The sequence below is a fragment of the Populus alba genome, chromosome 10, assembly GCF_005239225.2.
Source record: "Populus alba chromosome 10, ASM523922v2, whole genome shotgun sequence".
Taxonomy (NCBI): domain Eukaryota; kingdom Viridiplantae; phylum Streptophyta; class Magnoliopsida; order Malpighiales; family Salicaceae; genus Populus; species Populus alba.
In genome coordinates this window covers 10,213,785-10,343,063 of record NC_133293.1, presented here as the reverse complement: position 1 = coordinate 10,343,063, position 129,279 = coordinate 10,213,785, and the positions used below count along the sequence as shown (strand labels likewise).

The 129,279-nt window shown below is 33.7% G+C and overlaps 11 protein-coding genes across 24 annotated transcripts; 5 read left to right on the top strand and 6 right to left on the bottom strand.

Annotated features, from left to right (window-relative positions):
* Positions 1-4,316: 4,316 nt before the first annotated feature.
* LOC118061575 (tubulin-folding cofactor E) lies at positions 4,317-11,810 on the top strand. Of its 2 annotated transcripts, none has more exons than XM_035075056.2 (16): positions 4,317-4,790; positions 5,125-5,295; positions 5,572-5,618; positions 6,797-6,943; positions 7,027-7,101; positions 7,773-7,882; positions 7,991-8,133; positions 8,219-8,280; positions 9,470-9,577; positions 9,666-9,700; positions 9,873-9,935; positions 10,084-10,175; positions 10,261-10,337; positions 10,419-10,496; positions 11,175-11,338; positions 11,503-11,810. In XM_035075056.2, exons 1-15 carry the CDS (start codon positions 4,484-4,486, stop codon positions 11,271-11,273), a joined length of 1,614 nt encoding a protein of 537 aa, XP_034930947.1. In that variant the 5' UTR covers positions 4,317-4,483; the 3' UTR covers positions 11,274-11,338; positions 11,503-11,810. The 2 variants fall into 2 exon arrangements, with proteins under 2 accessions (XP_034930947.1, XP_034930946.1); XM_035075055.2 differs by having other exon boundaries at positions 11,488-11,810.
* A 1,689-nt stretch (positions 11,811-13,499) lies between these two features.
* On the bottom strand, positions 13,500-20,627 carry LOC118061576 (uncharacterized). Of its 4 annotated transcripts, none has more exons than XM_035075063.2 (8): positions 20,166-20,588; positions 19,454-19,827; positions 18,618-18,803; positions 18,429-18,533; positions 18,280-18,351; positions 18,079-18,195; positions 14,224-15,479; positions 13,500-13,813 (listed from the first exon to the last, which is right to left on the bottom strand). In XM_035075063.2, exons 1-7 carry the CDS (start codon positions 20,383-20,385, stop codon positions 14,226-14,228), a joined length of 2,328 nt encoding a protein of 775 aa, XP_034930954.1. In that variant the 5' UTR covers positions 20,386-20,588; the 3' UTR covers positions 13,500-13,813; positions 14,224-14,225. The 4 variants fall into 4 exon arrangements, with proteins under 4 accessions (XP_034930954.1, XP_034930956.1, XP_034930955.1 ...); XM_035075065.2 differs by lacking the exon at positions 13,500-13,813 and adding an exon at positions 13,999-14,027; XM_035075064.2 differs by lacking the exon at positions 13,500-13,813 and having other exon boundaries at positions 14,005-15,479; positions 20,166-20,418; positions 20,496-20,627.
* A 2,896-nt stretch (positions 20,628-23,523) lies between these two features.
* LOC118061577 (phospholipase SGR2) lies at positions 23,524-37,910 on the top strand. 4 transcript variants are annotated; one of them, XM_035075070.2, is made up of 22 exons: positions 23,524-23,886; positions 23,967-24,168; positions 24,614-24,714; positions 25,111-25,305; positions 26,576-26,731; positions 27,141-27,212; positions 27,322-27,474; positions 28,301-28,351; positions 28,792-28,962; positions 30,031-30,180; positions 32,234-32,299; positions 32,394-32,930; positions 33,014-33,077; positions 33,165-33,286; positions 33,516-33,588; positions 33,710-33,812; positions 34,172-34,265; positions 34,371-34,433; positions 35,193-35,241; positions 35,444-35,535; positions 36,659-36,705; positions 37,208-37,910. In XM_035075070.2, the coding sequence occupies exons 2-22, from the start codon at positions 23,967-23,969 to the stop codon at positions 37,449-37,451; spliced, it is 2,805 nt and encodes a 934-aa protein (XP_034930961.1). In that variant the 5' UTR covers positions 23,524-23,886; the 3' UTR covers positions 37,452-37,910. The 4 variants fall into 4 exon arrangements, with proteins under 4 accessions (XP_034930961.1, XP_034930960.1, XP_034930958.1 ...); XM_035075069.2 differs by having other exon boundaries at positions 35,441-35,535; XM_035075067.2 differs by having other exon boundaries at positions 23,525-23,886; positions 35,438-35,535.
* A 5,358-nt stretch (positions 37,911-43,268) lies between these two features.
* On the bottom strand, positions 43,269-57,463 carry LOC118061579 (uncharacterized). 3 transcript variants are annotated; one of them, XR_012170924.1, is made up of 8 exons: positions 56,664-57,463; positions 48,869-48,921; positions 48,400-48,492; positions 48,089-48,312; positions 47,069-47,135; positions 44,679-44,789; positions 44,391-44,462; positions 43,269-43,633 (listed from the first exon to the last, which is right to left on the bottom strand). XR_012170924.1 is itself a non-coding variant. In XM_035075072.2 (7 exons), the coding sequence occupies exons 1-7, from the start codon at positions 57,082-57,084 to the stop codon at positions 43,610-43,612; spliced, it is 993 nt and encodes a 330-aa protein (XP_034930963.1). In that variant the 5' UTR covers positions 57,085-57,463; the 3' UTR covers positions 43,269-43,609. The 3 variants fall into 3 exon arrangements, 1 of the variants encoding a protein (XP_034930963.1); XM_035075072.2 differs by lacking the exon at positions 44,391-44,462; XR_012170925.1 differs by lacking the exons at positions 43,269-43,633; positions 44,391-44,462 and adding an exon at positions 45,899-46,098.
* A 133-nt stretch (positions 57,464-57,596) lies between these two features.
* Positions 57,597-60,295, bottom strand: LOC118061580 (uncharacterized). Its single transcript, XM_035075075.2, has 4 exons — positions 60,135-60,295; positions 59,977-60,030; positions 59,838-59,889; positions 57,597-58,026 (listed from the first exon to the last, which is right to left on the bottom strand). The coding sequence occupies exons 1-4, from the start codon at positions 60,278-60,280 to the stop codon at positions 57,808-57,810; spliced, it is 471 nt and encodes a 156-aa protein (XP_034930966.1). The 5' UTR covers positions 60,281-60,295; the 3' UTR covers positions 57,597-57,807.
* Positions 60,296-61,591: 1,296 nt separating this feature from the next.
* LOC118061581 (bifunctional aspartokinase/homoserine dehydrogenase 2, chloroplastic) lies at positions 61,592-71,206 on the bottom strand. Of its 4 annotated transcripts, none has more exons than XR_012170984.1 (19): positions 70,884-71,200; positions 70,695-70,762; positions 70,226-70,600; positions 69,902-69,990; positions 69,500-69,803; positions 69,268-69,320; positions 68,975-69,183; positions 68,801-68,888; positions 68,611-68,724; positions 67,979-68,077; positions 67,657-67,851; positions 66,567-66,649; positions 64,841-65,066; positions 64,315-64,460; positions 63,989-64,124; positions 63,521-63,604; positions 63,310-63,402; positions 62,264-62,582; positions 61,592-61,941 (listed from the first exon to the last, which is right to left on the bottom strand). XR_012170984.1 is itself a non-coding variant. In XM_035075076.2 (18 exons), the coding sequence occupies exons 1-18, from the start codon at positions 71,024-71,026 to the stop codon at positions 62,337-62,339; spliced, it is 2,751 nt and encodes a 916-aa protein (XP_034930967.1). In that variant the 5' UTR covers positions 71,027-71,200; the 3' UTR covers positions 62,035-62,336. The 4 variants fall into 4 exon arrangements, 1 of the variants encoding a protein (XP_034930967.1); XR_012170983.1 differs by lacking the exon at positions 61,592-61,941 and adding an exon at positions 62,035-62,149; XM_035075076.2 differs by lacking the exon at positions 61,592-61,941 and having other exon boundaries at positions 62,035-62,582.
* A 5,925-nt stretch (positions 71,207-77,131) lies between these two features.
* On the top strand, positions 77,132-80,430 carry LOC118061582 (probable protein phosphatase 2C 74). The gene is made up of 5 exons (XM_035075077.2): positions 77,132-78,127; positions 78,423-78,599; positions 79,504-79,674; positions 79,794-79,973; positions 80,116-80,430. Exons 1-5 carry the CDS (start codon positions 77,417-77,419, stop codon positions 80,269-80,271), a joined length of 1,395 nt encoding a protein of 464 aa, XP_034930968.1. The 5' UTR covers positions 77,132-77,416; the 3' UTR covers positions 80,272-80,430.
* Positions 80,431-93,660: 13,230 nt separating this feature from the next.
* Positions 93,661-95,740, bottom strand: LOC140956023 (uncharacterized). Its single transcript, XM_073411913.1, has 4 exons — positions 95,502-95,740; positions 94,868-95,432; positions 94,064-94,708; positions 93,661-93,957 (listed from the first exon to the last, which is right to left on the bottom strand). Exons 1-4 carry the CDS (start codon positions 95,738-95,740, stop codon positions 93,661-93,663), a joined length of 1,746 nt encoding a protein of 581 aa, XP_073268014.1.
* Positions 95,741-99,213: 3,473 nt separating this feature from the next.
* Positions 99,214-107,931, top strand: LOC118061583 (histidine--tRNA ligase, cytoplasmic). The gene is made up of 7 exons (XM_035075078.2): positions 99,214-100,710; positions 101,405-101,584; positions 102,287-102,544; positions 103,458-103,592; positions 104,106-104,387; positions 106,053-106,193; positions 107,274-107,931. Exons 1-7 carry the CDS (start codon positions 99,355-99,357, stop codon positions 107,577-107,579), a joined length of 2,658 nt encoding a protein of 885 aa, XP_034930969.1. The 5' UTR covers positions 99,214-99,354; the 3' UTR covers positions 107,580-107,931.
* Positions 107,932-115,511: 7,580 nt separating this feature from the next.
* LOC118061584 (uncharacterized) lies at positions 115,512-119,057 on the top strand. The gene is made up of 2 exons (XM_035075079.2): positions 115,512-116,676; positions 118,709-119,057. Exons 1-2 carry the CDS (start codon positions 115,759-115,761, stop codon positions 118,838-118,840), a joined length of 1,050 nt encoding a protein of 349 aa, XP_034930970.1. The 5' UTR covers positions 115,512-115,758; the 3' UTR covers positions 118,841-119,057.
* A 151-nt stretch (positions 119,058-119,208) lies between these two features.
* LOC118061585 (cytochrome P450 CYP749A22) lies at positions 119,209-122,671 on the bottom strand. 2 transcript variants are annotated; one of them, XM_035075080.2, is made up of 4 exons: positions 122,491-122,671; positions 120,822-120,880; positions 120,270-120,648; positions 119,209-120,166 (listed from the first exon to the last, which is right to left on the bottom strand). In XM_035075080.2, exons 3-4 carry the CDS (start codon positions 120,573-120,575, stop codon positions 119,738-119,740), a joined length of 735 nt encoding a protein of 244 aa, XP_034930971.1. In that variant the 5' UTR covers positions 120,576-120,648; positions 120,822-120,880; positions 122,491-122,671; the 3' UTR covers positions 119,209-119,737. The 2 variants fall into 2 exon arrangements, with proteins under 2 accessions (XP_034930971.1, XP_073268069.1); XM_073411968.1 differs by having other exon boundaries at positions 120,270-120,880.
* Positions 122,672-129,279: the final 6,608 nt, after the last annotated feature.

The window sequence follows — 129,279 nt, the reverse complement described above, 5'->3', positions numbered from 1 at the left end:
ACTAAGTCAATCCCTTAAAGAGTTATTGGCTATTACCCCAAGAAATCTCATACCAATCTCTTGAAGATTATATGGTTATTGCTCTAAGAAAACCAAGTCAATCAATTGGAGAGTTGATGAGAAGCCTTTAAACTTCAATTGAAGAAATTCTTCTAAGAAATCTAGATTGGCTCTAAAGCCTTGTTCATTCTCTTATAAGGTATATTGAACTACCCTGTAGTTTGGACACTCAATCTCATCTAGGACATAACCTCAATTTCATAAGTGAGGATAAATAGAGTTTCACCAATAAATGTCTTCTAAGTTGTTTTGTAAACCCACAAGATTTTATTTAGCAATTTTGCCTATTTGACTTAGCTTCTTTTTTTCTTTTTTTTTTCTTGAGTCTATTAAGCAAAACTTTGCTAGTCAATTTAACTTGACCATTGGTTTGAAGATGTTACACTAAAGAGAGCCTATAATCAATGCAAAGCCTTTAACAATGTTATCTCATCTTATGGTTGTTAATATGTATTATATTATCAATTATCAATACTTTGGGAAGCATAAATTGGCAAATGATATTTTTTCATAAGAATAAGATTACTTTATTTTTTGGAATCTTTGTTAAAGCTCCTACTTCTACCTATTTTGTGAAATAAACATCAACTATTAGGATAAATTGTCTTTTGTTTGTAGCCTTTGGGAACAGACCTAGGATAACTACCCTACATTAATCAAAAGGTCATGACAAGGCTATAATGATCATTTTTACATGAGGCTAACTAGAGACTAAGGTAAATCTCAAAGATTTTTGTTTGAGGGTAGCCTCATAATAAGTAGGTAATGCTAAATAGGGGTTCTTCAATTGTTCTTCATATTGATGGGAGCAACCACAAGCTTTTCACCCACACTTGATTTTTTCAAAATTTCAACCTAGACATCCACTTATAGGTTTATAGGATTGAAACTTGCTAATCTAGATAGGGGATATACTCGGCAGCTATCTTTCCTTGAAATACGAGTAATTGAAATGCTCTTGCCTCCAACTTGCTTGGAGAAATAAGGTTGAACCTTTTGAAGATATAGTTGTATGGTTGGTTATTCGGCCTTATATATTTCTTGGTATTGACTGACCACCAACTAGGAGTTACTATAGACTTGAAGAGGGTATGCACTTAAAGCTTCTGCAATGAGATGTAATTCATGATTGGGAACTCAAAATGAACCATGTATTCAAATTCTTTTTCTTCAGGACTTATAAGTATTATCCCAACTCCACTTCTAGTTCCTAAGTGGGGATTGTTGGGGAGTGTTTTGTTAAAGCTTCTGGTTTAACGGGGAAAGTAATTATTACAAGTGAAGACTCAGAAGCATTTATTGGCTCTTCAAATGAGCAATCATTAATGAAATTTGGATTTCTTCAAAAACCTTTTTACAATCTAGAGTCCACTCAAAGTTGGAAATGTTCCTTAATGTCTTGAAGAATGGTAGAGTATGCTTCCTTGAGCGAGATATGAATTGATTGAGGGTGGTCAATCTCCTTATAAGCCTCCGAACTTTTCCTCCTTTAATGGTAAATACACATATGGAAGGATTAAGTTTCATCGAATGATGGCTAAACATAGATAAGACCTTTTTTAGGTCCAAGATATGTTGCTCAAAGGTCATGGTTTCCACCAAAATGTCATCAACATATCCTTCTATAATCTTTCTAATTTTTTTCTTGAATACTTTATTTATCATCCGCTGGTAAGTGACCAATGTATTATTAAGTCCATAAAGCATAACTGTATAACAAAATATTCTTTATTTAGCTATGAAAGTTATTTTTTCTCATCATCTAGGTGCATAAGGATTTTGTGATAACTAGAATTGAAATCCATGAAGTTTAGGTACTCAAAACCTACAGCGGAGTCAACTAATTAGTCAATCTTAAAAAGAATATAGCTATATTACTTGACCATCACCATATTTTCTAGTCAAACATGGTATATCACTTTCCTAATAAAGAATGATAGCTACAGTTTTGCAAGGGTTATATAAAAAATATGTGCAATTTAAGAGGAAAAAAAAGGGGGGGAAAAGGTTAAGATGGTGACCAGGGTTTTTTTTTTTGATGGAAGAGTTGTAATATTGAATATAAGAGCTCTTTAGTCATTAATTGAAATATAATGAAAATCTTGTAAATAATTTAACCATTTGTTTTTGCGCATCAGACAAGGACGTAGCCAAGACATTAGGTTGGGGGGATTAGAAAAAAAACAATTAAGAGGAAGAAGTTAAGATTTACTAATTTTAGGGATAAAATTTATAATTATTCAGGGAAAAGGCAGGGAAAAACCATTTTAGCCATCCTCTGCTTCTGCTCCTAGCATTAGAGCAAGGATGTAAAGTGTTATGAACTTATAAAGTTTAGGATGTAAAATGTAATTTTTGAAACAATAAATGCAAAGTAAAAAAATGACCTAACTATAGGATGATCAAGGTAATTTCCCCTTAATTTTAATATAGTAGTGAGATTTATTAAAAAAGAATAATACCTCTAGCATATTATTCACGTTACCCTCTTTTAAAAGTATTTTATGTTCATAATTTTTAAAATTAGTAATTAGTTTTTAATGCAAAAATGTTTAAATTCTTATTTCTAGTCCTTTTATTATAAGAAAATCTAAAAGGCATGGAAAAATACTATTTATCATGTCATTGTTCACTCTCTCACATTTCATTATGGACTTCCATAATAATTTTTTTCCATTTTGGTCATTAGATTTTTTTTCTCCATTAATTGTATCCTTTTATGGCCAAATTAGAAGTTGATTTGTTTCTATCTTGTTAAGCAAGGGAAAAAATAAAAATTAAAAGATAGGGGATGAATATAAAAAAACACGGAGGAACTATATAGTCATTTCAAAATTGTCTAAAATAGTTGATTATGGTCCTATTAGTTTTCAACATACCAATTTTACATCCCTTTAATATATTTTTTTTTAAATTTTAGTTTTAGTCCAAAACTTTATCTCTTATTTTTTAGTCTTAGTTTGAGATGGGAGAGAAAACGTCATTGAATTATGGTGTTAGAGAAATAAAACGATGGTTGACAACGATCCTGACCACTAAAATAATCAATTTTGGTGTTTATGAGTTTCATTAAAGTGTACTTTCACCTGAATTATGGTGTTAGAGAAATAAAATGATGGTTGACAACGATCTTAACCACTAAAATAATCAATTTTGGTGTTTATGAGTTCCATTAAAGTGTACTTTCACCTTCAACTTGCTTGAAAAATAGATATGATAACAAGAAGCTTTTGGGTTTCATATTATTCTTTGTTTTTTGACCATTTTCGGATTGTTTGAAAGCATAAATAAGTTTATCTAGATCTTTATGATGTTTTGAGGTTAAAACAAATGTTAAAATAGATTGTTTTGGGTGAATCACCCTTAACGACCAGGAATTATTAAAACCTGGTTAAAGTAGGTGATCTGTTACCTACTATTTTTTTTCTTTCTAAATCAAGCCTCATTAAAAAATGAATTTTTTTAGCAATCTTGTTCCTAGGCTGCTTGTGTCCGTGCATTGGGGCCTTTTTTAAGGTATAAGCACACTAGGCCAACTACGCTCGTGTTTCTAAGTCTTTTCCCCTTTTTTTTTTTATCTTTTTTTCATTGTTTGTATGTTTTTCAATTAGATGGATCTTTCTTGCTATTTTTTTTTTATCTTTAAATATGTTATTGATTTTTAATTAGATAAAATAATTTGTCATCATATTCGTAGCTTTATCACAAACTCAAACAAATGCTCTGGTTTGTTCTCGAGATCAAGAATGTTTATTTTTGTTATTTTATAATTAAAAATAAATAAATTTAATTGAGTTTATGATTTAAATTATGGATTTAGTTGATTAATTTTGACTTGATAAAAATTAAATTTTAAAATTTATTTTAATTGCATGTATATTTTTATTTATTTAATTAAATATATACATTGATTTTTTAATTTATAAATTATGATTGTTTATATAAAAAAAGTTGGAAAAAAGCTAGAAAAAGCATAAAAAAAATATATAAAAACTATATTCTTGGCTTTTATACTATATATATTTTTTAATTAATATAGATATTCGGACTACTTTATGTGTATTACGACTAATTTCATGAATTCTAAAATTAACAACCATTCAAGTTTTTAATGATCTTAAAAAACCTCAAATTTATAATTATTAAAAATAAATTTAAAATCTAATTAATTAAACTATCTAAATAATTATGGTTTTAATTGAGCATATATATATATATATATATGTATTTTTTTTTTTTTATCATTTTCACAATAACAGCCACTCAAGTTTCAGTCCTTTCGTTTTCTGAAAAATAGAAAACGAAGACAATAAAAGAGCTGGCAAAGGTAGCAAATGACTCCTTAATAAGCTCGCTGCAATATTAGATGCTGCCGTGCGAACTGCGAGGCAAACAGTAGTCAGTCACTCACACCGAAAGAATAATGCAAAGCTCCTCTGATTCGAGCACCTTCAAACTTGACCAGCGAGTCCATTCAACCAATGATCCACGCCGAATCGGTACCGTCAAGTACATAGGACCCGTGGAAGGCCATCCTGGCACATGGGTCGGTGTCGATTGGGACAATGGAGAAGCCAAACACGACGGGTCATTGAATGGAGTCCGTTACTTCGAAGCAAGGTCTCAACTTTCTGGATCATTCGTTCGGGCCCAGAATTTGACTTCGGGCATTTCGTTTATAGAAGCTCTCTATATCAGATACAGGGACCAACCAACTCAAGAAGATGAGGGTATGCCTGCTTCTTCTTGGGTTTTTCTTTATGTAATTATCACTTTTAGTTTCGCTTTAAGTTTTGGGTATTGTAGTATTGCTTAGCTAAGAATGAGAACGGGTAATGAAGTTTGAATTCTTTTCACTTACAAGAAGAGGGTATGTGTTCTTTTTATGTAATATCCCAGTTTTGTCTCGTTTTCAGTTTTGAAAGTTGTCGTTTTGCTTGACAAATAATGTCAATGGAATCTAAAGTTTGAATCTTTTTGTACTTGGATAAAGAGGGTAAGTCTTTTGTGTGTTTGATAAAGAAAAGAATGCTAATGGATACTAAAGTTTGGATTTGTGTGCAGATGAAATGTATGTGCTTTCAGCTAGTAACAAAAGGGTATCTGTACAACTTGTTGGTAAAGAGAAGATTCAAGATAAACTAAGTAGATTAGAAGAATTGACGGGTGCTTCCCTTTTTTATTTGGGTGTTAGCAATCCGGGATCCCCTAATGAAATCAGAAATATAGTGCCAAGTAAGTTGGTTTCTCAGATTCCCAGTTACTGCCTTTATGATTTTTTATTTATCCATTACTAGCTTAGGTGCCATTGTTTAGTGAATGCTAAAAGTCATGGCCTCATCCAAGTCCAGAGAGCAACCACTTTATGTAAAAATGTTGAATGTAAGAACTGCTTTCAAATTCCCAATGCATCATATTTGGGTGGGGTTGTCAATTCATAATTCATTGGAATGATTAATAATGCAATTGTTTATGTTACATCTTATGCTTTTTTTAATGGTTCTCTTCCAGATCTAAAGGAACTGGACTTGACTGGAAATTTACTTTCAGAATGGAAGGTATGTTTTGCATCCTATCTGATGCTACTTTCTTTTTCTACAGGAGATTTTAAATCCAGAAACTTGCATTTCCTGTACCGCTTCCTGCTTTTTGAATTTTAGATTGTGCAAATCCAATTTGCTGCTAGTGTCTTTTGAGCTAGTTATAGATTGTGCTAATAAGTAATTTTAGATGCCATCTGTACATGCGTAATACTTTGGTTTCTATCAAAGAGTGCTTGTTCAGGTCACAATTATTGATTAAAAAAATAGAATTAAAATCATCTTATTATCAGACATATTTTCTCACATGACAGTATATTTGCTCGTAACTGAATATCCTCACTTCTGTGATATCTATTAGTTGTTTCTTTTAAGGTTAAGATATTAATTTTATTCTCTGAATTGCTAAGGTTCTTTGAGTTTGCATGTAGTATGCTATATAGTGTAATGTATTCTGCTACGCATTGCAAACAATCAGAAACTAAAAATCAATAATGATAAACCATTTCTACTGTATTTTTTAATTTAATAAGTTGAAGGAAGGTCGTTAAACACTTTGGAAGCAAAAACCAAGCAACTAAGGAGAAAGGAAATTACAGTGGACAAGAGAACATAATCATACAAAATGAAATGGAAACTGGAAACAAAACAACTGAAACTGTAAACAGGAAGCAAAACAAGCCACTACCAAACTAGCGGACCACATTAAGATACTATACTCAGAGACAAAACTAAGCAAACTAAGGGGATAAACCTGCAGAAGAGTGGAGAGACAGCTTTGCAAAGCAGGAGAGAAAAGGCAACAAAAGGAAGAACAACACTTTTGACTTCAAGGGTGCTACAATAACACCTCAAGGATGGGGGAAGACTGGAAGAGAAACCATTTCTACTGTATGTGATGGAAAAATAAACCATTTGAAGAACTTGACTCTTCATTATTGAGTCTTTAATAGCTAAATGTTCCACTACATTTGGAAGTGCTCTAAAACATAATTCTTTTATTATATTGAATTAGCATGAAAATTTCATTTCTGAATTGAATGATGATTTTGATTTATATTTTTTCCAACTCTAAGATTGACCTAGTGTTAGGAATTTCTATGTGTTTGCTGGATCCTTTTTATGCATGACTGTTCAATAATTGTGAAGTTGTTTGCTGAATAACCATCATCTCTTGTTTGGATTAATCCTTGCAGGATGTTGGCATCATATGTGAACAATTACCTTCTCTTGCAGCACTCAATTTGTCTAACAACTCAATGTCCCATGAGATTGTCGGTCTACCACTACTAAAAAGCATCCACATTTTAGTTTTAAACAATACTGGCATAAATTGGACACAGGTGAATCAGTTTTTTGTTCAATTTTTTCCTGATATATGAATTTAAGAAAAACTCTCAAGCTAAGTGTAATTTTGTTGTTGCAGATTGAAGTGCTTAAAGATTTATTGCCAGTAATTGAGGAGCTACATCTGATGGGAAATGGCATAAATGCAATAAAGGTAGTATTTGTTGAATATCCTACTTTGTTTGTTAAGCGGATGGATAATATGTTTCAACTTTGGGTTTGTTGAATATCCTACTTTGTTTCTTAAGTGGATGGATAATATGTTTCAACTTTGGGTTCATATAAGACTGCTATTTTATTAACCAATATAAGAATTCAATCAAGCTTGTCTTTGACAGGAGTTTGCTCACTCATACTCTACCTTTTAATTTGTCTGATCATCCATGTTCAGAAACTGCCCCTATTAATTCCCATTAGAATGAAATAAGGACATAATTCATACATGCAATGATAAGCTGACCAATCAAGCCCAAAAACTTCCTGAAGGAAATCCTACAAGTCCCACCCCATATCACTATCGGTCACTCCCACCAAGTCCGGATTTCTACCGCTGTTCTCAGATGTAGAATCCTGTTAGCCTCATTCTCTGTTGCTAGAGTGAAGAAAAAGAGAGCAGCAATCCTTGGAGAGACTTAACATGGTATCCCTCTAATTCTTCATACTAATGACTAAAAGTTACATCTGGAGATTGTTTAGATTAGCAGCTTAACAAGACTTGCATATACCTTCAAAATTATAACAAGCTGTGAAGCTCTTTTATACACTAGAAACCTCTAATCATTGATTTTGCAACATCATGTTTATATTTGATTTTCCATTTTCTAGACAGCATCTTCATCCATTGTTCATGGATTTGATTCTTTGCGGCTACTGAATTTGGAAGAGAATTGTATAGCTGAATGGAATGAAATTGTAAAGCTTTCTCAATTAAGAAGGTGAGAAAGGTTATGTCAGTCCATCTGCAATTTTAGCATATGTTTTTCAATTTGGGCTTGCCAAAGCACTTGATTATGGTCTCAAGTTACAACATGGTTTATGTGCAGCTTGGAGGAACTTCATTTAAACAAGAACAATTTGAACCGTATCTTTTATCCTGATCATGATACAATAGACAAATTGGTTGGTGGTGATGAATCTCATGATCAAAGCTGTATACCTTTTCAAAATTTACGATGCCTTCTTCTGGGTAATTAGTTAAAACTTTTTGATGCCATGATGCTTCCTTCATCTACTGTGCAAAAGTTTCTGATCTTACTCATTTTTTGCTTCAGGAGGTAACAACATAGATGATCTGGCTTCTGTGGATTCATTGAACTCATTTCCTAAATTGATTGTAAGACTATGATGCGAATCTTTATTATTTTCTGTATACCAGATTAGGAAGCATGTAACATAGTACTGTTATTGATGAGCTACATGTGTATTGGTAATGTCCCTGTAGAGTTGGAGTGTAGGAACATGAAACCTAGTTCAACAAAAAAGTAGGTTCCAAAAAAGTACCCATCCCTATTTCATATAAATGTCTTAAACTTGAAGGCAATGTTAAACATCCACGGAGGCACACTTTTATCTCCTACAGTTTGATGATATTATCTTATTTGGGTAAGCGATGAGCTTTACAGCGCAGAACTTTAGTCCAACAATGCTAATTCATAGAATACTTTGCAAGATTTTATTTAGTTCTGAATGATGTGAATCTTTTTTATCTGCTCTATATCAGATTAGGAAGCATATAACACCGTACTGCTATGTTTTATGAATTCAGTCTAGTAGCTCCTAAAACAGATGATTCATAGAAATATCACTTGTTATTCTGGCTACTTTCTGCATGCTCGAAGGATTTGATAATTTGTAGCTCTTTGCTAACATGTTTTAGCACTATAAGTAGCGGTGCAACTGAAATTCATCCTTCCCTTCTTTCTTTAGTTCTTGCCTTAAATACCAGCCTTCATATAAGGATGAAGCTAGATAGATATAAGGTGCTTTTCCTTCAACCAAGCCCATTTGATATGTTTTCTTTTGGTCTATGCATTGTTATGATTTTTCCAAGTTGTGGAGAAAATTTTGGAAATTCTCCCTCCCTTCTATCCATTTTTGGTTTGGCAAAGTGGATAGTTCTATCTGAGAGAACAAGTTGAAAGAATGCGGGACCAATGTATAGGCGAGCATGTTTCTCCCTCCTCCTCATATTTCCTGGTCGTGCCCTTTTTTTCCACTCCCAACTTGCAATTACTTCTTGATTAACCAAAATGATGATGATGATTTCATTTTTCTGTTTTTGTTTTTTTTAAAAAAAAAAAAACTACTGGTGCTTTCTACTCTTGGCTTTTTAAAAGCAAAGGGCAGTTTCTTCTTGTGATGGCTTTTCCTTCGCAAAGTTGGCATGAACTTTTTCAGGAATGGAAAAATGGGTAACATAGAAAAAGTACATTCCAAAATATGATTGTTAATTTTAAGACTGGTCCTCTGTATTCTATGTTGATAATTAGCCTTTGCTCTCATATGTCTTGCTTATGTTATAGGACATCAGGCTTTCTGAAAACCCAATTGCTGATCCTGGAAGATGTGGCATCCCAAGATTTTTTTTGGTTGCACGATTAGCAAAAGTAGAAATCTTGAATGGAAGTGAGGTAAACTCCAGAGTACTGTGTAACCATTTTTATTTTCTTGGTGAGGTTGTTGTGGGTCTGACATAGTATCGTCCACCATGCCTCTCAGGTAAGCACTCGTGAAAGGAAGGAGTCTGAGATCCGGTATATTCTCCCATGCACCAATGTGTTATTTTCCTTTAATAAGAATTGTGTGGTGCTTTTACATAGCAAATTGTCTTACCATTCTGGCTTTTTCTTGCATGTTGATGATTTCAATTCTTAGTTTTTCATCTTTTACTAAGGTTTTCTTATTTGTTCTGAATATTTATTGCAGATATGTCCGCTTAGTTATGTCAAAGTTGCATGGAAATCCGGATGAAATCAAACAGCATCCCAGGTAGTCCTAGTTCTGTAAGCTTGTGTCCAAATAGATGTTGTCAGTTCATCTAAAATTAAGCTGCCACTCCACATCTCAAGGGACATGATGGTTATTAGTTCAGTGACACCTTACTTCCTGCTGATAATGAGCCTCAACTTGATTATAGGTTTGTTGAGCTGAAGAATTTTCATGGCATTGAAGATGAAAGGTCATCGGTTGGAACAACAGGCCCTCAGAAGATGGCTTCTGGACTCCTGTGTATGTATCCTTAAGTTTTCTCATCCAATAGTTTTATGGAATGCACTGATTGTATACATGTTTAAATAATATAATAAAAGTGCAGCTGTCACCCTTAAATCCGTGGCTCCATCTATTGGCGAGAAACCTCCACTAACAAAGAAACTCCCAGCTGCAACTACGGTGATGTTCTCATCCTGTTATATAAAGTAGCGTGTTTGAGTAGATATTGTAAGACTAATTGAAGTATGTAAATCATTTTAGATTGGGAAGCTAAAGATTCTTTGTGAAACATTTTTCAAGCTTGGGTCTATTAGGCCAAAATTGTTTCTTCAAGAAGAGGTTTGTCTCTCCACTCCTTGTTCTTGATCACATTCTCTGTTCATGATGATAAATACCCTTGGTATATTGGTCATTGAGTAGAGTAGCTTAGATTCTCATTGTATTTGGTCATTCTTTATCTCAAGTTCTCAACCTTTAAGAGGCTTATAGATTGTATTTTTCAAACTTACCCTGTTTCCATATTTCTTCTAGAGAAGATTGACAAGGATTTATTGCATTTGTAAAGAAGAAAGATGCACCTTTTGTGTGAGCTTCTTTCCTTTTCCTTGGGTTGCATTCCCTTTGTCCCTTTAAACATTTTTCTTATCAGGGAAAAAAAGAAGAAAAGGAACCCAGAGGGAAAGGAGAACATAGAAAATCTGCTTTTGCTCGGTTACTTGTTACTTTTTGCCCCCCTCCATATTTTTTAGATACCATGCCTTCAAATTTTGAGGGAGGAAGGAAGCCAATTATTCTCTTTCTAAAAAGCTGTAATCAGAAAATTGAAGTGGGAACATAATGTCTCAAACAATGTCTTGAGTCTAGACCCTATTTTCAGTTTGGAGAACCAATGGAAATGTATTTTTCAAAAAAGTGAAGGCAATAAATATTCTTCTTTGTAGTTCTTTTTTTTCTTTGAACTTTCCACTAGCATTGAGAAACAAAAACGTCAAGTACTAATTGACTAAAAAAAAGCAGGGTTCCCCTCTGCCGATATTGCTTGATGATGAGATGGCAACTTTGATGGATGTTGGAATTGGCAACGAATCAACTGTTCTTGTGGACGAAGAGAGTTAGTACAATTTGAAAAGGAGTTCATAACAGTCTACTGGTTTAATGTTTCGAAGGTCAAGGTATACAAGGTACTACTAAACGTTGTTCTACAAAATGCTTCAATTTTGCTTAGTCTTCTGATCCTGACCTGCTATACATGTATTGGTTTTTGCCTACAGAAGTTTCTTTTGTTTCTTGCTTTTGATTATGCACTTTACAATTGAATTTTCCCGCGCAGGTATTTTCACTTCAGATCTGCTGGGATTGTTTGTATTGAGACCTCAAGAAAGCTGCAAAGCTTGACTTCACACATTGTTCAAATTTCCTTAGCTGAAAAACCAATGATGGAGACGGCTAGGGGTACTTGGGCCGTCTTAGGTGGTGAATTCTTTGCTCTGTCATCACCTGTGAAGGTAGGCTTGAGAACGAACCCTGTAAAACGTTGTGTTGTATTTCTTCTCATAATGTTCTCATTTCTTCTATTTGCACAATTTTGAGAATGTGTTTGAATCTATTTTCCCAGACTAGCAATGATCATTTCTGCTCTTAGAATGTTCGAAAGTCTGGTCATAGCAAAACACAAAATAAGCCAAGTGAAGATTAAGAAAGATTAGATTGGTGGGATTGGCAGGACTACGAAAGAAATCTATCATGCATGATAGATAGAGTACTTGAACTAAAAGAATAAGAAATAAATATAAATTAGTACCTGAAACTAATTTAACTAATCCTTATATTACAAAAATAATAGTAAAAAAAATAAAATATCCGTTCACCAATCAATCAATCGCCAACGATATACATGTCAATATAGCAATTTTTTTCCATGTTTTTTCTCTTTCAAATTTCTCATTTTATCCTCTTAATGTGCTTACTATTTTTATTACTAAGAAGTTATAAACGAATGTAAAGACATTTAGATCATATTATCTTTTTTTCCCTTTTACAAACTCTTTTATTCCTTTCATTGATGTTCTATAGTCTAATTAGATTTAAAATTATGGTAAAAATGCAAAATTAAAAGTAGACGAAAATGTAAAAACAAAAGGAATTATTACTTTCACATTAGCATTTTGGTCAATAAGTTTTTTATTTTTTTTTTAGTGTGAGTTTGAGTAAGAGAGAGGAGAGAAATTTGCTTGGAAACATTGAAGAGAAAGAGTAATCGGTATAGCTACTTTTTTTATAATAAAACTCATTCTTAGTATCAAAAGGTTTCTTTTGACGAGAAGAATTTGATGATTTTGAGTTTTGTCAATAAACATGTCTTACAAAGGAGATTGGTTTTGTTTAATTTTTTTATTTGTATTTTTTAGATGATATTTGAGTATTTCGGGGTTGTTAGGTAGTTTAGGGTAGCTTGTTTGATGTTTTTGAGTAAGAATTAATTAAAAGATGAATTTTCAATCCTAAGAACCCATCATTATGGTGTTCGAAGGCAGCAGAAGATGTGTGTTGCAACTACAAGAACAAATAATTAAACAAAAACTAGACTTATCTCAGGGCTGTATCTCAGGATTTATAAATGGTCCAAGCATGATTGGGCTCCTTGGGAATTGTGAGCTTTAGGATTTTTTTTATTTTGGGACAAGATCTTTCTTTAATTTTGTGTTTTTATTTATTTTATTTTATTTTATTTTTTATATTTGGTTGATTTTTAATTAATATTGATGATTTATTCTTTATAGAATTAGTGTGATCTTCTATATAAAATGTCACAATTTTTAGTTAGTGCTCAATTATTTTGTTTTTTAATTTTATTCCTCATTGGGTTTTAGTAAAATTTTATTTTTTTTTTTAATTTTTTCTTTAATATTTAGTTGATTTTGATCGGTTTTCATATTTTTTTTTATTTTTTTATAAGGTTATTGTGGTCTCAAATAAATATTGTAACATTTGATTGATGTCTAATTTTACAAACATTTTTTTTTAATTATATAATTAAGTAAAAGATAATTTAAAAAAAAATATTAAATTTGGTAAGTTTTATTATTTAAGTCACAGATTTAATGAATTAAATTATGAAGGCTATTTCAATTCAATATATTAATGTCTCAATATTTTTATAGAAAAAGTATCTTTTAAAAAAATATATACCATTTTTTTACTAATTTGTTTTTTTATCCAATAAATTTACTAAGTCATGCCAAGTAACTCCCATGCAAACTTATATAAAAAGTTTTTATATTTGACATGCTAGATAGATTCGTATTTAATGATAATATCAAAACCTCTTGTTTAATAATAATATCATAAAAAAATATTGGCATGACAAGACATGCAATAACTAGTTTTTATTACTAGAAGTAAGTTATAAACGGATTTGACGACAATTAGATCTCGAGAAAAAACACAACGAGAAGCTAATATTGGACAAAAATTGAAATAAAATATTAGCTAAAACTCTCGACTAGAGGCTCGGTATGGGAGCTATGTGAACCATACATAGAGGCTTGTCATGCAATCTGTAATTCTTACGTGTTTATTCAGGAAATGCATCCTCCCATCTCTTCGAAACGCAGAAAAGAAACCGAACCATCCTGCCTTGAACACCCAGTCAGAACCTGCAGGTACAAGAGAGCTTATGAACATTCACTTCCTGCCCCCAAAATGAGGAATTTCTGCACATTGCTAACATATATTTAAAGCTTCTTTGTTGATTAGTTCTCCTAGCAGCAGCAATGTCTCCCGCTGTGCTAATGATTGGTTTCAAAACGCATGCGTTTTTGAAACAAGGGGAAGAGCACCAAACAGGTAACCAAGAAATTTGAACTTGAGCTGCATTAAATAGTAGCATCATCTTGTTACAAACTAAGATGAGCGGAGGCTTAGAAGTTCATTCTAATATTAGAAACAGAAATTGACCTAAATGTCCAAAAGCTAAATCTAAAGGACAATCTAGAACATTAATCGCAAATGCCCAAGCACATGTCACCAACGCAAATCCACCTACAAGGAAGCTACAAAATATCACCTTCAGCGTGGCGCAGCATACATCTGGGTTGAGTCATATTGAGGATAACCAGGCTGTGGAGACACAGTTTTCCCGTAACCAACTGGAGCAGTTGCCGGAGCAGCTCCATAACCAGCAGATTGTGGGACTGACTGATCATAGCTTGGTTGAGTTGGTGTTGGTTGAGCATAACCCTGCTGGCTGGCTGGTGCACCATATGCAGGGGCACTACCGTAAGCAGGATCTTGAGACCCTTGATAGCCATAACCTGCATTGTTTGCAGCTTGCTGCTCAGAATAACCTTGTTGTGCAGATGGATATGACCCATAGCCCCCAGCAGGACCTTGCGCATAGCCAGCTGCTGCTTGTCCACCAGGCTGTCCAGATGTAGGAACAGGCTGGCCACCTTGCTGAGGATAGCCTGGGCCAGATGCAGTTTGTGCCTGATTATACCCATCGGAACCTGATCCAGACCCATAAGCAGGATAGGGTTGCTGCATGGGCCCACTCGATGCATATGGATACTGCTGTTGCAGTGGTGGTGGTGCATTTGGACCATACGGTTGACTTGATTGCATAGGACCTTGATAAGACATATCTCCTGGTTGACCAGGCCTAGGAGGACCATATGACTGGGTAGGTGGTCCCTGTGATGGCATTCCAAATGATGGCTGCTTGCCATATTGCTGCTGTGCACCATAGCCTGGTTGGTTGCCAGCCTGCGAATAAGCTGGCTGTGAACTTCCATACCCATAAGGATACTTCGGTTCATCATATCCATGCCCGTAGCTTTGGTGAGAAGGGGCTGCCTGGGAATAGGGAGCTTGGTGCCCATAATCTGGACCATGGGACTGTCCATAGCTGTAATTTACCTGGGATGGAGGTCCACCCATAACAGGGGCAGGGGAATGACGAGAAGCAGGCCCAGGAATGGGAGTAGGCATTGGGCCAGAAACTGGATGATCAGATACATGACCTCCTTGACTATAGTAATCATAGCCGCTGGTGTGTGTGTGAGGGCCCTGCACATTAGCAGGTCTTTGCTCCCAACCAGAACTGTAGTTACTTCTTGGGGCCATATGTTGAGGATAATCACCATAAGCTGGAGGATACTGCGAACCTTGGGATGGATATGGACCTCGATGCTGATAATCATATGGCATTTTCTGGTTTGAATGAGGACCACGAGGACCCCAGTGAGCTGGGCCTGTGGGTCCACGGGGTCGATAGGACTGCTGCTGGTTAAAGCTGCTAGAGAGAGTTGATGGCCTCACAGTCTATCAAAGCAAATGACAAATAAGAAATTAGTGAACAGAACCAACTTCAATTACACGAGAAAAAGACTACAGAGAAGGCTTTTGAGTCTTTACGGAGAAAACCACATCAACTTTTGAAACAAAACACCACAAAGACAAAGTCACAATCCATGGGAATATTAAAAGGCATGCAAGTTTGACAGAATAAAAAATAAATTACATAAAATATAAGGGAATTAAAAATAAACACAGGGAGAATCATGCTTCAATTCCTTTTTTTCTTGAAGTCAATTCAATTCAAATTGAATAACCTAGTACCTAGTAACCTAAACAAAACAAAGCATCATCATAAAAAGGAAACATGGTAATATAGATGTGAACAAGTGCACAGAACATGCTGAATTTATAGAATCCAAGGGTCATTGAGCGAATGAAGTCCAAGCTGGAGAAGAAGGCCCAATGAGAACCATGACGCATTATACAATGTCACATGTACCAATTTCGTGCGAGTTTCTGAATATGTATGGGTGCAAGCATATTCCAATTAACATTTCTTTTCTACCACTAAAGGAGATTGCTATCTAACAAAACAAATAAAAGAAATTTTTTAATAGATAAACTGAGCAGTCAATGGACCACCTCCTTCCATGCATTGCAGCTTCTTACATTCCCTTGAATTAAATCATTTCAGATACCCTTTTACCACAGATTGACATGAATTCCAGACATATTATATGATTAAATGAGAATTTATATATTCAAATATATTCTATTGAAGAAAAGACTAAGAATGACAAAATGGCATGGTTTGTTTGGAAGTTACTGTGGATAGAGATTTAGATGCTAGTAGTGCACAGTTGAAAATGAAAATGAAACCCACGACTTGCAAAAACAAAATCCGATTACAAAATGAGAAGCTTGTGTAGTCAGCAAAACTGGTGCAAAAATTGCATGGTTAAGATGACATTGTATCAAGTTCTATTCTACACGCTCATGATGATCAAGACATGCACTCAGACATCATATAAACTAGGAATAACAATTCAATGTATATTATCAGAACACATGCAGATCCTAAAATCCTAGAGATACCACTAAACGATCAAATCATGTGAGGTAATATCAGTAGATTAGATTGTTGAAAATACAAGTCATATTCCCAGTGATCTTTACTAGCTGAAAATGCTTTTGTAGCCACTCCAATGCAGCTTATGGAAAATCATAGAACATATAAAATATTCCTCAAATGTTTCAGCACAGAAGCAGATGTGGATTGATAAGTGTCGTTGCAATAAAAACTTCACATACAAGGACATCACTGGGCATTATACTTTCTTCCAACATGTGTCTCATGCATAGAACATGGGGTACTGATGTGTGGTAAGGTTATGTAATTATTATTGTGTAACTTCGAAATCTCAAAGCAATCTTACCAACCATTACCATCCTGCAATTGCGAAATTTAATGCCTGATATCTCTCTTCAGTGGATGACAGTGAATAGTGGCTGTCTATTGCTACACCAAAAAAGCAATGCTGACCCCATGGGAAAGGCAAAAGCCAAATCTGCATTTTAAAGTCAACCAGTTCGAAATCGGCACCTTGAACACAAATAAATCATGGCAACCGATATCTTGGATGTAATATACATCTTCCTAAGAGCATTCAAGTGACCTTGGAATAGATCATTCATCAAATACCACAAACTCTATTCTGTTATGTAATTAAAGCTCTAGTTCTCATAGAAAACTATAGAACAGTTCTTCTTGACATGGATGAATAGTGACTCGAACATACAAACAAAAGAAATCATGACTGCAATTGCATCTGGCTTTGGAAAAGAAAAACATACAATCCTCAGCTCCAATAATTTAGTACAAACTAATTCATGCATAATCGAAAAAAAGATGAACTTGAATCAGCCCAGAACTCAATTTCCTAAACAAACGCTGCATAAACATCTCCCTATATAAAGGAACAGTCTGGTATAAAATTTATATTCTATAAATTTTTCTTCATGGACAGGATGTTGTCAAATGATTATTCTTGACTACAATGTCTTCCATATATTCGCAAGGGCAACAAATCTAGGTAGACATTGAACCTTCAAATAACAAATCAGGGACTAGGCAGCCCAGGTACAGTAAAATAATCCACACAAACAAAGTAACTTTTAATACATCAAATTGGCAAGTTACTAAGAGAGAAAGCATATTAGGCAATTATACAGCAACAGATCAGAGTGCAAACATTTAGACCCATTGTTGACACAGTGCGTACACGGAATATTTCAAGATAGAACAAATCCTAAATTAGTATTAGGTTATACTACTGAAATGGATTCACAAAATCAGCTCATGAGATCCCAGCCATGAATTGATGCCTCAAGGAACCAAGGAAAGCAGTATTTGGTGCATGCAATGATACAGATCCGAAGTTCAACCATCAAAATGGTTCCGATACAAAATTAGATGTAGGCCAATCAAATGCTCTTAATTTAATGGAATCAACACAACAATTCAGAAAAAGATGCCAACATAACAGTCCTCTTGAAGCAACCAAAATTAAAGAGAACTTGCAGCATATTCTACATAGGAGAAAAAGGTAATGTGAAAACAAACCTGATTCATGACATCCATTATCATTTCTCTGGCCATCTCAACTTGCCTCTTATCTCCAGTTACACGTACTGTTCTTTCTTTAGATCCATCCCCTTCTGGAAGGTGTTGAGGTATCAACTGAGGAAAACAAGGTTGTAAGGACCAGTCATATTGATATTTTATGGGGATGATGTAAAGGTCAAGGCCAGTAATATCAACTACCTGAATGCGAGCCCCAGATTTGGCTTGAAGACCTTTGATGGTTTCCCCACCCCGTCCTATAATTAGACCAACCTGGAAACAAGCTTACATTAGCATAGTTCAAAAACACAGCTAACAAGATATGCATCCAACAAAAATCATAAACTAACCTTCTCATTGGGAACTGGAATCTCCAGCTGATCTCCCACTCCAGCAGTTTGAGCACTACTAGCAAGGCCCATAGCTACAAGAGATGGGGAACCCCCAGCATCAGCCTGCAACATGATATCCAAAGTAAGAGAATAAAAAAACAGCATGTAATCGTTGAAAACAATGCCAAGTTAAGTCAATTTCAGTACCTCTGCAATGACTGCATTGATGAGCTTCTCAGCATTTCTTATACTGCTTAAAGTCCCTATTAACTCCACTGGCCTTGTTGTGGATTGTGGATTAGCTTCAGAATCCCTTGTGATTTGAATTTTTGCTCCAGAATTATACTGCAGGTAACGTATAGTATCTCCACCCTTACCAATTAGAACCCCAACCTGCCCCAGCATTTACATGCGTATCTTAAACCTTTGTTTCAGAATAATCTTTGAGAAAGAACTCAACAATATATAAAGGGAAACAAAAACAAAGCAACTGTATCACCTACATATCACGCTCATAAACTGTTTAATAAAATGGGACAGTATCATATCCAATTGCCCCAACTTAAGCAGCATGAACAAATGATGTGCTAGAATTATCATACCACTCTCTTAAGTTAGAGATAGCGCTAATGAGCAATTAAACTATGCCCAAACCCACTCATTTATGAAGGTTTACTATATGCAAACCTAAATAAGCCTGATGCTTATTCTGTTAATGGTGGAATTTTGTTGGATTTCATGTGATACGTTGAAGTTTGGCCACTCTGGGTGACTTTATGGTTTTACCAATGAATCACCATGCTATTTTATCACAATTTATTGTAGCAGAAATAACTTTTTTGCACTTTCTACATTGGTCCTTCCCTACCTTCTCCAGATAGGTCAACATCTCCTGTTCTTTAGAAACCATGACTGCATTATCATAAATAAATAAAAATTCATTCCATTCACTCACATATCATTACCAATTCCCCAGCATTTTACCTGAACAAGCTTGACCAGATATCATTACACATTTACAAGAAAAGGCATGGTTAGCACACCTTGTCATTCGGAACCTCCATTTTGCGCGATGTTGTTTGATCCTCAGATAGATGTTCCTCAGCATCCTCTAAAGATGGTTTCTCAGCATCCTCTAAAGATGGTTTCTCAGCATCCTCTAAAGATTGCTTCTCAGCATCCTCTAAAGACGGTTTCTCAGCATCCTCATCCTTGGAACCATCAACAGTAGCTTGGTCAGTATTATCAGTCTCCGGATTAACTGCATTTGTTTCTTCTTTATCAGTTGTTTCCAGTACCTCCTCAGATGGAGGCTCAACATTATCATCCTTCTCTTGCTCATTCTCAACACTCTGCTCTTCAATTTCTTCCCTTGCACGTTCATCTGACTTGTCTCCTTTGAAACCATTTTCGCTGGCTATTACCAATAAAAACAAACCTATTAGAACCCACCCCCACTCTTTTTTTATAGCATTTTCAACAAAATAAAAAAAATCAAGATTTAAACAAAACCCATTATTGATAAGAAAAAAAATCGCACCAAAAAAAATTACATTTTTTTTCTTGATAGAATATTTCTTTTTCTTAAGAAATTACTTTATTGACACACAAAAAAAAAAAAACAAGAATAATACAATTCATTTCCAAATAAAATCATAAAAATAAAATAAATAAGAAATGACTGAATAATTTCGAAGAATAAATGCATATTCATAAACAGAAAAACCGAACCCTAAAAACAAAAACTTCAATTACCTAACCCATCGGTTTTGCTTTCATCAATCCTTATCCGTTTAGTCTCAGGCGAACCACCATCCTCCATGTCATCAGCTTTCTCAGTCACTTCGGGCTCCTGTTCGTCGACCGGACTTGGCTCAGCTTGTTCAAGAACTTCCGGCTCTAAATCTCCCAGCTTTCTCTTGTGATCCGACGCCACTGGAATCACAGCAGGTGCCACAACCTCCTCCGCCGTCATTACTTCAGTAGGTTGCAAGAAGATTTGAAACAACTGTCGGTAAGAATTAAGATCAGAAAATGAAGCTTTGAAGAAAAAAGAACTAACTAGATCAGAGAAGTTAGTGGTACAATAATCAGAGTGATTGGATATGGTCACTGTTTACGGGATAGAGTGTGGTGAGGTTGCGCGTAGAGGATAGCTATCATGAAGAGTGAAGAGAGGGTTTAAGCCTAAAGGCTTTTTATATAAAAAGAGAGTGGTGGATAGGTAAATATTTGCATTGGTTTTCAAGGGTTTCGATGTTTATGGGCTCATGTTTTTGCATTGGGTCTTGGGCTTCTTCTTTTTAAGTTGTATTAGTAGTTTTTAAAATGTATTTTAATTAAAAATATATTAAAATAATTTTTTTTATTTTTACATAATCGCATCAATATTATTAAAAAGTATTTCAAAAAATATAAAACATCAATTTGATTTTTATTCAAGTAATAAAACAATTTAAAAAAGAATTAAAAAACAAAATACACACAATATCAAATATAAACAAATTAGAAAAGGTTATACTTTGTCCAAATTTGTGTGAGGAATTAATTTTATTTATTTATTTATTTATTGTTGAATGTATTGTTTGAGTTGAAGTTATAGTTTTGAAACCCAGTCTGACGTGACAAATTGAGTTGGAACCCGGTCAATTCAAGACTGGAACCAAGTCGGGTTGAAGAAAAATAAAATAAAAAAAACCGATGTGACTCAGCAAGATTCGATCAAAAATCCAATTGTAACCCGTTAACTTTTGTGTTTTTTTTCTTAAAATAAATTCGTTTTGATTTTTTTAAACAAAAATTAACTCAAACGATTCAGTAACCCGATTAAAATTCAAAACTTAGATCTTAAATCAAGTTGGTTATCAAACCAAATCTAAAAACTATGTTTGAAATATTAGGTTCTAAAGTTTAGTATTGACTTTTAAACTAAAACGAAGGATTGTGATGTTATTTAATTAAAAAGAGATTTTCATGTAAATTAATATGGATTTCGTACCGAGACTTGTTAATAAAATTTCTTTTAATCTCTCTAATTAATTGTAGTTGAAGTTGAAATTAAATATGATAAGAATTATTATATATATATATATATATATATATATATATATATATATATATATAAAGTAGATACAACATATGTACTCCATCCTTTTCTTCCTTTATTGTTTTTTTTTTTTTTAACAGATCCATTTTTTAGATGATAATTTGGTTGCGGTTTTTTTATTGGGTTTTGTGGTTAATTAATGAAGAATAGATTGTGATTATGAAAAGAAAAAAAAAGTGTTTAATTAAAATATTAATTTAAAATTAAAATTTTTTTTTTTTTTTAAAACTCAAGTTATTTTTTTTTTCTCTCATTTTTTCCCCTTTCTTTCACTGGTGTTGTCATTTATGTTGACGTTTCTTCTTTTCTTCTTTTGTTTTTCATTCAACAATCCCTAATATAATATTGTTTTTACTAAATTTGATATTTTTCTTGTGTTTATCTAGTATTTGTTTTAGATTAAGACTTGATCTTATTTTATTTTATTTTTTGTTTTTCTCTCGTGTCTGCTTGCATGTATATAAGTCTTTGTACTTCTAGAAGTTTTTATATAGATTGCTAATATTTCTATTTTCATATCATTTAGCCAAAAAATACATACCAAGTGGAAGATAAGGTCATCAAAATCAATATGTAAACGGGTAAATCCATAAGGATTGCAAAATAAATGGTATGTTAAAGAAGTAAATTGAATATTTACAATATGATGGTGAAAATAGATTATGGTAATTTGAAATAAAATGCTTGTGGCTTAAGCTAAAAATAAAACTATGAAAAATAATAAAAAATTAAAAAAATATAGAAATGCGAATAAAAACCTAAACAAAAGTAATATTCTAAAAAATAAATATTGTGGGATAAAATCTAATGAATCTCAATACTACCTGGGTTAAATCTAGTATAAATAGGTGTTGAAATTTGAAAAATATTATCCAAAAAATATAAAAGGTACAGAAGTATTGATTCAGTGGGAATTAAACAAATTATTGGTTATATATATATATATGGCTGACCATTTGGGGAAGAAAAAGAAAAAAAAAACTTGTGAGGGAAAAAAAAAGAAAAAAAGAAACCTTACGAGATTATGTCAGTTTTTACATCATCTCTAAAAAAAACTATATTTTAGGATTGATTAAGTGAGATTACAAAAGAAAAAGTAAGGTTTTAAAGAGAGAATGTGAGGAAGCTAAAGAAAATAATAATTATTATAATTTTTAATTTTGCCTTTCAAATCAAATCTATTTTTTTTATAGTAATGATACTTTTAAAAAAAATTAATAATAATAAGCTTGGAAAACTAGTCTCATCTTTTTATACAAAAGACTATATGTAACAAAAAAATAAAATACATAAGGAGACCTAAACAAAAAGCATGAAAGAAAACCAATAAAAAATATAAATGAACTATCCATATCTTTTTATCCAAAAAAATAACATGGAGGTAAGACAATATTACCAAACTTAAGAACAACAATAGTAGCTTAAAATAAAATGATATAATATAGATTATAATTTTTTATTGATATTATTGTGACTCAATTATTGCAATATATAGTGGATTGTCTCTGCCTGCACAATAATATAATAAAAGTTTTAATTTTCTTTTTAGTAAACCTTTTTTGGAAGCATTATCCTTTAGCTTAATTCAATAACTATTAAAATCCATTTGCAATTTCCTTTTCAAAAAAAAAAATGATACTAAATGATATAAACTTTCATAGTTTCTAATAAATATTTTCATTTTAATGATACTAAAACATGTGCAACATCATTTTAAAAACATGGATCATTATAGTTTAAAATTAAAATTCAAAAAGTGTAATTTGCATTGTTTTTGTCACTTGAAAAATTATGATGCTATTTAGAAATACATTATAAATCATGTTTTAAAAAAAATAATTTTTTTTATATATTTTGAATTATTTTAATGAATTAATTTTAAAAATAATTTTTAAAAAATAAAAAAATATTTTAACATAAAAATTATTTTTAAAAACAATCACCATCATTATTCCAAATAGAGTAAGCAGTATACGGGGTATAAATATTGATTGAGGAAAAGAAAAAATAAGAGGAAACTGGAAGGTAAAACGGCACGCAACCGCCATTTCCTTTGAGTCCAGGTTGTTCGTCTTACCTGCCATTCAAGACCAAGCTACCATTCTGCTTCTTCTTCTTCTTCTCCTTCCTCTTCAGGATTTTCCACTCTGCACCATTCTGCTTCTCAGTTCTTACATGCAATACATTTTCCACTTCCTCTAAACATTTGAACCATTTCTTTTTCTGTCAATATTTTATCATATTCCTTGATGGGTATTTGTTAAAATACCCATTTGCATTCATATTTTTTTTTCTTTTTGGTAAATATCATCTTTCACCATTTTGAAGAAAAACCATTTGGTTATTTTCCCAAAGAATTGCAATAGTGAGGTGAAGTTTGATCCTTTTGTGTGAATTTTTTGTGGGTTTCTTTTATTGAAGAGTGCCCGTTTTGATAATTTGGTGTTTAGATGGCGGATTCCAAGGCAAACCCGGCGATTTCAGAGCAAGTACTGCCTGATTTGCTAAAGAATACGCCTTCGAATATTGCAAGATTGGAGGATGTGATTGAGCATTGTAAAGCTCGTCAAAAGTATCTTGCTCAGACTGGAAGTCCATCTGATGGTGGTGATGTTAGGTGGTATTTCTGTAAGGTGCCTTTGGTAGAGAATGGTTAGCTTTTTTTCTCTCTCTCTCCTTTTTTTAGTCAGTTTATTCATATCTTGTTGTTTGCTAGTGCTTTCTTTGTTTAAAATAATTAATTTGCTTTACCAGGTTTATGATAACATGAGAAAAGGGTAATGACTTCTAGAGTTGAAATTTTCCATTTTCAGAGTATTTAACTTCTATGAATTTACTTGTATGTAGGGGGAAAAACAAGAAGAACTTGGGAACTTAGTTGTGATTATTTTTTGCTTCATTTTGTTTTACAATTTTTTTTTTTTGCTTTGCTTGGTTCTGAAATGGTTTTTTGGCTTAAACACATGGAATTGGGTGCTTGGCTTAATGTTTTATCATTCATATTAGTTTGTGCTAATCCATGAAGAGAAAGAACTAACTTGCTAAATTATGAAGGGAAAGAAAAAAAAAACTCATTGTTTTTTTGGTGTTTCTGCAGAGTTAGCTGCCTCAGTCCCACGCACTGAGATTGTGGGAAAGAGCGACTATTTTCGTTTTGGTATGAGGGATTCTCTTGCAATAGAGGCATCTTTCTTGCAGGTTATTTTAAAGACTTGTTTTGTTTGTTGTTCAACCACCCCCATTTTATGTGTATCTTCTTCTTATTCGAAAAATTTTTCTTGAATGCAAAATGAGCGTCTATCCACTCATCTATGATGTTGTGTATATTCAGTTCAAAAGTTAAAATGTTATATTGACGTTCATTGGCATAGTTCCAGTAGGTTTTATTTTGGATATTATGTGTACAAAGCTATGAAACCTGATTGTTTACCGCAGAGATTAGAGAGTGACTTGGAAAGGCCTTATGGAGAAACTAGACATATCTTCACTTTGACATATGTCAATCCTTTGGCCCTGGAATCAACCCTAGAACTTAAAAAAAAATTCAATCATTTTTACCATTTCTTTTTCCAATTTGGATTTCATGATTCACAGAGAGAAGAAGAATTGCTCTCTAGTTGGTGGAAAGAGTATGCAGAATGTAGTGAAGGCCCAAATGGCTGGCCTACTACTAGTAAGAAGATTGATAACCAAGAAAATGCTGATTCTCCAGAGGGTGGACGAGCAGCTCAACTGCATGAAGTGGAAGAGGAGAGAGTTGGCGTGCCTGTAAAGGGAGGACTCTATGAGGTATGTAAGGCGCTTCGTTTTCATGGAAGTTTTAACTATGAAATTTCCAACCTTATTTTGAACATCTCTGTGGCTCCGTCTGTTTTTCTGTCTTCTACATCTTAATCATTTATTTTAAAAAAGGAGATCATATTGGAATTTCTTCCCAGATCTGTTTGGAAAAGAGCATCAATAATTGACAGGAAAATTTTAGCAAACATGTTGCCTTCAAGGTGGATAAGGAAGGACTTCGATTACAGAGCTGCCTGTTCATCTCTCCCCATTTGGTTATGGTAGCATATACATGGGCACAACTGTAAAGAGTTATATGTTTATGATAGGTGATGATATGCTCTGGACTCCAATTTAAATTCAGGGCTTTACAGGATCAGGCATTTGATTTTGTAGATAATGCTCCTATCTTCATGGTGCTTGGTTTGGACGGGTTAATGATAGGTTCTGTTGTAGGCTGATTGGAAACAAGTGTACAGAATAATTATGCCAACTACCCCAGTAAGAATGAGTTCCCATGCCAGAGGTTGTGAAAGTTCAGGAGTTCAAATTAAGTTTGTTTCTTTCAAGTGGATGATGGAGCTTTCTCATAGTTACTGAAATATTGATATGACAGTGAAGAGGATGAAGTTTATATCAAATGATGTTTCATGTTGTAAAGGCCATGAAATCTGTGGACCACCTTCTTTTACATGATTCTATTGCTGCTGAGTTATGATGCCTGATTTTGTCTTCCTTTGTGCACTAGGGATAGCCAGAGGTAGTTGAGTTGATGAGTTGGTAATATTAATGATAGAGGTTAACATGTTTTCTTGGAGAATGGTCTGATCTTGTTTGATTGGAGCTTGTGGGATAGGAGAAACGGTCAGGTGCTTGAGGGAGTGGAGCAATCTACTGATAGATGAAGTTTGATCATAGAGAAAAATATCCTTTGGCATTATGGGTGGTTATTTGGATTTTAAGCTGTTGCTGTGTGCCACCCGACACTGTTTGCATCATGTCTTGTATTTTTTTTTTACGTGTTGTCACATGGATTTGCTTGCATTTTAAAATTTTACATTTACTGCTACATTGATTTATGTGTAAGAACTAATGGTGTAAAAGGAATCCAGTTCCAGTCAATCCATCTTTGCTGAGACTTGTGCTGTTAACATGCATCTGAGTATGTATGAATGATTTTCTGTTGCACTTTTTTCTTGCGCTTGGTATGATATTCAACAATTTTTGGAGATTTTTTCCTGTTAACATTTTCCAAAACTGGCCTGATGTCAACATGCAGGTAGATCTGGTGAAGAGACATTGTTTTCCTATTTACTGGAATGGAGAAAATCGGCGTGTTTTGAGAGGTCATTGGTTTGCTCGTAAAGGAGGCTTGGGTTGGCTCCCTCTTCGAGAGGACGTAGCTGAGCAGTTAGAGATTGCATACCAGAGCCAGGTTTGCTTTCTTACTAACATCTACTCCTTCAATCCATGCTGTTTTGTTTGGCAGTTGTGGTTGCTTTTTAAATAACTTTTCATGCCAAAATGCATGCCAATGATTTTTTTTATTTTTTAAAAATTATTTTTGACATCAGCACATCAAAATGATTTGAAAACATTAAAAACATATTAATTTGAAGTTAATAAAAAAATAAAAAATTTTCAAACTTTTTTAAAAGCGCTTTTGAAACGCAGAAACAAATATATGAGGTTTGCATGAGTTTGAAAAGTGCATCAGTTAAAATCATAGTGGAGTAGCATTATTTTCTTTTAAAATGTATAGTTTAGGCGTCCGGTCTTCTTGCATTTTTCTTCTGTTTCTATGATGAAGTTCTTTCTTTCTTCAACTTTGGATTTGTCTTTAGGTTTGGCATCGAAGGACCTTTCAACCATCTGGCCTTTTTGCAGCTCGTGTTGATCTGCAAGGCTCTACCCCTGTATGTATATACCATTTTATGAGAAAGGGAGATTTCATTTTTTTTTTGGGTTCTTATTATCCAGTGAAGTATATGGTGCACGTCAATATATGATTGAATGTGAATATAGGGACTTCATGCACTTTTTACCGGAGAAGACAATACCTGGGAGGCTTGGCTCAACATTGATGCTTCTGGCTTTTCTAGTATCATTACCTTAAGTTGGAATGGAATCAAGTTAAGGCGTGGCTACTCTGCATCTCTCTCAGAAAAACCAACCCAGGTTTATTTCTTACTTTGCCCTGATGCTAGTTTATATGTTACTGTATGTATCTGCTGTCTGTGTATGCCGTCAATGTCAGGTAAGAGGTGGTCTTCCTAGATGACCTTTGTAACTTTTGCAGGATTGCATCTTTGGCTAAGTCAACCTTCAGGTTGATGTTTAACCATGCACATCATGTTTACCATATTCTAAAACCATCATGGTTTTGCAGTTAACGCTGAAAACAACATTTCTTAGTTGCTTAAGGTTCCTGCTTGGATATGGTGGAAGCTGATCCTCATGCTCTCTCCCCTCCTGTGTGTGAAGGGGAGAGTTGATATTGTATCTTCTGGTTATTGGGCCACTATTAATTAATTAATTTGATTGATGCTAATTAAAGCATACATGTCAGAATCAACTCACCAAAACCTATGGATTGTCTGTTTGGTATTTGATTCATCTTATTGTTTCTGAAACAGTTCCTGAAAATTGTGGGAAAAAAATTCTGAAAAATTTAGAAACAGGAAGGAGCCTGCACTATTCATTTCAACTGTTGAACCAACCTTTTGTGATAACCAGCAATGACCACAATTTCCACCTAACCACCAATGACACTGCTGCCATTACTTGCAGCCATCATTGATTACCTTCAATAGCTCACATTCATTATTCTTGTGCTTCTTGTCTTATAAACTTGGCTACTGACCCAGCTTACTTTACTATGACATGATGCTTGATATATTAATAATTTATAATTGATAAGATAAATGCACTGAAATTTCTTATGGCTGATGGAAGTTAAAAATAAATTGTCACTTCCATTAACAGCCATTTTCTTTTACTTTAGGATGAACTACGACAAAAGAAGGAGGAGGAAATGGATGATTACTGTTCGCAGGTATGCACTATTTTGTTCTGCATGTGTATTGGACCATTTAATCTATATATCAAAAAAATGTGATGACATGATCTTTTCTTTGTAGATCTCAATTTCTCTCTTTATGTGCTTTTCAATTTTGCATGTTAATCTACAAATTAAAAACATTAGGATTAGGAGAATGGCTACAAATGGCTTGTTCCCAGTCCCTTTTTTTAGTTATATATTTGCTGTTTTATGTTAACATGAAAATAAAAATGTGGTGGCAAAATGCTTGTAGACATACCTAGTTAAGTATGCATCTTGTTCAGATTTTCCCTCTCTTTTCATAATTTGCTATAAAATAATTACTGCTTGTAATGTTGGAGCCTGAGTTTGTTACCTTTTTGTATATCTTTCCGCAATAAGTTTTGATAACTTTGTTAATAGCATAGGGTTTTAATCTTGTATTCTTGGTTTAGGTTCCTGTTCAGCATGTGGTTTTTATGGTTCACGGTATTGGCCAAAGGTTGGAGAAGTCTAATTTGGTTGATGATGTTAGCAGTTTCCGCCATATCACTACGAGTCTCTCTGAACAACATCTTACTTCATACCAACGAGGTGTTCAACGAGTTCTTTTTATCCCATGCCAGGTAAATTAAATACCACTGCCATTGCAAATTCAGTCTGTCTGAGAAGGTCCTAACTTTGGGACATCACTTATATTTTTGTGTTTGTTGATCTCAAGAATTGTTTTCAAGGAGACATCTATTAATATGCTTACATCCAAGTTAATTATGGACAATTTCCAAAAACATTACTCCCCAAGAACTTTAATTTGTGATGTTCAAACAGTTGGCATTCTCCATGCATAAAAGATCTTTCTGACAATCTCTTATATCTTGCACCACTTTTCAAAGTGGACAACTAAAATGACCTGCTCAAAAAAGAAAAATTAAATTGTCCTTCTGGGATGACATACTTTTGTGTTGAGCCCTTGATGTTCAAACAGTTGGCATTCTCTGTGCATAAAAAGATCTTTCTGGCAATCTCTTATATCCTCCACTACTTTTCAAATCAGACAACTAAAATGACCTGCTCAAAGAAGAAAAATTAAATTGTCCTTCTGGGATGACATACTTTTGTGTTGAGCCCTTGATTAATTGTTTATCTATTTGTATTGGTTGACTCCCTTGGGAGCTTGTAATGAATGGAGACTCCTGCCTCATTTTGTTTGCTTAATAAATTCATCAATTTTTTATGTGATTTTGAGGAGCATAAGCTCTATTGATTTAATATGAATTGACAGATGATGGGCAAGGATGTCTGTAAAGGTATTTTTAACATCCCCCTCTCCTTGAAGAAAATAAAGTGAATATGATGATTGCATTGGAACATTTTTATTGCATTACTTTAGTTGCATGGTCTGCACTCAAACTATATGGAAAAAGAAAGGGAGAGAGAGAGGAAGCAATAAAAATAATATTGCAGCTTACTTTATGGATTTGTAGTGTTTATGGTTTTATGGATGGATGTTGCAGCTTACTTTCTGTACAAATAATATGCTGTAATTCCAGATTTACCAAGTTATGTTAGAAGTGGACATTTATGTTATGGACAATCTGTTTTAACATTAGAATCTTTGCAAACTTCTTTACTGCTTCTGATTGCATGTCTTCGTGTTTGCTTCTCATATTTCACCCTCCTCTTTTCTTTCGCAGTGGAGAAAGGGTTTGAAGCTGAGTGGTGAAGCTGCAGTTGAAAAGATTACTTTAGATGGTGTACGTGGTTTGCGTGTTATGCTGAGTGCAACAGTTCATGATGTATTGTATTACATGAGCCCCATCTATCGTCAAGACATTATCAATGCGGTACTGCATACTTGATCCTTCTATTATATTTTCTTCCTTTTAATTATTAATTATCCTGCAAACAAGGCTCATTTAAAGAATCATCCTTGGATTCTGTCATGAGCTGGAGATTCCATCTTTACATATATCTACTGGAATGGATATTCAAAATGTATCAATTACTTTTCCAAACTGGAAGTTTTCTCCTTCCAACCAAAAAAATAAGAGGTAGAAAATAAAAAAAGGAATTAGTGAAAACAAACAAAAGCACCTCATATTGACACAACTTTTTCTGGATTGCTAGTAAAATAATTTTATGCATGGGATGAGTGGATACTTATGGGAAAGAGCTACCTTAAGAGAACCCTGACTTAACCATGTACTTCAAAAGCTTTTTCATCTGTCATGGGTCTCTAATGCTATGATCTCAATTTTCATGGTCTTGGACTTGCAACAGAAGTTCAAATTTAACAATTTGGTAAATTGATTTTTTTCCCTGAAACAAAAGAAGTCTCAACATTTTCAAGGCGACCGTGAGAAATGCTAGTTTACATTATCTTGCATTATCTAGTCTATATTAAGTTGGAAGAACTAAGTTATCTTTCCATTCAAGGATAGGCATTATCTAGTCTATATTAAGTTGGAAGAACTAAGTTATCTCTCCATTCAAGGATAGAATAATTCAGGCATAAAATTACACATTATGAACAATCATCCTAAATAGTTGATTTCCAAATTAGAACTATGGGTAACTAAATAATTATGATATAGTCATTTTTTCTTGTATGCTAGCGGTTCTACACAAGGAAACATGAGGTATACTTTTCTAATAAAATATATGAAAAAAAAAGGAGTGGAGGGAATAAGTTAGGAGAATAAAAATTTTGGAGGAGAAATGGTGTGTGCTGTGAGGCTCATAATCAAGAATTCCTGACAATTAACGAGTAGGAAACTGGTATCAAAATCAGATACGGTGGGGTATGCATACTTGGTAGATTAATAAAGTGAAACAAGTTTGCTTTTAGGCCTATAGTCTTTGTATTCAGACTTGAGTTGGAAGCTGTCATGGAGACAAGGTTGAGGAAGTGGTAGTAGTTAGAGCTGATGGTATTCCTTTTCTTCTGATAGTAAAAGAAAGCTTTCCTATCTCTTTGCATATCCGCTGAAGAGACACCTTTATAGATGCCTACGGCAAAACAACGTACATTTACAATTTTTATCCCATATAAAAAGGAAATGAAGTTGCTCATCTTGAATAATTCTTCACACCAGATGCACTAAATAATAGGAACTGCTACACGCTGGCACCACACACCACCTACATAGTTACCAAAACCCACAAACTTTATTGGAGGAAATCTTCCAAGTTTTTTGTTTGGTGGCATTGTGACAGAATTAATGGAATGTGTGTGTTATGGTGTCTGCAGTATTGGCAGGACATGGAAGTGACAGATTTTACTTGTGTGCTTATTGCAAGAGTATAGAACATGTAACTTCTAGTAATGCCACCTGTTGAATCCAAAAGTTGCCATTTTACTAAGTCTTCAAAAAGTGAAATGGAACGGTTAATGAGTTGGTGTGAGCTCGTGTATTAACCTGTTGTACCTCTAAATTAGTACCGGAGAAGAGGGAGGGTAGTGAGAGCATGAGTTGAAGTTAGAATGTTTGGATAGGTGATTTCCCATGATTCATAAGATAATTTCCTAACAGAGAAGCATGGCGAATAGAAGAAAATGGAAACACAGGATAAATTTATAAAGTTTTGCAGCTACCCTAAATATTGTTTGTGGATATGTTAAGCCATGTCATAGCTTGTGAGCAGTAGATAGTCTTGATACCTCATTGATTGTAGCACCACTTCATGATAATAGCTCAAGTTCTTTCAGCAAGTGTATGTTGTGTAATGTTGTTTTATATTCCTTGTTGTATTTTTTTCTTTTCATCTATTCAACCAATTTGTTTGCAAAAAATTATAATTTTATTTGATGGGGACTAAAGTTGAAAGTTTAAAGCAATTCAGTTTCCCTTGCAAACATTTTTGGAGTTCAAGCTGATCAGTATCACTTTGCTTCAGGTATCAAACCAATTAAACCGCTTGTATTTGAAGTTTCTTAAGAGGAATCCTGGTTATGATGGAAAGGTATAAGCTCATTGTGCAATTGTTCCGTTTCTTCATCAAACTATACTGTTGATTTCTACTGAACAGTCTCAGCATTATGTGAAAATTCATCAAGGTTTCAATATATGGTCATTCATTGGGAAGTGTCCTCTCATACGACATCCTCTGCCATCAAGAGAATCTGACTTCTCCATTCCCAATGGATTGGATGTATAAAGAATACTCTAGGAGTGAAGAATCTTCCCTTGATACAAAGCGTGGCACGTCAACCAACCTGGAGGACAACATCTCCAATGTATTCAAAGAAGCCAAGAAAATAGTGGATCCTGTTGAGGAAAAAATGATGAGTGCACGATCAACTTTAGTACATGAGAATGGACTTTCTGATGATTTTTCCACAATCTTGAGTCCCATTGCATCAGAGTTGGTTGGAGCTGCATCAGATTCAAATTTTAAGCAAATACGTGGAAAAGAAAATCCCCATGAATTTGTTTGTGACTCCAGTGATGTGCTTTCTCAGGAAAGAGATCATTTATGTGAAGCTAAAGATATGAAGTTAGATGACCCAATGAGTGGTGTGGAGAACAGGGCAGTGGAAGGCAGTGAAAATGCCGGCAACAAGGAAAAAGAAATTAATATGCTCATGAAAGAGGTCTGCATTTTAGGTTATTTATATTCTTTAGAATTTATTCAGATTGGTTTTCAATATGTGACTCTTTATGTTCTCAATTGCAGATTGATTCCTTAAAAGCTAAAATAGCAGAGTTGGAATTCAAGTGTGGTGGTGGAGATGCAAGTGGTGGGTTGCATCAGATCACATAATTTACTTGCATATTAGGTGAAAGAACTCATGTTTTGGTATCTCTGGGTTTTATGTGTGAAACAGAAAATGGAAAGGCAACTGAAAGCATGACAAAGCAACCCATATCCAAGAAATTGGCAGTTGGACTAGATGAAGCACCAAAGAGTTATACCCCTTATATCAAGTATACAAAACTCGAATTCAAGGTACATAAGTTCTTGTTCCTTTAATTTGTAATTTTCTTCTATCTTTATGTTGTGGTGGTATGCTAGCATTCACCAACTCTGTGTGCGATTGAATTTCAAATTAAGACTGCAGAAGGGAGAGGAAACTTTTTTGAAACTTTATTCATTACGAAGTTCACATTGTAGCTGAGACTACACAAAGTATCTGATAGATCTTGCCATTAATTTTATTTGAATGCTTATATATCAGGTTGACACATTCTATGCTGTTGGATCACCTCTTGGAGTCTTTCTTTCTCTTCATAATGTTCGGATTGGACTTGGTAATACTTGAAATGGCATGTCTCTTTTGAACATTTCCTTTGAATTTTCTTTTAATACTTGAAACAGCATGTCTCATTTTCAAAATCTAGTTTTAATAGTTGCTTTTCATCAATATTCCAGGGAAAGGGAAAGAATATTGGGCAGAGGAAAATATAAGTGAAGAAATGCCAGCATGTCGTCAAATGCTCAACATTTTTCACCCATTTGATCCTGTAGCATATAGGTTTGCCACTGCTGATCAATTTTCATGTGTTAAAACATTTATAATTTGCTTTTGCGCGTGTGAATAGTGGTCATCTTATTGCCATGAAAAAGATGGAGAATGGTCTTGGGATGAACTTTTGATCTGTTTATATTTCTTCCAAACTGGGAGAAGCGTCAAACACCCCTCCCTCTGCTGTTCACTTATCACTCACAAAATCCAACTTCCCTGTGTGCTACATTTCCTATACCTTTTTGTGTGTTTGAGCCTGGTCTCATACTCCTCTTTTTTTTTTCCCCTGTTTGTTTTCCTATTTAGTCGTGGTGGTGTTTCCTTAATTTGGTACAATTTATAACGGCTATTTCAATATTTTTATACAGAATAGAACCTCTTGTCTGTAAAGAATTTATCAGCAAGCGCCCAGTTATTATTCCTTACCACAAAGGTGGAAGAAGGTTGCACATTGGGTTTCAGGTGAGGCTCTTCAAGAAAAATAGATTGCGCATATAAGGGACTTCCACCATCCTAGGTTTTTATCTCCCTATATTCTTCCTGATTTGTTCACGCTCTGTTATGCAGGAGTTCACTGAAGATTTGGCTGCTCGTTCTCAAGCAATAATAAATCATCTAAACGTTGTGAAGGTAATAAGCTCCATAAGATTTCCCAAGGTTATTCTTTCTTTTGTTTGCATGAAGTAAGCTAATCTATGTGCGAAGAGGTACATGCTTCTTTCAATAATGTTATTTACTTAAGTGGGAAAAAAGGTTAAAGATGGATTGTTAAATGCTAGCTGGCGTTGAGTATTCTTAAATCTGCAAATCTCTTGGTTTGCAAGTCTTCTCTTAACCTTTGAATCTGTGTATTCTAAATTTCCCACTCTAAACTTCACCCTGAGGTTAAATATCCCATATTGAAGGAGTTTTGATTTAGAAGAGGTAAGATGGAAGGTATAAATATCCTGAACTGATTTATTTTGAGCCTTCCCAGGCACTCCTTCTCTCCCAAGGCCTTGCAGTGAACCTACTACATGCCCTTTGGTGATATGTTAAAATGTTAGGGTCTACTGACACAACAAGACCTACACAAGTGACAGCACTCATGCATCAGAACAGATGTGCACATCTATACTTAGAGGGAAGATTAGGGGATGCATAAATAGACATGTGCATGCTCAATATTTAGCTAGCTATTCAGGACTACTTGAGAATTGAATTGGTTCTTTATCTGTTAATCCATGTTGGAATCACTGTTCAGCTTGGGTTTGTGCTGGCTGAGTTGGTCCATGTTTTACAAGAAACATAGTTACCAATGCCTTAAATATACACGCTTCACGCCTGGTTTCTCTTCATGTTAGAGGAAATTTTATAGGCATTGTACTAAAAGTTTTGGTATTTAAACAGGTCAAGGTGCTTACAGTTTGCCAATCAAAAATTGCCAATAGCGAAGAAGGTAGAGAAATTTTCTTGTTTTCATTGTGTTGCTTTTCATTCAGTTTCCTAATACCATTGGCTTCCATTCTCCTCCCCACACCAGCAACCCCCCCCCCCCCAAAGAAAAAGAAACGATCTCCTTTCCTCCTATAAAAACTATTTATAATCTCATCGACATTTTTTTTATCATTAATCTTTTGTTTTTTGTGTTTAAGAAGCAGAAAATGTCAATGAAAAAGAAGAGAGGACATATGGCTCAATAATGATGGAGAGGTTAACTGGAAGTGAAGGAAGAATAGACCACATGCTTCAAGTGCGTAGCAGTATATTTTCATGGCTTTGCTTTGTTTAAAGCTGTACTATTATTTCACTCTGTTGAAATTTCTTAGCGGTTAGGGGAGATTTCTTTGACACAACTTTATAGTGCAGTTGGCACATGTGAGTGCATGCATGTGGATGCACTTGAGTATGTGGGTCAGCATCATTAATGCAGATGCTTTCTGAAAAATACAGGGACACAATTTTTTCTGCTTTTACTACTCTCTGATGAATAAAAAGAAAACGGAACAAAATTCTGCATGGGAATGTGGTTATCTACTTTTAACATCCACCGGTGTATAGATTCCCTTAATATTCACCATTTGGCTTCCAGTTTTGCATAAATGTTTATTTCATTGGCATTGGTGAGAGCCTAGGTGTTTTTTTTTTTTTCTGTTAATTTTCTATATCAATTACATTTGTTTGTTATTCTGAAATTCATCAATATAATAGGTCTAGAAATGCTATCTTTTTAGCTTTTTTTAACAACAAAATTATTTGCATCTCATTCTGACATTTGCCAATATGATAGGTTCAGAGAAGCATTCACTACTGTCTATTTGCTGTCGTGATAACTTGACTATTTTTTATACTACAGATGGAATCTGCATAGCTTCATCCCCAGATAATCTGAATTACTAAAAGCAATATTAATGATGTTTGCATTTTGGGAGGGATTTAATGTTTTTGTTTATGGTTCTGCGCATCTTTCATACCACCACTAATATGATTTGGTAGAACTGCTGTATTGCATTGGTAGTAGTAATAGAATGTGAGGTGGTGTCATCTTGGCACTTCAACAATGGAAATTGATCTTGGGCAGCTCCTTTCCAGATCATATACGTAATTCCATGGATGCCTAGGGATCTGGGGAACTAGGTTTGTGCTTGTGTCAGTTTGTGGCATGGCCAGTTCAGAAATTGTGATGAAACAGATGCCCAAAAATTTTGCCGTTACCTGGTAATTTTTTTGGGGTAGGGATACAATTTAATCCAAACAAAGAAAAGTTATGTCCTGGTTGCTTTACTTTGTACAAGATTTTTAGTTTTCCTATATATCATAATTGTCATCTGATATCTGATTCCACTCCCTAACGTGTGTTTGTGTTAACCATGCAGGATAAAACATTTGAACATCCATATCTGCAAGCCATTGGAGCACACACGTAAGTTCTTTGAACTTTGAGATCAAGAAATTTATTAAATCAAGATTTGGGATCCCTTTGGTTTTCATGTAGTGGAGTATGACAAATTTTCTTACAAAATTGGTCACGCTTGTTGAACTTAATGGGGATATATTTGAATATTAAGCCTTTGTTAGAAGCTTAGGACTGTTTAACTGGTTATGTTCACAAGAAGACCCTGAGTTATTAATTAAAATGTGTAACATGCTGTGCATGTATCATTGAAATGTGTTGCAGCCATATCCCCGTCGAGAATATAATGCCTTTGGATGGGATGCATTACTTGCATGTAGGTTGTTTTATCTCTCCAAGGAGGTTTCTTGAAGGAAGTTGCATGGCTTTTGCTTGCAGTTCCCGTGTCAATTCGTGTCTCTCTTTTTCTTCTTCTTTTTTTATAGTTTGTTAGTACTGCTAGTCTGCTCTCCATTTTGTTCCTGGAAAAAAATGCAAGTGCTTTTTTTAATTGATGAATCATGATGAACAGGAACTATTGGAGGGATCATGACACAGCTCTCTTCATTTTAAAACACTTGTATAGGGAGATACCTGAAGAACCCAAGTTACCTGCAGAATCTAGTGGAGGCACCTCAAAAGATGAGATTGGTTCCACAGGATGGTATGATCAAAGTGAAACTAATGAGGAACTCCCTTTGACATTCTCTGACAGAATGATGGCTAAAAACTTCTCAAAGAAAGCCAATAAATATATGAAAAGCCCCAAGTGCTGACTGAAGTTCTTGCTGTATGCCAGATTTAGATGCAGCTGCAGCTGCATTTAACAGGGCTTGGCCTTATTGTTTATCTTAAATGCAGCTAAATGCTTCATCAGACTGGGGGCGGGTCACCAATTCTAGTGCAGCCTCAAAGATTTTAGAACGAAGTTGATATGGAATTTGAGGGGGTTGCATGTAGATGTTAGTTATAGGGTAGTTACTCGACCATAGTTTCACACAGCAGATTGTCTTGTTTTATGTTCTGTGAATAAAAAGAAACGCAGGCCTATGAAAATGTAGGTTGCAAAAACTGTAAAAATGTACAGTACGAATGCCGGAACTACAACTCTGTACCACTGGTTGTAACCACTGTAACATGTTTATACGAACTAGAACTCTGTACCACTGGTTATAACCACTGTAACATGTTTATACGAATGGAAGGTTCACTGTCAACTTTCTTACTGACAGAAAGAGTAGTGTCAATCAAGGCGTCGTTGTATCATATCAGGGTTCGTTTTATATCATGTGCATGCTTTCTGTCTGCTTACCTCAAAAGGTAATTTCAAATTTCTGGTATAACAATTCCTGTGTGGGTTTTGAATACTTGTATCAATTTTAGTCTCATCAAGGTAAACACTATCCTGGCTACATTTGCAGCCTAGCTTCACCTTCTGGTGCAAAATCATGGAGCAATGGAAGAGATTTTTGGATGCCAGAACTGAATTTTGAGGGTAAGGTTTATTTCTGCACAAGGAACGGTAGAAATTCCTTCGGATGGTTAATTTTACTGGCAACTAGAGCATTCTTGCTGGAGGATTAATTGAAGGACTGGACCTTGAAAGACTAGATCAATAGTACTATAATTGCAGGTGTCCATCTTCTTCTATACGTCAAGAAAGTTAATGAGTCCACTCAGTAAAATTCAGTCCTTGATCAATTGTTCTGATTTATAAGTCCATTACTGATTGTTGAAACATTACTTTTCTAAGTTCCTACGAACCCCTCTAGTACTCTGCCAGCCAAACACTAGAGACATTGGACAACCAAAATTAACCAGAAAACTAATCAAGTGCTAAACCATAACATAAAATTTTCTACTGTTTGTCTTCAAGGGCCTTGACTAATCTGTAGATATTTGATGAAGTAAAGAATATTAACATAGCGTGACTAGAATCTTAAATCCTCCAAAAGATTGGCAAAAAAACAATAAAAAAGAAGTACAAAAGGCTGTTACATCTGCATGAAACTGAATACTACTCATGCCTCTTGGTTTAAATCTGCTCATCTAACTAGAGTTTCTGCAGAAAGGTTCTTTTGTTTTACATTTAAAAGAAGTTTTTTTGATATTTTTCAAGAAATGGGATCTCTATGCTGCTTGGACTAGCCGAGTCAGGTCGTTTCTGCAGAAAAAGAAAAACAGAGTAAACACACAGGAAAACAGTTGCCCTTGATTCTTTGGACCTATTAGCTTGCAAGTTTTAGAAGTTCTTATTTAACATTCAATTCAAATCAAAGGAAAGGAAAGGAAAGGAAAGGAGGCGTGTTCTTTGACAAATGACTTCTGTATTTCTTACTTCCTTTGTCCAGGGAATGTCCAGCCAAAGACATTTTTGTGTGGTTTAAAACTGTGAGAACAAAAGACTAGCTACCAAATATCTGGGTGAATATAACTAACATTCTACTGTCTATTTTCTAACGAATTCCTATTCCGAATTGAGTGTATAAAAGAGACCAAAAGAGGAGAAACTATGGCCACACTTCCAGTAGATTACACTGTAAGCAAAATAATGCCCCTCCTTGAGAATGAAGTTTCCTTGTTACGAGGAATTTGGTACGCGCTTCACGAAATCAAGCAAGAATTGGCGAACATGAAATCTTTTATAGTCAATGCTGATAATAAAAGGGTGGGATGAAAAGTGAGAAAACTTGGGTAGAAAATGTGAGTGACATATCCTATAATGCGGAAGACATCTTTGATGATGGGGTCAGTTACTTGAAATATAATTAAAAAAAAAAAAACACACCATTTTGGAAACCGAGCTATCATCCTCTCTTTTCTCTCTTATCCTCTTGGTAAGCTCAATCGAGCTCCACGAAGCTCAATTAGGTCAAGATCCAATAAAGCTTGAGTTCCTGTTTAATTAAAGCTTAAGCTCCGGTTTAATTGAGTTATTTTTATCTTATTTCAATTTAATATTCGTAGTATTTTTTATCTATATTTCTTTAAATATTTTTTTAGATATTTTTTAAATTATTTTCTAAGGTGTGCATTTTCAGGTTTTGAGAGAGAAAATAACAATTCATCTAAACAATATTACATTACACAGAAAACACACTTAACAAGACAGAGAAGACATAATTTCTCTACACATAAAAAAACACTATTTTTATCTTCTTGAATTTTTATTTATTTATCACTTGAGAAAAAACTTAAATACTAACTTAAGTATTGGAGTATCCTTTGTTCCATGAGAGACTTGTTTTATATGTACAACTTAGACCTAAAACTCATTAGCCAAGGAAAATAAGTATTTTTCTGTAAAGTTTTTTCATGACTTCATTAGTAACGTCATCTATAAAGACTTGAATAAAAAGCTTGTTCATTTTCTTTTAATTTCTAAAAAAGCTTTTTTTTATAGATGATGAGACTCCAATAAATGAGAGATTGACTAATTTCTTTACCACAATGACTTCATCTCTCCTAATTATCCAACAACTCTCCTAAAAATATAAGTACTCAACAACGATGTTCTAGCATATAAGAACAATTTCACTCTTTTCAATACAACCAATAACAAAATCAACCTATAATGTTCGGTGTATAAAGACAACTTCTATTTCAAGAAGATATACAAAACATGTCAGGTAGGCACCATATACCAACTCTCCGAATGAGCTAACAGTCTATAGCATATCCAAGTTATAAACATGACTATCCTCGTCAATCTTTTTCTAAGTCTCAGTCTTCTTATTCTCATGCTCTCCATCACAAAAAAACTAAGGCATGATGTGCATAAGATAACCAACCTCAACTCTTGCACGTCATTCCCACTAAGTGAAAGAGTCCATTTTGTTATAGAGTAGTGCTATATACTCATCTCATCAAGGAATGTGACGCTATTAAAGCTAATTTAGACAACTAAGATGGCCTTACAGATCCTGGGAAATATGTACAAAATATTAGAAGCATCGTAGAGTTGGTGAAAACAAAGAGTGGTGCCATATGTAAGATTTCCCCTACAACTTTTCACAGATCTATTAGGTTTGGTATCATAACCTTAAACATGGCTTCATCTTATGTTTTCATAATCTTTTCATGAAACTCATTTCTCATTTCAGTACCAAAATTTCTACAAATAAAAGCACCATAAAGCTTTTTCATGTACACAACTAAATGATGAAAGCACGAGGGCATATCTCTAGAGATTTAACAAGGAAATGCTAAGCATGACAAATCTGCTTGAACCCATCGCAACTGAAGCCCTAATCAATGAAGTGTACAACTATTCCTTATGAGAAAGGTTATACACACTCCCTGACAAAAGTCTTCTTAGTGTCAAATACATGATGAAAAATTACATCAGGAGAGAGAAACTAGTATGACCAGACAAGATACCATTAACCTCCAATAAGAGCATCCAAAAAAAAGCATCAAGCACAACCATGATCGTCTGATATTCTTTGAGCTCATGACCATATCTCTCACAGAGATATATGTTGATGTTTTGGCTGCCATAAAAAGAAAAGATTTCCTGCAATACCCATTTACAATTAAAAATAGTTCAAACACAAGTAATACTAACAAGTTCAATAACTTTCACCATAATCATGGGCATGACACAAAAAAGTCACATACACTCTTATAAGATATAGAAATATTGATCTCCAAAAGGTACCTTAAAAAATTTATAAAATAGAAAATACAATGAGCAACCATGAGACAATCCACGTGATATACTACCTCAAATAAAATAATTCTCAAAAACTATATTTTCATCATCTTTTGAATTACATGTATAAAAATAGTTCATCTTCACGTCTCTAAACATAAAAGGTCTCTATGAAATCTCCATTGAAAAGTCTTTATTATGTTATTAGGTCTTCACAACCACTTGTCTCTAGGTCCTCAATATCACTTATCTCCATGTTCTAGTGACCACTGTCTCAAGTCCCTATAATCACTGTATCCAGATCTCTATGATCAACTTTCTTCAAGTTTGTGCAACTATCATCTTTAAAAAGATCATAGGTTTTTCTACACAATACATTGATAAAAATCTCTAATGAATTAAAAAAAAAGGCCAAATATTCAAAGACAAGCACATACAGGTAATATTTTTATGCAAACATACATTGAAAGTGTTTTCTTCCCCTCTATAACTTATTAAAGTCTTTCTAACATGTATGTTTACAAGCTTTTAGAGCAGGTAAATTATACAATAAAAAAAATAGTTATTGAAGCTTGGTTGGGCCAGGCACAACCAATATACTCCTCTCTCTCTCTTTCTCTCTCTCTCTCTTCCTTTGGCTAGACTTAGCTAAGTTCAATGAAGCTTGGTTAGGCCGAGCCCACCCAAGCTCAAGCTCCAATTTAACCAAGCTATTTTTGGCTCATCTTGCTTTACTATTCATGAATAGTAATATGCATAATAATATTCATGAATTATTTTTCACTTGTGTTCTCCATATATTTTTTTTAGATATTTTTTAAGTTATATATTCTTAGATTTTGAGATAGAAAAAAAAATGATATTCATTTGAACAACATTACACTACTCTTAACACTTTTTCATTACACTGAGAATATACTTAAAGAGACAAAAAACACATATTTTTTCTCTACACATGAAAAACATCATTTTTATCTTCTTGGATTTCTACCTACTTATCACTTGAGAAAAATCTTAAATACTAACTTAAGTATTGAAGTGTCCTTTGTTTCACAAAAAAACTTGTTTTACAAGTACAACTTAGATCCATAACTCATCAGTTAGGAAAAATCAATATTTTTACGTGAAGTTTTTCGACGAATTCATTAGTTATCTTTTTATTGGCGTTGCTAAATTTAGAGGTTGAAGCATTTAAAGTGATGGGTATATTATAATATTTGATGCTATATTTGACAATCTTGTTATATTCAAGGGATGACTATATTGTATTATCTTCTTTTTTTCTTTTTCTTTTTTTATAAGAAGACACATGCTTATTTTCATCAATTTTTATTTATTTATTTGAGATGATAAGCTATTTCTAAATATCCTGTTAGTGTAATAAAATTGTTATTCAATAATACTTCACCATTCCACAATCATTGGGAAATCAATTGTATGCATCCAAAGATAGCAAAGCAGTTGGCATACACATCTGCAATCTTTTTTTAAAATACCTTTAATTTATTAAATGACAAAATTACCTCACTTTAATCAATAACAACGAAAAAACTAATAGAATAATAACAAAAATAACCTTAGATCCAATGCATAAAAAAATAAAACTCTAAAGGCAATGATGTATTTTTACTATGTAATAAAAAGAAACAAGACTATAACGTCCATATTTGGCTGTCAATGTATTTTTGTATAAGAGCAAACAAGTTATTTTACCGTCCATCTTACAATTAAAAACACAAATCTACTTCAATAGCATCCACCAATGCATTACTCTTAAGACATTTATTTTATTTTACTCTAAAATTTAAAAAGAAAATATCCATTCTGCCATCAATCAACTTAAAAATGCCGAAAGGATAACTTACCCTCAACTATTAGCTTTAACTTTTTTTTAAGAGTAAAATGGTAAATTCAGTATTCTCGTTCATAATAAAATATGTCTAGAGAAATAGTAATATATTTTTTTTAATTATGATAATAATTCTCACGAAAGGGAGACCTCTTTTTTGGTACAATCACAAATATCATGGAGGAAGGTTTGAGTCTAGGTGGAAAAGAAAAATGAATCCGTCCACAAGAATTTTGAAGCGATGAAAAAAAAAAAAAAAAACTTATCTACATAACAAATAACCTTAATGGACAAAAAACTGTCCAATTTCATTAGCTTGGCTTAGATTATGTACTTGGATTAACAAGATGGTGATGCACCAATCATCTTGCAGTTTCAATTACAGTGTTACACCGCTGGCAAGGGCTTTTCTACTCCATGTGTTCTACTTTCTACTCAATATCCTTTACAGCATCCTGCATCATAAACAGAGTAGGAAATCAAACACAAGTAAGAGACACACATGGTAACCAAATACAGTATGCATGAAAAGAATGGAAAAGAAAAAACCAATTTAACGAAACTCCAAGAAATTGAACTAATAACTCATTAAGATTTTATGCCCTAGGACTTTTGGAATATTACATAGATCCAAGTATCACACCATGGAGGAACTGAGCAGCATTTTTTTGCAGTGAATGATTCATCAAACATGTTATGCAACCAGCAACAGAATGCAATGGAGAAGAAGAGACAGTTAGTGAGTGGACTGGATGGCAATTTTTTGATTCAGTTATGCAATCCATTCAAACCTGAATTGCAGCAAGAATTTATCCCAGTTGACCTGCTAGTCGATACCATATATTATTTGTATGGATATAGGTTATTGTAATTTGTCATGATTTCATTAATCGATTCTTACATTTGAACTTCAAGTTCTGCAACATGTTCTTTTGCCCTTATCATTCATAACTGGTGTGTAATCTACTTTAAAGAGATTTTAGATGTAGAATTATTGATTTATTATTGCAATTGTCACTTGCACTTCATATACATTTTATTGCTATTACACCTCCATTTGTTTTTTTTTTTTTTTTTTCATTATAATAATTACGTTTCGCTAAGCAGGATTAAGTTTGGTGGCATGAGTTTCAAAAATCTTGAGAAAATATTGAACCAATCTGGCTTCAGAATGGGTTTTCTCTACTCAAAATCATGCAAGGAATGCATTACCCCTGATTCAACCACCATCGAATGTGTGGCCCATATGAGTGCACACAGCCAATTGTTTGTTGGATCCACTCACTGCATGAGTTCCATGCTATATACCACTGTTCAGTCAATTAATCATTTGATATGGACCATCAGCCCAGCATCAAGGCAAATGTATTTGGTAAGCTAGATTTAACTTGCCACCAGAATACACAATGCCACTACATTCTTTACCATTACCTCTACTAATAAAGAATAGCTTAAGAGTAGAAATATATTTCATCAAAGTTCTAATTAATGATATCTTACCTTAGCCAGCCGCGTTACATAAGTTGCAGCAATAGCTGTGACCAATAATCCCAGTCCGAGGGTCCAAAGCCCACCGTTACCTTCCCTTAATCTGAGCTCAGATTCCTCTTGCTGAAACATTACACAGATAGCATTTAGAAATAAAGCCAGAGAAAGAAGAGTGGGGGTTGTTTACAGGGAAGCTGACTATATGTACTCTTGAGCCAAAGCTGGCGACCAGAACTGGAAATTTTTCACCATATTTAAGGTGGAATTGAATTTAAGCATTAGAGTGACTGATTACCACACTTCTTTCCAGCTAGGACCATAATAATGTCTTAAGCCATCATTACCAATTAAACAAGCTGTACCTTGTCTCGGCATAGATATTGTATATACAGATTATTATATATGAGCAAACGCAGTTAGCATCTGACAGGAATTTATTCCTTACTTCCTCACCTATGACTTCCATCAGCAGTAGAGGCTGAATTGCATCCAATTAGAAGATGCAAATCAGGTCTTTTTGGAACTCATATGGATGTATCTGTTATTGTTATTGTATCATTGTAGTAATCCTAGTAAAGAGAAGACTGCTCTTGGAACTAAATGGCTAATTTTGTGCTTAGAGACTCTTAGTTTCTTGATCAGCAAAAATAATGGCTTATCAAAACTCTCTCGTCATCATGTCTCCTCATTTCTAGTTGAGACTTGAGACTTCAGTCTCTCATTCCTTACCAGTTCTCTAGTTGATCATGTTCTCCTCAGTTCTTGTAGCCTGTTCCCATTAGGCCTTAGGGGGCAAGAAGGCTCCTACCAGTTGTGTCATTCTTCATTTCTCAGATAATTAACCTTGTTTCTTGCAAATGACCAAGTATCATAAATCTCTACAGAAATATGGATACACTACATGGAACTACAAATGCTTTGAAAAATGTGCCAACTACCTAACATACAATATTTAACAATCAAACTTCATCAGCATACTAATATAATAAATTACAGGCAACTCATTAGCATACCAATACGAGTTCTAAAGTCTACAAATTTAAACCACCATTCTCTAGCACCACAAAAAAGTTTGCGTATGACAAGTCCTACTTTTTGATGATAAGGAACCTTGATGAAATAAAAATAAGCTTCCAACTTTGCCAACCACTTAATAATTTTTTTCTTCGAAAATCTCTCATCATAGAATGGAATCTCATCAAATTAAGGAATAGATTTGGGGTTTAGCTTGCCTCGAGGTAAGTCTCCAAGCAAGTTCCTCCTTTTCACGATCCTTGTTTGTGTTACCTGTTAGCCGAGCTAGATTTGTAATGATATGCTCCAAACGATCTAGTTTCTGCTCTTGAGCTCACACAACGCCTCAAAGGGCCTCCACTCTTGCATTGTGGAGTGGGTTGCTACCGTCTTCGTCCATCAAAGAGGCCAACTTACTCTAATACCAATTGACATGGCGTATAGCATGGTTAAAGCTATGATTCTCAAGCTCTAAAGTTAAAGATCTAAGTTGTAGAGAAATTTAGAGAAAACTCTTTAGTGTTTTATTCAAAGTATGAATAATAATGTTCTCCTCAAAATAAAATAGACAGCCCTATTTATATTAGTCTTAAAATCCTTTATGAGAAAAGGGTTTTTAATTAAAACTAAATTTTTTTATAGGAAATGATTCATAATTAAAACTCACCTAATGAATAGAATTCATCTAGCATTAGGATTTATAAATAGTAAAGCACTAACTAACTTAAAGTCCTAATCTAAATAGAAAAAAATCCAAATTCAAGGAATATAAAGACAATCTCGCAAAATAATTTCAAGCCTTATTTGAATGCCTTCTTGATTTTTCATCACATGGAATTTTGACTCAAAAGGAAACAGGTCCTTTAGAATCTTCCATTACAATTTTAGCTTGATCCAACAGTCGGATTAAAAGTTATCTTGAACTTTTATTAAACTCCTCAAAACCTAAAAATTTTAACCATTAATGAAATAATGCAATAAACATTATTATGCCAAGAATATAAAAGAAATTTCCCCCTTGTGGATTTTGTGTTGTTGGATTTGGGTTAGCTAATTTAGAGAGACGAGCTTGTCTTGGTCAAGATTACAGGACCTAAAAGATGCTCAGAACATATGATTTCTCCATCCTTATGCCAATGCCATTGTACCAGAGCATTCAGTTGTTAATGCTATGGTCAGTGGCAGCCATCGCTGCTAAGAGCACATGCTCATTTTCTCTATGGTAAAACCATAAGATAATCATTAGCCTATACCAGTTATAACTTTTTATTTACACTTTCAGTGGCAGAAAATAAGTATCAATTTGAAAGACAAAAACTAAAGCTCAGAAATGTTGCCCAACTATGTATAGAATTCACTGTATAGCCAAGAAGTACGAAGAAACTCACAATGATTGCACGGCCAAATGCACCAGCACTCACATAAGCCCATGTTCCTGGAAGCATCCCCAACCAACTGCATGGCAATTGAATCTCAATTAGAAAGTGTTGACACAATCACATTAATATTAAGCAGCTAAGTTTGTCAGCACATTTATTTCATCTAATGTACATCTTACACTTACTCTTCCAATATAATATCAGTGTAGAGCAAAAGGACAGTGCTTTTCACATCTAAAACTCTTGTTTGAATCTCTCATGTGTTTTTGTTTTACAACTTGGTATCAAAGCACAAAACCCTAATTAATCAAAATCCTTAAAAAAAAATTCACAACCCTAGCAATCATGGTGATGATGTTGAAGATTACTAGTACATTGTAGGATACATTCTAGCAAAGTTTTTCCCATTATTACATGTGTTTTTATGAATGTTATAAGACACAGCAGAGCCAAGAATAAGTTTCAAAACTTTCTCGCAAAAATAAATAATCTTTGAAATTTGAAGCAAAATAAATATGTCAGTTAGTCATCACATTTACATAATAGCCTCCAAGAAAAATTCAGACACCTTCGCAATTTTGTTGAAGATAACTACAACTTCAAAAATATTGTTATTCTATTAGATGTTTCAATTGGAAAAAAATAAAATAAAATACTACATGACCATAAACCTTGAATTCTATATCAGCAAAAAATGCATGCTTTGTCAATAAGAATACTGTTCAAAACTGGAATCAAGCTACTATCAGGGCAAAGAAGAACAACCCAGACATAGCATGATGCCATTCCAGCCTTCCTAGTACTACTCAATAGAAAACACAATGAGACCACCACAAATTTTAAGCAAAACACATGGACCATGGAGGGGTCACTGTTCATTTTAAAAGAAAGAAGGTAACAAAATACAAAGAAATGGCAATCAACCTTCAGGCTAGTTGAAACAATTAAATGGCCACCAGATAACAACTCTCATAATGCAGAAAATCAACTTTAAAAGCAAGTATTCTAGAAGATGGACAACATGCAAACCTTCCCAAGACATAGGGGATGAACTTAACAGATGTCAATCCATACAAATAATTCCCGAGAGAAAATGGAAGCAAAGGACTCAAACGTAGAAGGGTGACAACTTTGAAGCCATTTTCCCCGATTGCTTTGTCAATTGCAAGAAATTTTTTATTTCCTTCAACCAGTTTAAGAATGCGCTCTCGAGCAAAATATCTAGCTATCAGAAATGCAATGCTTGCAGCAGCCTGAAAACATAAGAGATTATCAGCTATAGCTTTCAGACACAAGGTCATTTTTACTCATAAATTTGTAATAAAAACAAGCAGGCTTACCGTTCCACTTATAGAGACTATAATGGTGCCAATAAGAGAGCCAAAAAGAAGACCTGCTGACATGGTTAATGGAATCGCTGGAATTGCAAGGATCTAGCAGAGGATGGTACTTCATATCAGTTTCAGTAAATAATAACTATTATTGATCTATTATTGGACAGAACAATCATGAGGATGTAGGATTCAGAAAACACAGACCCATAAAATGAATATTATCATGTGCTCACAAAGATATATATTGCTACTTCTATCTTCTTCTTTTTTCATTAATACATGTGGGTGTGTGCACACTTGAACAATTATTCAGTTATAATCCCACCATAGCAGACTTTTCCTTAATAGAAGGACCAAAGAAACGAGATCTCTTTCACATGCCATGAGAAAAGGCTTCTGTATAAATCTTTGAAGTAAAATATATTAAAGACAAGACATTTAGTACTATGGTCAAGGAAGAGGATAGAATGCATACTTCCAATCCTGCATAAACCGCTACAAATAAAGCATATCCAGCTGGTCCATAACCTGTCCACAAAAGAACCGAATGAGACTCCAAAGAGTGCATTAATTAAAATATATATTACCAAAAGCCTGCATTCTTTATCTCTCTTAAAATATAAACAGCAAGAGGCTGGCAGAACTACACCCTTTCATTTGGATTAGAGCGGAAACTACTCAAAGCAAAGGTCATGTGAGCAAATATCTAAAAAACATCTCTATTTTGCAAGTTTTTCCCACATGAGCACAATAGCAAAAAAAACATTTCCCAAACTAGCATTGGGAAAATATTTCCTAATCTAGCATAGCCTTTTGCATGTACTACATGTGTGACCTATTGATATGCGCATGTAGTACATGCACTACCTATGTACACATATTTAATACATGGGTGACAAAAAAAAATTAAACATAGTCCTCAAAAAGACATTTGTCTAATTTTGGAAGCACACTATCCCTTCTCCCCACCATTTTTGGGTCCCATTTCAAAAGCCATCTTTTGTACCAAGTCATCATTTAATTTAAGTTACTCATCCAAGGTTACCCACCACACGCCTTACATGGCATTAATGTTGGAAATGTTTAATGATTGAAGAGTTTGTTTTCCTTAGGTTGGAAAACACGACAAGAGGGGTATGAATTGTTAGCATTGTCAATATATTCTCTTTTATTTCATCTCTTTAATAGCTGTCAGTCTTTCCTTTATAGCTGTCAGTATATTCTATTTCTTTCATAGCTGTCACTATATTCTTCTTTCTTTGTTTAATTTCTGTTATAGCTGTATATCCCTTGATTCTCTCTAAAGTTCTCAATTATTGTCTAGGCCTAGTATTAAAGGATATGATTATGTTTTCCTAGAATTAAGGGATTTGATACTTCTTGATGTATATATATATTGTAACTCTCTTAGTGAATGAAAAGAAAACATTTCCAGAATTTCTCTTGTATTATCTTGTCATGGTATCAGAGCTATACCTTTGAATTTGTATCCCAAAATCAGGTTCTTTCTTGTTGTTTTCGATTTCTGGATTATTCTGGATCAGTCCTAGATACAGAGGACTCTTGGTTTCTTGGTTCTTTTGGTTTGGTTCTTGGTTGTCAGCTGAGGTCTGTATTCTCCTGGTTCTGTGATTTTTTTTGTGTGTGTCACTACAAAGATGTCAAACAATTCTGATCTATTTGGTGTCCGATTTACTGGGAAGAATTATTCAGCTTGGGAATTTCAGTTTCAAGTCTTTGTCACAGGAAAAGAATTGTGGGGTCATGTGGATGGGAGTGATCCAGCCCCTACTGATGCTAAAGAACTGTCTTTATGGAAGGTCAAGGACGCTCGGGTAATGTCCTGGATACTAGGGTCAGTTGACCCCCTCATTATTCTGAATCTGAGGCCATACAAAACAGCAAGAACCATGTGGGAATATCTGAAAAAGGTTTACTATCAAGATAACAATGCTAGACGTTTTCAATTAGAACACGACATCTCTAATTATTCTCAAAGCAATCTTTCTATTTAGGAGTATTATTCTGGTTTTCAGAATCTATGGGCAGAATATACTGATATCATTTATGCCCAGATTCCAGTAGAATCCCTCTCGGTTATTCAGCAGGTGCATGAGCAAAGCAAGCGTGATCAATTTCTCATGAAATTGAGATCTGAATTTGAGATTACTCGCTCAAATTTGATGAGCCAAGCTCCCTTGCCTTCCTTGGATGTTTGTTTTGGGGAATTACTGCGGGAAGAACAGCGAATCCTTACACAAAGTACTCTAAAGCAGGACAACCCAGCTGCAGTTGCCTTTGCTGCCCAAGGAAGAGGTAGAGGCCGGAATATGGGCAATGTTCAGTGTTATAGTTGCAAGGAATATGGCCACATAGCTAACAATTGTAGAAAGAAGTTCTGCAATTATTGCAAACAGCAAGGGCACATTATCAAGGAGTGTCCCACTCGTCCTCAAAACCGGAAAATACAAGCCTTTCCAGCGGTGGTATCTGAAAACTCATCTGTGACAGTCGCTACCAGTTCTCTTACTCCAGAAATGGTGCAGCAAATGATCATTACAGCCCTCTCGGCCCTAGGGCTACAAGGTAATACTTCCAATTCACAACTTTGGCTTGCTGATTCCGCTGCTTCAAATCATATGACCAACTCATCAAATATGCTTAAGAATGTGCGAGAGTATCATGGTTCATCACAAATTCAGGTTGCTAATGGTGGTCATATACCTATCACTAAAATTGGAGATATTGATCCCACCTTCACGAATATTTTTGTATCACCAGAACTGTCTACTAGCCTTATTTCAATTGGTCAACTGGTGGATGATAACTGTGATGTGCATTTTTCTCGTAATGGTTGTCTTGTGCAGGATCAGGTGTCGGGGAAAGTAATCGCGAAGGGGCCTAAAGTTGGACGCTTATTTCCGCTGAATTTTTCCATTCCTAGTTGTCTTTCTTTTGCATGCTTGAATGTTCTCAATAAAAGTGAAGTCTGGCATAAACGTTTAGGTCATCCAAATTCTGTTGTTTTATCGCGATTGTTGAATTCTGGTTTGTTGGGAAATCAAGATAAATTTTCTTCTCTCGATGCTTTGATTGATTGTTCAACATGTAAGTTAGGTAAGAGTAAAACTCTTCCTTTTCCTTCTCATGGTAGTCGTGCCACAAAATGTTTTGATATTATTCATAGTGATGTTTGGGGACCTTCACCGATACTTTCTCATGCTCATTTCAAGTACTTTGTAACTTTTATTGATGATTATAGTAGGTTTACTTGGGTATACTTCCTACGTTCCAAATCTGAGGTTCTTTCCGTCTTTAAGACATTTCTTGCCTATGTTGAAACCCAATTTTCTACTGGTATTAAGGTATTAAGATCTGATTCGGGTGGGGAATATATGTCACGTGACTTTCATGATTTGTTACTACAAAAGGGCATTATTTCACATCGTTCTTGTCCATATACACCTCAACAAAATGGGGTTGCTGAGCGTAAGAATCAACATTTGTTGGATGTCACTAGAACCTTATTGCTTGACTCGTCTGTTCCCTCTAAATTCTGGGTTGAAGCATTCTCTACTGCTGTTTATTTAATCAACCGTTTGCCCTCCCAGGTGTTAAAATTCGACTCCCCTTATTATCGTCTATATCATGAGGCTCCTAGCTACTCTGATTTGCATACTTTTGGTTGTGTCTGTTTTGTTCATTTGCCTTCTAATGAACGCCACAAACTTTTTGCTCAGTCTGCTAAATGTGCTTTTCTAGGTTATAGTATTTCTCACAAGGGTTTTGTTTGTTATGATCTAAGTTGTAGCAAATTTCGTGTCTCTCGCAATGTGATCTTCTTTGAAAATCAATATTTTTTTCCTACTGCTGCTCCTACTACATCTTCATTGCATGATCCTATTCTTCCTCATTTTGAGGATGTGTCGTCATTTGAGCGGTTTAAACCTGGAATTGTGTATGAAAGACGGCGCCCAATTTTGGCTCTTCCGGAGACTAACCCACCATCTGATCCTGCTACTGAGACTGCTTCGGTACCTTCCCCTCTGCAGCCTGCACTTCGTCGTTCTCCGAGGGTTTCTTATCCTCCTGATAGGTTTGGTTTCTCTGCTACTCTATCCAATATTATTGTTCCATCATGTTACTCACAGGCTGTCCAGCATGAGTGTTGGCAAACCGCCATGCAGGAAGAACTTTGTGCGCTTCAGGATAATCATACATGGGATCTTGTTTCATGTCCTCTATCCGTTAAACCCATTGGGTGTAAATGGGTATATTCCATAAAACTTCGCTCTGATGGCACTCTAGACCGCTATAAAGCTCGGTTGGTTGCTCTGGGGAATCGACAAGAATATGGGGTGGATTATGAAGAGACTTTTGCCCCTGTAGCCAAAATGACTACTGTGTGCACTATTATTGCCATTGCTGCTTCACAGGGTTGGCCACTTCATCAAATGGATGTCAAAAATGCGTTTCTTCATGGTGATCTCAAAGAGGATATTTATATGGCACCTCCACCGGGTTTGGTTTCATCTTCTAAATCGGTTGTTTGTAAATTGAAGCGGTCCTTGTATGGTTTGAAACAAGCTCCCCGGGCATGGTTTGACAAGTTTCGCACTACCTTGCTTCGCTTCTCTTTTGTGCAAAGCAAATATGATTCTTCATTATTTCTTTGCACAACATCTACTGGATATGTTTTTCTACTTGTTTATGTCGATGACATTGTCATTACAGGCACTGATTCGACATTGATTAGCAGACTTCAGCAACACCTTCGGGATTCCTTTCATATGACGGACCTTGGTTCTCTCACTTACTTCTTGGGTTTGGAGGTTCATTCTTCCTCTTCTGGTATTTATGTGCACCAACAGAAATACACTCATGATTTGATTGCTTTGGCCGGTCTTCAAGCTTCTTCTCCCGTAGATACTCCTTTAGAGGTGAATGTTAAGTTTCAAAGTGATGTTGGGGATCTTCTTCCTAATCCATCTTTGTATCGACAACTTGTTGGCAGCTTGAATTATCTTACTATTACTCGACCTGATATCTCCTTTGTTGTTCAGCAAGTCAGTCAATTTCTACAATCTCCTCGTCATCTACACTTAGCAGCAGTCCGTCACATCATTCGATATCTACTTGGTTCTTCTAACCGTGGTCTATTCTACCCAGCTGGATCTCCTCTTAGTCTTGTTGCATACAGCGATGCAGATTGGGCTGGTTGTCCTGATACCAGACGCTCTGTTACAGGTTGGTGTATGTTTCTTGGTGATTCCTTGATTTCTTGGAAAAGTAAGAAACAAGTTCGAGTCTCCAAATCCTCGACCGAATCTGAATATTGCGCCATGTCCGCTGCCTGCTCAGAGATTGTTTGGCTTCGTGGCCTGCTTGCCGAGATGGGATTTCCGCAGACTACTCCTACTCTCCTCCATGCAGACAACACGAGTGCTATTCAGATTGCTACGAATCCTGTCTTCCATGAGCGCACCAAACATATTGAAGTGGATTGTCACTCTATCTGCGAAGCCGTCGATGCTCATGTTATTTCTCTTCCACATATCTCCACTGATCTCCAGATTGCTGACGTGTTCACCAAATCCATGACTCGACCACGACATCAGTTTTTGGTTGGCAAATTGATGCTTAGTAATCCTCCAGCATCAATTTGAGGGGGGATGTTAGCATTGTCAATATATTCTCTTTTATTTCATCTCTTTAATAGCTGTCAGTCTTTCCTTTATAGCTGTCAGTATATTCTATTTCTTTCATAGCTGTCACTATATTCTTCTTTCTTTGTTTAATTTCTGTTATAGCTGTATATCCCTTGATTCTCTCTAAAGTTCTCAATTATTGTCTAGGCCTAGTATTAAAGGATATGATTATGTTTTCCTAGAATTAAGGGATTTGATACTTCTTGATGTATATATATATTGTAACTCTCTTAGTGAATGAAAAGAAAACATTTCCAGAATTTCTCTTGTATTATCTTGTCATGAATGTCATTCCATTGAAAGATTTGACACTAGATAAGCAAAAAGTTGTGACTCTTGATGTGCTAAAAAATATGGATCCAAATGATGTTCAAAATGAGAAACCTTGTGGACAGATTGTTGTCGAAGTGGTATACAAACCTTTTTAGGATGACAAGATAGAAAAATATATAGATGATCCAAACCTTTTTGATAACATTAAATATTTCCACTATCAATGGCATGTGAGGCGAGTAGCGGGTTTCTTGGATGAGTAGCTTAACCTCAACCGAGGCATTGGCCATTAAAATGATAACTTGGTATAAAAGGTGGCTTTTGAAATGGGAATTTGCTGGTCATGCATATATGACATGCCATGGAGAAAGGAAAACATGCTTACAAAATTAGACAACTCACAGCCTATTTGAGGCCTACGTTTAATTTTTGTTGGTCGCATATGTACTACATGCGCATCTGCATGGGTGCGCATGTAGTACATGCACGTATCAATAGGCCATGCATGTAATACATCGGCGACTGCCCTGGCTATGCTAGATTGAGAAATATTTTCTCACTGGGGCTAGTTTGGGAAATATTTTTTGCTACTGTGATGATGTGGGAATAAACTCTCTATTTTGCTCCATCCAAATACTCTGCATTAAATACAGTGGCATGGTTTTCCATGAGAGACTTCACTTTCCTAGAAAGAATGAACCCGAGATTACATCAAGTTTGTGGATTTAACTCCAACCTTAGCATCCCAATTGATTTACTCTAACCTCACAAGCTTCAAATCACCTCAAGCCAAATAAAACATGGTTCTGAAGTAACCATACTAGCCATTTCCCTACCAATATGACTTTGCTAGCCACCAATTTACCAAGGTCTGGCCCCTTTGTCTTAAGCTTACAATAAGTTTCTCAATTCACCACATAACCCACTCTTATATTCCATTTTGGACGTTAGAAATCCCCCAACCCTCTCAGATCTATGGTAATTTGTCAATCTAGGATTGTGTTTTTTTCTTTTTCCTAGTGGCTTTGGTTGCAAATTTTGGCAGTCAAGGTGTGGCTATTCATGTTCAAGAAAAAAAGCATCTTAACATTCAAAAACGAATTTTTTTTTTTTAGGACCCGAGGCGGTGAAAGTAAATTCATGCTCCTCTCTTGAACATCACTTGCAAAAGCTCCTGTAGTAGACCTATAAGATCATCCTTAATAATATCCTGTTTTCTGATGACGCCAAGAAAGGCTAAGTAATCCTTTGCCATTTTCGAACCAGCCAAAAGGAGAGCATGAGTTAATAGTCTCCACCATGGAGCACTTTAACCCAGTGTTTTTTTAACTCTAAGAAAGAAGAGAAACAAACAAAAACAAATATCAGCTCAAAAGGGCTTCAAATCACATTCAATTCAGCTAAATGTTTTAGGAAGTCCTTGGTGAGCTACAGCTTGAAGATGCCAAACACCAACCTTATCCTGGAACAGTTCTCTAGAATTCTGCTCCCTTCAAACACACTAGACAATTTCAAAGTCATTTTTCATTTGAAGACTTCTAAATAATTTCTCATTCGAAGTCTCTTTTCACTCGTTTCAATTGATGATTTAAAATCTCTTTTTTTTCTTAACACGGGTATGGCAAACTTTTGACATTCTAAACCATCAAGCCTCTTTACACAGTTAGCTTCTTCATAAATTTAAAGCCTCCATAATCCTCTTGTCACATACTCTTAAGCAACTTTACTGTAAAAGATATTTACAAAAAAAAAAAACACTCTTGACAGCTGGAGGTTTATCAAAAGACATTTTGAACATCAAACCAAAGGTGTTTAACTAAAACTACAAGCTCAAACAAATTCACAGCTCGGAAGAAGTTAGTTCCATGCAAAGATAATAACTTGAAACTGAAAAACACCACTGTAAACTTCAACGCAGAAACTGTTGATCCACATGCCTGAAATTGAATTCTAAGAAATAAAAAGGAAATTCCCATCCACGCAAAACTCTCAGCAATCCCAACTCGTAACTCTAATTTAAAGCTACTATAACACACCTTCACCGAGCTTTCAAAAATCACTCAACATTATGGCAATAGCTTTGTAGCTGAAACTCATTGCAATTGCAAACAATTCATCGAGAATCCAAAAAATTCCTGGTTGAAGAAACCAGCTTTCCCCTAAAATTTCAAATGGGTCATTGAGTTATTAAAAATGACACCTAAATATACAGAATTTCTATCACTAGTTAACAAAATTCAAAGGCAACTAAGTGAAACTAAGAACCCAAATTCACAAAAGAGAAATTACCTTCAATGAACCCAGAAAACTGGTTCAAGAAAGCATTGATCTGGTCCTTGTAGATATACCCAACAGCACCAAACCCACCAACAACACCAACCAACAAGACTCCGGCCAAAAGAGTACCTTTAAATGCAGTGTCTCCTTCCAACCCCTCTTCAGCTTCACTACCATCTCCTTTAACCTTATCATCACCATCATCACCTTTTGTGTTCAAGAACCACCTTACACTTTGTGGGGCATTGGTCTTTCTAAGTGTCTGCTGTTGTTTCTTTTTTTGTTTTAAGGAAGAACAAGGAGTTAAGAAATGAAATCTCTTGTTGGTTCTAAGGCTGTAGTGAAACAGAGAGCGAAATGGAGAAGAGTTGAAATTTGAAGCGAGACATGGCGGTAATGGTGCTAGTGGCCTTGAGTTGAGGAGGGTGCGCATTTTAAGCAGGGGGTGTGGTGTAGGATAATATAAGACAATGGTTCTTGTTTAGGCAGTGGAGAGCTGGCCATGTAAAGTGATTTGTTTTTTGTGGCCTTGGTTGCAAATTTTGGCGGTCAGGGTGTGGCTATTGGGTTAGATAAGATTTTTGCCGCCTTTTGATTCATAGGTGTTCTGTGCTCGTGGCATTCTATTGTGCCACGTTTTCTATAATTTCCAATTCAATGGGCAGTTATTTTTCTTTTATTTATGAAAAGAATAAATAATTTTTAATGTAGAAATAAATAGTGATGCCACGTCTTGTTATAAAAATTATATAAAAAAACTTATGTTGTTTATGATCTTACTTCAGATAGCTCTCGGATAAAATATGATCATACCCATTCGACTCTATAAGAACAGAAAACTCTTCATATATGCTTGCTATATAGACGATTACAATTGTCATCTCTATTTTAGAATTATTAGGGCGATAACATGCAATTATATCTTACTAAAAGATCTCGGTCAACTATAATAAAGATCGTCAATAAGAAATCAGCTAATGTGAATGTTTCTAAACATATGATTTCACAATACACAACAAATGACTGATGAACAAATAAGAGCAGCAATAAATGTTTACACTGCTAATGTGAATGTTTCTAAGCACAAGGTTTCATGAATAGGTCTGAAGCAATACGGAAGAGTAAACAAGAAAACATGGGGAGAAATTTACACACTTCAATCGATCTGAGATTTTTTATTTTCAAATAGCAGACGTGGAGGGGAAGTGGGGGCTTGTAATGAATGTTCTTCGAGAGCAAAACGATTGTATTCTGTTTTTTTTATGGAAGACTTGAATTTGTTTAGCTGATTGCTGAGACTGGTCTGCAGTGCTTGAGGGGAGAGAAGATCTGGACTGTCAAAAACTTTAACAGCAAAGTTTGCTGCATGGTCAACCTGTTAGAAAGTAGAAACAAGAAACGAGTAATAAGTGGAGACAAGTTACAATGGTTTAGTTACTTGATAGCACCAATGAAGGGAAGAAAAAAAAAACCTTCAACATATGGCAACAATGGACATAATTCATCAGGGATAAGTTAAAAATAAAGTTATCAAAAGATCAATTAGAGGTGTGAGACAAAATGAAGACTAGGCACCCATGCAGTCATATGGTAGCCAAAAAGGAGACGGAAGTCCTTTAGCTGTGTACAGGAAATATACCCACTAGTAAGCTCAGGTCTTCTCTAGGAATGTAATCCATGGGAACTTCAGATAAAGCATGTCAATGCATTATGATCAGAAAACATCTCTCAACTTTAGTTTCATGTTCTTTTGCACAGCAAAGTAACTGGAACGAGCAAAGGGCACAATTTGCACTACATGATAGAAGTGGTAAAATCCAGAGGAAGCAACAGTGTTCCACTCACTAATTTGGCAATTAGCAAACTAAATAATTGTTTATCTAGTGAAGGAAGCATGATTAGCACTAACAAGACAGCTTACGTTAAGCCCTAACCAGTAATCACCAGGAAAATCTTTTTTGCTCCACTGTTATAACCTGAAGCTGACGAGGGAGGAAATGAGAAAGGGAGCATGATTATAAGATATATAGTTTTGCATACCCTTGCTCTTTTTTAATCTCCAATTATGCCTGAGCTCTGGCCTATACCATAAGGCTGGAGTTCATTTCTTTCACAATCCTAGGCTAGAAACACCTTTTTTAAAAAAACAATTTGCTCTATTACTCTTTTAAATTTAATGAAAAATTCAGAAGGTATCCTTGACTTTTTAACATAGCAAATAAATTGAAATGGTGAGAATTTTTTTTTAAAGACATGTGAGAGACATTTTTCCGAAAGAGACATGTAAAATGTCATCCCTTTGTGTTGCAGCTATCCTTGATTTCCCATTTTCGCTAGTTTTGAAGCAAATATACTAAGGGAAGGTGAACATCTGCCCTCAAGTATTTCAGGCCAGAATAGTGGGGCATCTTACTTGAGCTTTTTTTCTACTATTGTGCAAATTCACTCAGAATCAAGCAGCAAAGATTGGTGCCAATTTCTGTTGGTGCAACAACCAAACACCTTATGTGACATTATGTCGACTAGATTTTGCTTTCATCAAAAAATTTAATCTCTAAAAACATCCTTAAAGAAGTTCATTAAACTTAAGAGTACCCAAGCTTGTATTACAACACTTATCAACCCGAAAGAAAAATATCTTACTCTGTAATTAGTTAAAATTTGCAATATGTTTTCCCACAACTATTTACAGGCATAATCCAATCACCAAAATTATAAGCCAACCAATAGAAAACTCCAAATAATGTATGAACAGTCAATAAATTGAAAAGGATTAAACAAAGAATGAAAAGGAATTTAAATACTCAAAAGATAAATAGAATTAATCACATAGAAACAAACTACAAATGCAAAAGGATGATTAAAAAGAATAATTCAATGAAGTAAGATTAGCAGAAAGAAAAAGCTAACATGCAGACTGTGAAGCTGTACAAAATGATTTACATTATAAAAATTAAACATACATGTAATCCCATCAATGGAAAACAGCCCATAATTTGTCGGTAGTCAGAGAGAAACAAACTAAAAAAAATCTCAACCCATCCATAATTCAGATACATAAATTCGAAATTCAAAAAGGAGAAGTAAATAAGCATAAACAAAAATAATAATAAAAAAATGACAAATTCAAAGGAGGATTAAAAAGAAGGAATGAACACAAGGGAAAAGAAAGGAAATTAACTATACCGACTGTGATGCTGTCTTCAAGAAAGCTTTAGCTAGAGGCAATATGCAAAACCTGTTTTTATAGATGAATTCAAATAAAAAGAATTACAAAAAAATAACAAAAGCCCATGAGAAGTACAGGTAGTAGGAGTGTACTTACATTCCTCTGCCTCCGGATAAAGCTTCCTCTGATGGGTCTTTCCATTCATCGAATCTGCCACAGCACACAGCAGAATTCAGTCACAATTATCCTTTATTGTTTTGAATATTTACTCCACACGTATTTACAGAGAAAGAGAGAGAGAGGGAGGGAGTTACACCCAACCGTAACGGCGATCAAATAAGAGGCGATGTGAATGTCGTTTTGGCAAAGTAGCAATGGGGATTTTGTTGCTTGCTGACTCCATCTCCTCCCCCTCTCTCTCTAGAGCATGGAGGAATGTATGGCTGCCATATTTATCCATGGCAAAAGATTGGCAAAGATCGAAGTTTTGTGATCAAGGCTTTTAACCCAAAAGATCATGTAGCTGGGCTTTTCCATTGTCTATAGAAAAATTGTTCAATCTTTAAACTCAAATTAGCCCAACCTGGGTTTTTTTTTTTTACATTTTCCTTTTTCTTCAACATATAAATAAATAAATTGATACAATTTTTGTGTGGTCATATTCAATCAATTTTTTTCTATTTTACCTGTTTAAAATTCAATTACAAAAATATGGGTTGGATGTCTTGAAGATATGTGAAGTATTCACTATTTATACTCAAAAGAACTTATTTTAAGCATGGGGAAAATTTTTATTTATAAATATTTGCGAAAATCATCTTATAGTTTGATTTAATTTTTATTTGTAATAATTTAAAAAATTAGAATTTATATCCTTCACATTGTAACATGTAATATTTTACATCTTTTCTAAAAAAATCTCTGATTATTTATAAAATTATTATTATTTTTTATTTAACAAATAAAATTTCTTTTATATTAAATATTCACCATAATCCGATTATCACAACCCAACTAGCTTCTTAAACAAACCACACTAACATCTAAATTCTCTCTATTACATAACTAAAATGGTATTTGAAAAAACGGTTGAAGTTATATTTTTTTAAAAATTTAAATTATTTATATTTTTAAACAAGCAAAAAAAAATTTAACATCAATTCACCTATTTTAAAATCTGACAGTGTGCTGAGCCAGTCTCTTCTCATATCCCGCCACCACTAATCTGATCTCACCTTCACTAAAATGACGTAGCCTAGACACGACGCCAAACACCATGAATCTCTCCATATCAACCACCAAAACATGCCTCGAAACCACTCTCACGCAACCAAATTAGCCCGTCCATGCCATCGTTACTCCCTTGTCAGCCTAACCACCTCACCGCAAACTCAACTTGAAGCAGCACAACATCAAACACCACAGACTCACCACCAAAACAATGCTAGCCAATAGCCCACCAGCAACCATAATAGCCCATAAAGCCATCCTTTACTATACATGAATTCTGTGTTCATTTGCCTTTCCTGTCGAATCCATATTAAAGTTTTTATGTCAAGATGCTTGAATGCAAAGTTGTGTGCATGTTTGCTTCTTGAATTATTTTTCATGCTTGCGTTAAATTTGTGCTTTTCAATATCAATTGTGTTGCTTGTTTATTTATTCATATTAAATTTTAGTTTTTGTACCAACATAAATTTATTTCCATTATTTATAAAAATTGCGTAAATTTACTTTACATGCACTCTGCTGTTTGATGACATGTTAAGAAATATAGCTTGTCCGGCTTAAAGTGCGCCACTTTTTACCGCAAGGGAGCTGGGAAAGCTGAGTTCGTAAATGTATTTATGATTGCATCATGCAGAAAATACCACAGGACCTGAAACAATTCAACGCGCCACTCCTTCTGTCACTGTCTAGTTTCCATTTGCAGATGTGAAGTGACCATTGGGAGTTTCTCGTGGAGACTTCCAGCGAGCAAAAACGGGAGAGAAGATGTGATCTTTCAGACCTCAGACAGCCACAAAGCTTGCTACATGGTTAGCACACATCCAACTACGCGCAGTAGAAGCCCTTCTTTTCTTTTTTCAGCACTCCTTTTCAGATCTTGAATTGAGTTCTCTGCAAATTTTGTTACTCCTCCATTTAGTTCGGAAGGAAGAAGATGAAATAATCAGCCAATTTGTTGTTCTTAAAAAGACTCAGATAATGACATTTGCCAGACCAATCGAAAGACTAATACCATGAATTGATACGGACCTACAAGACCTACCATGAATGTTAAAAAAGCATAAATTTAACATTTCCAACTTTCCAGGATCTACAAGACCTGATGCAAGAAATTAAGGAAAGGCCAATCATATGTTTATATGTTGGCAAAACTAAGCTCGCATTTTAAGAGAACAATTACAATGCATGACAACTCGAGCACTAATAGCACTACCTCTGCAGAAAAGCACAACAAGAAAGGAGGAAAAATGAGTCCAGACCAACTCATAACTAAGAAATTGATGCAACTATGATGGAGCACCAAGATAGGAGGCCAGTCGCAATATGTCGCTGAATATTCCACCAGCTGTCACTTGAGCCCCAGCACCGGGCCCTCGGACAATCAGGGGCTGTTCTTTATACCTTGTAGTTGTGAAAGCTATGATGTTATCAGAACCAGAGAGCTGAGCAAATGGGTGATCTTTCTTATATCTTCGCAACTCAACACGCCCTTCTTCACTCACCGCATCGACCACCCCAACGTATCTCAAGACCTTTGGATTACATACAGCAGAGAGAATGGAAACAGGTTAAGAATTTAAATGAATAAAAAATTTAAGCGTACAACACCTAAACAAATACAAAGTGGCCATGAAATATTTCTTGCAAACCAATTATGGAAGGCAGACATGCTTAATCAAACAAATCTACAATTTCTGAGTTCACCACGGTTCATAGGAAAAAAAATTACAAACATGTTTTTGATAGCAAGTGTTGTTCAAAGTGGTTTTGCTATTAGAATGAGGAAATCATAATTTAATCAACAAATACTAGTATGAAGATAATTTATGAGATCTTAATATTTGTCTTCTAGCCGATAATAACAGAAAATACCTCCATAAAGAGATGCCTTTTCCAAATTACTTTTCAAATTCTTTGGTGTTATCAAACAGCACATACACTTGTCCAGCTAATGACCATTTGGCATTACAATTGGTGGAAAGCACCCCCAACGACAACACCAAATGCCCAATAAGACCATATCTATCATTCACCTATGGAAATGGTTTGCATTTACTGTAAATGCAGCTAAAACTATTTAACATTGTTCGCATGATGTTTATATAAATTTATGCACAAGCCTATTATATTCCCTTTTTAAGCTTTTTCACAGAATCCTATGAATTTATGATAACAGACATTTTGCTAAGTTGGCAATTGAAGAATTCTGCTACTTAAAACAGTATTTAGAAACAAGCAGGCATTTCAAGAGATACTCACATCCCCTGCATCCTCAGCCTCTTGTCTCTCCCTAGCCATTTCACTGTCAAATTGTGGCAACCGCTGCATATATTCTTCAACAGATGCACTAGCCTGAAGCAAAAATTGAAACCATCATCTCAAAGAAAAACCAGTATCTTACGCCCAGTTTATGACTGACATAACATGAATCTTTAAGCCCAGTTTATGATTGACATAACATGAGTCTTACTCTCAGTGGTTGAGGGACAAGACTTTGAACAGGGATATCAGAAAGCTCCAACTTTAAACCAGATTCTCGTGCAAGAATGATAACCTGTAAAATGCAGCAGGTTTATGACCTTGCACTTAAGAAAATGACAAGTACAATTCACATGCCATAAAGTTGTAGTTAGTCAACTATCACATGTCATGTCTTCATACTGACAGCAACTTGATGCCACCAACATCAGCACTTAAGAGAATGCCATCCACTGAATCCAATCAAGGTTTAGTGGAAATGAATCACGAGGGACATACAATGACCCATTATTATATTTGAGTAACAACTCAGATTCACAAGACAACTTTCTCAATCATTCATGGGTCAGGAAGTCACCATTATATAGCAATTCCAAGGAACAGAAGTCTAATAGATGCAGATATTTGACGACAAGAGGGCATAAACTTAACAATTTGACAAAGTTATTAAGGACAGAACCTTTCTGGCAACATCTGTTCCAGATAGATCATCCCTTGGATCAGGTTCAGTATATCCTGCCTGCTTTGCCTCTGTCACCACATCACTAAATGCTCGCGTGCCTATGAAATTGTTGAAAATATAACTCAAAGTTCCACTGTGACAACAAAATTGAGAGAAAACTTGTTTCAAAAGATGCACAGTGAAATTATTTAACATTACCATTTCAGATACTTGGAAAAAAATTGATGGAAATATATAGCATAACTGGAAGGCCAGGATATAAATATTACAGGGCTTATTGAGTGCTCATATTTCCATCTATTAAGCAAAAAACAACGACTCACCTGAAAATCCCTTCAATGCGCAGAATTTTATCCCCAGTTTCAAGGAGACCCCGTAAAGTGCTAATAATTGGAAGGCCAGCTCCGACAGTTGCTTCATAAAAGTAATGCGTATAGGATTGCCTTTGCAGAGCTCTCAATTTTGAATACTGAATTTACATGGTATAAGTGATCAAGAAAAGCACATAGTAAACAAAGGCAGAAGCAGAGGTGATGATGAGGACAAAAGAAAAAACATAGCAGCAACAAAACGTTCAGTGACTGACAAATAGTTGATGACCAGCATCCTTCTCCTCTTAAATTAACAAAAAGAGAAACCAGCCAAGAAGTTGCATCATTGGGCACCAACATGTAGAGCTACAACTTCAGCAATAAATAAAAAGTGTAGCAAACCTCAAAAACTTTAGTGAGAGAGAGAGGGAGAGAAGTAACTCTAACAAAGACAGAATAGCAATGTGATCTGTAATAATGAGGAACTAATTCAAGAAGCAACTTTTCAACAATACTACCCAAACATAATTCATGTTACCTGATCAAGAGGTCCTGAATTTGCCTTTTTGTTTGGGGTGATTACGTGAATTCCTCTCCGCAGCCAATCATGATAACAACTTGCAACACTAGAGTCTGCTGTACAGTCTACCAAAACAGTATTTGGAATAAAATTATTTCCATGCACATGTTGAGTGAATTTCTCCAGGTCAGCCACTTCTCCTTTATCCTTTACAAGTTCTCTCCATTTTGACAAGTCAATTTCTCTGCAGCCAGAGATTCATGAGTCAATAGATAAAAAGATTACTTTACATGACTGTTATCAACAGAGTAAGATGTTTGTCCACAAACAGGAAACAAATTAATCATATGTACTGGTGCAAATCAAATCTAATTGGATAAATCTATGGCCCGCAGTTTCAACAACATTGGATATTTTCACACACAACTTCAATCTGTAAATTTATTTCCCAGAAGCTCAGAGGAAGCAAGCATGTAAACTACGAGTCTCAGTTATATGCTTTCAGCAAGGGTTGAGCTCTGCTATGCTCATATAAAGTTTGGGAAATGGGAGTAGCCCAAATACAATGGGTGTTGAAACCAATTCTAAATTATAGGACAGGTCTAGATATTGTTAATAAGGTGTGAGATAGCATAGAAAAAGCACAAAAATATGTTAGGTTCTGTTAAGAAGCGTGTGAATGCAAACCTAGCCCAGCAACAATGCACTAATGCCGACAAATTGAACAAGTACATTAATACCTATGGGCAGATTCTCTTTCAGTAGGAATCATCTAGCCTTTAGTCCCAGGACGGGATTAGAGGCTGTTGGCCTTTCAAGTCTGGTTAGTAGTAAGGGTCAGTCACTTTACCATCTTAAGTGGAAATGACAATTAAATCATCATGTAAACTGTAAAGTGATTCTCAATAATATTGAAGGGTTTTAGCTTACATACAAGCTTCCTAGAAGGGTGCAATTAATTTTCATTGTTCAGTACTATTTCCATGTTGAATTTTCTACTTAAGCCCAATCCCAGTGGCCGCTAAATATAAAGCTAAGCCACAAAATTCTGAAGAGTAGAAAAGTAATTCAACTAATATATGTATTTGGTGTTAGCTTTTTTCAATTTAAGCTGCCTAGCATAGTCAATTTTCTTGCTTTAGTTGAAAAGTGAGAAATGGATTATTTGGAGTGCACTTCTGACTGATTTTGCAGCTCCATAAAGATCACCAGATCTTGTTAATATTGGACAATTTTTGGGAGCATGTTAAATATTCTTCTAAATTTTAACATGGCCCTTGTAGGGACATGCACTATGTAAATCCCAATAGGACACTGATTGAAAGGCCATAATTTGATTAAAATGCTAAATGAATGAGGAGTTAAATGCTGCAGGAAGATATTTCCTAAATGAATGTGTCAGGTCCTGATGGAAGAGAGTTGCACTCCCTCCCATATTAAATTATAAGACAACATTTAAGCCTCTCAAACCTCGGAATTCTTGATGCGTGTTCAAGAGAATGGTCTTTTTTGTTTCGGATAGCTCAGCATTTTGGTGCAATAATTTCAGTTATGCCCTTTGATAAAAAAGTGATTGATACTAAGCAATAGTTGTTTATAGGACTTCTGAACATTTTACATCTATAGATTAAGCACATAGTTTTTGTATAAAGGCAGCTATGTTGACTTTCAACAGGAACTCAGAAAGCAAAGCTAATAGATAGTATCATACAAACAGGAACCTGATGTAATTCTTAAGACTTACACATCACTCAAAAGCATTGTTCTTGAGCCAGTGATTCCCATAACGCGCAAATCAATGTTAAAATCTTCCTTAAGGAATGCTGCCTGCCAAAAGAAATTTCAGAACATGTTCAGATTGAATGTAACATTTAGAATAATAAGTTAGACAATACCACTACTTAAAAATGAAGACAGGATATGGATTGCTCCATCAGCTAACATTCTCACTCATGTCTACCCATTCATGAGCCACAGCAAGGTTTCCAACATCAAGGCTGCAAGTATTGGTGGTCAAAAACAGTTCTTGGAACCTGATGCTAATTTATTCAAGCTTAGTGAAATCTTTCAGTCTCTAGTTCAGATTCGAGAAAGAAGGTAAAGGCCATTTGTTTCAGAAAAGCTTAACTGGGAATATGTATAGATGTCAGTGTGACCTTCCAGGGATTTTCCCTTAGCAGGAACTAAAAGAAAGCTGAATTATAGCACTCATGGTGATATTTAATTTCCATCAACTATCCAACCAAGCAACCACATCAAAATACCAGTAATAATAAATCCTAGTTACATGCCAGAACCTAAACCATATGTTATGTAAGCAATCACTTTGGGAAAAGATGGATTTTATGCAAAGAAATAGAAACGTTTAAGCAACCATCTATACAATGTAGTTATTGCTTAACCAATAGAAGATACAAATGAATACGAGGAATTCATCCAGTGGCCTAAATATTCGGTTGGTAAAAGGCATCACTAGCACACTGCGTTTAATAGTATTTACTCCTTTATTGGTACTGCGTTTCGTTCACTTCTAAAACATAGACTCATAATTAGTAAGTACTAGCATGAGCAAGAAAACGTAAAAAAACCTTCTAAATGTGGATCAGGCACCACATTCTTATTTAAATAGATAGTGGTTGAAATGACAAGGAACTGCATTCCAATTGTATTTTACCTAAACTATAAAGTCATTTTCTCCAGATCAACAGCTATTAACTTGATTATAGTGGCAAAGAATAATGAATTCGTTAATGTTTGCATTTCAAAGTTAATTATTCCATAATTGCCAACATATGAAAGAATAATAAGAGATATGACAATGTCCCAATACACACCTGATCCCTGAGCTGGTCAAGTAATGTGGCACCGATCAAACCAGGTCCAATAATTCCCATAGCTATCGTGGTCTTTGAGAGATAAAACCTCGAGTGAACAGCTCTTAAAGCCCTTATACAATCTTCACGCTTAATAACAACTGTAATATTGTATTCAGAGCAACCTTGAGCTATGGCACGAACATTAATATTAGCCTGCGTTTGCAAAACATTTCATACTCTAATCAGAACAGCAAGAAAATAAGAATAGATAATATTATAATTATAAAGATATTAATCATCCAGAATACCCACTTCAAGAAGTATGTGTAAAGCCTTTTACCTTCGCCAGGGCATTGAAAAGAGTAGCACTGACTCCAGGTGTGCTAGCCATTTTCTGGCCAACTGCTGCTAAAATGCTACAATTTCGAATGACTGCAACCTGAAGAGTGATTTTGAGAAAACAATGAAGTGGCTAAATATGATTCCAATACACTAGAAAGTAAAAAGGATAAAATGCACTGTCATTGAGAAAACAAACTACATTAATAGAGCTCCAGACCAAGAGTCCACAAATAAGGGAACGAGGTCAGAAGAATATTGCTATGACATTTGATTAGAATGGCAAGAAGTACATTATCATTCAGTGAGTGCATATGACAGGAACTACCAAATCATACTCAAAACTAAAAATCCATGTCAGATGTCAAAAGTCCAGGAGCTGAAATTTTGAAACTGAAATAAGATAACATTGACGCTTTGTTTACATATGGTTGTTTTCCAGACACCAACAGTTTTAATAAAATAGTCACACAACACATGACTATCAAAATTCCCACAAAATATGACAACACCAGAGATTAAAAAAAAAAGGAAGAAGAATTTAAGGGAAAAACTCTAAGAAGACAATAATTCATAAAGATTATGTGCACTTGGTAGTGTTTATGTTGAATTTTAGTTAAATCCAAACAGCACCTGGGAAAGACGCCCAGCATTCAAAGCTTCATGAAATCTAGACTTCAAAGCCTCAGCAACAGCTGTCACTTCTTTCTCAGGCACAGCAAAGCACACAGAATGCTCGCTACTAGCCTACATGAAATTCAGTCACTTAGCATCCACGTTAAATGAGAAAACCATCAAATTGATATAAGAGGATAAAAAGTACCTGTGATATCATAATGACATTAGCTCCCACGTCTTTGACAGCACCAAAAATGGCACTAGCTGTACCAGGAACACCAGCCATTCCAGTTCTGCAAACAAAGGAGTAAACATAAAATGGGAAAAAATGAATTCAACATGAAATACATGAATATGAAATCACCAAGAAATAGCTCACCCCTCAACATTCACAAGAGCCACATTGTCAATAGTTGCAAAACCTTTGACAGGTGACTCCAATTTATGGCTATCTTCATTCTCAGCAGGCCGGCAGATCATTGTCCCAGGAGCAGAGAGGTTAAAGATATTCCTTATCATAATGGGTATGTCATATCGCATTACAGGCAAAATAGTGCGGGGATGTAAGACATTTGCCCCAAAATAAGACTGCGAATCCACAAATATAATCTTAGAAACATGAAGTTAGATAGTTCAAGCATTGACAGGTACAAAAAGAGTGGTGAAGTTCACCATTTCCCACGCCTCTTGGTAAGACAATGTCCGTAGTATTACAGCCTCACTAACTGCAAATGAAAAGGAAAAGAATCTTTCAGCATTACCATCTAACCTCATCACTTGTGTCCTCTTGAAAGTTGTAAGAGGCAATTCTCCAGAATATGAATGGTCTCCCAATAGGTAGTACAGCAGAAGAGGTGGAACCTTGTAGAGGTTAAGAAAAAAAAAGTGTAAGCCAAGCACAAACCTTTTCTGGGGTCTGCACTGTATACCCCATCAACGTCTGTCCAAATTGTGACTTGGCGAGCCCTCAACAAAGCGCCCACTATAGCTGCGGAGAAGTCACTTCCATCTCGCTTCAAAGTTGTGGGAATATTTTGCGGTGTACTGGCTATGAAACCAGTTGCAACTATTGTCTTTGATGGATGTCGAGAGAACCACTCTTCAAGTCTTTTTTCCGATTCCACAAAATCAGGATCAACTTGATTAGACCCAGACGGATTTACAATAAGCACTTCTCTTGTATCCATCCATTCACAATCTAGCCCATTCTGCACAAGAAAACAATAACCTAATAATACACCGGATAACATGTGAGAGTCACAATTGACAGGTACTGTTTGTGGCAATGAGAAAATAACCACTGGACCTTTCTAACAACATATGACAACATCTGAGCAGTCCACAACTCCCCATGTCCTACAACAAAGTCAGAGAAGGACTCCGTTGCATGACCAGCTGCAATCGATGAACGTTGAAAGCTGTCAGAGGCAATATAAAGCCAAACACGACAAGGAAACGGACAAACACTTCATATCAACACAAATTAAGAATCAAAACAGAGTTGCTAAAAAATATCAACAAACTTAGATATGGCAATTTACTAGTTGCATAAGCAAAAGGAGATTTAGTCCATTTCAACATCTCATACGCATACATTGAAAGGAGAGAAAGAAGGAGAGCAGTCCGATACCTATGTATATTGCACGAAGCATGGCTTTGAGGTTATTAATATCATGATGCAACCGGGACAAAAAGCTAGCAAGATCATCACCATCAATAAGATCCATGGCTGTTAATCTATGCTTTTCAAAAACAGCATCAACAGCAGACAGATAGGAATCATCCCGTGATTGGGCCTTGTTTATGAGATCATACATCATATCTGTCACCTTGGACATGGCCGATACAACCACCAACTTCCCTTCTGAGCTGTCCTTTAAAATGATATCTGCCACATTCTTAATCCTCTCCGAGCTTCCCACACAAGTACCACCAAACTTATGAACCGACCACATATCACCTTTTAGAAGTTTAAACTTTTCCTTGGATTCATCCACCAAAACCGCTACACACGACACAGCCCCCGTGACATCAATCAGCTAAAATCAAAGAAACAAATCTAAACCAACTCTAGAGAGAGAAAAGAACAAGCACCAAACCTTTAACTGAGCTCGAGACATGGCCGCGCAAAGACTCCATTCTTCCCCACTGGGAAACAAAACCCCTCCTGAAATAAATTTAATACAAAAACTTAAATTAGGTATCAGAATTGAATAACCCAATCGCTGAAACTACAACAGGAGCATTGTTTCCCAATCGAAATTGGATCTGAATATAAAGAAAAGAACCTCAAGGGAGAAGAGCGAGGAGAAAGAGATAAAGACGAGGAGAAATGAGAAGGAGAGATCTTGTTGTTGAGTTGAGAAAATGTAGTTGAAGGAGTAGAGAGAGTGCGTGAAGTATTGGAGATCGAAGCAGCGGAGAATGCCATTTGATTAGCTTTAACCCAAGTAAAAATGGCTACGCTTTTTATTTGTAGTTCTGTTGCTGTTTTTATCTGATCTCTGTGGGCTTTGGGTTTTAGTTTGGCATTTGGCGGCTTTTGGTCTGTGTTATTTGTTTGTGAAGGAGACGAGCGCTGACGTTGATGATGATGGATGATTTTAGGCTGATTTTCGGAGAGGGATGAGAGAGATTTTGAGTGAGTAGGAAATTACATGACAGGCCACTGATTCTGTGACACGTTATCAGACGAAAATCTCAACAGTAGGTCACGTGACTTTTGAACCATGCGACGAGGACGGTCCTTTAGAAAGTTTGTGGTTCCGTCCCTGTTTCTAAAATCCAGACCAGCCAGACAGGTATATTCGTCAGGGCTTATACTATAAATGGGGTTGGAAAAAAAAAGGGGTTGAGGTAATTATATCTATTCGGAATCAGATAAAAATTCAGGTTAAATCGTAACTTGATTAATCTCAGGTACTTATCTATTCCACAAATATAACCTTGATTAAACTGTATTTTACCATGCCAAAATCTAAATGCAAAAACTTGTTTGTTATTTATTAAATTTTATCTATATTCTTTTAGTTTCTATCTCTAACCCTAATTAAATTTTGATTCTGCAAAACTAAAACCTAATTCATCATATAACACCATATTAAACTCAACACATGTGAGGTCATGTAAATTGAAATAAAAGCAAAAAAAATAATATTATACTCTACTTTAAAAGGTGTGGAAAAATATCATACAAGTATTATGAACATAGAACCATTGCACTGTGTATCATACTGTAAACATAGAATATTTGTAATAGATGGATCAATTAATCCCAACTTATTATAAATAACATAATTTATTAACCTAAAATATAAAGCAAGAATTATAATGAATTCTTGTGAAATGATTACTAGTCTATTCATACTCACGTCCAAAACCGAAACTAATATTCATTTCATATCTATTAACCATTGAATAAGAAATTTGAATATTTATATGATTTATTGATTTCAAATATCCACTCAAAATTCATTATTTTAATACTGTTATTCAATATAAAAAATATAAAATATATATTTGAGGGGTGTATTTTTTTTTATATTAGAGTATGTATATATTAAAGTATTCAATGAAAAAAAATCTGAAAGTTGATGTTAAAAATAAAACATAAAATGATAGAAAAAATAAGAAATGATCATTTAACGGTGTTTAACAATGTGGTAGTTATTCAAATGGCAGGAGGGAAAAAAAAGAAAAAAAAACTCTGAAGCCATTTAAGCCAGCCCAAATGGTAGGCTCGGCTTCATTCTGATCATCCTGGGGATTGGATCCTTCCATGCAAATTTCTAGAAAGTAATGATAATTTCATCCGACTTGATGAATATAAAACTAATTTTTATTCAAAAGTAAAAATTTAAAATTAAAATATAAAGTTTCGAGTTGGGTTTGTATACTACTCAATCTTATTGGTTTAAAATGTATTAATAACCTTAAAAGTTTTTAAAAATACATTTATATCAAGCTTTATATAAAGAAAATTTATGCTTCCAACCGACGGCCTCCCCTTCTTGTCACCCTTTCTCCGGCCATTGGCGGCAGCAGCCTCAACTTGTCCACAAGCTTGTGGTCTGAATAACAGGCACTTAAGGCTCATGTCGACCTCCTTATGTCCTGTCCTGGTTAAATACTCAAATTTCTTCTCCAGGAAAGCTTTTTTTGAACAACTTCCATGAGTTCTAGATGTCTTACTTGTAGCTTGCAAAAGTTGCAATAAGAGAGACAAAAAAGTCTTGATTTCGGGTATGGATAATGCAAAACACTCTATTAATGGGTGTTTATTATCATCTCTAATTTCAAAAATCTCAATAACAACTCTTCAAAAATTACTAATTCAAGTATTATAAATTTTAGGGTTACTGAAAAATTATTTAATCGTTAATTTTAATATTTTGAAGAATTAGTCAATATACATATAAACTGGTCAGGACATTCACAATACGTCAACCTGTCTCTTCATAAAATATTTGCGTTTTCTTACTTCTCTCACCAATAATTATCTCTTTTCAGGATAACCAGCTTCTCAAATAATATTTAACATTTTTTTTAATAACACACCAAGCAAAATTATTAACAACTCAACTTTTTATATTATATGTAAGAAAAATTAATTATTTTCTATTATTAACTAACTTTTCATGAGGTAAGGTAATGTAATCAACTTCTATGAACACCTTACACAAACAAATTTAATCAATAATTTAATAAGAACAACCACACAAAAATATTTACTTTCCCAAGCTTTCGCTCTCTTATTTATACCTTTTTTTTCATCTTATAGGTTATTAACTTAAATATTAGAGGATTTTTTACTTTGATAAAGAAGTTGTTTTTCAGAATAATCGAGTCCAATAATAAAATCTCACATTTAAACTTACATATTTTAAATCAAGATGTAGCCATGAAAAATTCAACTCTGATATGAAGTTTTCATGAGTTCATCATATATATATATATATATATATATATATTATATATATATATATATATATGAAAACTTCCTTTTCAAAATCAGTATTCTATTTTTTTTTTCCTCCCGAAGATAGATTCTTCCATTAAAATTAAGAAGAGGACCGTCGCAAGAACGACAATCAACGAGGACTTCATGAACCACTCCATGGGTTCCCAAGATGAACATTCGAGGAGTCACCAGCTACAAGACAAAAATTGCTTAGCTCCTCGAGCATCTCTCTCGAACCAAACGTGAATAATAAATAATTGAAAGCATGACTGGCTGCAACATGACAGCTTCATATTCCCTTATGAAGACTTGAAAATAAATTTATTTAACCCCGCCTACATTTATTCAAGCCTAAATTTTTCATCTTGGGGTAAATTTATTTTACAGCACAAACATACGGTTTTAGAGAGAAAAATTTAGAGGCGAGAAAAAATTGAAAAATTAATTAAATCAATAAAATCATAAATAAATAACAAAAAAAACCAAGCCATGAAAAAAACTCGATTAAATTGATTAGAATTTAAAAAAAACCGACCGGTTCAGTTTTAGTTTTATAAGCTTGAAACCGAAAAAACCGAACCAAACTCAAACCGAAAAAATTGAAAAAATCAAGCCAAACAGGAAAAAAAACTAAGTCAAACCAAAGAAACCGAGTCAAAACCGAAAACCGAGCCAAACCGGAAAAACCAAGCAAAACCGGTTTTAACTATTTTTTTAAAAAAACTGCCTTTTTCATATTAAATAATATTTAATTAATGAAAAAAATACTAAACCACTCCTTATAAAACTCGATAATTGGTAAAAAAACCAAATTAAAAAAGAAGAAAAAAAGAAAAAAAAAAAAAGCAAACCACCTTAAAACCATAAAACCCTAAATAGGTAAAAAAGAAAAGCTTAGGGTTTTTGGTCATAAACAAGTTCATTTTAAACCAGAGAGTTTAATAAGAGAAAGAGGAAGAAAAGAGGAAGAAAAATGAAAAAAAAAAGGAGAAAAATGAGCTGAAATTGGAAAGAAAATGATACCTCAATTTATGTGTTTAGGGTTTAGTGGTGATCTAGACTTGATATGTTTCTTTGATTAAAAAAATGAATGAAGAAGTATGGTTTAGAAGTGTGATTTGTCTTTTTAGATGATGGCCTATGAAAAAAACCTTTAAATTTTATTAGGTTTTAGTTATGTTTGAATTCAAATTTTATATATTTCTTTAAATATGAATATGAAAAGTTTGGAGTTTTATTTGCGAGGTTTGATTTGTTCATATGACGTCTATTGGTTAGGAAAGAATTACTTTAATCAAAACTTTGTGCTTTAGATTAATCTTAGACTCTATTGAAATTAAATTTTTTGTTTAAAAGAAAGAAATAAAAAAAAATTGACGAAATCACATATTTTTAGGGATTAACATCTAAATTTTCTCAAATCAAAGAAATATTTGATTTTTTGGGATTCACATCAAAGCTTTCGTTAAAATTCCAAAATCTACAAAATCATCTATTTTAGAGATTAATGTTAATTTTTTAAAAATTATGTAAAATTATCTATTTTTAGAGATTAACGTAAAAAATTGATGAAATTATCTAGTTTTAGGAATTAACATAAAAACTTTTCTTTATTGACAAGTTTTCTATTATGAGGGACCATTTCAATTGTTTTTATTAAAATAAATCATGAATGAGCTTAAAAATAAATATAGACAATTAATAACATGCATAGAGTAAATTAAAAAAAAAACATATATTAAAGTAATTTTTCGCTTGAAAGAATTTGAATGTTTTCTTAAATATAACTAATTTAATACTCGAATCTCTGAAACTAATATTTATTTCAGAATTTGTAGTTTTTTTAATTGCTAAATAGATTTTTTTTAATTTTTGATTTGAATTTCAAAGAGTTACATAATGTTTACTGTGGGACACAGAGTATTAAATTATTAATGTATGGTAGTGGTCAACTAGTTATGATCAGTAGATAAGTCTAACGAATGATACATCAATTGGGAGTGTCTCCTCTGTACATGTTTGATAGGGAGCTAAACTTCCTTTGTCAGCGAGAATGGACACGATATTATTAAGGTATTATTTTGTATATGTGTTTTAAAATTATTTTTTAAAAAATTTAAAATATTTTTATTTTTTTATTAATTTTAAATTAATATATTTTTAGTTCTTTCAAATTATTTTGACGTGCTGATGTCAAAAATAAATTTTAAAAAAAAAAAAAAAATCATTGATATATATTTTGACACGAAAAGTTATTTGAAAAGCAGCCGCAACTACTCTGTCAAATAAGCTTAGGCATCATTTTCACAATTTCTAAATATTTTTTGGTTTGATTTTTTTAAGTTTTTATATCGTTTTGATGTATGTTCTAATATTAAAAAGATTTTCATGCCAAAAATTATTATCATGATATATTTTTTAGTAAAAAATAATTGATATTACATTACCAAACATCTTCTAAAACTGTTGTTGCTGCAATTTGTGAACATTAATTGTGAATTAAGTTTGGCTTGCTTTTTTTTGTTTTGAAAAATAATTATAGTTTAAAAAAAAATATTTTTTAAATAATTATAATTAAATCCAATCTAATTCAATAGACTACTTAAAACATCTAACATTCATAGCCTCAGTTAGACTTTGTATATAGTTGAATTGAATAAAATATTTTTTCAGTAAAATTTAGTTAAATTTTTAATAATTTAATTCATCTAATCAAATTAAACCAAGGCTGAACAGATTGATAAATATTATTTTTTATTAAAAAAAACAACAACATCATTTTCATAAAAATAATTAATTCGACCACCCATGTTCTTCTTCAAGTTTAGGATTTGACAACTATGATTGTATGCCAAGTCATAATCCAGAAGAATAAAAAATTAGTAAATTATTATGTAATTGATGAAAGAGAGGTACCCGTCATGTGTAGTAGCTTCGGTATTTTCCGCAAACACGTAAACATAAAAAACAAGAAAGGTGACACAGCACAAGGTCTCCACCGCAAATTCATCACCGTCCTGCGGCCGGACCTGCTCAAACCTTCCAAAGCAATTTCTTTACCAAGTCAAACAATTTTACATTTCCCATTTCAGGAACTATATATTTTTTTATTTTTTTAAGTTGGCATGATAATTTATAGCATTTTAATTAATTTTATGAATTTTAAAGTTAATAATTATTTAAATTTTCAATGATCGTATAATTTATTAGATTCAAACTATTAATTTTTAAAAAGTAAATCTAGAACCTGATTAATTAAGATATATTTTTTAATATCTTATTTTAATAACTATTGAAACATGAATGCTTTGTTATTGGATCGAGTAGTTGGACGCTTATTTTTTTCAAACAAGATCTTGAGTACAAATCTTATTTATAAAATATATCATTGTTGGAAGGGTTTTATGTTTTAGTGAACTAATCCGATTCTATCAAATTAATCAGAATTTAATGGATTTCCAAATGGATTTAGGCAAATAATAATAATAATAATAATAATAATAATATTCCATTCTCAGCCATATATGTGTGACCCCTTCCTTGGCTGTGAAAGTGTCAAAGGCAATAAAAAAAACATTTGCTGTCTTTTTTGGCCCTTTCCTTGTTGGCTGTGAAAGTGTCAAAGGTAACAAGAACATTTGCTGCCATCTTCGGCCCTTTCCTTACAAATACTACTGCTTCTACAGCACACAAGAACTCAGAGAAAACCGTTAAATGCAATACAATTGTTCAATCCATGCATGAATCATTCGCCTTTGACCCGTTAATTATCACCTGATCTTATACATCACCAAATATTTAGTGTTTCTTTTGCATGAACAGCAACTCTTTTCTTTTTCTTTTTCTTTTTCAACAACTCTCATGCAATATTTGACAAAAATGAAAGCTAGCGCACACAAAAGTATTGTCAAAATAATGAACGATCTAGAGGATTTTCGATGGGGTTTCTCTCTTATATCTCTTGCTCTATACTTCCTTCGAAGACTAAGAAAGGCCATTTCCATGGGCTCTTTCCGCCTTGCTTCTTCTTTGCCTCCTCCTCCTCCTCCTCCTCTCTCGTGTACTGTTAGCCAGTTTCTTCATGAAGAAATAAAAGCCCCTTTAATTAAAGAAGATTCAGAAACAACAGTTCCTGTACATGATCAAGAAGGTAATGTTTCACAACAGACTCAAAGCTGTGTCATGAAAAGAAAAGGTTTGCGCTACGAAGAGAAAATCATGCAAGAAGGTACCATGGCCTGTGAAGCACATCGAAAGGGTTTGCATGATAAGAGCTCACGAATTAATTCTGATGTCTTGATAGAGAAATCTGGACCGGATTCTTTGAGGATAATAAAGGTTGGAGAAGAAGATCATGACAATGGCGCTACCAATCTGAAGAAGAGGCCAGGAAGGCTGGTTGTGCCACAGTATTGTCCAAAAGTGGAACTTGCTCAAGAAGATAGGAAGTTGGAGAATAAGGAGTTTGAGGTTCAAGGGAGAGATTTCTATTTGGCTAGTAAGAAAGGAAGGAGAGAGGTCATGGAAGATGGATATGGCGTCATGATTGATATTCTGGGAGATGCAAAGCAGGTAATGATCTAAATCTGTTCTCTCTCTCTCTCTCTCTGATGAGTATTAGGTATTTCATATCTCATAAATTAATCAATAAGCTGTAACTACAACATAAACATTGTAGCAGTAGTTCTGTTTGAACTGCTCCATTAATTGTTCCTCAGTTTCTAGATCTGTTTTTTTATTTCAAGTTCCCCCCTCCTCCTCGTTTTGCCTGATCCTTTTTCAGGGTTTTCCCGATGCTTAATCTCAGCTGATCATTCTTGTTATGTTCAAAAGATTTTGACCCCTGCTTCTTCTATTCTGTCTATAGGCATTTTTTGCTGTGATCGATGGACATGGAGGCCGAGCCGCGGTCGATTATGTTGCTGAAAATTTAGGGAAGAACATTGTCAAAGGTCTTCAAAATGTTGGTTGCAAGGAAGATGGCCAGTTAGAGCAGGCCATTCGAGGAGGCTACTTGGTTACAGACAAGGAGTTTCTTAGCCAGGTAAACTTTCAACTTTCAATGTGAACATGACATATCTCTATAAACAATATTGAATGGTTTGACTTGGTCTTCTTAGTTCTTACATCAAGTTTTAAGAGGAATTCAAATTTATCAACACAGGCCACCATCGATATTACTCTTTTTCCATCAAGAGATTAATCCAGTGTTGATTAAAGGGCTTGAAGTTGATGCCAAGAGAGCTGGAACTGTCAAAATCTGAATTCCCGGGACTGTAGTTCACATAGAAAAAAAAAAAAGAAAGCATATAAGACCTACATCTGCATGATTATTAAAAAACTCCATAGCCATAGAAGTGTGATGCGTAATTTCTTGACCTCGAGGCATACTTTGACATTTTCTCGAAATTTGAAGTCCATAGTTCATTTTACAAATATTCAAAGGAGGAGTAAAATATTTCAGCAACAAACCATTTGCAGGAAAAAGCAAGACACCGCCATTAAATACATGGAGCCAACTGCCTGACAATTGTATTTCTCTGAAAAGAAAAGAATAGTGCCATTTCTTAGAACATGCTATGTCAACCTTGGTGATGTAAAGATACTTTGATACCTCACCTAACAACTTAAGTTATTGAGTTGAAATGGTTCTTGATATGGTATTAGAACTTTGATGATCAAGCGGTCACGAGTTCGAATCTCACCATCTCTATTTGTTTGATAAAAAAAATCAAGCACAACGTAATGTGAACCTATGCAAGTTTTCAAGTTCAAAGAGCTTTTACTTGAAAAAGTGTGTTAAAAAATAATATAAATTATATCCTGAGATCTCACTTAACAGTTTAAACTTTTGGGTTGAGATTATTCTTTAACACCTTACAATGTTCCAGTTGCATTTGCATTTAAACATGCGCGTAGTTTATTTAATTGGATTTATACACATGCAGGGTGTTAGCAGTGGAGCTTGCGCAGCGACGGTGCTGTTGAAAGATGGAGAATTACATGCTGCAAATGCAGGTGACTGTAGAGTAGTTTTAAGCAGGAATGGAGTAGCTGATGTATTAACAACTGATCATAGAGTTAACAGAGAAGATGAGCGCCTGCGCATTGAGAATTCTGTAAGTTAAATAATTATACATTAAATCGAAGCTAAATTAACCTTCAGTACTTAATTGTTTCCATATAAGTATTAGCAAGAGCGAGGCTAATTAGCCAAGTTAAACATCAACTAATGCAGGGTGGTTTTCTCCATTGCCGCAATGGAATTTGGAGAGTTCACGGATCCATTGCCGTTTCTAGAGCAATTGGAGACTTGCATTTGAAAGAATGGATAATCTCTGAACCTGAGATCAAGAGGGTTCCATTGACTTCTGATTGCCAGTTCTTGATAATGGCATCTGATGGTCTATGGGATAAGGTACGTTTATCTATTTATATATAGGTTTTATGACACAAGAAACCACACAAATATAATAGAATCACAAAAATCTTATACCATTCACAAAGGAAAAAAAAAAGAAGCTCAGGGAATGACTAATTATTTTGTGGGAATTTTGCAGGTAAACGAGCAAGAAGCAGTTGACTTAATTTTAAGAGGCAAGAATTCAATAGAGTCATGCAAAAAGCTTGTAGATATGTCTTTGAGCAGAGGCAATATTGATGATATTACTGTTATGGTGATAAACCTTCGAAGTTTTGCTACAAATGCTTGTTAATTAATGCTGGTGACTCGTTGAGGAATTGAATGCAAACGACATGATTCTCTGCTCGGATGTTCTTGAGATGAATTAGAAGGAGAGGCGAAATGGGTTCCCATGGTAGATACGTCGATCATCGTTCAACTTCAACAGTGGCTGGTCTTCTTCTTCTTCTTTTTTTTTTTCTTATAACAGAGATGTCAAGCAAATTCTTTTTTAGGCCATGCCCTTCATGATTCTTTTGTTAATTATTATTATTATTTTTTTATAACAGTGATATTTAACAATTTTAAAAAGGTTTTTATAATCCATCGAATCCACAAGGAGCAAGAATCCACACTCTTCATCAGGGGTGAAACTAAGATTATTTGACAGAGGGGCCGAAACTAACATAAGAAGATATAATTATACATAAATTATATAAAAAAAAACTATATAATTTAGTTTTATTCAAAGAACTTACTACAAATACATGATGATTTTTATATAAGGTAAGAGGTTTAAAGCAATACCAACCTGAGTCAAAGTTATAAAGTTAATTAAATCTTCATATTGTATTCATCACTTTAATTTTGTTGGTCTTTGTACCTATCAAATATAAACATACATAATATATAAGAAACATTAGCTAAAGTGATGCATTATTTATATTTGATAAAACTCTGAAATAAATTAAAAAAATAATAAAAAATAATTCTTACATATTTAGAGGGTGTTTGGGAGTGTGGTAGCGGTTGCTTTTCAAATAGCTTTTCGTGCCGAAAAACAAGCCAATAATATTTTTTTATTTTTTAAAAATTATTTTTGATATCAGCACATCAAAACGATCTAAAAAGTACAAACCGCACTCAATTTTAGCAAAATTTTTTTTTTTTCAAAAAGCAGGTTGAACCTCAATGCCAAACAACCTCTTATTTTAATTGTGCTCGTCGTTCTTTCATAGAATAGAAATCGTCGATTATCATATCAATTGCGAATCTTTCAGCAATTTCTTTTTCTATATAGACAATCAAATAATTTGCAAGAAAATCATCTTCCATCCGATTGCGAATTCTTGTTTTAACAATCTTCATCGCTAAAAAAGCTCGCTCAGTAGTTGCTGTCGAAACAGAAAGAGTCAAAATAAGTCGAATCAACCTGTCAATGAGTGGATAAATTGTTGATTTTTCTGTTTCTACCAATCCTTGACATAAATCAGCAATCAATGACATATTCTTTAACTTTGGATGATTGGGTACATTAAGCTCATAATGCTGCAACTGAAATCTCAAATGAGTTTTTTCTTGATCAGAAAAGTCTTCAAGATAGAACTTGTCAACAAGTAAGCATATATCTTCAACACTGAATAATTTATAATTATTTTTAGGATCTAAAGTAGTGCTCAACTTAAGAAGCTCGATCGTCTGCTCATTGAATTTATTATTTAGCTCTTGCAATTGTTGATTAATGATAGCTGTAAATATATCAACTCGGTAGTGATGCTCAGCTGTTATTGATTTTGTTTTACGGCGAGATCGTCCCACACTAAAAAAACAAGCATCCATATCAGGAACTTCAATGTCTTGATGCTTACAAAATGATGTCACTTCTTCTAAAAGAGTCTCCCAACCATCATCTCTTAATTTCTGAATTAAAGTCTTTGTGGTAGTCACCAAATGCATAGCATTTAAAATGTCTTGAGATTTTTGTTGCAAAGCTTGACAAAGCACATCGGTAATTCCCATAACATTCTTCATTATATGCAAAATAAATGCAAAATCAACTTAAATGAAAAGGTCGCATCACCACGTTGAGAATAAGTAGATCCATCTAAAGTGATGTTTTCAAGAACCAAGCAAGTTGCCCCCATACATTTTTATCAAACTGCAAATTGATTTGAAGTGTGAACTCCATCTGCTATCTACAAGTCGTTGCAAACCACCTACTTGATTAGCTCCTTTACCCGTTTCAATCTCACCAATATCAATTAAATGTTCAATTATAGCTGCTTGAAAAGCCCGTAATTCATCATTACGCTTGCAAGAAGCACTAACAATGTTAACAACAAAAATCAAATTTTGAAAGAAAGTGTAAACATCAGATATTTCTCTAGCTGCAGCAATAAAAGCCAATTGTAATTGATGAGCTAAATAGTGTACATAATATGCATAAGGGCAATCATTAATGAATAAAGCTTGCAATCCATTCCACTCTCCACGCATATTACTAGTACCATCATACCCTTGGCCCCTAATATTTTGAACATCAAGATTGTGATTAGATAAAACAAAGGAAATCTCTTTCTTAAGAGTTGAAGCAATTGTATCTTTGACATGAACTATATCCAAAAATCGTTCTCATATAAATCCACTTTTATCAACAAACCTAATAATAAGGGCCATTTGCTCTCTTCTAGATTCATCTCGAGCTTCATCAACAATTAAACAAAATCTTGCATCACCAATCTCATGATGAATTGAAGACTGGACATTTCTAGCAAAGACATGCAAAATTTCTTTTTGAATTTGATGTGAGGTGTATTTAGCATTTTATGGAGCATTATCCAAAACAAGAGCACCTACTTGTTCATTGTATGATGCTAAAAGTTCCAACATTTCAAGAAAATTACCTCGGTTTTTTGATTTTGGACATTCATCATGCCCTCTAAAAGCACATGCTTGAAATGTAAGCCAACAAACAATATCTATTGAAGCTTTAATACGCAATCAATTATTTAGAATTTCTTGAGTAGTTTGCCTCTTAACTACCTTCTCAATATGACATGACTGACTTTTCAAATTTTCCAAGCACTTGGTAACAAATCTATGAGCTGAATTCGGACCTTTTTCCATATGAGTCAAAAAAGCACACCGTTCCCCATCATTAACTTTCTTCCAACAATTGAATCATTTAACAGTAAATGTGTCTGATCCTGGCTTTCCAAATGACTTACCTGAAAATAGATAGCCAGGGAAACAAAATACAATATTTTTCTCTGAATATTCAAGCCACGGATAACTTTTGAACCAACAAGACTGGAATCGACGAGGATGTTTTTCACCAGTCAGCGGATATTCAGACATCAAAGGTTGATATGGCTCCATATTAATGTATGCCCCTCGAATTTCATCTTGTTGATTAACCGGGTATTCCCAAATTTGAGGACGATTGCTTAGATCTCTAATTAAATGAGTAATGTCGATTCTAGTAGGAGGCTGCTCACTAATCAATGAAGGTTCTTCGTAAACTGAAGCACATTGGGGTTGTTCAACCATAACTTCAATATTACACATTGGAGTTAGTTCAATAGGCTGTGAGTTATCAATATTTTTTCTCTTTTTCTAAAAAAAGAAATCAATTCTTCTTATTTTGTTCATGGTTCAACCTAAAATCAAAACATCATAAATTTTTATTATTTTCTATTTTAAAAATGAATACAAATAACGATGTGTTGAAGCAATAATAAAAAAACTTACACTGAATCAAAGCTAGGTATGTGTTCTTCAAAGAACTCAATTTGGTTAGAAAGATTGTGTCGAATTGTATATTGGACCTGGTGATAATAAGGTACATATGAGAAAAAATTGATAATTTTGGTTACTATGCTAAAAACAAAACATATAAAAAATCCAAGCATAATCGAAACAAACCCATAAAATATATCTAATTAATTATAAAAAACAGTCACTATTACAGTAATAAAAAAAGAAGAAGTAAAACTAGTGGATCTAAAAAAAAAAAACATAGCAGAATTATATAAAATAAACCTCATCAAAGTAAAGTGGAGAGTTTTACCTGGTAGCTTTTGTTAATTTCCTGGAAGCTTTGCTTTAGCCTGCCACGTTACTTTATATTATTATACTTTTTAGGTTAGGGTTGCTGGTTACAAAGGGCTACAAAGTCTTTTCTTTTTCACTTTCACGTAAGCAACCGGTATATTTGTAAAGTGGAGAGTTTTAATAGCTTAAGAAAATAATAATTTATTATTAGAAGGGCCCATCTCTTTAAAAGATCATAGCTATGCATTTAAATATTATAAAAAAAAATTGTTTGCAAGGGCCCGGGCCCCTGCATACCCCCCTTTAATTCCGCCACTACTCTTCATCACATCTTTTATCAAACCCTATTCTACCAGCTCAGAAGCTTTGCTCATAATTCTCCCTGAATGCTTATATTTTGAGATCATGCATGCTTCCACAAACAATCAAAATGTTATAAGATCTTCATCTCGATCATAACTCTAAGCCTGAACGGGACAACAAAGAACAGGAGTTGATACTAACTTGATTGCCGGGATTTGATTGATGCTCCGATACTGTTATTCGATCTCCGGGAACATAAAAGGATTTCATGAATAATTTGGTGAATAACTTAATTAATATTCATTGCATATTATTGCCTATATATATTACAGAACATGTAACTATGTAAGGAAAGCTAGTAAAGGAATATACACGGCTGCAGCTATTTAGGAAACATAATAAAACAGAGGTGCTAAACATAGAATGAGATCATTGATGAGCTGAAGTCATGGTGTAGATCCCTGATGAGTTGAAGTCATGGTATTTTCCTTATAAGACCCCTCAAAATAGACGTTGCATCAACAACGTGGATTTTGTCACGTAATAGAGTGAAACAAGACCTGACGAGAGGCTTGGTTAGTAAATCCGCAAGCTAGTCGTTCGTGTGAACATGAGTAACACATAATTGGCCCTGATGAACAAAGTCGCGGATAAAGAGAAGATCATTAGCAATATGTTTCATTCGGGAATGAAGAACATGATTAAGGCTAAGTTGAGTAGCACCAACATTATCACAGAGTAGGAGAGGAGGTGCACGTAGCATGAGCCCAAGTTCATCAAGAAGAGATTTTATCCATGCAATATTAGAAGCAATAGTGGCAAGTGCCCTATACTTGGCTTCTGTAGAGGAACGAGCCACAACCTTTTGTTTTCTGGTGCGCCTGCTGATAAGATTATCACCCAGAAAAATGATGTACGCTGTGGTAGAGTTTCGATCATCAAGATCACCACCCCAGTCAGCATCAGAGAACCCCCGAAGCATAGGATTGGACTGAGGGCGTAGCAAGAGACCAAAGTGAATTGTCTGTTTCACATAGCGTAAGAGACGTTTACCATGTTGCCAGTGTGTTACTAATGGTTTGTGCATGAATTGAGCAAGGCGATTGATTGCAAAGCCGAGGTCAGGACGAGTAAGAGAAAGATATTGGAGAGAACCAATGGTGCGTCTGTATTCAATGGCATCATAACCAGCTGAACCATCATTAAGCAGGAGTTTAGCAGACACAAACATAGGGGTATGAACTGTCTTCGCACCAGTCATGTTTAACCTGGAAAGAAGATCATGAATATACCGATTATGTGACAGAAACAAACCTTGTTGAATTAGAATGACCTCTACCCTGAGAAAATAGTGCAAGTCACTAAGCTCTTTTAAAGAGAAAGTTGCACCTAAAGAGTTAACAATATGCTGCAGAAAGGAGTTGTTATTACCGGTGAGAATTAAATCATCAACGTAGACCAGTACATAGAGCAGAATACCATCTTGAGCATAAATGAACAAGGAGCTGTTTAACTATGAATTAAAGAATCCCAGGGCAAGAAGGTTGGACCGTAAGGTAGTATACTAGGCTCTAGGCGCCTGTTTAAGGCCATAAATGGACTTCTAAAGAGAACAAGCATGATGAAGATGAGACTGATCAATGAAGCCAGCATGTTGATGCATAAATACTTACTCATTTAACTGACCATGAAGAAACGCATTGTTAACATTCAGCTGCTTGAGAGACAAGTTATGTGACAGTGCAATGGAGAGGATGAGACGAATAGTGGTTGGTTTTATGACTGGGTTGAAGGTCTCAGTATAGTCGACACCCGACCTTTGATTAAATCCTTTAGCTACAAGACGTGCCTTGAAGCAATTCACAGTACCATTTGGATGACGTTTAACCTAAACACCCATTTTCAGCCAATCAAATTGGTAGTAGAAGGGCGAGGGACCAAACGCCAAGTGCCATGAGAGACTAAGGCAGTGAATTCTGTTGCCATAGCCTTACGCCACCTGGGATCTTTGAGAGCCTGAGAGATGCATGTGGGTTCTAATGGCGGGTCAAGAGGATGCTTGGTGGTGACTAAGAGTTGCTTAGGATAGAAGATATTATTTTTAGCTCGAGTAACCATGAGATGTGTTCGGCCAGGCAATGCAGGGGTAGCTGGAAGAGGAGAGATAAAGGAGGATGAATTATTGAGAGGAGAAGATGAGGGCATACCTGGTGTAGGAGGAGGCACGGTTGCTACACCATTATGCACGAGAGGTGTGGTGATAGGAGTCTCTAATGGAACCATGCAAACTAGAGGCACAGGAGAAAGAGGGGAGGATGCTTGACACTGTGTGGCAGAAGAAGGATTGGCTGAGGGTGGTGCCAGTTTGAAGGGGAAAATGCTTTCATCAAAAGTGACATGGTAATAAATCTTACTGGTGTGAAGATTCAGACATTAAAATGCATGTTGGGTGAGGGAGTACCGAAGAAAAACACAAGGTTGGGATTTAGATTGAAATTTATTTGCACGATATGGAACAAGCCATAGATAACATTGACAACCAAAAGTGCACAACTTTTTGTAGTCAGGAACCCGATCAAATAACACTTCAAAAGGACTTTGACATAAGTGTAAGATAGTGGGAAGACGATTAATAAAATAGATTGTTGTGGCCAAGGCATAAGTACAGTAAGTGGAAGGAGCCGAAGCATGATGTAAGAGAGCCATACTAGTATCGACAATATGTCGATGACGGCGTTTAACGGTGCCATTTTGTTGGGGAGTATATGGGGCAGTAGTAAAATGGCTAATACCATGAACAACAAGGATAGGTCTAATTTTGATAAATTCACCACCATTGTCAGAATAAAATTTTTTAATTTTTCTAGAAAACTGATTTTCAACCATAGTGGTAAATTGAACAAATATAGAAGTCACATTCGACTTGTTATGCATAGGATAAAACCAGCAATACTTGGTAAAATGATCAATAAAGAGTACATAATAGCGGTAGCCATCAACAGAAGGAACCGGTGATGGTCCCCATCAGTATACAAATATTCGAGAGGATTATGACTTGTAAGGGAAGTAACACTAAAAGACAGTTTATGGGATTTATTGCACCGACACGAAACACACGATAATGAAGACTTAGAGGGGGACACAGGTAAGTGATAACTGCTAACAAGAGAGGAAAAAGTTTGTGAACCGGGATGTCCCAGCCTATGATGCCAGCAATCAAGAGAGGTACGAGTTCCATCCAAAGTGATAGCATGAGCTTGCAATGAGGGAGAACATAGTTCCATTGGATAAACTCCATTTTCACACCTACTGCGCATGAGTACTGCCCTCGTTTTCGGATCCTTCACAAGGTAAAAGAAGGGGTGAAATTCAACAACAACTTTGTTATCAAGAGTAAACTTATGAACGGAGATCAAGTTTTTATAAATGAGGGGCATATGCAGGGTTTCTTTTAAGTTAAGAGGGCGAGAAGGAGAGGAGACAGTGGTGGAACCAATATGAGCAACGTGCAAACCTGTACCATCACTAAGAACCACCTCATCCTGCCATCATACTCAGAGTGAATGGAGAGATTAGTCAAGTCAGACGTGATATTGTGAGAGGCAACGGAGTCAAGAAGCCATTTGTCTTTTGATGGAGCTGAAGTAGTAATATAATTGGCAGTGGGTGAAGACTGAAGTTTGATACAATTCTTGGCAGTGTGACTAGGACGGTCATATATTTGGCACACAACAGAGGGCCGTTTAGGAGAAGCAGTGTTGGAGAAATTTTGTTTGAAATGATTCTTATTTTTTTCTGAAACGCGGATTAGAGGACCTCCATTGAAAGGTGTTTGCAGTGACAACCAATGTTGAAGAAGAGTGGGCATCCATGCGTTTGAGATATTGTTCATGGCCAATCAACAGGTCATGTAATTCTGCAAAGGATAATGCAGTTTCTCTTGTGCGTATAGGTGCCACCATATCTCTAAACTCAGAGCCAGGTCCATTAAGCACATATAATGTCAAATCATCATTTGAAATGTGTGCATCAATCAGAGAGAGTTCGTATGCAGTTACCTTGACTGCATGGAGAAACTCAGACACCGTGCGAGAGCCCCTTTGCATAAGGGTAAGGTCTTCTTTCAGCTACATAATTCTAGCCCGAGATTTGTTAGCAAACAAACGGGCAGGATGTTGCCAAGCATCACGGCTTGTTGTGGTCATAGCAATATGGGACATAACTGCTTTAGAAACAGAAGCAAAAATAGCATTCAACAGCAACTGGTCCTGTCTGTTCTAGTGTGCATGGAGTGCTACAACAGAGGCAGAAGAGTGCGCATCAGGTGTGGGAGGGCATTGAAGAGTGCCATCCAGATATTTCATTAGAGCATATCCAATGAGAATGGTGAGAAAAGTTGCACGCCAAGAAGGATAATTTGAGGATGTGAGTTTGTATGGTAATTGGCTGGAGATGTTGATGGTGATAAGAGGCAGTGAAGATGCAGCAGACCCTGAAAGAGAAGTAGGGTTGTTATCGGTTACCATGGAGATAAAGAGTGTTTGTAACCTCGTGAGAGAAGAAGGCTCTAATACCATAAAAGGATTTCACGAATGATTTGGTGAATAACTTAATTAATATTCATTGCACAGTATTGCTTATATATATTACAGAACATGTAATTATGTAAGGAAAGCTAGTAAAGGAATATGCACGGCTGCAACTATTTAGGAACCATAATAAAACAGAGGTGCTAAACATAGAATGAGATCACTGATGAGCTGAAGTCATGGTATTTTCCTTATAGAACATGCCTGCAAATCTGCAATCTCAGAGTTGGATTCTTATTTGTGTCGTCATGAACGTTTCCCTCCTTCACTGTAAAAGATAGGTTGGAAAGCCCATGTAGAAGATTAATCGGATGTTGTTGTAAAGGATTCTCTAGGAGTGGAATATATCATATGATGTTTTGGAGGTCTCATCGACAATTCTGAACTGGATGATGATTCAATAACCTGACCAGCTTTGATTATGCTCATGGCGGAATAAAAACTGATAACATCCATCACCATAATTAACTTAAATTTGAACCTCTGATAATATATAAATATAAAATCTTTTAGTTATTAACATAAAAAAAAAAAATCATCCTTTTTAGGGATTGACGTACAAATTTTTCTTTCATTGACAAAGTCTTGTTTTCAAGGATTGATATCAAGATTTATCATAAATCCATAAAATCATTTATTTTTAAGGGTTAAAATTCAAATTTTTAAAATTAATGAAATTGCTTATTTTTAGAAGTTAACATAAAAATATATCTTTATGGACAATTCTTCTATTCTTAGGAACCGATATTTTTTTTATTAAAATAAATTGTGATTAAGCTTAAGGTAACCTTTCATTTGAAAGTATGCGGTAAGGGTGTCATTGATCTTCTCTTAGACATAACTAACTCAATACCTGAATATTTAAAACCAATGTATATTTTAGAATAACTAATTTTTCTTAATTACCATGTCATTATTTTTATTTTTTCTCTTTAACATAGAAATTCTTATATTTTGTCAGGTTAAAATAAACCTTGTACAACATGAGTAAGAGAGTAACTCTACAATATCTCAAGCATAAGGTGAGTTCCAATTTGAGTTAAAATTCAAATTAACATTAGTAAACATAAGTCATACTCATCATCTAAATCTTCCTATCTAATTTTTAAAAAGACAAGCTCGGGTCTAGAGCTTTCGGTGGTTTTTTGTGAAATATGTGAAAACTCAAGAATAATATACATGCACATTCAATCTCATAGACTTAAAATAAATACAATAAAATAATAAATAAAATAAATAAAATTGAAATAAATAAATGTTCATCAATAAATGACAAATAAAGGCAATAAAAGATAAAAACATATGCATATAGGCTTAACCCCATTTCCTTGTATAGTCATCATATTGTTGTTAGCCAACAGAAATTAGAGCTCTCAAATTTAAAAAGAATTATGAAAAAATGGAGTCTTCACCTAGTTTTTAAGGAAACTAATAATTATAAAATATAAATTAGTTTTAGAGATCTAAGTAAGGGGTTGATTTTTTTTTTTTTTAAAAGTTGACTTCACTTTTACTGCATCTTTTTCAATTAAAAGTTACCCTAGCTATGTATTTTCTCTTAAAATTTATTTTTTTATTCATACCATTAGTTATCTAAATTATTTACAAGCACATTCACAAGTTATTTATTGTTGAGAACACCATGAGTCTCATATATCGATGACTTTTTTAATTTTCAGTTGAAAACATCACGCGAGGCCTATGTCGATACCTAAAAATAGAAGACTCGTTAACCTAACAATAAAATAAAACTTTAATCAATGGATGATTTTAACTCGATGAAAAACTCATCAACATATATATTTTTTTGTTTCAAACTTAAAACATCAAGCTAAAGACTATTTTGATTCCTAAAACCTAGGAGACATGATGGTCTAGCTATTTTAAAATCAAGCTTTGATCAAAACATGATTCAAACTTGACAAAACTCATTGACATAATTTTTCTTCTTGTTTTAAAAATAAATACTGATACACATGTGCATACATAAAAAGGTGACAACATAATTTTATGAAATGCTAATAACATCATTTTGAAGACAACAAAAATAAAATAAAATAATGCACATATGAAAAGTTGTTGATTTTCAGAAATGAGTTTTTGTACATACATGAATATGTATAATAGTGACAAAAAAAGTTTTATGAAATAAAGTTGATTCCATTATTAATTCAATAAAAAAATTGCATTTTAGCAAAAAGTTGCTGATTTTTTATATTTAATATTTTTACACACATGCATACTTATAATGGGGATAATATAATTTATATAATGAATCTAACATTATTGCGAAGCTATGAGAAAATAAATAAAACCAAAATAAAAAAAAATGGATGAATAATAATAGTCATATGAAAACATAGTATAAAAAGATGAAAAGAGAAAATAGAGTCATGGTCTTACCATAGGGATGGTTCTAGATGAGGGAGAGCTACTGAGGTGGCTATTGGTGACAAAAATGATGGTTTGGCCGAGAGTTAGTTTGGTTATAGTCAATTTTCTCTCTTTTTTTGTTTTTTTTTTCTTGCCTCTAATACTTTATAACTCATATCACCTCCTTTTCTATCTCAAAAACTCTATGTTTTTTCTTGTTTCGCTCTTTAACTTAGTATTTCTCTCTAGCTCAAGGTCTTTTGTTTCTTACTCTGTCACTATATCTTTAGGCAATGATGAAGGTTGTGGTGTTAATGTATATACTCTCTAGCTAATCGGTTGATTACACGTGACATTAACTTTATTCATATAAACATATTTATTTTCTTAATAAAAACTTTATTTATCTTTAATATTCGTAAGATATTTTATTAATAAATCTAGAGCAAAGACAAAGTCATTGGAACAAAAATACTTTGCAAATGAAATTATAAAGTTGTTATAATTATGGAATTCTTATAGCATCAAAGCATTGTTCCAAAATGTTTCTGATCAATGCTCTATTAAGACTAGACTTTAATTAGAGCTACTAAGATTGGTACATATTGTGTTCCTTCCTTTATAAAATGAATTGGTTGTTCTCATAACCTAGAACTAATATGTACATGTTTGTCAGATGACATGTACAATGAACTAACCCGCATGATAATTCAATATATAGAGATTATTTGTATATGTGGAAAGACTCATGTGATGGCTATTTAAGTGATCATTAGACTTCAGATCAGTAAGTTATTTTATTTAGATAATGTTATATTTTGATCCTACTACACATTGTCTTAATCAAGGGTAACAAACGAGCAATTATTAGGTACAACATGAACTATATGAAGATATTTGAATAATCAAGAGATAATTCATCACCATAGATGAATTAGAGAAAATATTTCATATGTTCTCAAATAATATTAGATGTAAATCCTTATTAAAGGTGGAATGAAATTTAAAAAGAGTTTCAATTTTCATTCAAAAGACCAATTATTATGGTGTTGAGAATAAATATGATTTAGCAGAGTAAATATATTTTATGTTATAATATCTAAATTAGAACATTGTTGATGACACGTTTCTAGACATTGTATTTGATATTAAAATATAAATTAATCAATTATTGAATTGATAATAATTTTTTAAAATTTTTTAAATCCTATTTTATTTAGGATAGTGAATTATATTTTAGCCAACTTATTAGAGAACCCATTGGATTACATACATAAGAATAATTTGTCAAAATTAAATTGGGATGATTAATCAAGTGTTACTTGATTGTAAATTAATTTTAGAAATTAAGACTAGAATGTAATTGATTTAGAAAATTATAATTATAGAACTAGAATCAAGTAAGGATTTGATTGAATAAATTTTTAAAATTATCCTGAAATAATATGTGATATTACTCTAAGGGAAAATTGTTATTTTACTATTTATAGAGTTTCCATGTTTCCCTATAAATAAAAATGTTATACTTATTATTTTTTGTACAATATATAAAACTTGAAAAATATAAAATAAAAGAGCTAGCATTCAAATGCATAACAATCATTATCTTCTAAAAGAGTTTAAATGTCAAATTATTCTTTGTCTTCTCTTCCAGTTCTTGTTTTTCCATGGTGATTTCATGAGTCATTAATAAACCAATAAGCTCTTTCTAATGAAATTTTGGTGAGATTCTTAGCTTCTTGGATTGTTGTCACCTTTGCTTCCTAATACTTTGATGATGACCTAAAAATTTTGCTCACAATATCAACATTAATATAAATCCTACCAAGAACATTCAAACTATTAATAATAGTTATTCTAATAAACATACTAGTTATGGATTCATTTGGAAGCATTTTGAATAACTTATATTGATGTACAAGCATATTAATTTTTGACTCTTAAACTTGGTTAGTACCTTCATAAGTTACTTCTAAAGCAAGTCATATATCCTTAGTATTTTTACAAGATGATATTCTATTAAACTCATTTCTACTCAAAACACAATATAAAGTGTTTGTATCTTTAACATCTATAAAAAACAACTTCTTTTTTTTTTTGATCAAATATAAGTATTGTATAGATCAAAAAGTAGTAAGCGAAGCTTACGAAACAAGCTGGAAATCAGCAGAACAAATGAACATACATAACCCGTCAAAGGGAACAAGGTCTCTTAAAAGAGAAAAAAACTCTAAATCACAACCTAAATGCAAAAAGCAACAAGGAAAACGACAATGCTAGAATCAGCATACACAAAAGCAAGCGCCCAAGGCAAAAGTGGGTTCCTTGATGAAGTGCGGACGTGCGCATCGATTCCAACAAACAACCACTAGCAAAGTGAAACTCTAGCCAATCAAAGCCATGCAGATGACTAGCTTAATCACGCCAAGAGAGAACTCTCGGCCAGCTATCCTAGCATCATCAAATTGGACACCTCGATGCCAGCAAAAGCAAACAACCAGCACACCGCAAGCCGACATGGAGATGAAGCTGGAATAGCAACAACCACGCAAGCTAACAACAACAGCTGACAGTGACTCATCCAAGGGAACCAGGGGAAGAGCAACTACCAGCCATCCAAACAGAAACAAAACAAGAGGAGGAACCGCAAGCCGACAAGGAGAAACAACAGGATCAACATGCTAAGACATTGTGAGCTTAAACTTTCTGAAATCAGAAACTGAGCAGAAAAAACTACAAATCCAATTGTAGCAATCAACGAGACTAGCTTCGTTGTGAAGCAGCAACATGGTAAATAGAGTGGTCTTTTTCATGGAAAAGCAAAGCTGTGTAAAACAGAATTTGGAATCTTCGTAGTGTGGCATCTACAGAGGATGACTTCTGTGCAAAGATGCAGCTGTTTCTTTCATCCCAAATCAAATACACAAGTAGGGCAAGGGATACACATCTCATTCTTAGTTTCAGCTCTTTACTCCTCCTATTCAAACCTCTGATGGCACTGGAAAGTGTAGACATAGGCTGATAGATTCTAAGCCAGCTCTTAGCTCGATTCCAGAGTAAAGAAGTCCAGCTGTAATTGAAAAATAGGTGGGCGTGTGACTCGTCTTCACTGCTGCATAGGGAACAAACAGTTTCAATTGGAAGGTAGCTGAGCCGGTCCCTTGTGCGGAGTCTATCTAGGGTAGCGAGCCATAGAATAAATCTGGTTCGAGGCAGGGACCATTCCTCCCAAACCACCCTAGCCCACTGGACACTCTCACCTTTAATCCTAAAGAAATCATGAGCTTGAACCAGAAATCTCCCCGAACCACTATGCCAATTTTCAAGAGTAGTGATAGCAGCAGGTATGCCTCCACATTGTTCCACCAGCTGGTTTTTGAGAGTGCAAATGGACTTCCATAGAGGCGATGAAACACTCCTCACACCCACAGCCTAGATTGTTGTATGAGGAAGGTAATAATGTGCCACCCAACGAATCCACAAAGAGTCAGATTTAAGATGAAAATTCCGTAGCTGTTTTGCTAAAAAGCTTTTGTTTCTTGCCCTGATATCTAGGAGAGCCAAGCCTCCTTCCTGCTTGGGAAGACATACCTTTTCCCAGGAGACAAGAGCAAAGTGAGGTGAACAAGAGTTACCCGACCAGAGGAAACTTCGACAAATGCTATTGATCTTGGTAATAACTATACCTGGCATCGGGAAGATACTGAGCCAAAATTGGACCATGCCATGCAGAACTGGTCTGATGAGCTCAAGGTGACCCGCGTAGGAGAGGTGTTTCCGCATCCAACTCTGAATAGAAGATTCCAATTTCTGCAGGAGAGGGGAGAATTGACTAGCCAATAATTTGTGAGGGCTTAGAGGGACCCCTAGATAACAGAAAGGAAAACTCCCTTCCATAAAGCCAGTAAGGTGCAAGATGGCAAGCTTAACACTTTCCCCCACACCACCAAAATATATAGAAGACTTCGCAGCATTAATATCAAGGCCTGATATTCGACCAAAAGCAAAAAGCTGCTGGTTTAATATGCTAACTGACTGCGTATCGCACCGACAGAGTAATAGGACATCATCAGCAAAAGCTAAGTGGGTAACCCCTAGAGCACAACACTTGGGGTGAAAATTGAAATCAATGTGCTGCGTACTCTGCTTAATCATCCTAGAAAAGTATTTCATACAAGCAATAAAGAGGTATGGAGAAAGAGGATCTCCTTAACGAATGCCACACTGCCCCTTGAAGAAACCATATAGATTCCCATTAACAGAAACAGAGAAAGATGCAGTCTCAACACATTGCATAAGGAGCCGGACAAACCGAGGAGGGAAGCCCAAAGACAGCAATACATGACGTAGAAAAGACCACTGAACAGAGTCAAAAGCTTTCCTGAAGTCAATTTTAATAATACATCCAGGGGATGCCCTCTTCCTCCCATTATTGGTATGCTCACTTCTAGGTTTTGGAATCATTATATCATTTTTAATCTTAGTAGGCTTGTGAGGTTTATTTTTAATAGATAAACCATAAATAATAATCAATAGAATGAAGATATATAATCCTAGCTTTTCAATGGACATAATCATTGTCATCAAAGAAAAGTGGCTTAGAGGTAGATTCTCCTTTATATTGAATATTATATATGTGAGAACTAAACTCTGATATAAATTGTTGTTCTAGGATTAAGACAATAATAATACTAAACACATATAACATAATAACCAATAATATAATTAAAGTGCTTATAGTAAAGAGTAAAGGGAAGAGAGATTGCAAACTTGGTTTTTAACGTGGTTTGACAAACATGTATTCATACCTCAAGTATGAACTATACTTGAGTATTATACTATTTTATTAATCTAAGTGAAAGATATAATGTTTTAGATGAATCCATGCCAAGCAATTACACCACTTGAAATTTTTTTCTTTTTAAGATTTTTTTCTTCGTGACAATACATCACCAATGTTAAGAGTTTATTCAAACTCTCAAGTATTTATAATTATGATATGTTTACAACAAGATTTACTTTCTTAAAGAATACATCATACAGAATACATAATACATAAAATATTAATATGTGACACAAAGGTCAACACAAATATCCCTCAATATTGGTGCCTTTTTCAATTTCATCATTGGCTTTTTAATTTTTAGTTATTTAGCTAATTTCAATTATTTTCTCTTGATTTCTTCTCAATTTCACCCCTAATTGCTATTAAATTAGATCCTCAATGTTGGCGCCTTTTTTCCAAATTGGTTTTTTTACTTTCCAATTTTCAATTATTTATCCAATTTCAAGTTTTTTCTTAATATTTCTTCCCCATTTTCACCTCTGATTGTAATTTTTTCATTTAATTTACTTTTCTTTGATTATTTTAGTTTTTTTTGAAATATATGTGTATATGTATTGAAATATCTTTTTTTCTTTTTGACTAAAATAACTTTTTTGTTGTTGAAATATTTTTTTGGATATTTGAAAGGGATAAAAAATTACATTATACAATAATCTTGCTTTTAAAATCTTTTTAGATGTTTTTCAATAGTGTTTTTGGCATGTAAAAACATTAAATTGATATTTTTTATTAGAGTTTTTTAATAATTTTGATATGCTGATATAAAAAACCTAAAAAAAAATCATTTTAATATATTTTAAAGTAAAAAATTATTTTAAAAAATACCACTACAATTCTAAAAACTCCTTAAAGGCAGCATGTTTGAATGTCGGTTTTAGTATCTTCTTCATCAAGGAATATAATCTTTGACATGTTCTCCTTTTAACAAAATCATCAATAAAGAGCCATATAAGGCCATTAATGAAAAAGGAAAGAAAAACCAGAAGACTAGAATTAAATGATGACATTACAGTAAAGACAAAAATATTCTCCAAAAGGAGATAATATTCTGTTATGGTTATTGTTTTAGTATAATTATTAGTTTATAGTCTCCCGCTATGCTATGAATCATATAAAAAAATAAAGGTACAAACAAGTGTTTGAATCCTCAAAAGCTATTTGATATTATTATTAAAGGTAAGGCAATCTTGAAACCTCTCGAATCAATTCTTTACCTAGATCGAGTTTAAAATTAAATTATGCAAAATTTCACTTAACATGATATAGTCGACTTGGTAAGTTCAAAGACAATCCAAGTGACGGGTAAAAAGCATGGTTTAATTCAAAAATAAAAATAAAATCAAAATGACATTTCTTTTAAATTTGAGATGATGATATATTAGATAAACTCATACCTCACGACTCAACCCGCCAAACCCTGACCCGAATTATAGACGCCATTGGTTTTAGTAACTTTATTTTTCTTAAACTTTATTTACTTAATTATACGATAATAAAAATAGATGTTGGTAAAATTGAATATAAATCAAATATCATAATGGTGATTTGGGATTGCGACAACCTCATAGAATGCAAACCGAAATAAATTATAAAGATAAATTTAAAATAAAAAAAAACTATTGAAGAATGAAATTGAAAAAAATAAAAAATAAAATAAAAGAAAGGGACAAATTAAAAGAAGAAGAAAAAACTGCTAATTCAGTAATCAATTTCACTATTTATTTATATAAACAGTAAAACTAACTCCCGTTGGTTTAATTGTTTTATTAATTTTCATTTGATTTTAGTAGTTATTACTTAATTTTAAATGACTAGTGACATGGATGAACATATAAAAAGATCCCCATTTGGAGAGAGAGAGAGTGTGTGTATAAGTTAATGGCTAAAATTTATTTTAATTCAATAATAAGCATATTTTAAATTAGCTCAATTTTTAATTTATTTTTTAATCAATATTAAATTTTATTTTTGAATTATATAACTTGATGTAAAAAAATAACCTTAAAAATTAAATAAAATGGGTAGAGAAAATATTATAGTGACATTCACTGTAGCTATAAACTCATTGATCTTATGGATGAAAATAATAAAATAATGTTTTTGCTCTTTTCAGCCAAAAAAAAAAAAGAAGCCTGACATAATAAGATATTTTTATAATTTTTTTCACAGTAAAATAACTACCATACTTTTTATAGCAAAACAATATTGAAATGGTGTGAAGGTGCTGTTTTGAATTTTCCTTTTTAATAGCAAAGTAAAATGATTACATATCTCTTGAACTAGATTTTTCGTTAATTTGCATCAACATGCTTTTTAGTTTTTTTTTTTCTTGTTATCAAGATTGATTAAAGACAATTTGGTATTTTAGAAGATATAAAAAGTTATTTAATATTAAAATGTTTATGACCTGTATTATTCATGTATACATGCATGGCTATGTTAATGTTTTTTGAGTGGCACGTGTAATGTTATTTAGCAATAAAACACCATTTTTCATAGTGTTGTTTGAATTATCATGACGACCTCTTTATCCCTAGACTGCGTGTGTAACCAACCAATCTTTAATTTAGTATCGACGATCTATTTTATTCCCCTTTTTTTTTTTCTCTATCCTTATTGAATTTCATGCTTGACCCTATAATTTTTTGAAAATGGCCTTTTAATTTGTTTTTTCTTTAAATTTGGTCAATGCTTTTTTTATTAGTTTTTATTTTATTTTAAAAAATTCATAGAATTGGAATTTTTTTCAATTTTATCATTCTTTAATTTTATTTTTATTTTTTAGATTTGAATCTTATTATTTTGAGTACTATTTTTTTTTAATTAAATTTGTTTTTCAATTCCTCAATATTTTATTTTATTTTATTTTTATGTTAAATTTCATCATTATTATTCTAATTACTATATATTTTGTTTTGGATATTTTTTATTGAAAATTTCCTTTTTATCAGGCTCATCAACACCAATAAAATCAATTATCCAACTCTTCTATTCCTCTTGTTTTTTTTTTTTTTTTTTAAACGATACAATTACTTGAGCATCTTTCTTACTTGAAAAAAGCTTGGTTCGGCCCGGGATAACGCGGGTAACGAATCAGTCACTCCACTATTCAACATCGTACAGATTATAAAGCAGCAGTTAAAATCTAATAAAACCCTAACGCAACCCCTCTCCTCCCATTACACCACCTCAAGACAACACCCTCTCTCTCAGACGGTCAAAAGCTCCAGCAATGGCAGCATGTAGAGATGAGCTAAAAATAATCACCATTGGAGGCAAAGGCTCTGCTTTAACCTCCACTTCCGTCTACACCATCGCCACAGGCCACGCTCTGGTACGCATTGACTCATCTGCACTCGATAGACTCACTAATCAAAACAGAAACCCTCAGAAACCACTCCATTCGATCTCTCTAACCCCCAACAAAGCCTCGAACCTAATTGCAACTCGCGCTTACCTTACTGTCCTCCTCAATAAGCTCCTTCACTACACGAATTCCTCTAATGTACGTACGTTTCTCCCTAATTTGATCGCAGAAACCCTAAATTCGAATAAATTTGGAAGTGAAGCCCAAGGGTTGGATGTTGAGGTGACTGAGGAGGAGAAACTTGTCATTGAGGTATCCAATGCGGAATTGTATGGGGTTTGTGCGATTTTGGATCATGAAGGGATGGGGTTAGGTGTTGTTGATGATGCTGTTGCTGCGTTGTCGTGTGAGGCGGTGAAAGCAGATGTCAGGTCGTTTGACGGTGTGGATAGTGGTGATGGGTTTGTTGATAAGGAGGCAGCTACGGTTGCGAGTGATATGAAGGTTTTGCTTGTTGGGTATGATTCGAATAAGAGAGGAGAGAGTGAGGCGGTTTCGGAAATTCCGAAAGTTAATGGGAGGTTGAGGGAGGTGGTGAAGGCGTTGCATACAATGGTTCGAGTTGAGTTGAATTCCGGGGTGAAAGGATCGAGCGGTGGGTCTGGAAAGGCAGTGGGGACCACGGTGTCAGGGTTGGCAGTGGCGTTGCTGTTTTTGGGGAAGAGTAGTTTGTGTCGGGTTAAAATGAATTTGGATGTGATGGGGAATGAGGTTTTGAGTAGCGGGTTGGTGAGTTTGTATGAGAAGAAATGTCCTAGCAGGGATGATTTGATGAAGGGATACAAGGCAGTTACTGATTTGCTTGTCGAGGAGGATTATGTAATGTTTGGGTATGGGGTGTGTGGTTTGTTGGGGATTGTATGGAAGATTGTTGCGTGGGAGGAGATAACTGCGTTTTTTGCTCTTGAGGGTGCTGAGTTGATGAGTGGAATTGGTGGTCAAGTATATGGAGGGGAGGCAAAAGTCGACAAGAAAAGTGAGAAGAAGAAGAAAAAGAAGACTGTTTTAGGGAAAGGGACTAGCGTGATTGTGCAGTTAATTAAAGATAGGTTGCAGATTGTTGGAGGGGGTTCTGGTGATAGTTTGGACATAATAGAGAAATGGGTTGAGAATCTTTTTTCCTTTTTTAGCCCAAAGCAACCAGAGTTTGATGAATTTGTGCAGAAAGTGAAGGAGATTGTTGAAAGAAATGAAAGTAGAAGACTTCCTAAGCTTCCGAAGGTAATGAATTTCACCTCACGGTTTGGCATGGGAAACTTGGGATAGATAGACTAGACATATTTTTCAAAGGCGATTCAGTTTGAAGTTTTATCCAATTCTCTCTGAGTTGCATATTTGCCATATTTTTCGTTTTTTTAATTGATAACTTAAAGTACAGTATTCTTTTTAAATGAGGTGTATGCTTGAATGTGGAAACAAGTTAGGATTTATGTACCAAAATTATATATGCCGTTTTAGGGATTTTATGGTATTGTCAGTTATGCAGCAGGATGCGAGAACGACTTTTTCAAACAAAGTGAACAGCTTAGTATTATCACATACTCAAGCTCAAGATATTCTCTATGGTTGTTGCTTTTCCTTCTCTGGACTTTAATCGTTTTTTAAATCTGAAAAGATTATATTTCATTTTTACCATCCAATAGCAGGGGCATAGATGTATTCGTAATTATATATTTAGAAGTGGCATTTTATTGTCCATTTTGATGGATATTATTGTGCTAGGAAAATTTTTATCTGGACATTTTTTCCCTTCTACACTTCAATTAACTTCTGAATGTTCTGTTTATTTATGATAATTGATATCTTTTGTTTCTGTAGTCTAACTGTTATCATGCTTCTAATTTTCTTTGAATGAAGTTTAGCAATCCTATTTTGTTTAGCAGTCTTATTTTGTGCATATCATTTTATGTATCAGGGTACTCGTGATTTTGCAAATGAACAAATGGTGATAAGAGAAAGAGCATTTTCAATCATAGCAGATGTTTTCAAGAGGCATGGTGCCACTTCCCTTGACACTCCTGCTTTTGAATTGAGAGAGACTCTCATGGGAAAATACGGGGAGGATTCAAAATTAATATATGATCTTGCTGACCAGGTAATATATGATTATTAGTTGATACAATTGATATTGTGGTTTTGCTGTAATTGTTATACCCATTGCTTATGTTTGTGTGTCTGTCTCTCTGAATGAGTATATCTAAGCCTTTTTAATGCATCTGCCAAAACAAGAAAATTAAACAGGTGAAGTGGTGTTTAATTTCAGGACTAATATGCTTAATGACTTTTGCAGTTAATGTGAGGTATAAGTGAATCTGTTTTAACTTTCAAGCTTTGTTTCTGTAGGCTGGTGTCCAAGTGGTTAAAATGGACTTTTTACCCAATTGAAATATCTCCAAATTGTTTTAATGTACTTTTTACCCAATTGAAATATCTCCAAATTGTTTTTTCTTTCTTTCTTCCTTTTGTTTTTAATGCATGGAACTTCTGTTGAAAAGGAGTAGTTTGGATGGAAAATTTTGTTCTTACAGTTCGAAACTGTAGTTTTGCCCTTTTCTTGGGATTCTAATTGCCTGTTTTTGGATTATTTTTTTGTTTCTTCAAATCATGGGCAGTGGTTCATTTCTGATTGAATTTGCATCATTATATAATTATATAATTATTTCATTTCTATACTTTGGTTTTACCCGGTGGCTGGTTTGGTTTTTTGATGAACTAGTTTTTACTTCATTTGATCATTTGTATGAATAAAATGGTTTGAATTATTGGGAAATTAAATACATTTTTCAATCTTTTGCAGGGTGGAGAGCTTTGTTCTCTGCGGTATGACTTGACTGTTCCATTTGCTAGATATGTGGCTATGAATGGTATCACTTCATTTAAAAGGTATCAAATAGCTAAGGTATACAGAAGAGATAACCCATCTAAAGGAAGATACCGAGAATTTTATCAGTGTGACTTTGATATTGCTGGTCAATATGAAGAAATGGGACCAGACTTTGAGATAGTGAAGGTTTTGACAGAATTGCTTGATGAGCTAGATATTGGAGATTATGAGGTAATTCATGCTGGCTGATCTATCTCTTCTTTAATTGTACTTGTGATGTTGAATTTTATATAGCCTGTGATGGTTTCATTCTTTCCCATGTAGATGTTAACTGTTTGGTCATACATTCTTTCATCTAGTTTTCTACAATAATTGAACCAATATGTCTTCTTTTATAGGATGTTACTTAACATGTTAACATTTTAAAACATGCATGTCATTGAAGTTGTTGATACGTTGACAAAAACAGTAAAGCTATTTATCAAATTTATCACCAACTATATCTTGGTTACCCATAAGTACTATTCTAATAAATGTTCCTTTGATTCTACCTGCATTAGTCAATGGTAAAGTTAAATAATGTGTTAACATTTTTAAACATGCATGTAATTGAAGTTGTTGATATGTTGACAAAAACAGTAAAGTTATTAATCAAATTTATCACTAACTATATCTTAGTTACCCATAAGTATTATTCTAATAAATGTGCCTTTGATTGCACCTGCATTAGTCAATGCTGAAGTCGATGAATTTGGCTGACGGCTCAAATAATTCGTTGTTAAGTGTCTGATGTTCTTTCAATGCCCCAGAAGTTGGATCTCTATAAAAGAGAATTCTTCTCTTATTTACATAGAGACAAGTTATCTGAAAACAGCCAAGAGTTGGCTTGGTTGCTTGATTAATAATTATAGAGCCCAACTAAGTACACCACCTGCTGTCTATCTACAGGGTGATAGACCTTTAAGGGGTGTAGAATTTGTCAGGCATGCAAATTCTTAAGGATCTCCTTTTTATTTTGTTTCCTTATTTGTCACATTGGCTGCTTTGGCTTGTCTTCTTGCTGATTACCCTGCAATTTAAGGATACCACCAGCTGTCTATCTAAGTGCTTGTTGACTAGGTGTTCTTTATCTGTTTTTAATCAGGTTAAATTAAACCATCGGAAGTTGTTGGATGGTATGTTGGAAATATGTGGAGTGCCTCCTGAAAAATTCCGAACCATTTGTTCAAGTATTGACAAACTGGACAAGCAATCATTTGAGCAGGTTAAGAAAGAAATGGTAAGGGTATATGACAAGCTTGAATATGTATCTGATCATATTCATATGTAGCTGGTTGACTTTATATTCTATTCATACAGTAAGGGGACATGTTTTCACTAATTTATTATTGCCATTTATTTATGACTGAAACATGCCAGATTGGCAATTATTTGTTGGTTCTTTTGGCTGTTTTTGTAAATTAATGAAGTGCATTTTCAGTGTTGAGATTGTCTACTTTGTAGATGGTATGTTTGCACTTGCATAGTTTAAGTGTTTTTTTTTTTTTTTAATTATTTTATGTCCATGTATGCACCTTTCTGTTTCCTTGAATTTTTTTTCTTTTTTTCCCTATAAGAAATTTCCCATCAGTATCTTGAATCTATTTTATGCTCCTTTTATGCTACACTTGATTAATGTTTATTGTTAATCTATTTGTTTCTCTTTGTATTAAATGTAGACCAATTGTATGTTTAGACATGATAAATGAATATTTGTTTTGTTTCACAATATGACCTTCGAAATGTTCTCTAGGTGGAAGAGAAGGGGTTAGCTGTTGAGACAGCTGACAGAATTGGTACTTTTGTGAAGGAAAAGGATTCTCCTAAGGAATTATTATCAAAGCTTAAACAGGAAGGCAGTGAGTTTTTACAAAACGCTTCTTCTAGTCGTGCACTGGATGAGTTGGAAATTTTGTTTGATGCTCTTGAAAGATCAAAGTGCATTGACAAAGTGGTTTTTGATTTAAGCCTTGCCAGAGGGCTTGATTATTATACCGGAGTCATTTTTGAAGCTGTTTTTAAAGGGACTACACAGGTGAAGAGTCATTTTTATGCCACTTTTTCTTGAATTTTACCATCTCATATTAGATGTAAAGTTGGTATTCATTGTTTACACTCTCTTAGTTCCACATTTTAATGCTTGAGGAGGTACTGAGTGCATGTTACTTTGAAGAAAGTTAGGGTGGGATTTTAGTTATTTGAAAATTATTGAGAACCTGAATTATAACTGAACCCAGCATAATTTTCAATAATGGCACATTATTAAAGCTTAATAAAAATTTCTCTCAAGTGAGAAGTTTTAATCAAATAAACTTTAGATAGAGATGTGAAGGTATTGATCAAATTAGCAAGGAGTTCATTGATGCACTCATAAATTTTTTTGTCAACATTTTGTCTTCCAAATTCTATTAGTCAATGCGCTCTCATAAAAATATAGAGTCAAAGGTGTGCCCTCATAGACAGTGGTTATAATTTGCTTTCGAACAATCCAAATCTTTTCAAGGAATGATCAAATGTTCCATTTCAATTTTTTCATTATCCAGTAAAAATCACGAGATTATCTGGAGGATATTCTAACTATGAAAAGTTTGGGAGAATATTGACATCCTTAACGATGCTAGGTTTTTATTCAACTCCTTAATCTTCTTCGTTAAGGGAAAAGAAACGAAACCAAAGAAATGCATGTAGAGTTATATGATCAATGATGATTTCAAAGTAGTTGTGTAATTGATTTTCACCCATGGACCAATTGCTATTAATTTTATAATGCAAATTAAATCTGTAGATACCAGTTTTTGATAACCCACTTGTGTCAAATGAGCTTCCAATAATCTATAAATAGGGTGTCTGATGCTCAGAGTATGCCAGTAATGATTCCGCTAAAGGGTACATTATCATTCAACCTTTGACAAGGGTTCATAATCTTGTCTTGAACTTGAGCTTAATATTTGGTGTTGGGAAGCGCTTTAATTAAATTTGGTTCCTTGTGTTAAGATCTATGCTTTCAGAATTTCTGGAAAAATCTGAAAATCTTAGGAATGATTAAGAGTGGGATCAGAACTCTAAACTAAGTGATGATAAATTGGGAGTTGTCAGTTAAGCATATGTAGTTCTTCTTACTTTGCATTCCATAACTGCGTTGTTTAGAGTAGACCTCATAGAAGTTCATTTTAGTATGAAAAGATGAATGTTAAGAAAGTTGGAAGAACATGAAGGGAAGAAGGCTGGGTTGGCTTTTTAAGCTTGGGAATTGACACTAGAATGTTCTACAAGTGCCATGAAACTTTAGCATTGATTGGTTGGGGCTTAAGGCAAGATGAAATTGCTTGAGATTGTTTTTAGTTGGTGAATTCGAAATTGTTTTTCTTTGTTCCATTTAGTTTTGGGCAAGGTGTAATTCATTTTTCATCTAATATTCCCATGCTACATTCGAGCCTGTGAAATGCTTTGTAATTTTGATATGTTAGATTTGGTATTAATATTAACCTGGAAAATATAAGGGATTCTTGGAATCACACCCATGCCTATTCAGAGTTGTGTATTGCACTTATCATGATCGCAAATACCAAAAGTAGCTCTTTGGTCAGACACATGCTCTCTCTTCTTTTCTACTTGACTCTTTTTAATATTATTTTCCTTATTGTCAATAAATGCAATTTTGTCTCAAATTTAAATGGTTACTAAATATTTTTTCCACCAGGTCGGTTCAATTGCTGCTGGGGGGCGATATGACAACCTTATAGGAATGTTTGGTTCAAAACCAGTTCCAGCTGTTGGGGTTAGTCTTGGCATCGAGCGAGTATTTGCTATAATGGAGCAGCTGCAGAAGGACCGGAATGAGGTGAGAATAGCATTGCATGTCATTCTTACATATCTGGGGTAAAAAGGTCATAATATTTCATTTGTCATCATTTAGTGTTGAACTTGTGTCAGAATTCAGTTGTGAAAAATCATTGAGACCACATATTATATCATATGATTACTAAACTTCTCTGTCGGAGTTCAGTGAATGTTAATAAAATAAGCAATTTTTTTGGAGAAGGGCATTATTATTTGAGAAGAATTAGAATCTTTCTTTCTACATCAAATAAATCTATTTAACCAGGTAGCAGACTTGTCTGGATTTTTGTTAAGAATCCCTCCCCCATTGTGTGAGATTGTTCACATTAGAATGAAAAGTAGGGACGGACTGATTTTATCATAAGATTCTATTTCTCTGATTTTCATAATTTTCCCTCATTCCTCATTGTTGTACTACATTTGCACCCCCTAACACTTGCGCATCACAATCAATGCTTTTTTTCTTTGCATTGCCTACTGCCCCCAAATCTAATGCTTTAAGTTATATTTAATGTTCGTTCTTTTTCACCATCAATCTGTAAGTACAAGGACTATCGATCAAACAATCATCAACATGGGAGTGTTTTCTATAGCTACCTCCAATTTTTGGCCCAATACCTTGAGAGACGTGATTTTGATCCTAAGATAACTTCTCCATGGCCCAGAGAACATGTGCAGACACTTTAATATCAAATAGACCCTTTAGTGCAAATAAGTCATATTTACCTGTAACATTCTTTTTCTAACGCAAGAAGCCACAAATTAATATATTAATCATTTTAATGCTACCATGGCAGAGACATGAAAAAAATCTTCATTTGCAACGGAAACTCTGCACTTATTCTTTCTATATTTTGTTCTGGATGTGGCACATTCTTCCATTATATGACATGTTATAAGTTCTGCTTATGCTTGAAATTAAATCACTTGTGCTATTTTCAAAGACACTTGATATGATCCATGTTTTGTGAAGGTAAACTTTTATCTGCTCACCATGTTGAAGAAACTACCATCATTCTTTTGTCCAGAAAAAAATGGAGGCACTAATGTACTCTTCTCCTTTTGTTTTTGGTGTTGGCAGACAACCCGGCCTACTGAAACCCAGGTTCTGCTGGGCGTTATGGGAAACAAAAGTAAAATACCTCTAGCTGCAGAGCTGACCAGTAAGCTGTGGAGCGCCAAGCTGAAAGCTGAATTTGTTGTCAGTACAAGATTTGATAAGATCATTAGCCGCGCTAATGATTCAAAAATCCCATGGATGGTACTCGTCAGGGATAGGGAGCTGGAGACAGGGAAGGTAAAAATAAAGAACCTTGAGACCAAGATAGAGGAAGAGGTACCTTTAAGTGCTTTCGTTGATGAAGTCAAGAATCGATTGAACTTGTGAAAACCATGAATGGGGCAAAATTTGGATGACTGAATCACTCTTCCGTTCCAAGGCTTCACAACTTGTACTTCACCATGTTTGCCATACCATGCGAGTTATGTTGATATTAGTTTGGCAAATTTTGCAATTTGGTAACTGCCTCTGATCTAAAAAATACCAAATCACTTAGATTATAACTGTTTTTATACGTGGGAGTATATTTTTTGCTTAATATCACCTTTCCCTTCACTTGTTTTCCTCACTTGTTAAGATGTTGAATGATGTAGAGGAGCATCTCTTTGCACTTGAAAACAGAATTCTGTATTGCACTGGCCATTTCAAATTCGGAAATGATTTTTTTAGTGTTCTCTGATGCGAAATGTTCCTTTCCTTTCCTTTTGTTTCTGTTCTGTTTTCATGGCTTCAGTTACTTGTGCGATCGATTCCCCATGGTTAAATTTGTTAGATTTGGTTTTTTTGCGTGCTGACGGTCCTTGTTTCACGACCACTATTCTTTATAGGGCTACTAAATTAGGTGAGAAAAGTGTACTTGATTACTATTTCAAAGTGACCTTGCCGTAAGCTGATAGGTGCTTGCCTAAAAAGTCAAACCAAATCTGAAGAAGCTGAATCTCATGGCCGGTGCTCAGGGTCAGGGACAGGTCCTACACCACACCAGCTCAATAGAAATCATGGCTTAATTAGCTGCATGTTCTTCACCAAGATATGATTCTCTAACTTTACACGTCAAAGAAAGCTTTTTATTTTTCTCGAAGCACCGGTTTTAGCATTTCTCTTCCTGCCTGATGAATGCATGTGGCATGGTGGAATATTACTATTACTGAAGGATGATAATTTCTTTTAGGGCAATAGATTTATTTTTAAAAATAATTAATCTAGTATTAATTTTGTTTTTCTTTTAAAAAAATAAAATATGTGGAAAAAAAGAAAGGATTCAAAGTCCAAAACGTGAATGATTTGAATAAAAATAATAATTGAGGTGGGCAGCTTGGAAAACATGAATAGACAATCTTTGTCCCACAGGATGGTACAAACTTTTTCTACAAACTTATTCCAAGGAGTTGTGATATAGAAATCTTGACATTTTACAACATAAAAATCAACTCCTATAATCTATTAGCGCCAATCAGTCTACAAATTATTCCAAGGAATGGTGATTTAGAAATTTTGGTATGTGCTTTCTTTGAATCCTCTTTCTTGGTTGGCTGTTGACTTACTATTCCAAAATTCCCTCTCCACAAGGGGTTTTACAATTTTATTTTAAAAAAAAAAAACATTAAAAGAAATTTTACCCTCCACACATATTTTGCTGTGGATTCACACATTTAAATTACTATTTTATCTTTGAAGGACAAACTTTGTTAACTTTGTTTGAGGGATACAAGGTATTTTTATAGGACTTATTTGTCATAACAAAATTATATCGGGTTAAGCGGTTTTTTATATTTTTTTTGCATAGCATGATTACTAAATTAACCTTTGAAGCAAAAAACATTTAATATAGGTCAAGGGGTTTTTTGGACTTTATAACTTTTTTTCACAGTTCAATTACTTGAACGCCCCTAAAAAACTCTTGGCTTTGGAATTAAGGGCACTTTTATTATTTTATTCTAAGATCTTTGTAATTATCATGTCGAGTCATGGGTAATTGGAATCTTTATGTATATATATTGGATAATAAAAATTTCAGTTCTCGCGTGCTATGCAACGTGCCATGAAAACTCTCAACACTGCCTTATATGGAGTGACGTAGATGTATCTCACCACCCCCATCATTGTGGTTAGGCGTGTGCCACCAAGCGAGCAACGATTGAGTGCTGGCAGCACATCTTTTCTTCCATCTTTATTCTCTTTTCCCTCTTTGACAAACATGTTGGGTATTGCAAAAAAACAAAGAAGTCTAGTTATTTGTTTATTGAATCAAATTAGGCCCTCATTCTTTTGATTCTAATGCATTTGGTCTTAAATACTTTTTTGATTTTTTTTTTAATTTCATCCCTTTACTTTTTGTTTTTTATACCAAGTTTGGTCCTCATTCTTTTTATTGTTATTTATATATTTTTTTTCTTATTCCTTTCTTAATTAGAAATTGTTTTCAATTTTATCCCTCATGATTTTATTTTATTTTTGTTTCAAATTTAGTTTTTATTCTTTTAAATCTATATTTTTTTTATTGATCCCTTTTTTCGTTGAATTTTTATTTTTATTTTTATCCCTAATTATTTTGGTTGGTTGGGAATTTGACATTATTATTTTTTCAAGTTTACCTTTTATGCTATAATCCGGTCTCATGATTCGTGTCATGAGTTTCAAAGATTAGATTGGGTTGGCTTCATTCTTTTTTAGGTCCTTTCTTAAATTTTTTTTTTAATTTTTTAATTTCATCCCTCAACATTGAGTTAGTTGAAAATTGGTAATTATTACTTTTTAACTTTCATTACTATAGAGTTATCCCAATATCATGTCACGGGTCATGAATTCAGCAGGTTTAATAGAGTTGACTCAGAACTTTTTTTCATTGATTTTTTTATTTACCCTTTTGATATTAGATTGGTTTGAGAATTGAGCTTGATAATTTTATTCTATATGTTTTTCACGAGGTTATCATGTTCTCACGACTAAGTTATAGATTTGGTGTGTTGACTCTAGTAAACTCGAGTCAATTTCTTTTTTTTTTTCTTAAAATTGTTTTCTTTTTAATTTCCTCGTCCAACATGTTATTTGCAAGGAATTGAGATTCATAATTTTTTTTCTTTCTATGTAATTATCTCATTCTTATTTATTTTTACTTTGTTAATAAATAATATCATTTAGATGTTTTAAGAATATTGTAAGGGATACATTCTCATAATATTGGCAAGCATTCATCTTTTATATTTGAATTATTGTTGATTTTTTTTTTTTTACTTTATTTGTTGTTGATATCTTATTCTCTTGATCATATTATTAAATTAGCCAAGTTTATTAAGTTCATTCGAGTCAATGACCATAAACTTAGATTTGTTTTTCTTTTTATAAAAATGTTTACATCATCTTGACATCTTTCTTATATTGGAACAAAAATACATCGGCATGTAACTAGTATTTCCTAGCCTTAAAAGATCCTTCATAACTCTAATTTTTTTATTTATTATTTTCATTTATAATATTATTTTATTAATGACACCTACTTTTAATTTAAATTTTAAACTGCATGTCATTGTCAACAAATGCTTATTGTTTTTGGCAAACCTAAAAAAATATCTATAATTGGAGTTCCAATTTTTTAGCTAGACATTGTTTTTTAATCAATTTTTATATGAAGTTTTAATTAAATTCCATTTATATCATTCCTTTTTTTTTCTTTATGATTTATAGTAAGGGAGAGGAGTTAACATTTTATGTTAAATTTTTTTTAATATAGATACTAATTGAAAAAAAATTGTTAAGGGATAAAATTGTGAATATAAAAATAAAAAAACAACGACATTGATATTTATATACAAGAACTCGTTTTACCTTTAATGTGATATCCAAAGAACAACCTAATTAGGATTTATAATTTTTGGATCCATTTTGAGTTACGATAAAATACATAAATCACACAAATAAACAAACATATAAAAAAATATATGTTCTATCAAAATTTACAATACAAAAATTATCTACCCTTAATATGAAAATCAAGCAGAAACCTAAATAGAGATTTACATTTTCTAGGTCAATTTTGAGTTATGAAACATTTAAATAAATTAACATATTGAAATCACTAGTAACAAGAATATTCATGCATCGACCAATCAAACACGAATTCATCATAGCTCACAAACTAATAACATGTTAAAAAAAATTAATCAAAAAATTTATTCAATGCATTAAGGGTTTGAAAGGACATTCAGGAACAAATGAAATTGGATAGCATAGGCTCATAATGATCACGCGTTTGCAACAACCTATAAAAATAAGATCAATTTTGGGTATAAGTTGTTGTGATTCATGTCGGTTCAAGAAAACTAGTGATCCTGACTATCTCACTTCTTATCAATTTCTATATCTTTTTTGGTAGTTTTACTTAGGAAGAATTATTTCTTCATTTTCCATGACTTTAAGAAGATTAAGCTTTCAAAATGTTACTTGTGTTTGTCTCGTATTTTTTCCCCCTTTAAAAACATAAAAAAAAAATGTGTATAAACACGAATATTCACAAAAATAAATGGAGTAGCCTTTTGTGAGAACATTGAGCAACACCCTAAGAGAAGATTCTAGCCATTATGTATGGATAAGTTGACTACCTAAATTGTTATAAAAAAAGCCACTCGTTTGATTGGTTAACATACCTAATAGGTTGGACCAAGACTTACAAAGTGCAAAGAGTATTGCTAAGGACAAAGCCCTGTTAGTTTGCTAATCATGACCAAGTAAACTATCCATGAGAGTTTGGTGGTTTCACAAGTATTTTCTACGTCAATGCTCATTAGAACACCGCTAGTTCCCCATGCTAACTTAAAAATAATGTGCGTGTAAAAAGAAAGTGTTATGTATGGGCACAATATTTATCCAATTCAAACATATAAAAATACATTAAATAATCAAAAATATTAATGCATAAAATACAAGCACATTAAAAAAATTGTACAAAAAATTTTAAAAATCAAACAACAACACATATTAATCAATTTAGGAACATCTCAATGAAAAATATAAGCAAAAAGGATAAAAATAGAAAAAAGAAATTGTTACCTTGTTTTATGATAACTAAGAACTATAGCTGGTGTTTAGAGGTTTTAGGAACGAGGTTGATTATACTACAAAAAAAAGTAAAATCACCCTAAAATATCATGTCTAAGGTAAGTTTATTCGTGTTTGTTTTTAATGATAAAAAGCACATATTATACATGCATATTAAGATTTCAACTAAATTGTTATGTGTGCCTTGATTATTGAAAGTATAAGATTATTAAGATAAGATTATGACAATGATCTGATAAAAATAAAAAAAAGAAATCGTTACCTTTATTTTTATGGTAACTAAGAGCTCTAGCTAGTGTTCAAAAGGTTCTAGGAACGAACTGATTATACTACAAGAAAAATTAAAATCACCCTAAAATCATGTCTAAGGTAAGTTTATTCATGTTTGTTTTTAATATAAAAAAGCACATATTATACATGTATACTAAGATTTTACCTAAATTGTTACATGTGCCTTAGTTATTGAAAATATGAGATTATTAAGACTTAGAACAATGATATGATAAAAAATAGAAAAAAAGAAATTATTACCTTGTTTTATGGTAACTAAGAAACTCTTAGCTGGTGTGGTTAAGAGGTTTTAGGTAAGGGGGTGATTACGCTACAAGAAAGATTAAAATAACCCAAAAACATCATGCCTAAGGTAACTTCATTCATGTTTGTTTTTAATGATAAAAAGCACATATTATACATGCATACTAAGATTTCACCTAAATTGTTATGTGTGCCTTAGTTATTAAAAGAATGAGATTATTAAGATTTAGAACAATGATTTGGGACTTGTGCATGGTAACAATAAAGCTAAATCATTACTTTCCAAACATGGGCTTTGAACCCGAGAAGATTGTAATGATTAATTGGGTTTTAGTTGATTTTATTTATGTATTTTCTAAATGGGCTTGAAAGTTACCACTTATTATAATGATCTATGTGAAATCGTGTCGAATCAAACCCATTTACTCAATGAATCAAAATAGAAAAGAATATAAAACAAGATTCACAATTTATCTTTAATATGACATTTTAGAAAAAAACTAATTAGCATTTAAAATTCCTAGGTTAATCTTGAGATACAAGGAAAAAATACAAATCAACAAACAACATGAATATGAAAAAAAAACATCAACATTAATATTTATGTACATGAATTTGTTTACTGGTAGTGTGATATCCAAAGAACAACCTAATTAAAACTTATGATTTTTTAATTGATCTTGAGTTATGAAAAAAACACAAATCACTTAAAAAAACAAACATACAAAAAAGTATATGTTAAATCAATAATTATAATACAAATTTTGTTTACTCTTAATGTGACATCCTATGAGAAATCTAAATAGGATTTAGATATCCTTAATTAATTTTAAGTTACAAAACATTTAAATAAATTGACATAATATTTTTATAAATAACTTCCAATAAAAAAAAGTTAATTTATAAATTATATTCAGTGAAAAACCGGATTAAACATTTTTATTTAAAAAAGTTTCATAATCTATAATAACGTTTTTTTAACCATTTTTCTCCATCGTTCGAAATTAAATCTACTTTTTTAGATTATCTTAATTTTTTAATATGCTTACATCACATTACCATTCTGATATTTGCTACTTTGTAGAAAACATTTTTCTTGTTTTCCAGAAAGTTCAAAAAGGTAATTTTGGGGAGAAGTCAAAAAGAGAAGATCCGTATTTGTACCCGTTGGCTACGGCACACAATATTAATTAGTTGGACCGAACACAATATTAATCAAAGTCATGATTCAATAATTTCTCTTCGTAGTTGGGAGGATTTCAGCGGTCGAGACTGTGGCTGGGAGACGACCTAACTGTTTGTCTAAGAATGTAATTATAATTATTTTTTAAAATATTTTTTTATTTTTAAAAATTAATTTTAAAATCAAAACACTAAAATAATATAAAAACACTAAAAAAAATATTAATTTAAAATAAAAAAATAAAACTTTTTAATTTTTTTCAAAAATACTTATAAAAAACAAAAATAAAACAGGACCAAATTCAATTACCGACTTTTACTTTAAGAGAAGTGCTATTAAAATATTTATTTGTTTTAAAAATATTTTGATTGATTTAGAAAACAATTTAAAAATACTTTTTATATTAAGAAAAAACCATACATAATGCATTCATTGGGTATGGTATTATTTATACCAAGAATATTATAAAAGAAAATTGTTATAAGAAACACAGAATCCTATACAAATTTCAAATGTAAACAAATATATTATACAATAATATAACAATTTTTTTTTTACATTTATTAATTACTTAATGTTTTACTTGCTAAATGTATTAAAATTGAATTTCGGATATTGTTGAGTTTATTAACTACATGGATATCCTAAATCTTACTAAAAATGAAAATAAAATACATAATGTATCCATTGTTGCATAAATGAACCTTTTTAAGGTAAGAATATCCTCAATATAAATGATCCAACTTATTTATTAATCAAAAACATATTTTTTTTCAAATAATTTTAAAAAATAAATCATATTATAATTAAAAAATTTATGATATTCATATATAAAAAATGATAACAAAATCCCTATTTAAGATTTTTCTCGTACTTGTTTTTTATTTTAATAAAATATATTATAAAAATAAATAATAAAATTTCACTAATTATTTCACAATTATCATAATTTTTTTTTATATTAAGCAAGCTTATATTATTAGAAAAAAAAAACAAGAAAAATATTATATATCCCAATATAGTATTTATTAACTACATGGATATCCTAATCTTACTAAAAATGAATATAAAATACATAATGTATCCATTGTTGCATAAATGGACCTTTTTTAAGGTAAGAATATCCTCAATATAAATGATCCAACTTATTTATTAATCAAAAAAAAATATATTAAAAAGAAACCTCATATTATAATTAACAAAATTATAGTATTCCTAAAAAAACCCTATTTAAGATTTTTCTAGAACATGTATTTTTTATTTTTTTTTAAAAAATAAATTATTAAAAATAACTAATAAAATATCACTGTTTATTTTACGAGGACCACAATTTTTTTATATATATTATAACATATTCAATAAGATTTAATAAAATTTTCTCCATCTTAATCCATGATTTAAACCAAGCTTATATTATAAGACAAAATAAAATAAAATTATATATCCCAATATAGTATTTATGTCGTGGTGGTGATAAAAAACCGGTGACTGAAAAGAAAGGCACATGACCTTCTTAAGTATGAGTTAAGGAGGATGGAACAATCTAACCTGCTTTATAGATAGCTAGCGTTGGGTTACCTCTCCAAACCAAAACCTTCCTTCTTCTCTAGGATTTCCCTCATGCTCTACCCAAGTTAACAAACATTCTCCTCTCCTCTATAATTGTGTCTCTTCAACAGGGTTAGGGTTCCAAGACAAGACTTCAAAAGATCTCATCTGAAATCAATCACCGCCATGGAAGGGGATGCTGTTACTGACTTTCAAGACTGGGAACTACTAGCCAACTCCGACTCGGACTCGGTCCTGGCTGAATCACCCAACTCGGTGGCCAATTCTTCGAGGAGTTTTCATGAGATTGAGGCTGATACAGAAGGTATGTTCAGGTCAGATTACTTTTCTCTTGAAAATGATAGTAGACATGTTAAAGCTGCTCTTGATGCTAGTGAAGAAGGTTCCGTTGAGTCGGATAATCCGAGTTGGATCGATCCCGGCTCAGAAACTCGGTTCCAGAGGAGGAATTCTGGTGAGTCATGGCCTGATTCGGGTAGTGATCGATCTGATGATCGCAAATCAAGTGACTTTGATGTGAAAAATGAATTGGGTTTTGTGGAAAATGAAAGGACTGGCGTGGGATTTCAAGGGATTGGAGAAATTGAGGCTAAAGAAGGGAAGCTTGAGTCACTCGAGCGTAAAGCTAGCAACTTTCAAGGGAAAAGCGAAGTGGGTCTTGTAGAGAACTTGAAAGATCAAGTGGGTTTGGAAGGATTCGGGGAACAAAGTAAGGATAAGGAATTGATTAAGTTCTGGTCTAATTCTGACGGTGATAATTTGGTTTTTGGTGGTCTTGGGAAGGATCAAGCTGGGTCTGGGATTCTGGGTGAATCTGAAGGTGGAAATGTGTCCAAAGAGGTGAGTTTGGGTGTTGTTGCGGCCAGAGATACAAAGCCTGGTGATGAGGGGGAGAAGAGGAAGGTGGTGGTGTGGTGGAAGGTTCCTTTTGAGGTGTTGAGGTATTGTGTTTTCAGGTTGAATCCTGTTTGGTCTGTCTCTATGGCTGCCGCTGTGATGGGATTTGTTATCTTGGGACGGAGATTGTATAAGATGAAGCGCAAGACAAAGAGCTTGCAGCTCAAGGTTACAGTGGATGACAAGGTTAGTTATTGTGGTTATTTAATTTGGCTATATCAATTGCTGATAGTATGGTTAATTTGGAAAAACTCCAGTGCTAATTGTTTTTAATGGTGTGTTTAAACTGAATGAGTACAGGCTGTCTGGTTTTCGTATTCTAAATTTCGTATTGAAAAAAGGCAGCGTCTGTTGTGCAGCAATGATTTAACTTTGTATTTGAGAGTGATATTATTTTCACTTTTTTTTTGTCATGTTGGCATATCCTTGTCATGATTGGGTTTTTTACTCTTCTTTCTCTGTAAGGTGAGAATGAATTCATTAAAATCAGGCACCAAACAGACTAGAAAATGAATTAACAGAGAACTGCCACTATGTTATTTATTCAATAAAGGAAAATAGTCCTCACATTCCTTGCATGCTTCACATTGCGGACTTGGGAATGGCATGATCACAGCCTGCTCTCTCCTCCTTTCTCCTTATCCTGGGTTAATTAGAGCTAAAAATAATACTTGCTGGTGGGAACTAGCCCTTATTTGGAAAAGTCTGAAAAAAATATATTTTACTAAAAAATTACTATTTACATGACCAACAAAAGTTGTTTGAGGTATAGCAAATTATGACTTGGGGAATTGTTATTCAGTAAATAATTAAGGTGATTGAGTTGCAATGGCTAGGCGATGTTGGTTAGGGGTAAAGTTTTTATTTGTGATGCAGTGGATGGTTTGGAAATACTGTGTTTGGGTAAAGTTCGTAAAGAAATGAGTCGTCAAGGAAATGAGGGGATATTTATAGTGCACATGAGGTGGTTTTCACCATGTGAAAACTTTGTGGTGGACCGATAGTATATTAATCCCTAAGTGAGGTGAAAAAACGGGTAGGCTCTCATAATAAATCTTGATTGGAGTCCCAGTCAATTTTCATTTAGTATTTCTTTAAGGACTAATTTTAGAATCTTGTTCACCAAAACCTCATTTATCGTTTTTGTTCATAACAATCACTTTTAATTAATTTTTGTTGATAATGTAATTATTACTCAAATCTTTCAGAAATCTTATTAATGATTTTTTTTTTTACAAGTTCTGCCTGGAAATAATTTTAGGTTAGACTTGGAAATATGAAAAGTTGTTTTTGTCAAATGAAAAGGTATCAAACCAAGGAATCTGGAAATGCATAAGGATTGTAGTAGAAGTAAAGTTAGGAACAGAATATGGGGGAATGGTAAAGATAGATGGCAAATGATGCCCCAAAAGCTTTTTGGTTTATGGGTGAATATAATTGATTTTTTATGGTAGAAGATCCTGTAACTTTAACTCTTGGTCTCATGCCACTTGCAAATCTAAAATCTAGAACAATTGCATGATTCTTAAGTGTTCAATACTTGATTATTTGGCTCATTTATTCACCCAGGTTTGCACCTTCTCATTTATTTCATTTAGCAGCATGTATAATCTTTCCCTTGGTATGTTTCCCTCCCAAGTCCCATCATTTTGTATACTTTGATTGTTAAGGTTTTTTTTCCTCTTTCCTCTTTTTGTTTTTTTCCCCATCTGTTCATTTTTTATTTGCATAGACAATTGATGATAGGTAAGGAGTAGCTATTTGGGTTTGTCTCATAGCAGAACATATGGTTAGGACCATCCCTCAATTTTCCTCCTGTTTTTTGGGTAACCACATTATAGACTTTTGAAGAGATACAGCAATTAAATCCCATTATTTTTCCTCTCGAAATGTATCTTCATAACCAGTTTTTATTTGGAGTATTATTTTTGTGTTTATGCTCAGAATATTTGAGTTATGCACCTTGAAGTTGCAAATATTTTTGGTTTGTATGTCCTTACTGTTATTCTTTGTTTAACTGAAGAGTGTAGGTCTTCAAGTCTGTAAATGGGTTTTCATTATCGTTTACTCTTGAGAATTGCAGTCTTCCTTATTTCACACAGTTGTGCTATTTTTCTTGCAAATCAATTGATGTTTCTGCTGGAACAGTGTTTCATTGATGTCAATAGATTGCTATGCGTATCCAACTTTGATTTTCATTTCTGATCTATGTCTGCAGAAGGTATCACAGTTCATGAGTCGTGCTACACGTCTGAACGAAGCATTTTCCGTTGTGAGAAGGGTCCCCATTGTTCGGCCCCTATTGCCAGCAGCTGGGGTGAATCCATGGCCTGTTATGAGTTTGAGATAGAATTGTTATTTAAAAGTAGGTGTAATGGGGAAGCATCATGCGAGCATGTTAATCGATGATTAAATGCCCGTCTTGCTTTGCTTTGTACGTAGCTGGAGTGCAGTGTTTTATATTTACTTGTGTATGAACCTAATTAAATGTGTATAAACTCCAGACGGATTTCCATCTGTGGTCCTGTATGATTGAGTTCATATAATATTGTCGACAATATACTTTAGACCTTTTGTGTGGTCAACCAATTCTGGACATGGCGGCAGCTTGGTTTCTGGCATCTGGAAACAATTTTTCAAGATTGCTGAACTAAGAACTTCCATCAAGTGAGCAGCTTAAGTTGCAAAACAATTAAGGAATTTGCAATTTAGGATTCTTTTGATGATGGATGCTTCGTAATTGCACATTCTGCATGTGGTTGTAGCTATATGCAGACGTATATCTTTGTTTCGAGTAGAAATGCGACTCTGCTCCCATCACAGCATGTGTTCATTTGGAACTCCTCGCGCAGGTAATCATGAAGATATTGGTACGAGACATTAGATCTTGGTTTGCTTGGCAGGTTATCACTTGGCAATTCGTCGAAACACATTCCCTCTTCTAAACCTTACAATCCTCCATTAAAAGCTTGTCTCATGACCAGATATTAACCACGTAGTTGATCGCAACCTCCTTGATGATCTTTTAAGTTTCTTCTATTTCATTGCACGGTTGGTGAGGATCAATAATTGATAGGACAATCGCTATCTTGTTAATGTAGCTTTGAACATGAATCGTTTTTAAAATATTAAAGGAACAAAAAGTTCCAAGCCATTTCGTCTATTATTTCTGAAAGTTTAAACCACATGCTTGATATAGACATGATAAAGCAAGGTGCAGAGTGTGAGGATGGCTTAAAAACCATGCTTATAATGGCTGGAGAATGACTTGAATACCACGCTTTGGACACACTGTGAGAAGATGAACTAGGCGATGGACATAAGTTGGCGAAAGAGTGAACCTGTAACGCTGCAGGATCATGGAGAGTGCAATCTTTCCTTCTATAATGGCATAGTTGAAGCCCAAACAAGTTCGAGGCCCCATACCAAATGGAAAAAATGCAGCAATACTCTTGTTTGTAGCTTTAGCCACTCCCTCTGCAAATCTTTCTGGTTTGAAAAGATGAACATCTTCTCCCCATATTTCAGGATTATAGTGATGGGCTAGAGTCGACATGTAGATTTCCATGTTAGCTGGGAGGATTAAGTTCCCCAGTCTAACTTCCTTGTCGACTTTCCTTGCCAAGTAATTAAAAGGAGCATATAGCCGTAGAGATTCATTGATAACCATGCTCATCTATAGAGGAAAAGGAGAAAGAACTTAGTTGTAGAAGTGGATTAAGTGGCAAAACAGCACGACACTAACAACCTAATTTGTTCAGAAATCAAGATTTTCTTACAATTTTCAATTTTGTCATGCTATCTGGACTTGGATTCTGTTGGCCAATTAGCTCAAGCACCTCCTTCCGTACCTTGTCTTGCCAATCTGGGCAAATGGCTAGAAGAAGAACAGTCCAAGAGAGCAAGCTTGTTGTTGTTTCCTGTCCAGCAACATAAATGGTCTTGCACTCATCAATTAGGTCATCCACTGATATGTTCTCGCTATTGTCTGGATCATGATAGGCCTTTAAAAGCAGTCCAAAGAAATCATTCCCATAGCCATCCAGTTGTCCAGACGTTGCCTCTTCCTCTCTTTTCTTCATCATCCTTATGATGGACTCCCTTACCCTTTTCTCCAGATTCTCTGATTCAATATCATCGCTTGATTTGAAAATTGTTCTGTGACAATGGAAATTCCATGAGTTGGCGCAGAATCAGAACTATGTATGTGTAAAAAAGTGGTAGCCTGAGAAATGATGACAAGAAAGATGGAATTTAGGTTGATGAATGAATGTCCTCTTCAGGAAAAACCAATGCAACTAATGTCTGATCATGCGTCAATATCTCCTTGCCTTCATGGTTTCTCCATCTTTTGAGCATCACCTCAAGCAATCATATCTGGAATCATACCCTGCAAGAACATAAAATGTTTGTGTGGTACTTGCTAATTGAGGTTCTCCAGAGAGACCAGGTTTCATTACTTGTCCTGTTTATGTATCTTGAAAACATATCAGCCTCATGCACAATTAAACGTCAAAACAAGACTTTACTTTCAAGCTCTCTCCATGGAAAGCTTGGTTTCCCAGTTTCCTCATTTTAAACCACTTTTCGCCACTTGACGTTACAAGTCTATCACCTAGCAACCTCTTTACATGAGTTTCAACTGGGATTTTTTTTTTGTATAAACCTTGAAAAAACACTTATCAACTTCAAAACATTCCCAATGGACTCCGATCTTAATTTTTAGCGTGTTTAGAGAGACATACAACATCCATTAAACTTTTTTGGACTCTACCATCTCAACCAGTTTGGCTGTAATTCAGAATGCAACAAGCCTTTGTCACTTGCCTTCACTCCGAGAGATCTTTCAGCTTTAACTGCTTTTCTTAAGATCGAATATTTCGGCACTTCTGAGCTTTTGTCGAATAATTATTTTATCTAAAAATTTAAATATTTTACATTAAATTTCAAGATATAATTTATATTATATTATGATATTATCTTTTAAGTAAAAGTTCTTTAAACTTGAAACATGTACAAGCTCATAATTTTTTATGCTTAATTTTTATCAAATAAATAAAAATGATGAGATTCGAAACTTATGATCACTTGATTATCAAAACTTCAATACCATATCAAATAATCATTTTATCTAAAAATTTAAATTATTAAATAAAATTTTAATATATAATTTATATTATTTTCTAACAACTTTTTACATTTTTCAACTTTAAAAACAGCGATTCAATGTCATGATATTGGGATTTCAAACTATCATCAACTTTCCAATCAAGCAAATCTCATCAGCCACTGCACAAGGAGAAAACTTAGCTAAATCCGAACATTGGATCTCAAATGTCTGACTAAATCCTCCCCAACAAAAGAGGGTTGAGGTGCAATCTAGTCATGCCCTGTCCTTTCACTCCTAATCAATAAAGACTTTCAGGACATCACTCTGTCAATTATACTACAGCTCTCAACGCTTTTGAAATTTACATCTTCATCCCCGACAGCCTACCAGATTATTCTTACACTCTGATTGTACTCCTATAAATGATAGGACACTCCATTCAACTTATAATAAAACTGTAACCGAATGTCTACACCCACTTGGCGGCCATTGACAATGAATTCAAGCACACCATGTTTAGAGTTTCAATGGCATAAAAACTGGGCAGGTCACGAATGTCTCCACAATTGCATGGTCACAAGCCACCAAGATTCTAAATTATGTTTAGTAAGCAGCACATGAGGTTTGGAATTCAAGTGAATGATTGGTTATTGGAAAATCAAAAGCAACAAGACTACGCAGAATCTTCAAATGCATGTTGTTCAATAGAGAATAACAGTCAAATTAACAAGAACCAAGAACGTAAGGGTCCAAGAACACACAGAACCGAAGATTGGTAAGGAGTCAAAAGCATGGAGAGATTTCTAGAATCAAAGTTCTCAACAGCACATTATTCCAAAATGGAAAGCCTTTTTGTATTAATTAAACTTGAGATAGACAGAGAGAGTAACCTGGCATCACCAAACTTCACAAAAGCAGAGAAGTCAGAGAAAGAGAGAAACTTGGAATCTTCTTTCTAGTGTGGTAATAACGTTAGAAGATGACCATTTTTAGTACTGGACTTGTCTTTATGACCAAATTGAAGCTTCCTTCTTTGGCCCTTTTTTATTTCTTAGAGCATGTTTAATTTTGTATTTTAAAAATGTTTTTTTAAAAAATTAATTTTTTTTTATTTTTTTTATTAACTTCAAATTAATATGTTTTTAGTATTTCAAATCATTTTGGTGTGCTAATATCAAATATAATTTTTAAAAAATAAAAAATATCATTAATATATATTTTAACATGAAAAATTATTTAAAAAGTAATCATAAGCACACTATCAAACAAGCTCTTCAACGCCACCTCTTTTTTCACCCGTTCCATTCTAAGAAAAAAAAAAAGAAGAATAAATTGCCATCTTCTTCTTGGCATGGCTGGCTGTTTGAGGCCAAAGTAGCAGGCCTCGCCTTTCTAAAACAGTTAAGCTCAAACCCCAGCTTTGTTGGGGCATCTCATTTCGATCATCTGACCATGATTGTTGGTAGATTTGCTTTCTTTTTGTGTAATTCGACAGGGCTGAATAAGGCCATTATCGCATATTTAGGTACTGAAAATTCAAGGTTCGGGATTCGAGTTTGATTAAGCTAAATGAAATACTTGTAATTCTAAGTCTATGTTGTTAGAGATTGGATATAAATCGTCATTTATACACAGAAAATTTACTGAATCTTGAAATAATCAAGCTCTTATTTGGAATAACGTTACGAGTAATTAAATAAATGATCAAGTGTTGAGATTTCATTTAGCTCTCAAAAGCATCACTAGTATATATATTGTTCGATCTCAATCATTAATCTGACTCCATTTTGAGATTGAACTCATGTTTGAGCTTAGAATTTTTAGTCTATGGAGCAAAATAGAGAATATTAATGTTCTAATATTACTGTTTTTCACCGAGGGGGTGGATTGAAGCGATTGCAGCGAGGAATGGATCTGAAACGAAGCACTTCGTCTATGTTTATTGGCGGGCTGAGACTACACAGATGTAGAGGCCCATGCAAGTTTTTTTTTAGAGATCCAACTCGTCATCCTGTTTGGTGTCGGTAGAAGAGTAGGGGCTATTGAGTTAGATGATTTTTAAAACCTATTTTTATTTAGTTTTTTTTTTTTATAATTAAAATAGATATTTGTACAAAAAGATCACTATAATTTAATTTTTTAAAAAATATAACTTTATTCATGAATTTTTTATCAAAGTATTTTTTGTTAATAGCATTATTGTTTAATTAAAAGTACAGGAAATCAAAATAATTCTCTTATAAAAAAATTAAAATCAGCAGAAAAATTGAAAACTTATCATTGTTTAAAAAAGCAAGTTTTAAAAAAACTAAAAAATAAAATATCGTGTCTCCATATTTTGTATGCAATTGAAGGGAAAACATATTTAGTATGAGAAAATCTTGTAAGAAAAATTATATTAAAAAAATATAAAAAAATATAAGCTTTATTTTAATTGAATACTCATGATTATAATTAAAAAAATTACATTATGTTTATATATAATAATTAATGAAACAATTGTTAATATTATAAAAACAAAATATTATAATCTAATTAGAAAACAAAGATAAAATTGAATAGAATTTAATGAAATAATATTTTAAATATAAGTTTAAATGTTTTATTTATAATGATTACTTATTATGTAATAAAAAAACTAAAAGGATATATAAAAAAGAAAGCGCTAGAAATGTAGATAAACTCATTTTGACATCAAAATATCTTTATATCTATCAAAAAAAATAAAAAATTAAACCGAATCTAATTTTTTTTTGAATCCTGATGTATTTTTCTTGTCAAGAACAATTCAATGACATTAAGATTAATATTTTTTTTCCCTCTTTTCTTAAAACTCATGGTGTGAAATATATATATAAAAACAAAGTTTAAGACATAAATGTAAAATCTTAAAACTAAAAGATCAAAAATGGAAAATCTTTGGACAAATGAATCTTTTGTGAAAATTTGAAAAAAGCCCTCAGTTATTGTTCGATTATTTTTGACACTTCTTTTTTAATTTTTTCTAATACTATAAATTTTAATCTTATTTCATGAAATTAGCCTCTAATTCAACTTTGAAATTTTATCACACACAATGAGTTCTCAAGAAAATACAAGAAAAGAACATCAACAAGTAAAATATCACCAAACACCAAATGTATAATTAAAACTGAAAAAGAAGAAGCTTAGTGACATTTTTTATATATAAAAAAGCACTATTCAGAGTTCATTTAGAGAGGGAGCTCAATAATTGCACGGTAAAAATCGTTTTCTTTCAGTGTTATTGTATAATGTATAATATATAATATTCTTTTATCAGCCGAAAATTCCTATTGTCTAATTTACCCCCATTAAAAAAAAAAAGTATTAACAAATTTAGGGCATCTTGAGTGCTAGTCATTACCCACAAACGCACTAACAGAGAATTTTGTTGCTGGAAGCTGTCCTCGGAGATGATTGTAACTCAGATTCAAACTTTCCAGCCCAGAAACTGAGTTGGGGACCTTACCATAAACCAATTTCCTTGCCAGATCCAACTTCTTCAATGTCCCTACAATCCTTAAACTCCCCAAAAGAAATCTTAATTTATTCCTTGAAGGCCCAGAAGCAACCAAATGATCTGTCTTGTTCACCAACCATACTGGACCAGCTGCTATTGTTGGGATCCGAGGTGCGATCTCTTTGCCCATTGGAGGAGGAACACAGCGATGTAATATGGCTCGACAACAACTTGCCTATGTCCACGTAGCAACCATAAGGAGAAAACAACATTTTGCATCAATAGAGGAGATGGAGGAGGAGGGACAACTCATCTCCACTAACTCCCATCTCTCCTCCTCAGTGCAGTGCTGCTGCGGCCCACAAGGGCGGCTCTCCCTCTACTGGTACTGCTTGCTTTCCTGGGCTCTGTATTTATAGGCTGAGGATGGCCACCAACTCAGCTAACCTCCATTATGACCTTCCAGCAGCCAACCACCAACAAAGTACCATTGATGCTGCTAACAACCAACCATTAATGGTGGCAGCTAACTTTGACAATGCATGCACCCATTATAATGAACTTTGCCATTTATATCCATACATCACAGATATTTCATTGTAAGAAAGATCATTGTAGTCATAGAATTGTCTCCTTTCGCTTCCAATCATCCAAGTTCATCTGTATCCCACATTTTAAACATGTGAGATGAAGTTAGGGGTCACAATTTCAACCGAACTTGATTAATATTGACGACCAGATACAAATATATGGCTTTTTTTTTTTTAATGTAAATAACTAGATCAGTTTATACATACCTATACCTTGATTAATTTCTTGAATACTATATAAGTTTCGAGTGACCATAAAAAAACTCAAATTCATGATCATATGAGAGCAATCATAAAACCTAACCAGTTGAGCTACCTCGCATAGTTAAATATATGGCTTTTTTATATATCTAATTGCTTAGATGAATAATTGGTAATTGATAACAAAATCTATCACGAAATATATTTGTAGAATATCTTTTTTTAATACAATATAATATATACATGTTTCTAACTGAATCTAAAATATATATTTATATTATATAAATATATTTGTAAAAGTTTTTTTTTTTACCGAATCATAAATAATAGTTCGATAAATGATACTGATATAATACCCTAAACTCAATATATAATTTATAAATATTTAAATCTCAGATATAAAAAAGAATATCCAGTTACCCAGTTTGGTATTTGCTCGAGGTTGATCTTACTGTAAGACAAATCAAGTGACTCAATACCTTTAACATTCAAGGCAGCTGATGCGTGTTTTAACGAGTGGAAGTTGAACAATGAGACGAGGCGAATAGACCATTGCTTCATGTTGTTTTTAAAATTTTTTTTTTTTTTTAAAGCGAAAATGTGCAGAATTTATAGAATTCAATTTCTACGTTTAAGGGGGGGCCCTTGTTTAGGGTCCAACCATCAACCAAGTGCCTACAGTAATGGGGCATTCTGCAAGGGCAGTTGTTCCTTTTTTTTTTTGTAATGGTATCGTACTTGAACTTTAGCTAATAAATTATGGCTGAACTGTCATCAATGCTTTTGAATTCAAACCTTTCCTTTATAATAATAATAAAAAAATCCAACCAAAATATTTGCAAGTTCAAAAAAACAATTTGACGAAGTTGTAGAGATTGACACTTGAAAACATATCATGACACGAGGTTTTTCTTTTTTTTAAGAGATAAAAAAAAAATCAAGTTTCATTTAGGTATCAAGTTAAATGTTTAAGAAGAATATAGAAATCATAGGTCCAATAGATTTTTTTGGGAAAGAAAAAAAAAAACTCCTTTGTGAAGGTTAAATACATTGACAAAATGATGCTTTATTATTAAGTAAAATATACAATTTTCTTCAAATATCAAACTAGATCATTATTTACGCTACGCTGTGGGTTGAATTATTATTTTTTAATATAAAAAAATAATATTTAGTTATTGTTAATGTGTTTTTTAGCAAAAAAAAAAAAAAAAACTATGTGAAAATTAACCTTATATGACGTGGTTTACTTGAAAATTCAAAAATAACCCGAACAACCAATAAAAATACAATTTGATTTCAAAAAAATCTGAACAATATTTTTAAAAAAATATATAAACAATAACATATTAGATTGACTTAGATTAACTTGAGTTAACTTGTTAAATTTATTACTCAGGTTATGAGACCACAATAACCCTATAGAGCAAATAAATTTTTTTGTTAAACCTAATTCTTAATCAACTTAATATTGAAGAATAAAATTTAAAATAAAATTCAACTAAAGACAGAGTCGAATCAACTCAAGTTAACCTGCTAAACATTGGTTATATGACCAAGATAACCTCATAACAAGTAAATCAAAACAAATTATGAAAGTTAATTCTCAATCAATCTAATATTGAATGGTGATATTAAAAGAAAAATAAATTATAAAAGGACATAAAAAGCCACTTGAGTAAACTAACTAAACCCGTGACTCGAGTCAAAAGACTAAGATAAACTCATAGAATGCAAACCAACAAAAATTATGAAGCCTAATTCTTAGTCAACCCAATATTAAAGGATGAAATACAAACAAAAAAAAAATCAACTAAAAAAAGACAAGAAAAACCCATGTCAACCAGCCCTACCCTCGACCCAGGTCATAAGACTTTGAGAACCACATAGAAAGCAAATTAAAAAAAAATATATATAAATCCAAATTCCTAATCAACCAAATTGTGAAGGATTAACTTGAAAGAAAAATAAAAAATAACCTGAATCAACTCGGGTCAACCAACCAAACTCAAGTAAGAAGACTAGGATAAATCCATAGAAAGCGATTAAAAAAATATATAGTGTTTGATTTCCAATTAACCTAATATTGAATTATGAAATTAAAAAAAAAAATTTAAATGGACAAAATTTTTTTGAGTCAACACTACTAATTCACAAAAGTCACAACCCGGGTTATGAGACTAGTGTTTTTAAACCCGGCCTGGTGGTCAATTCGGATTAAGGCCCGAGTCACGGGTTTTAACTAGGTCACCTCGGTCAACCCTATTTTTTTTTTTTTTATATATAAATCAAAACAATGTTGTTTTGGTAAAAAAAAAAGAAAAAGAAGTAGTTAGTGAGATTCAACTGGGTTTTCGATCGGGTTTTATCGGGTCAGTTAGGTTTTTAACTTTTTCATAAACCCGGCCTAGTTCCAACCCAAGGTTAGCCGGGTCCTAGGTTAACCCGCCGGACCGGGTTTGAAAACTATGTATGAGACAAGGATAACTTCTTAGAAAGAAAATCAAAATAAATTATAAAGCTCTATACCTAATAAAACCAATATTTACGGATGATATTGAAAAAGAAAATTGAAAAAAAGACCTAAAAAATTTAAGGATCAAAGTGAAAAATAATGCTTGCTTTAGAATCCTTCTTAGAAAGAAAATATTTTAATGATGCATAATCACTAAAAACAACAATAGGTAAGTCAACAAGATAAGATCTAAAATTTTCGCATGGAAACACTACTGCAAGTAATTTCTTTTTAGTGGTGAAATAATTCATTTAAGAACTATTTAAAGTTTTACTTGCATAGTAAATAAGATAAGGTTTCTAATCTTTTCTTTGTCCTAAAACAACACCTATGACATAATCACTAACATCATATATTATTTCAAAAGATAATGATCAATTAAGAGGTTGAATGACAAGAGTAGAAGTAAGCAAAATTTTAGTTTGTAAACTAACTTACCTCTTTGACAATAACACCAAAAAGTTTGACATGATCAAATAATTGATGTCTTTTTTTTATAGTGCATGAATGCCAAAGTAATAAATAATCTAACAAGACCATGATCATTTCACAGGGAGAATGAGTATACAACAAGAGTTAAAGAGATCTTTAAGATGTGGTATTAATGTATAGACTTAACAAAGATAAAACAACTTCTAATGTTAGAGGATCCACTAATGATATTTTAAATAAGTATAGTTTAAGCTCTTCCTATATATAAAAAAAAAGGTTTCAATCAAATGATTACCATTAATAGCTTATTTTAAGTTATTATCATGATCCTATTAATTATTTCTAATTATCTTATTTGAATAACGCCAACACTTGTAAATATTGTAAAGTACTCATGGTGCTAATTTATGTTAATAACAAATCAAGATCCTTTCATAACAAAGGTGTCGGTTCTCCATGC

Coding starts and splice junctions, on each gene's coding strand:
- LOC118061575 (XM_035075056.2), top strand. CDS start 4,484: ATGCAAAGCTCCTCTGATTCGAGCACCTTCAAACTTGACCAGCGAGTC. Junction 5,619..6,796: donor ATTTACTTTCAGAATGGAAG/GTATGTTTTGCA, acceptor TAATCCTTGCAG/GATGTTGGCATCATATGTGA. Junction 8,134..8,218: donor TTTACGATGCCTTCTTCTGG/GTAATTAGTTAA, acceptor TTTTTGCTTCAG/GAGGTAACAACATAGATGAT.
- LOC118061576 (XM_035075064.2), bottom strand. CDS start 20,385: ATGACGGCGGAGGAGGTTGTGGCACCTGCTGTGATTCCAGTGGCGTCG. Junction 19,828..20,165: donor AAGCAAAACCGATGGGTTAG/GTAATTGAAGTT, acceptor TATTGGTAATAG/CCAGCGAAAATGGTTTCAAA. Junction 18,804..19,453: donor TGGAGGTTCCGAATGACAAG/GTGTGCTAACCA, acceptor ATGCTGGGGCAG/GTTGGGGTTCTAATTGGTAA.
- LOC118061577 (XM_035075067.2), top strand. CDS start 23,967: ATGGCGGATTCCAAGGCAAACCCGGCGATTTCAGAGCAAGTACTGCCT. Junction 24,715..25,110: donor TAGAGGCATCTTTCTTGCAG/GTTATTTTAAAG, acceptor CATGATTCACAG/AGAGAAGAAGAATTGCTCTC. Junction 28,352..28,791: donor TGGATGATTACTGTTCGCAG/GTATGCACTATT, acceptor TTCTTGGTTTAG/GTTCCTGTTCAGCATGTGGT.
- LOC118061579 (XM_035075072.2), bottom strand. CDS start 57,084: ATGCGCACCCTCCTCAACTCAAGGCCACTAGCACCATTACCGCCATGT. Junction 48,922..56,663: donor GTTTTCTGGGTTCATTGAAG/GTAATTTCTCTT, acceptor TTTTGTGGACAG/GTTATGGACCAGCTGGATAT. Junction 44,790..47,068: donor CATTTGGCCGTGCAATCATT/GTGAGTTTCTTC, acceptor GTAATGTTTCAG/CAAGAGGAATCTGAGCTCAG.
- LOC118061580 (XM_035075075.2), bottom strand. CDS start 60,280: ATGGATAAATATGGCAGCCATACATTCCTCCATGCTCTAGAGAGAGAG. Junction 59,890..59,976: donor TTATCCGGAGGCAGAGGAAT/GTAAGTACACTC, acceptor CTATAAAAACAG/GTTTTGCATATTGCCTCTAG. Junction 58,027..59,837: donor TGAAGACAGCATCACAGTCG/GTATAGTTAATT, acceptor ACTTTCTAACAG/GTTGACCATGCAGCAAACTT.
- LOC118061581 (XM_035075076.2), bottom strand. CDS start 71,026: ATGGCATTCTCCGCTGCTTCGATCTCCAATACTTCACGCACTCTCTCT. Junction 67,852..67,978: donor TTTTCAATGCCCTGGCGAAG/GTAAAAGGCTTT, acceptor TTGCAAACGCAG/GCTAATATTAATGTTCGTGC. Junction 63,403..63,520: donor TTGTCCCTCAACCACTGAGA/GTAAGACTCATG, acceptor TTTTTGCTTCAG/GCTAGTGCATCTGTTGAAGA.
- LOC118061582 (XM_035075077.2), top strand. CDS start 77,417: ATGCAATATTTGACAAAAATGAAAGCTAGCGCACACAAAAGTATTGTC. Junction 78,128..78,422: donor TTCTGGGAGATGCAAAGCAG/GTAATGATCTAA, acceptor TTCTGTCTATAG/GCATTTTTTGCTGTGATCGA. Junction 78,600..79,503: donor ACAAGGAGTTTCTTAGCCAG/GTAAACTTTCAA, acceptor ATACACATGCAG/GGTGTTAGCAGTGGAGCTTG.
- LOC140956023 (XM_073411913.1), bottom strand. CDS start 95,740: ATGATTCCAAAACCTAGAAGTGAGCATACCAATAATGGGAGGAAGAGG. Junction 95,433..95,501: donor TATGGTTTCTTCAAGGGGCA/GTGTGGCATTCG, acceptor ATACTTTTCTAG/GATGATTAAGCAGAGTACGC. Junction 93,958..94,063: donor AAGACCACTCTATTTACCAT/GTTGCTGCTTCA, acceptor ACAATGTCTTAG/CATGTTGATCCTGTTGTTTC.
- LOC118061583 (XM_035075078.2), top strand. CDS start 99,355: ATGGCAGCATGTAGAGATGAGCTAAAAATAATCACCATTGGAGGCAAA. Junction 101,585..102,286: donor TATATGATCTTGCTGACCAG/GTAATATATGAT, acceptor AATCTTTTGCAG/GGTGGAGAGCTTTGTTCTCT. Junction 104,388..106,052: donor TTTTTAAAGGGACTACACAG/GTGAAGAGTCAT, acceptor TTTTTCCACCAG/GTCGGTTCAATTGCTGCTGG.
- LOC118061584 (XM_035075079.2), top strand. CDS start 115,759: ATGGAAGGGGATGCTGTTACTGACTTTCAAGACTGGGAACTACTAGCC. Junction 116,677..118,708: donor AGGTTACAGTGGATGACAAG/GTTAGTTATTGT, acceptor CTATGTCTGCAG/AAGGTATCACAGTTCATGAG.
- LOC118061585 (XM_073411968.1), bottom strand. CDS start 120,575: ATGATGAAGAAAAGAGAGGAAGAGGCAACGTCTGGACAACTGGATGGC. Junction 120,167..120,269: donor GCATGACAAAATTGAAAATT/GTAAGAAAATCT, acceptor TTTCCTCTATAG/ATGAGCATGGTTATCAATGA.